The 144,179-nt window shown below is 44.7% G+C and overlaps 1 protein-coding gene across 1 annotated transcript; it reads right to left on the minus strand.

Annotated features, from left to right (window-relative positions):
• Positions 1-313: 313 nt before the first annotated feature.
• ABHD3 (abhydrolase domain containing 3, phospholipase) lies at positions 314-98,787 on the minus strand. The gene is made up of 9 exons (XM_040354052.1): positions 98,519-98,787; positions 95,123-95,286; positions 63,562-63,741; positions 52,498-52,543; positions 34,303-34,415; positions 14,678-14,851; positions 10,081-10,129; positions 5,272-5,437; positions 314-1,295 (listed from the first exon to the last, which is right to left on the minus strand). The coding sequence occupies exons 1-9, from the start codon at positions 98,699-98,701 to the stop codon at positions 1,117-1,119; spliced, it is 1,254 nt and encodes a 417-aa protein (XP_040209986.1). The 5' UTR covers positions 98,702-98,787; the 3' UTR covers positions 314-1,116.
• Positions 98,788-144,179: the final 45,392 nt, after the last annotated feature.

The raw sequence follows: 144,179 nt of genomic DNA on the forward strand, positions 1-144,179 counted from the left end.
AGGCAAGGACGTACCTGTACGCCCATTTGCCTGTACGTGCCATTCTGTGGACGTACATATACATGCGGCGGTCGGGAAGTGGTTAAGGTCACCCCGACTGGAAAAAGGTTGAGAAACACTGGTATAGAGGGACGTCCTTGTAGCCTTCTCTTTTTTTGCCAGTATATAATCATCTGAAGGGAGCCTTAAAGAACCCATGGTAAAGTTCTGTGCCCCTTACTAAAGGGCTAAGAGATTACAATGTTGTTCTGGTGTTTTAACATAATACTGACCATCATGCTCATAGAATAACATCACTGGACACAGCAGCAGGCAGATTAAAATTACACTGTTTATTTGAAGATAAACTAAAATATATACACTTTGGAATGCATTTGAAATCAGCCAATTATAAAATAAATATGCAAAAAAAAAAAAAAACACAAAATAAGTTATACATTGCATGTCTTACAGGCTATATGCAATAAGTTAATAAAGAGTCAGCCTAATACTGCTACAATCCATGCTTTCATTCATTCTGTAGTATGTATGCCTTTGTGAAGGTTACATTATCCATTCACGTATGCTGTGTTACATTTGCTTTGTACAGTGCCGTCATGAGCATGCATTATGTTAACACAAATCAGGATCTGATAATCCTTCAAACTGTATTATGGTAATGCTTGCAACTCTAGGCAGAAAAACTGGTCTATATGAAAACCCTGAGGAATGTGTATTTGTGTACATCATGATTCTGGTTAAGTGCAATTCAGTATATGCAGAGCTTAAATATACTTAAGGTCATTCTTGGTAACACTTAAAAATGTAAATACAAAATGCTAACATTCCTGTATGCAAATTCTTGCTACAAAATTTATATATATAATTGCTATATATATATATTTATATATTTAAATATTTGCTAGTTTTGAATACGAGAGAATTCAATTCTGTTCGCTGGCTTGCCTGCTTGTTCCAATTGGCTGTTAACCCTTGTACTTCTTTAGAGGTAAAGTTTCATAAGTCATTAGCATCTCGAGGGTTAACTTGTGCATAAAACTGTAATTACTTTTTTTCAGAGCCTGCCTTTGTATAACAACAAGTAGAAGACAACAAAAACTGCATCATCTCAAGAAGCTACATGCTTGAAATTTCATTGCCATGCTCAAAGATTGCTTGAACAAACTGCTTGAAAATACGATCCATGTAAGTTTGCTGTCTTGGCCAAATGCCTTCCAGGAATCCAATGTGGCCTCCATAGGCGGTAAGCACCAGGGCAACGTTTGGATTTTGTTTGGCACATTCCACTGGTATTGCTAAAGTGAAGAAAAAATGTAAAACATTATTACTAGCTAAGTATTTAGTGTTATGTGCTGTTTCGTATGTGATAGTTAAAGGGGTTGTAAAGGATTTTTTTTTTTCCCTAAATAGCTTTTTTTACCTTAGTGCAGTCTTCGTTCACTTACCTTATCATTCAATTTTGCTTTTAAATGTCCTTATTTCTTCTGAGAAAAGCTCACTTCCTGTTCTTCTGTCTGTAACTCCACACAGTAATGCAAGGCTTTCTTCCTGGTGTGGAGAAAGCCTCTTGAGGGGGCGAGCAGGAGTGTCAGGACGCAAACTAACACACAACTCCTTTCTCTATCTGCAAAGTAGAGAGTGTCCTGACTTGCCTGCTCGCCCCCTCAAGAGGCTTTCTCCACACCAGGAAGAAAGCCTCGCATTACTGTGTGGAGTTACAGACAGAAGAACAGGAAGTGAGAATTTCTCAGAAGAAATAAGGACATTTAAAAGCAAAATTGAAGGATGAAGTAAGTGAAGGAGGACTGCACTAAGGTAAAGGAAGCTATTTAGGGGAAAAAAGGAGTCCTTTACAACCCCTTTAAGCTAAATTTGGCCATATAAACCCGACTAAATTTGAGCTGTTGGTGGCAGGGCCATCTTAATAGCATCATGGGCCCCTGGGCAAAGTAATGCACTGGGGCCCCTACCAGCCTCACAATTCACTCGCTAGACAAATATTCCAACAGGTCCTATACAAATCCTCCTTTCCAGACACCACATGCTTAAAAGGTGAAGTCCAGCCTGAGCTTTTTAGGCTGGACTTTTCTTCTGGGTCACAGGAGTGCAATTCGTTTTGCACTCCTGTGACCCGTTTTCAGTGGAGAGCGGTCTGAAGTCCGCTCTCTGCTGACATCACTGCCATCAGTCGAGGCAGTGCATTATCCCGACTTCTAAGTTTGGATCCGTCAGCTGCCTTGATTGATGGCAGTCTCAGTGAGCCACCCCTCCACAGCTCAGCACTCCAATGAGCACAGAGAAGTAGAGCAGAAACGATGCTGACTGACAGTCAGCATCGCTCTGCTCAGGGAAAAGTGAGAACCGAGCCATCGGCAGTGTTCGGTGGCTCGGTTCTCAGTGCAGACACCAGGGGACAGATGCAGCATCGATCTGATGCTGCATCCACCGAGGTTAGTATGACTAGCCAAAAAATACAAACAACCTATACAGTAAAACCTTGGTTTGAGAGTAACTTGGTTTGAGAGCGTTTTGCAGGACAAACAATTTTTTTAAATAATTTTGGACTTGATATACAAGCGATGTCTGGATATAAGAGTAGCATCATGTCACAACTGGGTATAAAAGAGAAGAGAGGCGCCTCTAAGTGTAGCAATATGATTACATTTAATGAAGGCACAACATTTAGCAACATATTGCTACACTTAGAGGCGCCTCTCTTTTCTTTTATACTCTGTAGCTCCTGCTTCTAATCCCCTTGTGGAGGCTTCCATTTGTGGATGGACATTTTATGGTTACACAACCTATTACATTGCTATAATCTTTTTATATGGACTATAAAACTGAAGGACTTATGAATAAATGGTTGTGGAACGAATCATCTGAGTTTTATTCTCTTTGATATACAAGTGCTTTGGATTACAAACATGTTTATGGAACAAATTATGCTCGCAATCCAAGGTTTTACTTTACTTCGCTTTTAATCTCATATAAAATGGTCTCCACCACAGTATATAGTGGCATATCTCATGTAGGGGAAAGATATGAGTGTCTATATTAGGGAGATCCACTTAGATTATCAGTAGTGTAGTAGTATTTATTTTTCACTTGGTACAGACTTTACCCTGTACTACAGCATACCGCCCAGCTTTTTGAAATGTGAACAAGGGACACCTATTAGCAAAAGTATGTAGGCATAGGACACACACCCTGCCACACACCCTTAAAAGGAGAATTATACAAAAAAATATATTAATTAAAAGAGAAGTATGAGAATTTTTTTACCCATAATCATACTTACCAGCTGCCTGTCAATCAGCAACTCTCCTGTTCTGCTTCTCCTCGCTTACTGGAGTGCTGAGCTGTGGAGGGGCAGTGAGTGGCCATCTCAGCCCTTCAGCGGTTCACTGAGAGGCTGAGAAGACCATCATTCTAGGCACGTGGTGGATCCAGACTCCCAGAGTTGGGATGTTGCGGTGCCTGGACTGATCTTGGTGACGTCAGCAGAGAGCGGACTTTAGACCACTCTCTGCTGAAAACGGGTCACAGGAGTGCAAAACTAATTGCACTCCTGTGACTCATAGGAGAAGCCAAGCCAAATGAGCTCAGGCTGGATTTCTCCCTTTAACCCACCCGTGCTTATTTTTACCACTACCATTCCTTTATACTTATAAAATATAGATGCGCTAATATTAACTTAAAAGGTGATAAAACGTACAAAGAAAACTAATCAGGGAGAACACTCCATAAACTGTGAATTACTAATATGTCCTTAATTAGTGCACAGTGATTAGCAGGATTCCATGCAGGGAAAAAATCACTCTCTTCAATCTGAATGCTAATCCAGCCCTCCACCGCTGTGATCAGATGATACAGGCACTCACAGACAGGGATTGCATGAAAGAAAAGAGAAAAAACCTCATTGCGCAATATTCGATGACAGATCAAAAATGTAATCAGAGCATTGACATATGCACTCACGAATCCCCGCTTTCAGTAAAGCATGAAAACGCCACTCAGTATGCTGTTTCCTCAGCTCGATCCGATGCACTCGGATTCGATCGCAGGCTCCTCCCTACGCGTTACGTCACAGGCACGCGACTTACTCATGGGTTCCTGGAAGCAAGCAAGTTTTCCCATTGAAGTCAATGGAAACTAAAATAATTTGTTCCGCATTGACTTCAATGGGATGCAATACCGAATGCGGCCAGAGGTGGGGGGCGCCAGAGAGCGCCAAAAAGGCTCGAGGACACTTTGGCTCGTTTCCTGCGCCCCCGTACCTCAGGCCAAATAAGGTACTGCAGGCCAATGTCCGGCTTTTCTCGGCTTCTGCACCCCCTGTACCTCAGGCCAAATGAGGTACTGCAGGCCTATTTTCGGCTCTGCTTGGCTTCTGCGCCCCCGTACCTCAGGCAAAATTAGGTACTGCAGGTCTATTTAGCTGGAATTTTGCTCGTCTTGCAAGTCAACACTCGCAAATGGAGTCAGAATAAAAAAAAAAAAGTTGCTCGCAAATTAAAATGCTCTCAAACCAAGTTACTCTTAAACCGAGGTTCCACTGTACAACTATATAGATCAGACCAAAATAAGTGACAAATGAGGAGGAAAGAGTGACAGATGGACTTTTCCAAATCAAGGATAGCCCCTCAAAATCTGGGACAGTTGGAAGCTATGCTACAGTTTTGCGAAGAAATAACTGGAGAGGCAAAGGCGGATAATTGCCAGGATCCCTTCTCTGTATAGGAACCGCAGCTCTCATATTCACAACATCAAAAGGTATAGCTCTGGATATACTTTAAACTATGATTTTTACCCTACACAGCAGGGGTCAGGACCTAGGAGAAGCATCTTTAGAGGTAACATGCTTGTACAGAGCACAAGTCAGAAAAATATATTTTCCTGAAGACTGTTTTTTAATGCTATCAATCACTGATCAGATTCTAGCAGTGGTGCTCCTGAGAGGATAACGCATTGGACTGGCTGATAAAGGCCATTCCTCTAGCCCAAAGGTCTCAAACTGGTGGCCCTCCAGCTGTTGTAAAACTACAAGTCCCATCATGCCTCTGCGAGTCATGCTGGTAACTGTCATTCTTGCAATGCCTCATTGGACTTGTAGTTTTGCAACAGCTGGAGGGCCGCCAGTTTGAGACGCCTGCTCTAGCCCATTTAGAGCTCCATAAATCACACATTCTTAGAGGTATGCATTGTTAATCTGCTATCAATATACTATATATAGATATACACACAGTATTCACATTTTGCACATATACTCACCATGACCAGGAGAAAAGACATCATCTACAGCATTCAGACACAATACTGGTATCTCGATTGATTTCACCTTGTGGCATGGACTGGCATCCTTGTAATAGTGATCATTTGAAGGGTAACCAAACATCACTGAGGTAAATCTTTTATCAAACTCTCTAATTGACTTAGCCTGCAGACAGAACATAAGGAAATAATGTGACGGTCAGCATTCTCAGACATTACTGGATCTTCAAGATAATCACCAACACCAATATGGAAAACAGTGTTTACCTTAAAGTGGTTGTAAACCCTAGTCATGGAAGTTGAGCAAAACGCACATATCTGCCGTGTTTACTTATCCCTAAAGCTAAAAGTGTTGTTTTTCTCTGGTGGTTTGTTCCTCTGTTGTCAGGAGTCACTTCTGAGAAGTTATCAGGACACAGGACATACATTTGTGTCAGGAGGGAAGGGGGGGGGGGGGAGCTCAGAACAGAGCGTGTCTAGTCAGAACACAGGGCCAGATTCAGGTACATTTACGTTGCTCCCCCGCGGCGTAACGTATCTGATTTACGTTACACCGCCGCAGGTTTACAGCATAAGTGCCTGATTCACAAAGCTCTTACCTGCAAACTTGCGGCGGTGTAACGTAAATCCGCTCGGCGCAAGCCCGCCTAATTCAAATGGGGCGGGCACCATTTAAATTAGGCGCGTTCCCGTGCCGAACGTTCTGCGCATGCTCCGTATTAAAATTTCCCGACGTGCTTTGCGCGAAATTACGGCGCCCCGAAGTTTTTTTTGAACTGCGACGTGCGTTACGGCGTTTAGTATTCCCGGACGTCTTACGCAAAAAAAAAAAATATTTGAAATTCGACGCGGGAACGACGGCCATACTTTAACATGGCTGTTCTAAAGATAAGCCATGTTAAAGCAGGTGTAACTTTGCGATGGGAAAAACCGACTAGCGACGACGTACGAGATTGCGACGAATGCGCGGATCTTCGTGGATCGCCGTAACTAGTCATTTGCATATTCTACGCCGACCGCAATGGAATCGCCACCTAGCGGCCGGCCTAGAATTGCATCCCAAGATCCGACGGTGTAAGTCAATTACACCTGTCGGATCTTAGGGCTATCTATGCGTAACTGATTCTATGAATCAGCCGCATAGTTAGGACGGGCGTATCTCTTCTGTGAATCTGGCCCCTTGTTCTTCTGCTGTGTGGAGAGGGGGGTGTCTTTCTTTCCTCCAATCAGCTCTCACAGTGAGACTGCATTCTCTCTGCCCCCTCCTCTGTGCTCTTGACAGATGAAGCAAGATTTTTTAACACAATCTATACTTTTGAAGGGGTGTAGAGAGGAGATGACCGTAGATAAACAAGTAAAACTTATGTAGGAGGTTTTGTTTTATCTTTGTGTATCATCGGAGACTGTTCACTTCACTGGGTATATGTGAGGATTTACAACCATTTTAAGCATGTGATACAAATACAGTTCTTTGAAAAACTTTAGTTTATGAGTCAAAGATGAATCTTGTTTTTCTAATTTTGGGTTGAATAGTGAAATATTAGAATTGCTATCTGTGTCCCTAGTGGGGCGATTTTATTTTCTCATTCTGGGCTGTTGTCATACGAAAGCTACGAAAGAATGGATATCATTAATTTGACAGTCGTCTCCTGAATAGAAGGAGATGGCAAATCTGATAGGGTTGCCTGTTGCAGAGACCGCGTTTTTTATATATATATAAAATTAAGACAGATATTTTATTTCTCCTACAATATTTAAAAGTGGAAAAAAAGTTTTTGGCTGTTTTAGGAATTCAATTGTAACCCCCCCCCCCCCCCCAAAAAAAAAAAAAAAAATGCCCACATATTCCCATTTGAGTGGATATAAGCTATTACACGCAGTAAGATATTGTTTTGCCAAATGTAACAACTGTACACAAAATGATGTCCATTATATGGTACCTAAATGGAATTCTTAGCTACACCCAGATACTATGCAGCTGCTGGTAATTGTATTTTTTAGCTGAACTTGTGATGGTAGTGGGTGGGAGGTTGGGAGTGAAGTACAAAGTAAAAGCAGGATTACACAGCTGACAGCTTAAAGCAACTATATATACACACTATACAACTATACAAAAATGTATCAGCCACACTACACTCTTAGCTCCTCTTGCCGTATGTATTAGTTGTCAGAGTGATTGCATACAAACAGACACAAACAGATATTTAGTAAAAAGCAGCACACATTACACACGTTAACACTTGTTGGGCACACACTTAACCCCTTGATTACCCCAAGACCCAGCTAGTGTCATTAGTATAGTAAAAGTGTAAAGTACAGTGAAACCTCGGATTGTGAGTAACGCGGTAAACGAGCGTTTTGCAATATGAGCACTGTATTTAAAAAATTCTGACTCGGTTTGCGAGTGTTGTCTTGCAAAAGGAGCAGGATTCAAGCCAAAGCGGTGTGCAATACTGCAAACGGCCTAAGGATGGGGAGCGCCAGAGCCGGTCGGAAATGCTTGAAAATACTCCGTTGCCGAGCCTTTCCAAGTTCAGCTGAGGTGTCCTCGGGCCCTTTCCGAGTGTTCCCGAGGCTCTCTGGCGCCCCCCACCTCTGGCCACATGCGGAATTGCATGCAATTGAAGTCAATGTGGAACAAATTATTTTAGTTTCCATTGACTTTAATGGGGAAACTCGCTTTGATATGCAAGTACTTTGGATTGCGAGCATTCTCCTGGAACGGATTATGCTCGTAATTCGAGGTTCCACTGTATTATTACTGATCACTGTATTAGTGTCCCTGGTGATGGCAGTGTTAGTCAGTTCCCACCCAGTGTCAGATTGCCCGCTGCACTATCACAGTCCCACTACATGATCATCACCATTACTAGTATATAAAAAAATAAGAATTTCCAGTATATATACCATAGTTTGTAGACGCTGTAGCTTTCACACAAACCAAATAATATTCACTTATTGTCTTTTTGTTTTTTTTACCAAAGATGTATAGCAGAATAGAGACATTTTTTTGTTTTTGTTTTATTGGATATGTTTTATAGCAAAAAGTAAAAAATACAGTATTTTTATGTTTATATAATACAGAATATAAAAAAAAAAAAAAGTGGTGATCAAATACCACCAAGCTAAATCTTTTTGTGTGGAAAAAAAAATGATATAAATTTTGTATGAGGTACAGTCTTGCATGACCACGCAATTACCAGTTAAAGTATCACAGTGCTAAATGGCCTAGCCATGAAGTGGGCAAAACCTTCCGGAACTCAAGTGGTTAAATGAGGTTATACATCCAGAAACAATTTTTTTTTTTGAAGGAACACTTGCAATGCTATTAAAGGTTACAGATGATTCAAGCTTCTAGCATCATCCTAGCACAGCAGTTGGTGACATTTAATATGTAGATCTGTATTCAGAATACTGTAGTATTGTACTGTATTTGTGTGCTGTAGTCTGCGCCGTAAAATTCCTTATAATTAAGCCTCTATGTGCTGAAGGATCAACTACACCTGCTACTTCATATACAGCATTTGATTATTTTTTACATATGGTGTTTACTTTTATGCTCCCTAGTGAAGCCTGTGATCATATATATATTGTTGCTGTGGAATTAGGATACTAGACATGACCAGCAGTCGTGTTGTAAAGAATTTAAATGACAGACACTTTAATATATCAGTATCCGCAGTATAGCACAGCACAGCATGCTGCAGAGAAAATTCAGTAAAAAAAAAAAAAGTACAGTGAGAGGATTTGTTAGGCAGGCATGTGGGTGTTTAGGTTCAGCTAAATATCATCACGCTAAGTCAGCTATAATACAAAAAAAATTATAATAATAATAAAAATTAGGGTTGTCCCGATACTAGTATCGGTATCGGGACCGATACCGAGCATTTGCGCGAGTACTTGCACTCGCGCAAATGCTACCAATGCCTGACCCGATACTTCTCTATTGCAATTTGCAAGAGAGCGGCGGGGCGGCGAGCGGCCGGAGAGTGGGTGGGGGGCGGAGGGCAGTCCTTAGGTGGCTAATAAGTGGCTGTAATACGTTCTTACTGTTCTTTATCACGTCGCGCTGTTCCCGGCGGCCCCTCCCCTCCTCTCTTCTCCTCTCGTTGTACGCGTGTGACATCATCTGAGATGGACGAGAGGAGAGGAGAGGAGGGGCCGCCGGGAACAGCGCGACATGATAAAGAACAGTAAGAACTTATTACAGGCTTATTACAGATGTCAGCCGCTTCCTGCGCTACTCTGCAATTAAAAGGAAACAAACAAAACTGTGCCCTGCCCAGATGTGCCCAGTACCCCGCTGTGCCCAGTACCCTGATGTGCCCAGTACGATGTGCCCAGTGCCCTGCTGTGCCCAGTACGATGTGCCCAGTACCCCGATGTGCCCAGTACCCCACTGTGCCCTGATGTTCCCAGTACCCTGATGTGCACCATACCCTGTGCCCAAGTACCCCACAGTGCCCAGTACCCTGCTGTGCCCAGTACCTCGCTGTGCCCAGTACCCCGCTGTGCCCAGTGCCCAGTACGATGTGCCCAGTACCCTGTGCCCAGTACTCTGATGTGCACATACCCTGTGCCCAGTACCCTGACCACCAATGTAAGAGACATCTTTCCCACTGACCACCAATGTAAAAGACATTTTTAAATTTGAAAACTGTCACAAGACATTAAAAAAAAGTATCGGTATTCGGTATCGACGAGTACATGAAAAAAAGTATCGGTACTTGTACTCGGTCCTAAAAAAGTGGTATCGGGACAACCCTAATAAAAATACAACTCTGCTTAGTCCACAGATTAAAAATGTACCTTCATGATATAATCAATGTCAAATTGCTTTTCCAGTACACGGCGATGCCTGCAATACAAAACACGCACATTTTTCATTATATATCAGACACAGATTTACAAAAGGTATGCTGTACAGGTATGACAGTGTAGAATCTCTGACTGTCCCTGGTCGCAAACAGTGGGGGTTATTTACTAAAGGCAAATCCACTTTGCACTACAAGTGCAAAGTGCACTTGGAAGTGCAGTCGCTGTAGATCCGAGGGGGACATGCAAGGAAAATATAAAACAGCATTTTAGTTTGCATATGATTGGATAATAAAATCAGCAGAGCTTCCCCTCATTTCAGATCTACCCCTCAGATTTACAGCAACTGCACTTTCAATGCAATTTCTTTTTTTTTCTCAAAAAAAGGATGTTTATTGAATAGAATAATCATGCATGGTTACAAAAATTGCATCAGTTTCATTTCTCAGTCTCTGTATTACATCCATACATAAGCGTAAAATAATAAAACAACAAAAAGAACAATCCACACATAAACTTCTGGAATGCTACCTTCTCTGCCCACTAGACCAACTCATTATACATAAAAGGCAGTGTATAAGTATCATCAAGCTCCCGCATTCCTGGACCTACTCCATTATTACTCCATTGTGCTGTACCCTGCCCTCTCCCTCCCCTGCAGAGTGCCCCAGATCCAATCTTAAGTCCTTGCCCCTGACCTCTTACATTAGTAATCTGTCCAACACCAACTCGAGTGGAGCTAAACCCGGGGAATTTAGCCAGGGGGCCCACAACTTTTCAAACCTGCCCCTCCTTTTTCTGTGCTGATATATGTATTTCTCTGCCTGTAGAGTGGATCCCATCTGGGCTTCAATGCAATTTCAAGTGCACTTTGCACTTGTAGTTTGCACTTTTAGTGCAAAGTGGATTTGCCCCAATGTGTTTTCAGGGTTGGCATTTCTGCAAAGATCTGGATGCACACAATATAACTGCAGCAAATCGGCCTGTTTGCATGCGGCCATAGCAAAGAATGTTGCTGCGTCCAGAGACCTCTGAATGCAGCAAGTTGAATGTAGATTATTCATTATCAGCAGAAACTTTGAGTGGATATTATGACTATAAATCAATACAGTGCCTTGAAAAAGTATTCATACCTCTTGAAATTTTCCAAATTTTTTCAAGTTACAACCAAAAATGTAAATGTATTTTATTGGGATTTTATGTGATAGACCAACACAAAGTGGCAGGAAAATTATAAAAGGTTTTCAAATAGTTTTTACAAATATGTGAAAAGTGTGGCGTGCATTTCTATTCAGCCCTTTAACTCCGATACCCCCAACTAAAATCTAGTGGAACCAATTGCCTTCAGAAGTCACCTATTTAGTAATTAGAGTCCAATGTGAAATGTAATCTTAGGTTTGTTAGAGAACCTTAGTGAACAAACAGCATCATGAAGGTCAAGGAACACACCAGACAGGTCAGAGATAAAGTTGTGGAGAAGTTTAAAGCAGGGATAGGTTATAAAAAAATATTTAGAGCTTTGAACATCTCACGAAGCACTGTTCAATCCACCATCCGAAAATGGATAGAGTATTGGTCAACTGAAAACCTACCAAGAAATGGCTGTCCACCTAAACTGGCAGGCCGGGCAAGGAGAGCATTAATCAGAGAAGCAGACAAGAGGCCCATGGTAATTCTAGAGGAGCTGCAGAGATCCACAACTCAAAATGTTAAAAGAAAGCCATAATAAGCCCGTTTGCCGTTTGCAAAAAGCCATGGGGGGGGGGGGGGGTCACAGCAAACATGTGGAAGAAGGTGCTCTTTTTGGCAAAACGCTATGTGTGGCAGAAAACGAAAACTGCACATCACCCTGAACACACCATCCCAACCATGAAACATGGTGGTGGTAGCATCATGTTGTGGGGATGCTTTTCTTCAGCAGGGACAGGGAAGCTGGTCAGACTTGATGGGAAGATGGGTGGAGCCAAATACAGGGCAATCTTAAAAGAAAACCTGTTAGAGTCTGCAAAAGGCTAGAGACTGGGGTGGGGGTTGACCTTCCAGCAGGACAACGATCCTAAACATACAGCTAGAGCTACAAAGGAATGGTTTAGAATAATTCATGGGTGCTCAACCTGTGGCTCTCCAGCTGTTTCAGAACTACAATTCCCATGAGGCATTGCAAGCTACTGACTGTTACAAGCATGACTCCCAAAGGCAGAGGCATGATGGGACTTGAAGTTCTGCAACAGCTGGAGAGCCACAGGTTGAGCACCCATGGACTTTAGATCAAAGTATATTCATGTGTTAGAATGGCCCAGTCACAGCCCAGACCTAAATCCAATTGAGAATCTGTGGCAAGACTTGCCAATTGCTGTTCACAGACGCTCTCCATCCAATCTGACAGAGTTTGATCTATTTTGCATAGAAGAATGGGCAAAAATGTCACTCTCTAGATGTGCAAAGCTGGTAGAGACATCCCTAAAAAGACTTGCAGCTGTAATTGCAGAAAAGGGGATTCTACAAAGTATTGACTCAGGGGGGCTGAATACAAATGCACAACACACTTTTCATATATTTTTTTCCATATTCCTTCCACTTCATAATTATGTGCCACTTTGTGTTGGTCTATCAAATAAATCAAAATAAAATACATACCGTATTTTCTGGCATATAAAGACAACTTTTTAACCCCTTAAAATCTTCTTAAAAGTCGGGGGTCGTCTTATACGCCGGTAACCTAACATCCCTTACCTTATCCTAAGACATACAGAATCGCGGCCGTCCATTTTTCAAAAGCCGCACCCCCTACTTCTTCTGTTCGTGATAGGCGGAACACTCAGCTTCCCAGGAGACACTGTGTTTAGTGTCCGCCTATCACGGAGGCCCTCTCGTCCTCGGACGTCAAGACACAGTCAGGCATGTCATAAGGGAATAGCAAATCTGGCATGTAATGGGGCACAGCGAGTCTGGCATGTAACGGGGCACAGTGAGTCTGGCATGTAATGGCACAGTGAGGCATGTAATGGGGCACAGTGAGTCTGGCATGTAATGGGGCACAGTGAGTCTGGCATGTAATGGGGCACAGTGAGTCTGGCATGTAATGGGGCACAGCGAGTCTGGCATGTAATGGGGCACAGTGAGGCATGTAGTGGCACAGTCTGGCATGTAATGGTGGCACCGTGAGGCGAGGCATGACTAGTAGGAAGGGGGTAGTCTTATACGGCGAGTATATCCCAAAACCAACATTTTAGCTGGAAAATTAGGGGGTCGTCTTATGCGCCCAGTCGTCTTATACGCCGGCAAATACGGTATATATTTGTGGTTGTAACATGACAAAATGTGGAACATTTCAAGAGGGTATGAATATTTTTTTCAAGGCACTGTACATAGCCCATTGAGTGAAGACATAACTACAAGAGTACCGCTGCTGTACAAGAGAAGCATCGCAAGTTCATTGGCTCTCAAGTTACTAAACTCTTCGGGTCTTTTGTTGTGCCATTTCTAGCAGCCTGGCAGCTCTGTTAACAATAGATCTCCAGTAATGTGAATCCTCTGGTAACATGGTCCTTTGTTAACAATGCCCCCTGATAATATCGCTTTTCTGTAAGGTTAGCTCCTGTTAACCCCTTAAAGTGGAACTTCACAGATAAGTTTGCTTTAAATATTACAAATGTATTAAATAGCATTTTTGGTTTGTGGCGCTCAGATGCAGAGTAGTTCCTCTTTAAGCCCAATAAGTCAGTCCCAATTCCCAGGGCAAGTTTGCGCTTTTGTACTCTGCACTGGTTTACTTGTTAATACATTTCATACCCTGATATGCAAATTATTTTAGGCATGTTTTCCCAGTAGAGCTATATAGCAAATAGGCTGTTCACCTTGACTATGACTTGACTGTAGTGTGGTGAAAATCCACTTTGCAAAGACAATGCAATCTAATGTGAGGAAAACAACGAATTTGTCTTGGCGTGATTGAATGATGAAATCAGTGAGGCTTCACCTTATTTACTAGGCTAAAGAATTCCCTTCAAAGTGAACAGTCTATTGTGTGTACGCGGCATAAGACTTGTTCACACCAGAACGTGGTGCGGTAAAGGAGCATTTCTGTGTGTGTTTCTTACACTGAGTGGGAGCACGCTGCCCCTGTTAGACCTGTGCAGGTGCCATTGCTTGTTAACGGCAGCCAAAAAAATTCGGCTTATGACAGCGCAAGTTTTAAAGGTTGCGCCTGCCATAGTTTTTGCATTTTCCTGTGCGCTTAGCAGCCCACTGAAATTAACAGAAAGTCACTCAACAGTCTGTAGCGCACTGTCTACCATCACCAAACTGTAGTAAGGAGGGTGCTCGGCCTTTGGGGGCACCGATTACAAATCCACACTCCAAAAAAATCAGCCATGTGTCAAATGTAAAGGAAGCATAGATACAAGTTTACCAGAATCCCATTAAAACCAATGTTCCAGAGACACACAACCCTCATTTATCAAGGTGACAAGACATAGCAGCAAAGTTGGAGGTATGTCTCATCAGCTTGATAAAGGAGACCCGTGTGTCCCTGAAATATTGATTGCTATGTCATTGCTGACGCGGACACATCTTTTTAGCCAATGCTCACCTCATAATGGACGCTTGTAGGCACGTGGTTAAATAGTAATTAAAGAGTATCCAGTTAATCGGTTTCTCAAGTATGACTGCAGATTCAAAGACTTCCCAACCAGCAGAGAACACAGCCGCTCCCTGGAGTGGGGTCTGGCGACCAGCTTTACCCAAGTAATTCAGCAGTAGCATTCTATAAAGAAGGAAAAAATTAAAAATGTAGTTAAAAGTGCCATTCTATCTATGTGCTATTTCAGGTATAGGCAGCAATTAAAATTATCTTCGAGACTCCTACTGCTTAAAAGACAGAAGAATAATATACTAGTTGAAGCCTTTCAGCTTTACCAATGGTTCCCTACTGTGCATGCGCAAAGCATGCTGCACTTTCTAATTGGCCCAGCAGCAGAGGAAGAAGAAGGGGGGCCAAACTTACGAGGGACGGCGCTGTGGCACCCGGAAGTCAAAAACAAGTACCCGTTCCCCCCTGAAAGGTGCCACATTGCCACACCAGGGGGGGGGGGGGAACAAATAAGCGGAAGCTCCACTTTTGGGTGGAACGCTGCTTTAATGCGGTACGGTATTAAACTCATTTGTTTTCTGAATTCATTTTTTGTAGTGGGGGGGGCTTTTTTCCTTTTTTTTTCATTTGGAGATCTGGTCAGTAAAGCCCTATACACACACTATTATATTTTCTGCAGATTTTTGTCATCAGATTTACCAAAACCATATAATATGAGGCATAGGCGTGCGCAAGGGGTGTGCCGGGTGTGCCTGGGCACACCCAAATCCTGAGGTTGGCAACCTGTCAATGGTGGGTAGGTGACAGGTAAACCGCAATCATTCCTTGCTGACCCTCAGAACCTGGACAGGAGAGGTGGCGGGGTGGGATTTCCTGTATTTTCGTCCTGCAGCAGCTGAAAGTAGGCTTCTCCTCCTCTCCCTTTTAGAAATGTGTTTGTTAAAAAAAATATTTCCATCTTGCTCCTTTGAATTTTCTCATCACTGCAGTCAAATAACAAACATTGCTTTGACCCCCACCAAAGATTAGAAAATCAAAGTGGGTGGCAATTATGTGGTTAAAAGAGACATTGTAGAAGCGTCACATCACCTTTTTATGGCTCTGAAATATGACACAAACATAGATCCCTTTTCGGTTTAGTCTAAACTTAGCCCAACACACTTCCTGTGCTAGAGGTTTTTTTTTACTAAAGTTGGAAAGTGCAAAATCAGGTTCACTTCTGCATAGAAACTAATCAGCTTCCATTTTTTTTTTTGCCAAAGCTTAACCCTCCTAGCGGTATTCCCGAGTGTGGCTCGGGGTTAAATTTCAGCACCATTAGCGGTAACCCTGAGCCACACTCAAGACTGCATTGCAGAATCCTGGTGCAGCATACTTACCTTGTCCCCAGGATCCTGCGATGTCCCCCCGCTGTGTCTGTGGGGTGTGTAATCCGCCCGATGCCTCTGTGGGCCAGGCTCCATTCCCTGCGAGCGTTGAGATGCATGGGGGCAGAGCCTAGCGGCAAATTCAAAAAGTACACATACAGTAATGTAACCTGTAAGATTACAGTGTACTGTATCAAATAATTTCACCTCCCTTTATCCCTAAGACCCCTTTCACAATGAGGCCCTTTGCAGGCGATATAACGTTAAAAATAGCGCCTGCAAAGCGCACTATTTGCTGCCGTCTCTCCAGCGGGGGACCCCTGAGGGCTTTCACACTGGAGCGGTGCACTAGCAGGACAGTAAAAAAAGTCCTGCTAGCAGCATCTTTGGAGCGGTGAAGGAGCGGTGTGTATACCACTCCTGCCCATTGAAATGAATGGGCACCGCAGCCATACCGCCGCTTTGCAGTGGTTTTAACCCTTTCTCAGACACTAGCGGGGGGTAAACGCACCCGGCTATCGGCTGAATAGCGCTGCAAAATTTACGGTAAAGCACTGCTAAAAATAGCGGCGCTTTACCGCCGATGCACCCACCGCCCCAGTGTGAAAGGGGCCTAATGCTTTGTCCAATGCCCTGCGTGCACATTTATATTATATATACTGTTCTTTCTGCCTGGAAAGTTGAGATTGTCCATGGCAACCAAAAAGTGTCCCTTTACGTCAAAAGTGGTTTTAGACCAGCTAGAAAACAGCGATAGTAAATTAGAATCACTTGTAGAATTGAGTGATAGTGATTTGTGGGGAAATTTAATTTATTATTATTATATTTTATAATTATTTATAGTTATTTATTAGTTTATAATTTATGATTTAGTGTTTCAAACGTTATCATACCCGGGATGTCTACAAGACTCTTGTGTAGACAGATTTAAGTGAGTTATTCCTGAGAATTACAGGCCTACAATATAAAACGCCAAATTTCTATGCAAAACAATTGTACCACCAAAAATCTGACATGATCATCCCGTCAGGGAGGTGAACTGAACAAGCTTAGGCTTGGAGGTTAGAAGCTGATTGGTTTCTATGCAGAAGTGAGCCTGATTTTGCACGCTCAAGCTTTAGTAAATAAACCCTTTCTAGCACAGGAAGTGTGTTGGGCTACGTTTAGACTTGCGCCTAAACCGTTGCGCCTCTGAAAAGTGATCCACGTTTGTGTCACTATTCAGAGCCAATTGACCAGCCGTGAAAAGGGGATGAGATGCTTCTACGCCGCCTCTTTTAACATCATACTGTAATTGAATGGGTCACGTTCGGCAGGCATTAAGACAGGAGCCATAGGTTTTGCAGCAGGCAAATCCTTGCAACTGCAATATGTAAACACCCCTGTCTGCTCCCTTTTCTGCTAAAGGGGGGGGGGCAGTTTGGGGGTGCCTTAAAATGTGGTTCAACTGCCCTCCCAACCACAAGCCTAAATGAGCCCTAGCTGGCCAGATCATGGTGTGTAAGTAAAGAACCAAAAATAAAAAAATCTAGAAAAAATAAAATAAATGCAGCCACCACATTTAAATTCTTTAAAGGGGAGTTCCACCCACAATTTCACTTTTTAAATATAAATACCCCTGTAATACACAAGCTTAATGTATTCTAGTAAAGTTAGTCTGTAAACTAAGGTCTGTTTTGTTAGGTTGTTACAGCATTTAAATAGTTTATAATCTAGAAATAGACCGTGGCCATCTTAAGTGTGGGCATCATGAAGCCAGACTGTATGACTTCCTGGATTTCAGCTTTGCACATGCTCAGTGCACAAGCAATGTAATAGGTTTCAGTCAGGTTTGCAAGGACTACTGGGAAACATGATGCCTATCCCAGAAACCCTTGCAAATAGCCTAGGCAAATAAGGAGGAGGAAGTAATGAAGGACTACAAAATAAAGGTATTTACAAGCAACAAATTAAATAAAAATTGTCCATTCTGAACACTATGAGATTAGAGCATGCAGCACAGACAAACATAAAAAAATGGGTGGAACTCCACTTTAAGCCAGATTCACGTAGTTTGGCGTATGTTTAAGCCGGCGTAGCGCAGCTCATTTGCACTACGCCAACGTAAAATAGAGAGGCAAGTACAGTATTCACGAAGCACTTGCTCCGTAAGTTACGTCGGCGTAGCGCAAATGGCCCGGCGTAACCCCGCCTAATTCAAAGTTGGCATGTAGTGGGCGGGCTACATTTAAATTAACCGTGACCCCATGTAAATGAGGGCCGTTCGTACGGCGCATGCTCAGAATCATGTCGCAAATACTCCCTACGCAACGACGTCGGCTCAATGCTTTCGACGTGAATGTAACCTACGCCCAGCCCCATTCACGTACGCTTACACAAACAACGTAAATTACGACGGCTGTTCCGTCGTCCATACCTTGCATGGGCTGCGCCATCTTCTTGGTGGTTTATCTTTACGCCGGCGTAGGTCTTACATAAACGGCGTATCTTACTGCGACGGGCGTACGTGCGTTCGTGAATCGGCGTATCTTGCTCATTTACATATTCTACGCGTAAATCCACGTACGCGCCCCTAGCGGCCAGCGTAAATATGCACATAAGATACGACGGGGTAGGAGACTTACGTCGGTCGCATCTTGGCCAAATTTAAGCGTATCTGGTTTCCAGAATATGCTTAAATATACGAAGGCGCTCATTCGGACTTACGATGGTGTATCTACTGATACGCCTTCGTAAGTCTACCTGAATCCGGCTATTTGAATTTGAAGTCTTAGGGCGGCTTTACACTGCCCTGCTGTGCTTTTGCAAAAGCGTAGCTAAGCCGCAGTTTTTGTGCAGGTTAGCTGCGCTTTCCCTATAGGCTTCTACAAGGTTCTGCCATTTTGGTGAATTTTCAGAAAGTGCACCAAAACTCCTGCATGATGCATCTTTGGTGAGATTTCTGAAACCCCACCAAAACCGCGGGACATTATAAAAGTCTATGGGAAAGTGCAGCTATCACGCACGTAACCTGAACGGGTCAGCTGCACTTTGCCCAAAGTGCAGCGGGGCTGCACCTAATACAAAAAAAAAAAAATGCAAAATGCGTGATCTGCATCCATTCACTTGCCAAGAAGTAAAAAGGAGATGTAAACACCGCTTGAAGAGTAGAGCACAGTATAGCAGGGTACGGTAAACACCAAGAACCATGTGCAATGAGAAACCTCAACTTTGCTCTAATCGCTGCTGACATCATTTCTCATCCTGCATGGTAACTGGTAGGAAATCTATTTTTCTATGAACATCGTGAGTCACTTCATGATGAATTTTACATAAACATTGCCAAAAAAAAAATGCATATTTCCCATAAAATGACCCTGACCTGTCTTACCTGATTTGTCTATGCCCAACTATTCTTAGTTGTTATTCTATACTGTTGTACCTGAGGAATTCCATAACCGACTGCACATGGGACCATAGGACTAGTTTTTTTCCCGTATGACCCAAATCTGTCTGCATACAATAAACACAAGGTGACACCAACAGTCTATGAGCAAAACTGGTGTTAAGCTCTCACGCACAATGTACATCCGTATTTTTATCTTTTAAACTGTAAGAAGCTGAGAGTTTTGAAAGAAAAGATCAGAAAATCCCCCTTCATTTCTAAGTCTCTATCCCAAGCATATCTATGATCCAAATTTGTATATAATTACATTGGCCCGGATTCAAGAAGCAATTGCGCCTGTGTAACCATAGGTTACACAGCGCAATTGCTTACTTGCCCCGGCGTTACGAATGCTCCTGATTCAGGAACATCGTAACGCCGACTGCAGCCTAAAATCTGCGTGGCATAAGGCTCTTATGCCACGCATATCTTAGGCTGCATTCTAGCGATGACTGCTAGGGGGCGCTCCCATTGTGCTCAGTGTATAGTATGCAAATTGCATACTAACACCGATTCACAACATTACGCGAGCCCTGCGTACTCAATTTACGTTGTTTCCGTACGGCGTGTTTAGCGTAAGGCTGCCCCTTCTAATAGCAGGGGCAGCCAATGCTAAAGTATACCCGTCGTTCCCGCGTCGCGACGTTCGATTTTTACGTAATTTGCGTAAGTGATTCGTGAATGGCGCTGGACGCCATTCACGTTCACTTTGAAGCAAATGACGTCCTTGCGACGTCATTTGCCGCAATGCACGTCGGGAAAGTTTCCCGACGGAGCATGCGCTCTACGCTCGGCGCGGGAGCGCGCCTAATTTAAATGATTCCCGCCCCCTACGGGATCATTTACATTAGGCGCCCTTACGCAGGGCAAGTTTACACAGCGCACACGCAATTTACGGAGCTACTGCTCCGTGAATCGCGGGTAGCGCAGGAAATTTGCGGGGGCGCAGGGCAAAAACGCTGCCCTGCGTCTCCGTAACTAAGGGGCAAATCTACCTGAATCCGGGCCATTATGTTTTATTTATTTTTTAGCCTACTCCTATTAAATTGGAAAAATTTTGAAGCATGTACTTACTTTGGGAAGATCCCTGCACATTTCCTACCCTGAATTATTTGACACATATTCACTATGCCCTGCGAGTAGGCACTGATGAGCTACAGAAGTGCTGAGAGGAGGAGTTTCAGGAGGTGGAGTCACTGGTTGCAGGCAGCAAGGTACCATGGGATATGTAGTCTTTAGAAATTGAAAGTAAACAGCAGAGGAGAAGCTGCAAAGCATGCTGGGAATACAGCTGTGGAAAGAGATGGCCAGCAGACAGGCAGAACTCACAACGTGAAAGTAGATCTTATATTGAATTGTCAAGTATTGTTTGTATTGCTATTACAATGCTGAGGTTATAAAATCAAAGTGTGACTGTGACTATAGATTTCCTTTAAGTTAACCACATCTATAAGATATTGGTTGGTTAGTACCAGAGTTATTTACTAGGTAGGCTTCATGCACACTGGCCACAGTTTTTTAAGGCATTTGGTGGGGTTTTCATCCCCTAAAAGCACCTCTATATAAGCCATTAAGGGAGGGGGGGGGGGGTGTTACTAAGGCTGGATTCACACTTGAGAATGCAGCGGCTCACAGCAGAAGTCCGGTGCGTCTCCATTCACCGTTTCAGGTCCGATTTCAGCCCAAATTTTGGGCTGAATTCGGACCTGAAATGGACCAAAAGACGCACAGGATTCCTGTGCAATTCACACTGGTGCCGCTGCGGAGATGTGTGAACTGGCTCCGTAGAGGCCAGTTCACAATCTCCTGCTATGTGAATTGGATGCAGAAAAAACCGCATCCAATTTGCACTGGTGTGAACCCAGCCTAAAACTGGTGCACACAGAATCTGGTATAGCAGTGCATAGTAACCCATCATGTAAATAAATGAAAGCCGGCAGCTCGATCTTCTGCAATGAATACATTTATTAATCCAGGTGTGGTGCAAAATAATACAGGGCTTATGCATTTCGGCGTGTAGCCTTAGTCATAACCTTGGATATGAGTAAAGCTACACACCGAAATGGGTAAGCCCTGTATTATTTTGTACCACAACGGAATTAATAAATGTATTCATTGCGGAAGATCGAGCTGCCGGCTTTCCTTTATTTACGTGTTTGATCGAGTGCTAGGAGGACACTACAAGCCAGAGCATCGGCCGCTCACCACCTCGGGGAATTACTACAGGTGTTTTCTACCAGAGTAACCATTCAGCTTCTAACTTCTAGCTTGTTCTGTTAAGCTTTAAATATAAAAACTAGAAGCTGGTTACTATGCACAGCTGCAGCAAATTTATTGTGCGCCAATTTTAGTAAATCTCTCCCTATGGGGTTGATTTACTTAAGGCAAATAGACTGTGCACTTTTCAAAGTGCAGTTGCACTCTGCAAGGGCAATTGCTCCAGAACTTAGCAAATGAGGCAAAGACTCACTTTGCAAAGAATAATCAATCATGCGCAAGGAAAATGTAAAAAACAGCATTTTTGCTTGCACATGATTGGATGATGGAAGTCAGCAGAGCCCGTCCTCATTTACTAAGCTCTGGAGCAACTTCACATTTGCAAAGTGCACAGTCTATTTGTCTTTAGTAAATCAACCCTGAGTGTCCATGCAGACATAGGTGTCTACAGGCGTATTAGAAGAGGAGTGTTTACAGGCTGGAAAAAAAAAACACTAAAGGGATGTTCAGGAAAGGAGCTGCAGAGCAGAAATGCCTAAACGCTAGTGGTTGAGTGTTACTACATTCCAATGGCTAGAATAAATTAATATTCTGACTCATGGAATGCATTAATTTCTGACAAGCCTAAATGTGTCTAAACAGATGCCAGAACATCTGCCAGGAGCTCTGGCATTCAGAGGAGCTAAACAGATGCCCTCTGGTGAATTTTCAGGAAATTATTAGTTATTACACTGGAAGAAGATCTTTAGTTAAGTAATCACATAAAAAGACATTGCATACTATTTCTCCTCAGCCCAATTGCAACTATTTGATGATCATATAAACACATAATTGCTGTGGATACTGTGGCCCAGATTCTCAAAGGGCTTACGACGGCACAACGCCATGTACGCCGTCGTAAGTCCTAATCTGGGCCGTCGTATCTATGCGACTGATTCTTAGAATCAGTTACGCATAGATATCCATTAGATCCGACAGGCGTAAGGCTCTTATGCCGTCGGATCTTAAATGCAATTTTATTTTTTTGGCCGCTAGGTGTCGCCTCCGTAGTTTTCCCCGTCGAGTATGCAAATTAGCTAGATACGCGAATTCCCGAATGTACGCGCGGCCGACGCAGTAAAGTTACGACGTTTACGTTAGGCTTGTCCCGGCGTAAAGTTGCCCCTGGGTATATGAGGCCCAATCAATGTTAAGTATGGCCGTCGTTCCCGCGACAAAATTTACGTTGTTTGCGTAAGTTGTCCGTGAATGGGGCTGGACGCCATTAACGTTCACGTCGAAACCAATGACGTCCTTGCGACGTCATTTGGAGCAATGCACCCTGGGATATTTTATGGACGGCGCATGCGCAGGACGTTCGGCGCGGGAACGCGCTTAATTAAAATACTACACGCCCCCTACACGCCTAATTTGAATTAGGCGGGCTTGCGCCGGGTGATTTACGCTACTGTGAATAAAGCACTTGCCTTTAAAACTTGTGGTGGCGTAACGTAAATGAGATACGTTACGCCCGCACAGTTTTGCGCGATTCTACGAGAATCTGGGCCTTACCGTTTATGTGGCATAAGAACTTTTAAGTATGGGAACTTATAATTATATAATTGCAAATGTTTATTTTATTTTTTTACATTTTTTGAAGACATTACTGAAAGTGGTGAACTAACCCTTTCACCGCTGAAGCTTCCCCCCCCCCCCCCCCCACACGTTAGGGCCTCTGGTTGGTCACATGCAGCCACTGGATTCCTGTGGCAAGAATCAACGGAATCTTGTTACCGAAATAACTGGGTCATGCGATCAGCAGCGGCCATCTAATGACATATTGACAGCGGCCACTGCTGTTTGCATGTAGCCACACCCACCCACAAAGTGGTTAGCTGCAGTTAGTGTCAGATGTCAGAGTCTGGATGGATTTGCTGATTCTTGCTGCAGGATTCTAGTGGCTGCAAGTAGTCGACTGTTTTAGACCTGAAAATTACCTAACCACTTAACCAATTATATATTTACTACATACTGTATACAGTTGTGCTCATATGTTTACATACCGTGGCAGAATTTATGATTTCTTGGCTATTTTTCAGAGAATATGAATGATAACACTAACTTTTCTTTCACTCGTGGTTAGTGTTTGGCTGAAGCCATTTATTATCAATCAACTGTGTTTACTCTTTAACTCATAATCACAACAGAAACTACCCAAATGACCCTGATCAAAAGTTTACATACCCCACCAGTTCTTAATATCGTGTATTGCCCCCTTTAACATCAATGACAGCTTGAAGTTTTTTGTGTTATTTGTGGATGAGGCTCTATCTTCTCAGATGGTAAAGCTGAACATTCCTCTTGGTAAAAAGCCTCCAGTTCCTGTAAATTATTGGGCTTTCTTGCATGAACTGCATGTCTGAGATCTCCTCAGAGTGGCTCAAGGATATTGAGGTCAGTAGACTGAGATGGCCACTCCAGAACCTTCACTTTATTCTGCTGTAGCCAATGACAGATCGACTTGGCCTTGTGTTTTGGATCATTGTCATGTTGGAATGTCCAAGAGCGTCCCATGGGCAGCTTCCTGGCTGATGAATGCAAATGTTCCTCCAGTATTTTTTGATAACATAGTTACATAGTTAGTCAGGTTGAAAAAAGACACAAGTCCATCCAGTTCAACCACAAAAAAATAAACAAACAAAATAAAAAAACACAATACAATCCCATACACCCAACTCCATACCCACAGTTGATCCAGAGGAAGGCAAAAAACCCCAGCAGAGCATGATCCAATTTGCTACAGCAGGGGAAAAAATTCCCTCGGATTCAATCGGATTTACCCTGGATCAACTTGACCTACAAATCTTAGTACTCAGTTATTTTATGTACATTTAGGAAAGAATCCAGGCCTTTCTTAAAGCAATCTACTGAGCTGGCCAGAACCACCTCTGGAGGGAGTCTGTTCCACATTTTCACAGCTCTTACTGTGAAAAAACCTTTCCGTATTTGGAGGTGAAATCTCTTTTCCTCTAGACGTAAAGAGTGCCCCCTTGTCCTCAGTGTTGACCCTAAAGTGAATAACTCAACACCAAGTACACTGTATGAACCTCTTATATATTTGTACATGTTGATCATATCCCCCTAATTCTCCTCTTCTCAAGAGTGAATAGATTTAGTTCTTCTAATCTTTCCTCATAGCTGAGCTCCTCCATGCTTCTTATCAGTTTGGTTGCCCTTCTCTGCACTTTCTCCAGTTCTCCGATATCCTTTTTGAGAACTGGTGCCCAAAACTGAACTGCATATTCCAGATGAGGTCTTACTAATGATTTGTACAGGGGCAAAATTATATCTCTGTCTCTGGAGTCCATACCTCTCTTAATGAGAAAGGACTTTGCTCGCTTTGGAAACCGCAGCTTGGCATTGCATGTTATTATTGAGCTTATGATCTACCAAGACCCCCAGATCCTTCTCCACTACAGATCCCCCCAGTTGTACTCCCCCTAGTATGTAAGATGCATGCATATTCTTAGTCCCTAAGTGCATAACTTTACATTTATCAACATTAAACCTCATCTGCCACTCAGTCGCCCAATTAGACAGAGCATTGAGGTCGGCTTGTAAATTGGAGACATCCTGCAAGGACGTTATTCCACTGCATAGCTTGGTGTCATCTGCAAAGACAGAAATGTTACTTTTGATCTCAGACCCAATATCATTTATAAATATATTGAAAAGTAAGGGTCCCAGCACTGAACCTTGGGGTACACCACTGATAACCTTGGACCATTCAGAGTAAGAATCATTAACCACGACTCTCTGAATTCTGTCTTTCAGCCAGTTTTCTATCCATTTACAAACTGATATATCCAATCCTGTAGACCTTACCTTACACATGAGCCGTGTGTGCGGAACTGTATTGAACGCTTTTGCAAAATCCAAATATATCACGTCCACAGCCACGCCTCTGTCCAGGGTTTTACTTACCTCTTCATAAAAGGAAATCAGGCATTCATCTTGCCATCAATTTTTACCTACTTTCCTGCGCCTTTGTAGCTCACACATCCCCAAAACATCAGCAATCCCCCTCTGTTTCACAGTAGGAATGGTGTATCTTTCATCATAGGCCTCGTTGGCTCCTCTCCAAATGTAGTATTTATGGTTGTGGACAAAAAGCTCAATTTTGGTCTCATCCCTCCACTTGACTTTGTGCTAGAAGCTTTGAAGCTCGTCTCTGTGATGTTTGGCGTATTGTGCAAAAACAGTGTAGCGCTGGACAACATATACCTTATAAATTAATGTATAAAGCAACAAGTGTAAACAATGTTAAACTGTAAGTGGTAAAAATCATTAGAAACTTAATTCAATATATAAATGCACAAAATCTATAAATACATAGGTTATTGTAACACTGTTCCAACAGTAGCACTGAGCAACAAGTAACAAGATACCTATATATATCTCAACAGATAGATAATGTGATAATTAAACAGTGTAAAAATAGAGTGACCAATTCAGCATATGAGTTGCAAAACAAATAAAGTCCACAGAAGAAAGCAGGGAGTTATTAGCCCCTTCCAATACAGATGATGAAAAGTGCAAGCACTAAAAGTCCAATTAGGAGATCCACAGGTGAGAAGGGAAATTCAGACGTCAGTGGCCCAACACCAGTGGGAATAAAGGCTTACCGGAAAGCCTGTGACTAGTCCCTTTCAGGAGTAGTCTAAACAGGCATAGCAGGAGGTTGTGATCCTTTGAGGTGTCAGAAACGAATCCACATCTCTCCACGAGTTAGGAGGTAAAATCCACAGCTCCTCATGGGGTTAACCACTGCTTCCAGATAGAACTTGCATGGATGTGTGTGAGCGTGTGTTAATCAAACACCATGTGGGGAAAAAGAAGGGCACAATCCCATACTGTAGGCGTAATCAAACACCATGTGGGGTGTTAATCAAACACCATGTGGGGTGTTAATCAAACACCCCACATGGTGTTTGATTAACACACGCGATTCCTCTCTAGCTTGCCTTGCATACAGACGTTCATGCCAAATCCCGCCCGACCAAAGCACGGTGACGTACAACACATACGACGGGACTAAAAAGGGAAAGTTCCATTCAAATGGCGCCACCCTTTGGGCTGCTTTTGCTGATCCTCGTGTTAGTAAAAGTTTGGTAAGAGATGATTCGCACTTTTCAGCCTCGTGCTTTTCAGTCTGTTACAGCGTGACGAATGTACCATCTCGATTATGAACGCTAGTTTTAACAGAACGAGTGCTCCCGTCTCATACTTGATTCTGAGCATGCGTGTTTTTTTTTTCCCCTGGGAAAAGCATTCACACCAGCGGTTTTCGTAAGGGGAAAAAGACCACCGGGAATCACGACGGGGAAAAGAGAGCTGGTTCTAAATTTTTTGCGGGCAGTTTTCTCGTCGAGAAAACTGCAATGAGTCATACACACAGACGGTTTTCCTGACAAAAAGCAAACGTGGCAGTTTTCCCGTCGAGAAAACCGGTCGTGTGTACGAGGCATCAGAATCCAGAAATGTCAGGAGTCCAGAAATGCATTGATTTTTTATACACACACACACACACACACACACACTAATTACAAGCAAACAGATCACAGGTGAGAATGGGTACCTTTAATAGCCATTCAAACCCCTTTGTGTCAACTTCTGTGCATGTTATCAGGCCAAAATCACCAGGGTATGTAAACTTTTGATCTGGGTAATTTGGGTAGTTTCTGTTGTAATTAGGATTTGTAATTAGGATTTAAAAAGAGTAAACACAGTTGATTTATAATAAATGGCTTCAGCCAAACACTAACCACAAGTGAAGGAAATGTTTTTGTGTTATCATTCATATTCTCTGAAAAATGGCTAAGAAATCATAAATTCCGACAGGGTATGTAAATTTATGAGCACAACTGTATAGGCCCTATAGAATAAAATGGTGGTAGTTGCAGTTTTTTTTAGTTGTACGATATTTGTGCAACTCTCTATCAATTGCATATTTTCATTATAAAATATGCTAAAATTAAATTAACACCAATATATAATTATTTTGTAAAATATAGAAGATGGTGTTGTGTTGATTAAATAGATACGAAACATGTTAAGCTTTTGAAAATTGTGCACATCCGAGAAAATGTGAAATACTACGATACTCCAAATCATCCACAGGTGACAGTATAAAAACCTATTACAGGCTATCAAGATAGAGTTAACCATGAATTATGGGCCTAGAATTATTGCTCTCCCTTTGACATTTGTGATGATAACTAATATTTATGGCCCAATCGCTTACATACGTTTATTTGTTGCTTTTATGTATTTTTTTTATAATTCACGTTACACTTTTTTAAATGTAATTCTTATATGTTTGTTCTTACAGAAATTTCATAGTATGGGTCTAACAATAACAACTACAGAAACCAATACCAATTTTTGTAAGTACTTAAATGGTGTAGATGGGTTCTTGTCATACATAAAACTCACTTTGTTTATTACAATCTGTGCCCATTGGAAAATCTCATAGCAAAGGAAAATATCCTTTCACTTGCCAGGATAGGCAAACATTTTGCATAGTGTTAATGGGGCAGATGCCTTGCCATTATTATCCATTAGAGGTCTGCATACATGCTCAGGCTTATGAAAACATCAAATGCTATTTAAATAATAAAGTATTAAAGTGAGAAAGTGGTTCAAATTTTTCTTTATCTAATTTCCGTGTTAATCACTGATGCCAGGATCTAGACCGCTCCTCAATTGTGTTCTGAGAAGGTCTTTTTCTTAAAGCCTCAGTTGTGTAACTACCATTCTCTCTATATAAACTGGTGTGGACATGTTTGAGAATGTCTACATTACTAAGGGATACGCAGAATGGGTTCTAGATCACAAGATTAATAACTTAATTTTTTCCCAGTATGCATTTAAAGAAGAACTCCAGCTTTTCCTCCCCTCCTTTCACCTCCAAGGCTCCTTTCACACTTGTGCAACTTTTCCTGCAACTTGGGACTGCAAAGTCGCATGACAAGTCATACCCCATGATTTCCAATGAGTACCATTCATATCTGTGCGACTTTAAGTTTCACCAACTTCAAAGAAGTCCCTGTGCTACTTTGGTCCGACTTTGATGCCAGTTGAGGTCCATAGACCTCAAGTTTGCACAGGCATTCCCTGAAATCGCGCCAAAATCGTGGTTAAATCGTGTGACTTAAGTCATGCAGTGTGAAAGTTGCCTTAAACAGATTCATTGTGCATGTAAATTAATCACAGCCTCACTGTCAGTTTGCGTTGAACTTATAGAGCCTGGAAAGTATTCACCGCGCTTTGCTTTTTCCACATTTTGTTATGTTGTAGCCTTATTCGAAAATGGATTAAATTCATTATTTTCCTAAAATTTCTACAAACAATACCCCATAATGACAAATCGAAAGAAGTTTGTTTGAATTCTTTGCAAATTTATAAAAAAAAATAATAAAAAATTCACGTACCGTACATACTCAAGTATAATCTGACCCGAATATAAGCCGAGGCACCCAATTTTACCACAAAAAAAAAATTGGAAAATGTATTGACTCGAGTATAAGCCTAGGGTGAGAATGCAGCAGCTACTGTAAGTGGAAAAAAAGGGTCAACAATGCCCATTTGCACGCCTCACTGTCCCCATTTGAATGCCTCACTCTGCCTATTTGCAGCCTAACTGTGCCCATTGCAGCCCGACCTCACTGTGCCCATTGCATGCCTCACCTCACTGTGCCCATTGCATGCCTCACCTCACTGTGCCCATTGCATGCCTCACCTCACCGTGCCCATTGCAGCCTGATGCCCGCTGTCTGAAAATGCATGTCACGGACTCAGGTACACAGACTCAAGTATAATCCGAGGGGGGCATTTTCAGCCTAAAAAAAGGTCTGAAAAACTCGGCTTATACGCGAGTATATACGGTACATAAGTATTCACAGCCTATGCTCAATAGTTTAAGCACCTTTAGCACCAATTACAGCATCAAGTCTTTCAGTATGATGCTACAAGCTTGGTACACCTATTTTTGGTCAGTTTCTCCAATTCTTCTTTGCAGGGCTTCTCAAGCTCCATCGGATTGGATGCGGAGAGTTGGTGCACAGTCATTTTCAGATCTCTTCAGAGACTTTTAATTGGGTTCAAGTCTGGGCTCTGGCTGGGCCACTCAAGGGTATTCACAGAGTTGTCCCATAACCACTCCTTTGATATCTTGGCTGTGTGCTTAGGGTTGTTGTCCTGTTGGATGATGAACCTTTGCCCCAGTCTGAGGTCCAGAGCGCTCTGGAACAGGTTTTCATCAAGGATGTCTCTGTACATTGCTGCATTCATCTTTTCCTCAATCCTGACTAGTCTACCATTTACTGTTGATGAAAAACATCACCACAGCATGATGCTGCCACCACCATGCGTCACTGTAGAGATAGTATTGGCCAGGTGATGAGCAGTTTATGGCTTCTTCTAGACACAATGCTTGCCATTCAGGCCAAAGAGTTCATTCTTTGTTTCATCAGACCAGAGAATTGTGTTTCTTATGGTCTTAGAGTCCTTCAGGTGCCTTTTGGCAAACTCCAGGTGGGCTTTCATGTGCCTTTTACTAAGGAGTGGCTTCCATCTGGCCACTCTACCATGCAGGCCTGGTTGGTGGAGTGCTGCAGAGATGGTCGTTATTCTGGAAGGTTCCCCTCTCTTGACAGAGAAACGCTGGAGCTCTGTCAGAGTGACTATCGGGTTCTTGGTCACCTCCCTGACTAAGGCCCTTCTCCCTCAAATGCTTAGTTTGGCCGGGCGGCCCGCAATCGAAAAAGTCCTGGTGGTTCCAAACTTCTTCCATTTATGGATGATGGAGGCCACTGTGCTCATTGGGACCTTAAATGCTGCAGAAATTTCTTTGTACCCTTCCCCAGATCTGTGCCTTGATACAATTCTGTCTCATAGGTCTACAAACAATTCCTTGGACTTCATGGCTTGGTTTGTGCTCTGACATGTACTGTTAACTGTGGGACCTTATATAGACATGTGTGTACCTTTCCAAAGCTTTCAAATAAACTTCTTTCACATTGTCTATATGGGGTATTGCTTGTAGAATTTTGAGGAAAATTATGAATTTAATCCATTTTGGAATAAGACTGCAACATAACAAAATGTGGAAAAAGTGAAGCCCTGTGAATACTTTCCGGACGTACTATACCTCATTTGACTGTATACAACAGGTTTCTGTGTCTGTGATGTCACTCCTCCTGGCTGAATTTCGGAGTTCTGACTTCCTGTTTCCTTCCTTTACCAGTCCTTATACTACATCTCCCATGATCCTTTGAGTCTCTGTAGCTATGGGATTCATTTGTAGCCATTCTGGGAGTTGATGTGGGTGGGTCCTAAGGTTACTGTGGGTGTTTCTGGGCCTTCATGTGGGTAGTGAAAGGTGTATATATGTCATACCTCCTCCTGTGTCATTTGTATCTTATACAGTAGCATGCCAAAGAATAAAGGCTTAAGCCCTGTACACACGTCGGTTTTTCTGATGGGATTCCTGGCAAGCTTGCCTTGCAAAGACATGTATACAGACGGCCACTCAAAAGAACCGCCATTCTTTTGAATGGCAAGAACGCAGTGACGTCATCGACTACGACGAGCTGGCGTCTCGTCACATTTAATGCCATCGCCGCCATCTTGCTACACCCACACTAATCTTGTATGCTACTGAGCATGAGCGGTTTTCTCGGCAGGAAACACTCTGCAGGGAAACCCGACGAGAAAATAGAGAGCAGGGTTCTCGATTTTCCTGCTGGGAAAACCGGTCGTGTGTACGAGGCTTTACTGCGAAATTACAGAGGAAGGGCTATGTGAGGTTATTATAAAGGTGTTTCCTTCATATGTAAATTAATCAGTTCACAGAGATCAGGTCTCTGGGAGGGCGGGATCTGAGGGGTGGGACTTTCCCTGTTCACACTGGTCAGCATATATAACTGGGCAGGATTTAATCCTAATTGTGATCCATTCAATCCTTCCCAGCAGCAGCACAGCTAGTTTTTAGAACAAGCCAGCTATGAAGGTTTTTCCTTCTTGAATAATGCTGTGATCTGTACTATGGTCTTGGGAGGTTTGGACTCTTCCTGTAGGTGTGACTGGGTGGGATTGAATGCTAATTAGGATGTATTCCATCCCACCCACCATCAGAGCTGTGAAGGAAGTTACATAATTTGCAAAGTCTGAAAGACTACAAAGGGGAGCGTTACAGACTCTAGCTGCTGCAGTGAGTATCTGTGGACGGGACAGAGTCTATCGGCAGGATATACAGAGTGTCACATGATGCAAAGCCACAACTAAACCCAGAATATCAGGAGATCTGCAGACAACAGAGAAACATGGTACATAGATAAGATTTATGCTGGGATTGATCATTCCATTCAGTGAAAAGAAAGTTGGAATTCAGCTTTAAAGTGTTACCAAACCCAGAACCCTGCATTCACTATATCTGGTCTCTCACAGTACACAGAACACGTAAATGCAATTATTTTATTGAATTTAAACTGCTAAATACCCTTTCTCATCAGCAGTATATAGCAGTCTTGTGACTTCTATCTGTGTCCGCCTGAGCACTAGTTAAAGGAGAAGTCCAGCCTTATCTGTTTAGGCTGGGCTTCTCCTAAGGGTCACATGAGTGCAATTCATTTTCACTCCAGTAATCCGTTTTCAGCAGAGAGCGCTCTGAAGTCTGCTCTCCGCTGACGTCATTTAGGCAGGTGAGAGAACTGAGCCATCAGCGATGTTCGGTGGCTCTGTTCTCAGTGCAGAGACTCCGGGGGACAGCTGCTGCATCTACCTAGGCAAGTATGAATATCCCAAAAAAACAAAAACTCCATACTTCTCTTTTAAAGCATGAAGAAGGAGTTTTCATTCTCCTTTGATTGTCCTATGAGGCTGCATGACTCCTGATCCTCTGCCTGGATAGTGCTGATTGGCACTGTATTAACAGTTTTAGATTGGTACTGTGCTGATCACATGCACCCCCCCCCCCCAAAAAAAACCTGAGCATGTGCAGAGTGTCCCCAAGGCTCTGTACTATAAGGAGATGGATTGGGGACTGCCAAAGAAAGGGAAGATCAGAGAATCGAGGATCAAACAGCCTTTTTACACAATGCACAGGATTAACCCTTCAGGTTCCACAGTGAGTATAACAAGCATGCTTTACTGAATATACAGACTGATTTTACTGTTGTGGGTTTAGTAACATTTTAAAAAGGAAACTTTTTCATATAGTGTATTTATAAGACTTTTTTTAATGCTGTCCATACTCTTAGGCCCCGTACACACGACCGAACATGTCCGCTGAAACTGGTCCACTGGTTCGTTTCGTTTCAAATGTATTATGTACCATTATTTAGGGAAACAGCACAGTGGACAATGATTTTTGCATGTGTCTTTTAGTAATATTGCCGGATGTAATGCCGATGTTTCACTGTCTAAATCACTGCTTAAAACATTTGCATTATGCCCGAGGATATCAGCGCCAACATGCGGCAATAGGAACGTCCACGGAGACATTCTAAAACGTTTCAATTAGATGGGATTACTTATTAGGGGGGCTGCAGTCTTCAGCTACATTCACACTCAGTGGTTCTGAGTTACTTTCATTACTGATACCACCCTAGTTCATTGCTCCACCCTCACTAATTTGCTCCTAAGCGCGGTACACTTTCCCTTTTATTCACAGTGAGAAGCTCCTATGAGTTTTTTCATAAGGAGCCAGACAAGCAGGAAGTGTGGAGATCACAGCAGAATTACAGCAACTTCAAAGCAAAAACGAACAATGAGGATATGAAACCAGGACTGAAGTAAGGTAAAGGAAGCTATTTAGCTAAAAAAAAAAAATTCCTTTAGTGATCCCTTAAGGTTTCCTAATAGAGATAACTGTACGGCTCATCTTTTATTTTATTTAGCCACTAGAGTATAAAGCACAGACACTACCTGAAGCAAGCTAGTTGACCATTAAAGTTCTAGTCTTTTATTCTAGCCAGGAACGATGGACAGGCATCCGACCGACGCATACATCGCGTCACGAGATGCCGAAAGAAGCCGAACGTCGGTGCGCATGCGCCGTATAGAGCCGCACCGACGTTCGGCTTCTTTCGGCATCTCGTGACGCGATGTATGCGACCGTCAGATGCCTGTCCATCAATTAGGAACGCCCACCGCCAGCATCGTACCCGGAAGTGGCGGTGGGAACGAATATAGCAAACGGTATGTACGGACGTTTTTTTTTTAATAAAACCAGCCGATTCTAATCGTAATTAATTTGGGAAAAGCAATGTTAAAAGTTTATTTTTAGGGGAACCACCGCTTTAAGTACAGCGGACGTACTTAAAAATGCACATATCTCAAGGCTTTCTGTATTAAGTAGACGTGCCAGTTTCCTACACCATAATGAGGGTGGAATTTTGTGAAATGGGTATTTCAGGGACTGGCACCATTGGATAGGTGTATACGTATCCTGATTTTTGCTTACAGAATATTGGAAAGTATGAAATATATAATTGCAGAGTAGGTAAGATGCCTCTGAACATTTACACTATTCTGCTTTACCTTTTGCTGACAAAACTGAATTTCAAATCTCTTACCCTCCCATGGAAACACCAGCAGCCGTCATTGGAGCATCAGGGTACATTGTGTGCACATGCTGAATGACGGTCTCCAAATCCTCAGTGTTGGCAGCACAATATGTCCTTGGTGTCTGCAAGGAGTAAACAAAGGAATATGAGATGGTGTAATGAACCTTGTACAATCACCATTTAAAATTACATTGCATGTGTTTTATAGAACAGCCCACCTGTACCTGTTATAAAGTAAAACTCAAACTTATTTTTTTTTGTATAGGATGACATTACCTGGCTATGTTTTATTTATGCGCATAAAGCCATTTCAGTAGGTGAAAGCCATTTACTAGGTGGCTTACATACAGCACAACCAGGAATGGACACTGACGCTCCTTCTATTCTCATCACTTCTCCATTCCCTTTCATTATACATTAGGCATACTGTATGCCTGGTGGGAAACAGCTGGGGTTATGTCTACAGCTGTTGTAAAGGACTGTCATACTGATAAAGACGGAGAAAGGACATTTTTAGCACACAGGAAGGGGTCTTATCCAAAAAAAAGCCACAGAAACCATTGAGGAATGTGAAACAGGATGTGCAACTGTATTCTGTAATTTGTATGTACACAGAGTGATGTCTAACCTGATCATCTCAATCAGTCTGCCTAAGCAAAAGTTCACACTAACTCCAAGCCTCGGTTCACACTATTGCAAATTGGATGTGGGTTTCGTGAGCGCCATTTTCCTGAGAGCATTCCACCAACAAAAGCAGGCAGAATACACCAAAAAAGATGTTGGGTATGCAGCAGAGGGGGTTAGAAGAGACATCAGTTTTTATTGTCCCCAATGTCCCTCCCAACCTGGCCTATGCATCGGACACTGCTTACGGCGTTATCACGCGTCCCTAAAATATTATTCCACATTTCTAACAGCCTGACATTTTCCCATTTCTAATATCTGCTGATCATTTGCCTGCTTAACTGACCCTGCCTCTGCCTGCCGTCTGGATGGTTTACCAACCATGGGCCAGATTCTCGTAGATCCGCGTATCTACGAGCGTATGCCATTAACACTACGCCGCCGCAACTTACTGGAGCAAGTGCCGTATTCTCCAAGCACTTGCTCCGTAATTTGCGGCAGGGTAGTCTAAATGGCCTGGCGTATCCCCGCGTAAATCAAAGGGGGCGGCTTGTATTTAAATTAAGCGCGCCCCCGTGCCGAACGAACTGCGCATGCGCCAGCCTTAAACATAGGCCACTGCGCATGCTCCGTAGTACGCCGCAAATACATTGGTTGCGACGTGAACGTAATTAACGCACAGCCCTATTCGCGACGAGTTACGTAAAACAACGGAAAAACCCGACGCTGTCCCGAAGGCCATACTTACATGGCATATGGCGGACCGACGTAAGGTTACCCCTCATAGCAGGGGTAACCTTGCGCTTACGGAAACGACGTAAACAACGACGAGGCGGCGTAAAATCGTTCGGAAATCAGCGTATTAGGCTCATTTGCATAGTAAAATGAGAAATCAACGTAAACGTCACCTAGCGGCCAGCGTAGAATTACATCTAAGATCCGACGGTGTAAGTGACTTACACCTGTCGGATCTACGCCGTATCTATGCGTAAATGATTCTAGGAATCAGACGCATAGATACCCGGGGCCAAAAACAGAGATACGACGGTGTATCAGTAGATACGCCGTCGTATCTCTTTTGAGAATCTGGCCCCATGTTTCTACCTGCACCGACCTTGGCCTGTTAAGTGACCATGTTTTTTTGCCTGTCGCTTGGACTGGTCTTTTGCTCTGCTACTGTAGTAGTGGGATTCCAAATAACACAGAGGTCTCACAAACACTATATTACCAAAAGTATTGGGACACCTGCCTTGACACACACATGGGGCCATATTCTCAGTGAAGTTACGATGGAGTAAGTCAGGATACTCCATCGTAACTCCCTTTTTTGGCCAGTGTATCTATGCTCCTGATTCTCAGAATAATTTTTGCATAGATACACTTAAGATCCGCCATCTGTAAGTCACTTACACTGGCGGATCTTAAATACAATGACGCCGGCCGCCGCTAGATGGCATTTACGTGAAGGAGTCATTTGCGTATGCAAATGATCCTTCTACGCCGATTCCCGAACGAGTTCGCGTCGCGTAACCGTCGCTAACGTCGTTTGCGTAAGCGGAAACTTACTCCTGCTATATGAGGGGTAAGTTTCCGCAAGTCTCGCGTAGGCCATGTTACGGATGGCGTCGGGTCCCCGTCGTGTTTTTTCGTCGGGTACGTCGTTTACGTAAGTCGTTCTTGAATACGACTTTACGTCAATGACGCACACGTCGGCGTCATTGACGTTTTCCGCCTAGAACTGGAGCATGCGCACTGGGCTTTTTGCAGCCCGGCGCATGCCCAGTTCTTTCGCATCGGGGGCGCGCTTCATTTGAATAGAAGACGCCCCCTTGGAGATCCGCCAGGCTACGCCGGGACACTTACACTCCGCTGTCCCAACTTATGGAGCAAGTGTTTGGGGAATACAACACCTGCTCCAGCGGAGTGTAAGTGCCCTAAGCGCAGCAGGCGGATATTTATAGAGAATATGGCCCATGAACTTTAATGGCATCCCAGTCTTAGTCCGTAGGGTTCAATATTGAGTTGGCCCCCCTTTGCAGCTATAACAGCTTCAACTCTTCTGGGAAGGCTGTCCACAAGGTTTAGGAGTGTGTCTGTGGGAATGTTTGACCATTCTTCCAGAAGCACATTTGTGAGGTCAGGCTCTGATGTTGGACATTAAGGCCTGTCTCGCAGACTCCGCCAGTCAAGTTCCTCCACTCCAAACTCACTCATCCATGTCTTTATGTACCTTGCTTTGTGACTGCACACCAGTGCACAAACAAGGTCCGTAAAGACATGGATGAGTGAGTTTTGGGTGAAACTTGACTGGCCTGCACAGAGTCCCGACCTCAACCCGATAGAACACCTTTGGGATGAATTAGAGGAGCGACTGCGAGCCAGGCCTTCTCGTCCACATCAGTGCCTGACCTCACAAATGAATTTCTGGAAGAATGGTCAAACCCCCCAAACCCCCATAGACACAATCCTAAACCTTGTGGACAGCCTTCTCAGAAGAGTTAAAGCTGTTATAGCTGCAAAGTGTGGGCCAACTCAATATTGAATCCTACAGACTATTTCTGGGATGCCATTAAAGTTTGTGGGCCAGATTCTCAAAAGAGATACGACGGTGTATCTCAAGATACACGTCGTATCTCTGTTTTTGGCCCCGGTTATCTATGCGTCTGATTCCTAGAATCATTTACGCATAGATACGGCGTAGATCCGACAGGTGTAAGTCACTTACACCGTCGGATCTTAGATGTAATTCTACGCTGGCCGCTAGGTGGCGTTTACGTTGATTTCTCATTTGACTATGCAAATGAGCCCGATACGGCGATTCCCGAACGATTTTGCGCCGCCTCGTCGTCATTTATGTCGTTTTCGTAAGCGTAAGGTTACCCCTGCTATATGAGGGGTAACCTTACGTCAGTCCGCCGTATGCCATGTTAAGTATGGCGTTGGGTCAGCGTCGTCTTTTTACGTCCTTTTACTAAGTCGTTCGCGAATAGGAGTTTACATCATAGACGCTCACGTCGGCTTCATTAACGTTTTCCGTCGGGAGCTGGAGCATGCGCATTGGGCTATTTTTACGGCAGGCGCATGCGCAGTTCGATCGGCGCGGGGGCGCGCTTAATTTAAATACAAGCCACCCCCTTTGAATTACGCGGCCATACGCCGGGCCATTTACACTACGCAGCCGCAAATTACGGAGCAAGTGCTTGGCGAATACGGCACTTGCTCCAGTAAGTTGTGGCGGCGTAGTGTAAATGGCTTACACTATGCCGCCGCGGATTCTATGTGAATCTGCCCCTGTGTGTGTAAAAGCAGACGCCCCAATACTTTTGGTAAATAAAGTGTATGTGAGGGGCTTCAGAATTGTGTTCAGAGTAGAATTGGTTTTCTGTTGGACTTATAATTCCCGGATCAGGGTCTGGAGACCAGAGGCTTCAAAGATTTGGGTGGAAAGAAGCCACTACCTTTGCCCATTCTTTCCTGACCGAGGTCTTAAACCTGATGTTCCTGCCTGCTGCCTGGAATTTTTATGGACCATGTTATATTGTCAGCACAGCCTGGACCAATACTTTGGCTGTGCTGACCAGATCTCTGCCTGCTGCCTGTACTGATCCAAGGCTTTTTATGGGCCATGTTCCCACCTGCTGCCTAGACAAATACTTTGGCTGTGCTGGCCATATCTTTGCCTAGTGCCTGTACTGACCCTGGACTATTTATGGACCATGTTTCTGTCTGCTGCCTGGATGTAAGCCTGCTGCCTGTACTGACATGTTTAAAAGACTCATTATGCCTCCTAGGAATTACAAAGGGGCGTTTGCTTTCCAAAATGGGGTCATTTTGTGGGTGTTTCCACTGTCTTGGTGCTCCAGGACCTTTAAAAATGTGATAGGTTGTCAGGAAGATGTATGTGTCATTTTTGTCTCTAGAACACCTAAAGGTACTACTTGGATGTTGGGCCTCTCTTTGTGGCCAGACTGTGGAAAAGTCTCACACATGTGGTATTGCCATACTCAGGAGGAGTACCAGAATGTATTTTGGGGTGTAATAATTGGTATGTACATGCTGTGTTAAAAAGATCTTATAAAATTGAAACGTTGCATAAAAAAAATCAATAAAAAAATGGCATGTTCAAAAGATTCATTATGCTTCACAGAAAATATGTTTGCTTTACGAAATGTGGTCATTTTATGGGTGTTCCAACTCTCCTGGTGCTCCAGGGCTTTCAAAAATGTGTTAGGTTGTCAGGAAGTTAGATGTGTAATTTATGCCCCTAGAACGTCTGAAGGTGCTACTTTGATCTTGGGCCTCTGTGTGGCTAGGCTGTGAAAAAGTATTACACATGTGGTATTCCCATACGCAAAAGTAACAGAATGTGTTTTGGGGTGTAATTGTAAGTATGCCTCTGTTGTGTGTTAGAAATAACTTGTTGATATGACAATTTTGTGAGGAAAAAAAAATAAATGTATCTTAAATTTTCCAAAGAATTGTGGAGAAAAAAAAACGAAAACTTCAAAAAACTCACCATGCCTCTTACTAAATACCTTGGACTGGCTACATTCCAAAAATGTAATTTGAGGGGTATTTGTACTTTCTTGGCATGTTAGCGCCTCAGGAAATGAGATAGGTCAGTACATCAGGATTAATAAATTTTCATTGATATTTACCTTAGCTTGTAGACTGTCACACAGACTACAAAATATACACTGATTTGGGTTACTTTTACCACAGAAATGTAGCAGTATAAATTTTGGCCTAAATATTTATGAAGAAAAAAAATGTTTTTTTTTTGTCAAAATGTTTTCTGGTAATTTTGTGCTTATATCACAAACATGCGCTGCAGACATGGAAGACAGTAATCAACATGGCGCTGGCTTCGGACGGAGAGGAACAAATTCTAAACTGCACCAAACACAAGTAAGAGACTTCCCAAGTGGTCACCAACTGGGCAGAATGTATTAGAGACCTTGAACATAATGACTGCATTGCTAAGGAGCACTGGAGGGGGCAGAGTTTACTACTGCTTCAAGTAGGGGATGTGTATTGATTATTTTTGGAGAAGAAGAATATGACTTGTCACTTCAATTGTCTTTATATTGCAGCTTAGATGTGATGGCTGCATTCATTTCCTTTTTTAGACTTCCCTTGGTCGGTTTTCATGTGCTGATCCAGACAGCAAATCTGATTTTCAAAAGAACAACCTCTCGAGAGGAATGTATCAGGTATTACAGAGATGAGACAAACCATTTAACACTAGCAGGGGTGCTTACAATGATCAGCCTTTATTTATGCAAAACTCCCCCCCCCCCAAAAAAGCGGTTTGCTGTAACTTTTTTTAAAGTATTGGCTGGAATTTGGCTTCAGTTTGTTAGTGCATCTAAATTTGCTACCGGTAGTACATCTAACACTCCCTTTACCCCAACATGACAATTCTGCTGTCCAAAGTCTCTGTTGCTATTTAGGGAGGTGTGTTACTGGCCAGATCACCAGAGGAAAAGAGGTAAAAAGCCTAAAAAAGAAAAACAAATGCAGCCACCTCATCTAATGGTTGGTAAGCAGCAATGTATTTTTGGTTTTCGGTTTTTACCACTTAAGTTCCACCCTGTCCCCTGACGGCTCTGCTGATCGCTCAGTTCTCCATGCTCCATGAGCTGAGTGCTGGTGACTGTCAGTCATAGCTGTCTGCTCTGCACCCCACCCCTCGCGTTTATTGGAGTGCAAGGCTGTCTAGAGGGTGGGAGCGGCTAGCCCAGGCTCTCAGGGGCTCGCTGAGAGGCTGAGCCAGGTGCTGGTCCAGGCTCCTGGGTGCATTCCATCCTGGACCGGCTCTGTGATGTCAGCTGACAGCGGGCTTCAGCTCGCCGTTTGTTGAAATGGATCACAAGAGAGCAGAATGGACAGCCACGAGCTTTGGCTGTACTCCTCCTTTAATCATGCTTGGGCTGCAGAGCATTCTTGTTGACCCAGCAGTGAATAGTAGTTTAATTGGGCTGAAGACCTCTGCTGCTTGGAGAAATTATGTTGCCACCTGGGTCTCAAGAGTGTTCTTCAAAGCATTTGATCTTTGGATATTAAAAACAGCAAAAAATAGACCCAGCAGACTTTTAAGACACCGACACACAAATATGTCAATTTTTTTTTTTTATTATTGTACAAATGTAAAATTAATAACATTAAAGCACATTCACATAGGACACCAAATGACTAGAACTCATCCAGAGGGTATGTCACACTCCCAGGATACAATACCATATACTTATATATATCCAATCTATTAAATACTAGAAGACAATATGTATAGCATATCAACTGGTTATTTATACATAAACATTAGCATAACATACAGTATATCAGGACCAATTCATGCAACACATACGAGGTGTGACAATTTAAATCCCAGAATGCCTGTGGCATAACACTATGGTCAAACAGCCATTCGCAATCGAACGTGTTCCGACATGTTCTAACTTACACTCGCCTGGGTCGCAGATCAGCTGACTTAGTCTTTATGAAGTAGTAGAAGAAATAACAAGTGCATGTTGTGCTGTTGGTGGAAAATGAGTGACCTGGAACAGCAGATTAACATCTGCTATTGTATGAAAATTGGCAAAAGTGAGGGGGAAACTTGCTTTGTTACAGCGGGCATATGGTAAACATTCCATGAAGAACTGAGTGTTTTTGAATGGCATATGTGGTTTAAGGTGGGTGGATGGGAAAGATGTCCACAATGAAGCAAGAAATGGGCAGCCAAAAACGCAAAGGACGGATGGAAACCCTCGTATCCTTTAAGAAGAAAAGACTGGAACTCTGGCCTCATAAGTGTATTCTCCACCAAGACAATGCTCCTGCACAAACTTTTTGCACAAACAGTCCATTCCAGGAATACAATTGTCACACCTCATAACCATGCATTAATTCCCACTTCAGGGTTGTGTACATTGATTTTTGTGAACATGCTGAAACATTACAGATCACTGTCATCAAAAAGGCGATGATCTCCAGCTCCCATTTCTGAAGGGCTAGAAACTCCAAATCTTCCTGTGCCCAAAGCACTTCTGAGATGTTCAGCCTCTGGTCTCTGTACTCCATGGTTTCCTCCAAATGACACTCCAGAATGCTCCCAAAGTCAGGGTCCTTGGACAGCGTCCAGTACAACAGCCCCAGGCCACCATAGCCAAAGCCTTCCCCCGGCCTGTCATCTGCTGTCTACGGGCACACTTGGGCTACATACCAGCAGAGGGGGCTCTGTATCTCTTGTCCAACCGCATCTCTGCCTGTACCAGCCTGCTTAACTCAGCGGTCTACTCCTTGTGAGGTTGTTTCCCCAATAACAGCATTTGCACTTCGTACTGTGACCAGTATTTTTCCTGGATGGAGGGGAGAATTTTTCCCTGGTGGCGCTGCTCCTAGGCTAGCACTTCCTTCCAGAGTTGCTGACGGACAGAGTCATGCCATCCCAGCAGGACCTGCACTGACACTGGTCCCCTGTGGTGCATCCGCATGTCTCGCAGCCTCCTTCCGAATTCCTCTTCCATGGCGGCTGGTGTCATTCTGTACCTTTCCTCTTCTGCTATCCGGACCTGGAATCCCGGTGATGGTTTGAATGTCAAATGTGACAGAACTGCTTGGGCACCCAGCTTGGGTGCTTCTTTCCGCTAAACAGTGCCTTCTTCCCTCTAGACCGTTCCAGCAGACCAAGAGCTAATACCAGCCCTTTTTACCCCACAGCATCGTACACAGACAAGATGTTGAGATAGAACCAAAGCAATGACAATAAAACCAAATATTTACCCAAAACATAACAATGGCTTAGATAACGAGATAGAGCTGACACAAGGATAATCCCATCATAGATACCTCTAGGAGTTAGCCAACAGACAGAAACAATAGGTTACCCAATTAGCTCAATTAACATTGAGAATGCACACAATGAGAGAAAGACGCTTAACACAGAACACCTTAAACAGAGATCCCAGAATCAGGTTGCTTTGAGCTGATATTAACATCTCCTCTGAGTCTCATGCCACGTACACACAATAATTTTTCGGGTTTTAAAAAACAATGTTTCTCAGGCTCTAGAAAAAGTTTTTTCAACTTCATCATTAAAACAAGGTTGCCCACACACGATCGTGAAAAAAAAATGCTCTAGCAAAGCGCAGTGACGTACAACACGTACGACGGCACTATAAAGGGGAAGTTCCATTCGGATGACGCCACCCATTGGGCTGCTTTAGCTGATTTCGTGTTAGTAAAAGACGATTCACGCTTTTCTGTCTGTTACAGCGTGATGAATGTGCTTACTCCATTACGAACAGTAGTTTTACCAGAACGAGCGCACCCGTCTCATAACTTGCTTCTGCGCATGTGCAGGTTTTTCACGTTGTTAAAGCCCACACACGATCATTTTTTACAACCCGAAAAACTACATAATTTAAAACGTCGTGAAAAAATAGAGCATGATGATTTTTTTTTGGTCGTTTTTCAGAACCCGAAAAATGCTCTGAAGCCCACACACGATCGTTTTAAATGACATTTGTAAAAAACATAGGCCCGGATTCAGAAAGCCAGGCGTAACTTTGTGCGGGCGTAGCATATCTCAGATACGCTACGCCGCCGTAACTTAGTGAGGCAGGTTCTGTATTCAGAAAGAATCTGCACCCTAAGTTACGACGGTGTAGCGTATGTGGTCCGGCGTAAGCCCGCGTTATACAAATTATACAGGCAGTGGGCGTGTTGTATGCTAATGTATGGTGACCCCACGTAAATGAAGTTTTTTACTAACGGCGCTTGCGCCGTCCGTGGACGTATCCCAGTGCGCATGCTCCAAATTATGCTGCAAAGCCTCATTGGTTTCGACGTGAACGTAACTTACGCCAAGCCCCATTCACAGACGACTTACGCAAATGACGCAAAACTCTACGCTGGCCCGACGTCCATACCTAACATTGGCTACGCCTCATATAGCAGGGGTAACTTTACGCCGGAAAAAGCCCTACGTAAACGACGTAAAAAAATGCGCCGGGCGCACGTACATTTCTGAATTGGCGTATCTACCTAATTTACATATTCTATGCGTAAATCTACAGAAGCGCCACCTAGCGGCCAGCGTAAATATGCAACTAAGTGAAGTAGTACTTTCTGGTTTGGGCCTAGAGACCCCAAATATGTATATAGGTCCTCCAGATCCCAGAGTCTGTGTTTTGGAGAAACATGGACTTGAACCGGAAGCAAGACCACTCCAAGGGTCCCCCCAAGCACACACCTCCTAAAGAGTAGGGTTCCCTTATAAGCAAGGGCTCATAGTCAGTAGGCAAGAGGCTAGCTTGCAGTCCCCACCAAAAGCTTCTGTCCTGGTTAGCTCTGTCACAATACACATATTATTTTGTGGCTATATATATCATTATATATCTAAACGCACTATTTAAAGTTATACTTATTGTGGGAAATATAGGGTTGACTATTTATTTATGCACATATTTGTATATAAGTGCAGCACAATTTATTTATTGAATACAATCAATACATGCCAATTATTTAGTACTGTTACCAGAATATATTTTCCACGGTTTTCATTGAAGAATTAACATCACTTTATTAAATAAGGCAGGAAAGTCTATAAAAAGGTGAACATTTAGACCTTAATCCATATTTTTGTATATTTTAACACCATACAGATATTATCTGCACTTTACTGACTGTTACTGTGCAAGTCATTTGGAGAGGAAGAAGGAAGTCTAAATTTAATAAGGAATTAACACCTCAGATCACTAAACAGAGGGCCCACGCTTAACATACCGAGATATTTAAAGCTGATTATACCGTATCTGCACATACTGTGGATTTATTTAATTAATGGCCTGGAGCTCTGTTAATGATTTTGTACCACTTGTTACAAAAGCGCATTGTTGTTATCGCTAAAGCAACAGAGAACAAATTGTTCCCACTAAATGCTCTGAAGGGATCTAAAACATACTGGACAGTTTTAGGAGTTTCTCCAGTAATCTAACGTGGTATTCATTTTTTTTGGTATGTTACAACTAGGTAAGGCGTTATTAAACCAAAAATTTAGTGTTTTGCAGCTTACCAATCATTAGATGTAGTGGCTGCATCAGTTTTCTTTTCTTTGGCTTTTTCCCCCTCTGTTTTCACCTGGTGGTCTGGCCAGTAACACACCTCCTGCATTAGTGAGACAAAATTCTGGATGAATGAGCACGGGAGGCACAGCAGATAGCAGCATTGAGGAGGGGTGTTAAGTGTATTAGCAGGTTTAAATACACTAACAAATTGAAGCCAGACTCCAACTCACACTTCAAAATCAGTTACAGCAAACTGTTTTTGTTTTTTTTCCCATTTTGAGATATGGGTTTACAGGAATCAATAAAAGTTGTTCCAAATTATACACCCCTGCCAGTGTTAAATTCCATGTCTCATCAATTTAAACTGATACATACCACTGCAGAGCTTATTCTTTTGAGAAAAACAGTCTTACTGGCTGGACCACCAGATGAAAATTGAAGAAATGAAGCCTAAAAAAGAAAACAGATGCAGCCATCACATCTAAGAATTGGTAAGCTGCAATATAATCAATGTTTGCTCTTGGGTTTAAAAACACTTAAAAGTGATTCTAAAGCCTTTTTTTTTTAATCTTAATGCATTCTCTGCATTAAGGTAAAAAATAATGAATAGTGGGTGTGGCACTGCTTTGTGAAATGTTCGCAAATAAAATAAAATACGTGTAAATAACCTCAGTGGGTTCCTACTGTATATGACAGGGGTATTGAATTACAGATCACTGAGATCCAGTAAGTAAAATTTTCTTCTAGCATAGGCGGTACCTGTCGCACATTTTCGCGTGTGCCAAATTGCATGTTGGCGGCTGGGTGCGGCGCGATTTTGAAAAGAAAAGGTCAACAACTTCTTTCTCTGTATTTCTTGTGGTTAGTGCAGCCTATTTAAAATGGGCTGATCTACCCATGACATGTGCACATAATGCACAGATCTTAACCCATTCTTACATCAACGTCCTCAGTACCCACTTCACATCACGATCCCCTCTTGATGAGTGTCCTCAGCTCCCCCTTTACATCACCCCCCCCCCTCAACCCCTTTCACAGTAGTGTTCTTACACTTCCTTGACATCAACCCCCATTAACAGTACTAAACTCTGCACTTATTTACATCATCCCCCTAAATACTGTCCTCAGCCCCACATTACTGTTCTCAGTCCCCCCCACATTACAGCTCTTAGTTCCCCAAACTTTAATGGCCTCAGTCCCCCTCCCCCAACATTACAGTCTTCAGCACCCCCCCCCCCCCACATTCCAGTCTGCAGCTTGCCCCACATTCCAGTCCGCAGTCCCCATAACATCACAGTCCACAGCTCCCCCCACATTCCAGTCCGCAGCACCCCCCACATTCCAGTCCGCAGTCCCCATAACATCACAGTCCTCAGCTTTCCCCACCTTTCATCCTCAGCCTCTTCACTTTAATGTCCTCAGTCCCCATAACATCAGTCCTCAGCCCCCCCCATAACATCAGTCCTCAGCCCCCTCACTCTAATGTCATCAGCTTCCCCTACATTTCAGTCCTCAGCCCCCCCCCCGCATTCCATCCTTAGCCCCCCACTTTAATGTCCTCAGTCCCCATAACACTATTAGAGGTACACAGTAGAGTTTTTAAAAACTGTCATTTTCGGTTTTTCGGCTAAGTACATCCTGCATTTTCGGTACCAAAATTTCCATTCAGTGCACCTCTACTGTAAAAAAAAACCTTCTGGATGCAGCTCTCACCTCAGACTCCCCTACTGGAGCCTGGTCCAGATCCAGCGATGTGCATGAGAGCAGCATCTCTCCCAGGTCTCTTTCTCATCATTGGCTCACGCAGCAATGGGTGCCATTGGCTCCTAAAGCTGTCAATCACAGCCTTCACAAGGCGAAGGCAAGCTGTTTGTGTGAATGGACACACAAATTGCAACACAGGAGCGGGCTTACTCAAGTGCCCCGATAGCAAGAGGCTTGCCATTATGTCCATTTGGCAGGAGGCAGGAGCCAGGACCGCTGGCTGGTGACCCAAAAAGAGCATTGCGGCTTCCCCATGAAAAACCATTGCACAGAGCAGGTCACGTTCATCCAGCTCAGCCACTTCAGAGTTTGGTGCTGCAAGGCGGTGGAACGCACGCTATAGTTGCCCACGTGAGCGAGACCCAGTGCGGCAGGTGCTCCACATCATACCAGGCTGCAATAACGCTCGATTCCTCAGTGCCGAGGCCTCGGCACGTGTTCAAGTAAGCAGCCACTTGTCCTGTGTTTTTATATTGTTCATAATAAATTGCGGAACTTCACAATGGCCCGTTTTTCTTTGTTTTATCTATGGTAAATCATCTGTTAGAATTCATCTTTGGCCAGTCTCATCCAGGTACCAGTACAGACCTCAGGCCATTAAACTGTACCAAAGCTCCACCTGACCTTTTCTTAAAACAAAGGGTCATGGTGGTCTGGTAAGTAGGCACTTACCTCCACTTCCCACCTGGTGTTGCCAGTATTGATATTGTCTCAGAGGTGATGGTGTCAACTTTCAAGAAACCTATCTAATGCATGGACTTTTAATAGCTTAACACTGAGCTACTATTACTGCTATTTCTGGATTCATTTTGCACTTTTTTGTCTATTAGAGTGATAGCACACATGTACATGCACTTTAGAGTAATACCGTATTGATTTTTATACAGTTCATATATTGCTATTTAATGTTCCTTTGATTATTTACACTATAGCACTTTATAACAGCACCCCTTACTATTATACACCCCCCACATAACATGTTCTTTATTTAGAAAAATAAATAAAAATCTTGCACATTAGATGATTCCATTAGGGGACGTTTGGGATGTCTATGAGTGCTTTACAGCCCCAGTACACACAGTCTTACTGTACGTTAATTCTCAGGGTAGTGGTAAATCGGCCAGGTTGTCTCTCCCCGGTTGTGTACAGTGACAATAAATGATATCCTTACTTTTCAAAACAAATTCATACACCTCCACTACTTAATAGACCTGTAATCTATTTTCATAAAATAGTTTCTTCTAACATCCTCTGTGAGCTACTAAACTTCTCTTTTTAACCCTCAATTCCATATACTAGAAAGGAGCAGTGCATATTAGTTGTAGTCGTGTACTGCTCTATGCACACTACACGTCCCTTAGTACATAGTTCATCTTGGGAGTGAGAAATAGAGGGTGGCTACTTTCTTACTTACTTGCCCTCTAACAGATCAGATCACAGCAAAAAACGAAAAGGACGCAAGCATTTTTAACAACCAATGTTATAGTTGGCTATAAGTAACATATGAAGAACAGAAGATAACTTGACTGTCAAAAGACCTTCACTCTGACCAAACACAGCACACCACCCTTTGAGATACATACAGTACAGACCAAAAGTTTGGACACACCTTCTCATTCAAAGAGTTTTCTTTATTTTCAGGACTATGAAAATTGTAGATTCACACTGAGGGCATCAAAACTATGAATTAACACATGTGGAATTATACATAACAAAAAAGTGTGAAACGACTGAAAATATATTTCATATTCTAGGTTCTTCAAAGTGGCCACCTTTTGCAGCAGACACATCTCTAGAACTGTTAAGAGGAGACTGTGTGAATCAGGCCTTCATGGTAGAATATCTGCTAGGAAACCACTGCTAAAGAAAGGCAACAAGCAGAAGAGACTTGTTTGGGCTAAAGAACACAAGGAATGGACATTAGACCAGTGGAAATCTGTGCTTTGGTCTGATGAGTCCAAGCTTGAGATCTTTGGTTCCAACCCCCGTGTCATTGTGCGACGCAGAAAAGGTGAACAGATGGACTCTACATGCCTGGTGTGAACGGATGGACTCTACATGCCTGGTTCCCACCGTGAAGCATGGAGGAGGTGGTGTGATGGTGTGGGGGTGCTTTGCTGGTGACACTGTTGGGGATTTAATCAAAATTGAAGGCATACTGAACCAGCATGGCTACCACAGCATCTTGCAGTGGCATGCTATTCCATCCAGTTTGCGTTTAGTTGGACCATCATTTATTTTCAACAGGACAATGACCCCAAACACACCTCCAGGCTGTGTAAGGGCTATTTGACCAAGAAGGAGAGTGATGGGGTGCTGCGCCAGGTGACTACCTCTTGAAGCTCATCAAGAGAATGCCAAGAGTGTGCCAAGCAGTAATCAAAGCAAAAGGTGGCTACTTTGAAGAACCTAGAATATGAAATATATTTTCAGTTGTTTCACACTTTTTTGTTATGTATAATTCCACATGTGTTAATTCATAGTTTTGATGCCTTCAGTGTGAATCTACAATTTTCATAGTCCTGAAAATAAAGAAAACTCTTTGAATGAGAAGGTGTGTCCAAACTTTTGGTCTGTACTGTACATGTATAGGTTCTGACCAATGACACTGGCTACCATGATTTACACCATGGCTTCTACAACAGGGTCTAAGGTTTGTGTGTTTTTTTAGGATGTACACAAGGCAGGTATAGTCTTGATAACTATAAACATCGGTTTCCATGTACTGCATTTCAAAGTTATGCTCCCGTCTAAAACATATTTGTTATATACTGTATGTACAAAAATCCTTCTTGAACTCTAGTGCATTAAATAATCTTACTTTTTCACTTTTATAGAACACCTACAGTAGATTTACAACACTGCTGTCTCAGGAAATATATACAGTGTATGCATGTAAAAACATTTCACATATTTTCAAGCTGTGTGAGGGGATCACTCCTAACAAAGTATTTGTTGCCAGCTTCTTTCAAAATCCTGCTCAATGAAAAAGAATCCAGGCTTGGTACTGTCTGAATACTAATAAAAACTCTGAATGGGCTACAGTGCGCAGACAATAAAGGGTCTACACATTAGTCAACCAATTAACGTATCTGGACTACTAACAAATCTAAGCAGAGGTCTCCAAGGTCCAATGTGTTACATATACCAGTGTAAAACATGAGGGATCGCATAACGTTAGACCAGCAGAATAACGGAATAAATATTTTGGGTTGCTTTCTCGTTTCCGTCACAGCAAAATTAACATAAATTATTAGATAACAGGAAAATCCTGTGTAATGAATAGCGTAATCACATTTCACATTCAGATGAAGACATTAACACTGCAGTGGATAAAAGTCCAGGTACATGGGTGACCCAAATGCATATTTCTGAGTCTAAGACCCCATTCACACCTGTGCAATGGATGTTTTTTTCACACTTTTTTGGGCATGTATCTCACACAACAGCATAGGGCAGTATATTCACTTGAATGGGCTGCCCTATGTGCAACAAATGTGCCAAAGTAGCTCCTGCACCTTTTTTTGGCAATGAGCCTTATACGTTTTGGCGCACGACTGCTAACCATGTTTTAAATGCTGTTAAAATATAATAGCACTGCAAGCGCGATGTGTGCTTATGCGTTCTTTTTCCACACGTTTCCGGGAACTGCAAAGGTGTTAATGCAGCCTAAATATGCCCAAAAACATTTGATGATATGGCTGGTTGGGGTGCAATCCAGAAGCTATAGGGCAACATACAGCCTCAAACAACAAATTCTGTGGAAGCAAAATGGTAGGACGGGCTAATAAAAAAAAAACTTGCTTGATCACTGTTCCCCCTGGTACTGGGATTTAGGACTGCTTTAACCAAAATAAAAATGGGGCCATAGCCTACCAGGATAGAGAAAGTTCACTACTTTATGGGTCCTTTCACACAAGGTGGACTGCGCTTGCAATCCACTTGCTCAGCAGGGGATCTGTCTGATGATCTCTGTTGAGCAGACAGATGACCGGTCTGTGTCCATTCCGCTTAGGCAGAGTGGACAGAGACACAGCCTGCTCTTCTTTAAGGGCGGTCGGATGTAAACGGACGACCTGTCCATTTACATCTGACTGCCATCCAAGCCAATCCACTGGACGGAAGGGGAACAGATCCCCATCCATTTGTTTTTAGTAGATTGGATTGGATGGAGGCATGTGTAAATGGGCACATGTCCGTTTACGACTGCCGCTCTACAGAGGAGAATGGAGGTTCCAATTGGGTCCGCCTGATAAATGGACAGGCAGACCTCATCGGAACGTTCCTGAGAAAGGGGCCTAAAGCCTCGTACACACGACCGGTTTTCTCTGCAAAAACCAGCAAGAAAACTGCTTCTTGCAGAGATTACCGTTCGTGTGTACGAGGCATTTAGGTTTCTCGTCAGGAAATCTGGCCAGAATCTCGACGAGAAAAAAAAGAGAACCTGCTCTCTTTTTTTTCGTCAAGATTCTTGTTGGCCTGTTTAACGACGAGAAACCAGAGAGTGTGTATACTTACCTGTCGCCGTGGAAACCCGCGCATGCTCGAAATGACTTTGACGTATGCGCGGTAGCTTCCACGGGATAGGTAGGGTGAAGCAAGATGGCGGCGACGGCATCGAATGGGACGTCGCCGCGTTCTTTCCTTTCAAGAGAACTGCAGTTCTTTTGAAACAAAAGTCTGTACACTCGGGCGGCAAGAGTTTCTTGCCAAGAATCTCATCAGGGAAAACAACGGGATTTTCCTGACGAGATTATCGGTCGTGTGTACGAGGCTTTAGGCCATCTGAAAAATTATGTACATGGGTTTGACTGTGTCTGACCTGCTTTTTCCCTCGATAAAATTGATTGTGAATGCAAAAGCAACTAGAAGCAGCAAAGGCAAACCAAAGCAACTCAGAAGCACCTAAAAGCATAATAAATTTGCTTTGCGTTTTTTAGATTTGATGCCTGCATACATAAAGCATAGCTCTTTACAGCATAAAATTGCTGAAGTGGTGGTTGAGCAGATCTGTAGACAATAGGGCAGAACTCATTCTATTCTGCTTGGATTAGACAGACTTTGATACCCTTCAATTAGTCAGAAAAGCGATCAAATTAACCAGAGAAAGTATAGTATAGAAAACATCTCCTCTATTATTTTTATTTTGCAATAACCATGCAGATAAAACACAGGTGAATAGCGTAAGGCTCCATGCACACTGGAAGCTAAAAAAAAAAAAAATGCTATAACAAAAACGCCAGTAGCTTTGCAGGGAGCCTTTTAATTTTTTTTTGCGTTTTTGCAATAGCGTTTTTCAGCTTTTTTTTGTTTGTTTTTTCAATAAATATATATATAAAAAAAAAAAACCCTGGCGAGCTGCGTTTGAGCTTTTATCTGCGTTTTTTCCCGCCGAAAAACAGCACTTTGAACGCAAATTTCTGGCATTCAGAAAAAAGCCCATAAACTCCACTGATCATTAACACTAAAAAACGTTCATGTGTGCATGGGCACATAGGCTAACAGAGTGCAGTTTATGGGCTTTAAAAAAAAAAAAAAAAAAGTTTATCAGCTTCAGTGTGCATGGAGCCTAAGTGAAACACATTTTCTGCTGCAGCAATTTATTCCATACCATGGAAAGGAAACACATTTTGCTGGTGGATATTGTAGCCACAAACGTTTCATATGCTTTTTTTCTTCTGACTTATGCTAATTGAAGAAAGTAGTATGGCAGAAGAGATGGGTTTTCATAGGCTTTTTAACAACTTACCAAAAGATCTTCGCCAGCAACACCTCGATTATTGAAAACGACACACCTAAAACAAAAAATAAATATTTTAGACGATGAACCAGTTAGGGGTAGCTAAGAAAGTTCAGATAATCTAGGAATGATTTATTACAACCTAAACAAGGAAAAGCCTTGTTCAGAGCAGTCATTTTTGATATTTAATTTTTGTCCCACTTTAGACTCACAAATTAAGTGTTAAAATAAAGGGAATATAAAACTTGTTTTTCTTATTTTGGATAAAGTAGAGAAATATTAAAACCCCTTTTAGGTCTTAATTTCTGGCTGTGTCCCCTCTGATATGAATCACATTCCCAGTACAACCGAAAGGTGGTTAAAAAAACCCACCTCTGCCTGGGGGCGGCGGCGCCACCCCCCTGAAAAATGCCACCCAACGTAAACGCCTTGTTTGCCTTGTGGTAGATATGCCCCTGCCTACCTAAATAAAACAATGCAGCCAATCAGGGTTGTACATGCCACAACCAAATTTAAATGTCTTATTTGGCAGGTGCTATCGCTGCCAAATTCAACCCCTTCAAGTTAATAGGGCTTTCTTTGCAAACACATGCAATGTAAATGGGATTTAATATTGAAAAATTCAAATCGTTGTACACTTGGGAGGCTAAAATATTGCATTTTGCATAACATACTGAGCAAGTCAATCATGGATAAAGCCTAGGTTATTCCAGTAAATCAGACACAACAACAACATGCAATGACAAGCTGTAGTTTCTAGAGCAAGCAAAATACTTTCATGTATTAAAAGAGGTATAGACTTAGGGGAATTACCGTATTTAATCAGCGTATAATGAGCACAGGCGTATAACACGCACCCCAATTTAAGCACAAAGTTTCAGGGGGAAGTTTTTTTTTTTTTTCTTAATAAACTACTTTGAAGCAAAATAATGGTCAGTGAGCATCAATGCAGCCTGATTAGTGTCCATCTGCAGCCTCAATGCAGCCTGATCTGTCCCCTTCTGCAGCTTCAGTGCAGCCTGATCTGCGCCCATCTGTAGCCTGATCTGCGCCCATCTGCAGCCTGATCTGCGCCCATCTGCCCCATCAATGCAGCTGCCTGATTAAGCCTCACCATCTCTCAATGCAGGAAATCACCAAGCCATCATCTCCTGTTTACTCGGCTTTTAGTCGGCAGTCACATACACAGTCCTGCCTCCGCCATCGGTATTGGACCAGCTCCTGTGATAGACAGAACACTGCTCCAATGCTGGTGGCGGGGGCGGGACTGTGTGTGTGATGTGAGAGCCAAGTGGAGAGGAGATGACGGCTCAGTGAATTCCGGCGGCGCTCGTTCCCCTCCTTCCCCTCCAAGGTACGCTGTTGGCATATAACACACACACACACACACACACACTCGTAATTTGCCCCCTATTTTCAGGGGGAAAAAGTGCTTGTTATACGCGGATAAATACGGTATCTTGTCCCATTTACAAACAATTGTAAGATAAGTAGACCACATCTTCAATATGCAGTTCAGTCTTGGAGACCAGTTTAAAAAAAAATGTTGTGGAATTGAAGAGAGTGCAGAGAAGGGCAACAAAACTAATAAGAGGCATAGACGACTTCAGCTATGAAGAAAAACAAACTGCAGTGGATTTATTTACCCTTTAGAAGAGGCAATTAAGAGGGGGATATAATCACCTTGTATAAAATACACAAATGGTCAATATAATAAACTTTTGTAAAATTGTCTAGTTAAAGGTCATTGCAAATTAAAGAAAATAAGTTAATATCTCCATAGAACAGGCTTTTTATTAGTAAGAGCTATAAAATCATGGACACAGGAGCTAGTTCTACAGAAAAGCTACACGTGTTTCTAAAAACGCACAAAATATAATTTGCCATTAATATTTCTAAGAAATAACACTGTAGATGGTTGATCCAGGAAGTATCCGATTGCCTTTTTTCCCTGTTGGAACAAATTGGACCATGCTTTATGAAGGAGTTTTGCCTTTCTCTGGATCAGCTACGGATTTAGGGTTTGCAGGTTGCAGGTGTTTAATTTATTTATCTTTGTCTTTTGATGGAAGTATCCTTTTTTCAGGCTGATTATGTAACAACTCACTGCTAAGCAGATGGAACATAAGGTATGAAGTTACCCATACATACAGGTAGAAATTAAAGTAGTATAATAGCCATAACTGTACAACCATGTTAAAACAATCATTTCGGGCCAATTTTATGGTAATATTTTTCTTTCTAAGTTTTCAAATTGTTATATCTTTTTTTTTTTCAATACATGTAACATGTTTACGATCTTTGTTTTGCATGTAAACATTTATTACATGGTAAATGATTCTCAGAGCACTATGGGGTATCTAAAGACATCTCAGCAATTTCAGCCTACTCTATTAATTCACCTTGGACTAAGCCATCCAATAAAGGAAAGGTCACTGCAAGGAGTCACGTGCATACATTTTAAATTGCGCTATTGGACTCTTTTTTCAGCAAAGTTGATGATGAAACATAGCTTAACACATAAATGATTCTAAAATGAGATCTATCTGCTGGCTTGAATGCTAAATGGTCATACGCAACACTACATATTTACCAAACTAAAAATTTGTTTACGGCATTAGGAAAATATATACAAAACCAGATTTTCTTTGATCATCAGGAGATCAATATGCTGAGTTGGAAAAAGTATTTGCTTTTTTGACATGTGGATGTACATGTCAGATAAATGTCTATCAGTCAAAGCATTTCTAATTGTTTGAGAATTGTGATAGCTCAAATAGATGCTGGAACAATATGTATTTTTTTTTACCCAGGACACCGAAAAAGCTGCAGACTTCCCCAATGCACTTATCATACCAAAGGCTTTTTATAATGTGTGAGCTAGAAGTTTGGTAAAGTGCTGCTAATCACACACATTTTCAGGAGCTAGCAAATTATAAAGTAATAATTCACTCCAGGCAATTATGTCTGAAAAAAATTACTAGAGATTGTAGGAAACAATCTTACAAGTTGGCAGAAAAGACATTCACTGAATCATGAGGCCCATGCTTGTCCCTGAAAGGTGCCAAAAAATGAAGAGGTTGGATATTACTCCACCATCTGCTATGTGGGAGTAATACTTGATTTGCCAACTTCTGTGGTCCATATTAGGGAGCTTTAAAGAACTCGAAAAAAGTATTAGGGAGCTTTAAAGAACTCGAAAAAAGTAAGATCTCCAGACTGAAAACAGGCAAGTGTAACAATGGCCTTTAGCTGTGCATCAGCTGCAATGTCTGGTGCTTTTGCACAGTTCATGCTTCCCTGTAGGCAGTTGCTTGGTTGGGAAATCCCCAAAGACAACCATGATGCTGTCAACTAAAATCACGCCTGGCTGCTGAATTGTGTCTGTTACTGCAGCTAGGTCTGTATGTAATGCGCAATGTCTGTGCCTTTACTGCTTTAAAAAAGAAAAATTTTTTTTTACCCATAACAACTTGATAAAAAATAATGTTATTTAGCAAAGGAACATACATTCCACAATAATATATATGCTACCAAAATTAGTGTGTGCTGTAAATTGCCTCCAGCATTGTTCCCGTTCCTTATGCTGGAGTCTGCCATTTTGCTGAAGCCCAGAGCTCCAGTAAATCTTTAGGCCGTCAGCAGATCAGCCTCTACATTTATGGCACAGTGCTGAAAAATAGAGAGCAACTGAGCATGTGCAGAGCAGGGTGAGACAGTGTATTGGGGTTCAGAAGGGTTTCTGGGGGGTAGGATGCACCCTAGGGGGGATTGGGTTTCTATCACTGGTATTTTCATGTTTATATGTCCCAATAATTAAGATATTTGGTAGCTTTAGCAGGTGCTTTATATTTTGTGGTTTGTTTTGTTGAGGCATCACATGACAATGGAAAGACTATGGCACAATGGCAAACCTACCAATACATCACCGTCCACCTAAACTAACAGGCCAGGCAAGGAGAGCATTAAATCAGAGAAGCAGCCAAGAGGCCCATTGTAACTCTGGAGGGGCTGCAGAGATCAACAGTTTAGGTGGGAGAATCTGTCCACAGGACAACTATTAGTCTTGCACTCCACAAATCTGGCCTTTATGGAAGAGTGGCAAGAAGAAAGCCATTGTTGAAAGAAAGCCATAAGAAGTCCCGCTTGCAGTTTGCCAGATGCCATGTGGGCGACAAGCAAACATGTGAAAGAAGATGCTCTGGTCAGATGATACCAAAATTGAACTTTTTGGCCTAAAAGCAAAGCACTATGTGTGGCGAAAACTAACACTGCACATCACCCTGAACATATCATCCCCACCGTGAAACATGGTGGGGCAGCATCATGTTGTGGGGATGCTTTTCTTCAGCAGGGAAGCTGGTCAGAGTTGATGAGAAGATGGAAGGAGCCAAATACAGGGCAATCTTAGAAGAAAATCTGTTAGAGTCTGCAAAAGGCTTGAGACTGGGGCAGAGGTTCACCTTCCAGCAGGACAACGACCCTAAACATACAGCCAGAGCTACAATAGAATGGTTTAGATTATATTCATGTGTTGGAATGGCCCAGTCAAAGTCCAGACCTAAATCCAATTGAGAATCTGTGGCAAGACTTAAAAATTGCTATTCACAGACACTCTCCATCCAATCTTACAGAGCTTGAGCTATTAAACAAGAATGGGCAAAAATGTCTCTCTAGATGTGCAAAGCTGGTAGAGACATACCCAAAAAGACTTGCAGCTGTAATTACAGCGAAATGTGGTTCTACAAAGTATTAACTCAGGGGGGCTGAATACAAATGCATGCCACTTTTCACATATTTATTTGTAAAAACTTGAAAATCATTTATCATTTTTCTTCCACTTTACAATTATGTGCCACTTTGTGTTGGTCTATCACATAAAATTCCAATAAAATACATTTACGTTTTTGGCGTTACCCGGACAAAATGTGGAAAATTTCAAGAGGTATGAATACTTTTTCAAGGCACTGTATATGCAGCTAGAATCGGATACTGAGACCAGTGTTGGAGCTGAAATGCATAGAGCGTGAATCATCACTCTGAGATTGAATATTGAGCGGGCCTTCGGCAGAGCGAATGTTTGCATTGTCTCCCTAATCATGAAGAGCTAAAGTGATTATCCATATAAAATTCATATACAATCCATGCATGTACAACAGTAAAGTGCAACTTTGTGACTATTCCTCAAAGCGCAGAATTCAGCCTGTTATAGGAATTCTTCTCTCTCTCATTTCCAAACAATTCCTTTCGCCTTGTTTTATCCTTCACCTTGATACATTGCAGCTCCTTTTGGGGAATCCACTCAACAAAATGTGTGAACCCCTTAAAGTACGGTATATCTAAAGCTGAGCACTGAGCAAAAAAGCAGACAGGGATACGAGAGTACACTCAGTGCGGGTTTAAATGGGTGCAATATGCCTGGCCATAGACAGATCGAAATTGGATTGGTTCAGCATGGACTGGTCAAACATCAAACGATGTGTGACCATCCCTGCTTGACAGAACTTAATTGTTAGATTGACTTTAGTGAAAAGAACAAATTGAAAAATATTTGCCAATCAGCGATCAGTGTATTCTGACAGCTCTGGGTCCTGCTGTAAGCATGCAATGTTGGGGTGGGGAGGGGGATTACCTTAATCCACCTCATTTGTGTGGATGGAGGAATCTTAAGTCTCCAGTTCTCGGTTCTTTTAATATTTTACATAATGCATGAGGATGCATTGCTTTTTATAATGGTGGTGCCAGGTCATTGCTGGCACGGATACTGAAAAGGGGGGTATGTGCTGTGGGTGGGATAACGAGCATATACCAATAGATGTGCTGGGGGCAAGTAAATCGCTGGAGAGAAGGCCGAATATCACATAAAAAAGTAAAAGGGACATTTGCCTTTAATATAAAAGATTAGAGATAGTCTAGGATAATGTTATTACTCACTAATAAAGCTGTTATACACTGCCTCTTTGTCCAGTGGTCTGAATATGTAATTTTGTTGGGTCAGTATTTTGGAATGTGATGCTGTGCCTTATTCTGGGAGATTAATGGATCGGTTAAAGGGAGCAATTATTTAGTAGCTTTTCATAAGCATTTGTTCATTTATTGGTACTGCAAAAGATTAATTGTGCACAGTTTCCATGTTCTGTGTTGCCTCGTTCTCTAATATTTTAGAAATCCTTTTTAATGCAATAAACTATTTTATCTGGCAAAATTGCCGACATGGTGTTTTTCCTCCTCATCTTTTATTGTTGTATTTGGCTTACCACTTTGCAGTATAATGGTCCATTGGGCCTCTTTCTATCCTGATAACTGCCTGTGCTCTAGGCTGCCTAACTGCAGTCAGACTGGTCTCCCAGCTGCCATCTTGGCAATGATAGGAGAGGGGCACTGTAGAGCAGTTTCCATCTTCTTGCAGTAATTGACTGTGCTTCTAGTCTCTTCCTCCCTCCTCCTAACACTATGCCATTGTGTCCCTTGACTAGAATGCAGTTCATTAGTGACCAGCTACAATACCAGGCTGTGACATAGGACCACCAACTGTACACACTCTTATGCCGCGTACAGACGATCGGACATTACGACAACAAAACCGTGGATTTTTTTCCGACAGGTGTTAGCTCAAACTTGTCTTGCATACACACGGTAGCACAAATGTTGTTGGAAATGAAGATCGCCAAGAACGCGGTCATGTTCAACGCGTACAACGGCACTATTAAAGGGAAGTTCAATACCAGTTGTGTTAGTAGAAGTTTGGTGAGAGACGATTTGCGCTTTTCAGCCTTGTGCTTTTCAGTCCGTTACAGCGTGATGAATGTGCTATCTTCATTATGAATGCTAGTTTGACCACACCGAGTGCTTCCGTCTCACTACTTGATTCAGAGCATGCGTGAAATTTTGTGCATTGGAATTGTTAAGACATGATCGGAATTTACGACAACGGATTTTGTTGTCGAAAAATTTGAAAATCAGCTCTCAAATTTTTGTTGTTGGAAATTCCGACAGCAAATGTCCGATGGGGCCCACACACGGTCGGAATTTCTGACAACACGCTCACATCGAACATTTATTGTCGGAAAAACCAAGCGTGTGTACACGGCATTAGAGTGTTTTTTTTTTCCAAAAGCTATAATGGCTACAAAGCACCAAAGGTGTCTTATTTCATGAAGTGTATGTAAAGCAAAAACTTTTATTTTGCTCTTGAGGGAGTAGGGAAAGATTAGAAACCCTATCAAGTTTTTTTGATCTGTGTCACCAATAGGTAGATTCACCCTTTTCATTTGCCCTGTTGACCATTATCACCAAGACAGAAAGGGATGGGAAATCCAAAATTTTACTTTGGGTACATTTTCCAATTGGCATACCTGCATCAGTGACAGCTACTGTATCTAGGTAAGGTATTACTTTCACTTTGAAGACATTTTTACTTCCTACTGTTTCTTTAAGACAGGAAATGAAAGGAAACCTTTTTAATTGGACACGACAACGAAACCGACAGGGTTTGAAATAATTCCTCATTCCTTCATTACTCTGAAACTCAAGACGCTTTTGGCTATACATACATTTTAAAGTGTAAGTAAACCCCCTTATTGTGTTCAGCCAAGGAAGCTGCCATCTTTGCTTCTGTTTAAACTACAACTGCCGTGATGCTTTGCATGTGATCAGTTATGACACCAGCCATTGGATGGTTTGACAGTTGAGAGCACAACCAATGGGAGTGTTACATTTCCGGCACGTGCCGGAAATGAAACTTATGGATGGGTTTACTTCCGCTTTAAGCTAATTTTTTTTGTTAACATACATTTGCTGACATCAAAACTTTGTACAACACAAGACTGCTAATCAGAAAGTATATTTAGATTGGTGTCTTAAAGTGGAGGTTCACCCGATTTGGTCACTTTGTCTGATTCACTAGTCTCCCCGATGTACATAACGATTTCGCTATTCCCAAAAATTCTAAAAATCTACATACCTTCTTTGTAGCAGCTCAACCAGGCACTTCCTGGTTGTAGGGTTGCGGGACTGGGCGTGTCGCTTTGCTCCGCAAAGGATTTTGGGAGCCATCACGTGTGTCTCTGGACGATGACGAGACACTATTCATTTCAGCAGCCAGAGGAGAAATCTCGAGATATTTCGAACGTCACATGACTGCACCCGGTCATGTGACCGGGGGCGGATACAATTCGCCCATTGTAAGTATGCAGTGTTGACGGCGCGGCTCGCCGGCACACTGCGCTTGCGCGGGATAGAGCGCGCATCCCGGAAGATCGTACAGGAGGGCTTCAGAGTGCCCGGAGTAAAGATGGCAATGTCCATCATACATTTTTATAAAATATCGTTTTCGGGGAAATCGTCATCCTAGCGGCCAGGACTATGGGACTGGTGAGTACACATTTCTTTGAACTATCAGCGTTACAATAACCTATCCAAAAAAAAACGTTTTCCCGCGGAACCCCCGCTTTAAGTTCAGTTTTAAAGGGGATAATCAAATTCCATTGTGTACACACATGGTGCAAGCAAATTTGAGTACATATTGCTTGTCACACTTACCTGTTCCACGCGCCAACACTGAGTCTTTTCCTCTGTGTGTTCACCAGCTTCCTACTTCTGCTGGAGACACAGCCAATCACAGAGGGGGAACGGTCTTAAAGGGTGAGCGCAAGTATTGCTCATTGTACAAGCAGTGTGTCCACAAGCTAGCAGACAGAGTTCCCATATTCCTAGTGGCTTCTCAAATGTCTTCCCTTGTTCTCTTTGTGACCACCGGCATTCTTACCATCTGTTCTGCCTGTTCCCAGTTCCTGTGTGCTCCCCAGTGTTGCCTGTGTCCTGCCAGCAAAGTGCATGTCAGCAGCTGTTTCAGTCAACTACTTACAACCCCAATTCTAAAAGGTTGGGATGCTGTTTAAAATCTATGTTGTACAAAAAAATAGAATGTAATGATTTGCAAATTGCAATAGGAAATAGAGAAATATCAAATGTTGAAACTGAGAAAATGTATAATTTTAAGAATAAAATAAGAACATTTTAAAAATGATGGCAGCAACATGTCTCAAAAAAGTTGGGACAGGGCCTTGTTTACCACAGTGTAAAAAAGTAAAGATTTTTTTTTCCCTAATCATACTTACCTCGGTGGATGCAGCATCGGTCGGATGCTGCATCTGTCCCTCACCGCCTCTGCACTGAGAACCGAGCGATTGAACATCGCCGGTGGCTCGGTTCTCTCAGCTCCCCGAGCAGAGAGCTGCTGTCACTCAGTATCTTTCCGCTCTGCCCCCCCTGCACTCAATGGAGCGCCGAGCTGTGGAGGGATGGGGAGCAGCTGTCTCAGGCTCTCAGCGGCTCACTGAGAGGCTGAGATGGGTGTCCGTCCACGTACCTAGCAGATCCAGACTTTATTGTCATGATGAGGCGGTGTCTGGACTGAGCGAATTGCACTCCTGTGACCCATGGGAGAAGCCCAGCCAAACAATCTCAGGCTGGACTTCTCCTTTAACAACACTTTGTAAACGTCTGGGTCTGAGGAGACCCGTTGCTGGAGTTTTAGGAGAGGAATGTTGCCCCATTCTTGCCTGATATAGGATTCTAACTGCTCAACAGTCCTGGATCTTCTTTGTTGTATTTTTTGTTTCAAGATGCACCAAATAGTCTTAATTGGTGAAATGTCTGGACTGCAGGCAGGCCAGTTAAGCACCCGGAGTCTTCTACTTTGAAGCCACATTGTTGTCATTGATGCAGTAAGCGGTTTAACACTGCTTGGCTGAAATATGCAAGGCCTTCCCTGAAAAAGACATCGTCTGAATGGGAGCAAGCTGGTGCACCCTGTCCATATGTACAAATGCACCTCCATACCATCAGAGATGCAGGCTTTTGAACTGAGCGCCGAAATTCTCCGGACACTGATCACAGAGCGCGTCGCCACCAGTGGGTGTGCTGCGGGCGCGATCATAGGAGGCCGTCAAATGATGGCCTCCCAGAACTAGCCATCCGCACTGTAGCTGTCATTTGGCTAAAGAGCGGACATCAAGTGGTTAAAATGGTACACATTTTCTATTGTGAATAAAATATGGGTTTATGAGATTTTCAAATTATTGCATTCTGTTTTTATGTTGATTTTACACAACAACCCAACCTTTTTTGGAATTAGAGTTGGATTATCAGCACCTATGCACCATGTCTGCTCCCTGCCTCTTATCAATCCATGCATCCTTACCTATAGTGGTCTGCAGTATACCCCAGTGCACTCCAGCTTGTACCAGTGACCCCATTTTACTTTGTGCACGTCTACCCACTTCCAATGTTTTTGTATGTTTTGTGCCTGATTGGGCTGTGTTACCCACTGTCTTGTGAATCCAGGTTCCTAGTGCTGCAATAGACTATTACCTGCTTACCTGATCTCAGTTCCCAGTAGCCCGCTCGGGTGAATAAGGGGGGCACAACCTGGGTGTCACCTGCAGCAAAACCCATCTTTACCTTCAGGAGCTTTGATGAAGATAAGATAGCTCCTTAGACTCTGTGCCTTTCCCCTGCTAAGGGCTCTCATCTTCACTGTACATGCAGGCATGCTGAGCCTGTCCACCTGTGCCAATGAGTATCCTGCTCTCCATGTCTCCATGCAGTTTTCTGTGTCTCCTCCATAGCCACTGCCACAGCCTAGCCTCCATCTACGATAAGTAATACCTGGATAGTCTGCCCCCTAGTGGGAACGATTCATAAGATTGCTTGGGCTGATTGTGGGGTGGCATTATCACTTGCAGTGAAACCGACTGTGCCTGCTTTACTTCTATAAAATCAATCTGTGTATTATTTAGGCTAAGGCCCAAAAAAAGTCAACCACACTTTGATATTCCCCCCTCCTGAGTGGAAGAGGCCACATGCAACTTGTGCTGTTGATGACTTTCACAATGCATTAGCCTATGTGTCTTCAGAAAAATTATCAACCTTTTTTAAATCTGTACCAAACTGGGGAAATAAAAAACAAAATGACATTTTAGACATACCAGTTCTGATAATATTAAAAGAGTGATTTATAGAAACTGATCGTTCTTAACCAACACTTGTGTATTTCAATTGTGTACTTACCTGTATCCAAGCTCTTCACTGTGCTTAATCATATGTAGAATATAGGATTCCCGGCTCGTTCCCGTGAGCCCAGGCAGTAAAAGGATTGTAGGTCTTGTGCTGGCGTCAGGGTAAAGTGTATTATCATTACTAAACCAGTCCAGCGAAATCTGCCCTCCATCTGCTGTTTTAATAAGCTCACTGTAAGACACAATAGAGAAAAGTATACCACTTTAATTAGATTTCTGCAACCAACCTATATGCTGTACCAAGAAAAACAATGAGATATCAATGTAAGGAATAGGAACAGCTGAATTTAATGGATCTCAAGGGTCTTGATTTTCTTTTGAGTGTTTTTTTTTTTGTTGGCAATAATGAGCTGTGAGTTTTTTGCTGTGGCACAATACCTGAAACTACTGAATTATTAGAATCAATACATCCACAATTACTTGCACACTGATGGCGTAAGTACCGAATTGAGCACTGTGCATGGGGAAGCTTCTTAAAATGCTCAGTATAGATGGAGGTCATCAGGAGAAACAGCCTGGAAAGACTCCTGATTCACATATGGAAACAAGGGATTACAAACACAGCAGGATGATGCATTCAAGTCTCAACAAATCCTGAACACCGACTTACAGGAGTCTTTATAGTAGTACATGAACATCAGAAGCATTACATTTTTTGTTCTTAAAGCGGAGTTCCGGCCACAATTTCACTTTTTAAATATAAATACCCCTGTAATACACAAGCTTAATGTATTCTAGTAAAGTTAGTCTGTAAACTAAGGTCCGTTTTGTTAGGTTGTTACAGCATTTAGACACTTTATAAAATAGAAATTGACTGGGGCCATCTTAAGTGTGGGCATCATGAAGCCAGACTGTATGACTTTCTGGATTTCAGCCTTGCAGATCTAGCACATGCTCAGTGCTGCACAAGCAGTGTCAGATCAGGTTTCAGCACCTGTGCTGTCCAAGTCACATGATTCTTTGAGACTGGGGAGTGCACAGACTCCTGGAAAGTTACACCCACTACATTCCCAGGAGTCTGTGCGGTGTAGGTTAGGAAGCATTAAGCACCTAGGTGCAGGAAGTGGGAAGATTAACTATTCTACCTAGCAACAACACTTTGAAGGCATCTAAAAAAAAAAAAAATTTCGTAAAGGACTAATGACATTTTTTTAAAACTACTGATGTAATGTTATATTTATGGGTGGAACTCCACTTTAATTTAGTGGTATGCGGCAGAGTACACCAACATGTCATGACAACAAATGTGGGTACAGATAGACCAACAAGGGCATTATGCAAGAGATAATGAAACGTCATAGTACAGAACATTACAGGACTGTTAGGCAACTCTTCGTACCATAGAGGCATGCGCCCCATGCAGAGTTATTATTTAAAGTGTGGCAGAGCGTTGCCCTGCCAGAGTTTAGAAAGAGATTGTGACACCAGAATTTTCAACACGTGGGTTGAGAGACTCCAGGGAGCCTGTGTCATGGAGAGGAAACTGGCTTTTCAGTTTTCCTCAGTATTTCGTAAAGTCTGTTTTGGGACCTGGAGCCTGGAGATTTCAAAGTGATCTGGGTGGGATGAAGTCTCCAATCATGGGTCCAGGTATTCAGAACCACCAGCAAACAAATTGGTCAGGTGTGTGCTGGGCTAGTAGTTGTGACCTGACCATGGTCCTGGGCTCCACCCCAGCAGACAGGAGGTTGTTGCCCAGGAGTCAGGAGAGCTCCACCTAGAAGAGAGGTGGGAGTCAGAGCAGCAAGTGACTGCTAGCTGTGTGCACCGAGTTGGTGAGGGTCCAGTCTGTAGGAGACAGACAAGGGCATGGCGTGTAAGAACAGAGCGGCAGTGCTGTGCAAGCCAGAAGGGCTGAATATCATTTATTTTGATGGAACAGGAATGCTGAATACCCCTGCGTGGGAAACTCATGTATTGTTTTCTCTTCTCTGGAACTTTCTTTTAAATAAAAACAGGCAAGAAAATAAAAATAAAAATAAAGAGTGGTGGTGTCCTTAAAAGCTCTTGATGCTAGTTCTCACGAAAGGTAAAATGACAACGTAAAAATACCAAGTGGTATATTAACCACTTGCTTACCAGGCACTTAAACCCCCCTCCTGCCTAGACCAATTTTCAGCTTTCAGCGCTGACGCACTTTGAATGACAATTGCGCTGTCATACAACAATGTACCCAAAATTAAATTGTTATCATTTTTTTCCCCACAAATAGAGCTTTCTTTTGGTGCCATTTGATCACCTCTGCGGTTTTTATTTTTTGTTAAAAAAAAAATGTAAAATACAGAATTTTTTAAAAATATATATATTTTTTTTATATTTTGTTATACGATTTTGAAAACTGGTAATTTTTCTCCTTCATTGATGTACGCTGATGAGGCTGCACTGATGTGCACTGATAGGCACCGATAAGGTGGCACTGGTGGGCACCGATAAGGCGGCACCGATAGGCAGCACTGCTAGGTGGCACTTGTGGGCATTGATAGATGGCACTTGTGGGCAATCATAGATGGCACTCGTAGGCACTGTGGGTATTGCAGGTGGCACTGGCAGGGGGTACCAACTTTACAGAGGAGGCAGAATTGCCTCCTTGCTCCTCCAAAATTGATGTCCCTTGCACATGAGCCAGTGATCGCGCTGTCAGCGTGAGGAGAAAAAAAAAAAAACCTGATTTCCGGCTTTTGTTTACAGCACGTGATCAGCTGTCATTGGCTGACAGCTGATCACGTGGTAAGGGGCTGGGACTGGCCCATTACTCGGATTTGTGATCACCCAAGTCCGATCTGTGATCACCCAAGTCTCAGTGACTCAGGTGATCACAGCGCGAGCCGGGCGCCTCAGGAGCGTGCGAAGGGGAGGACATCTACTGACGTCCTCCCGGCATTTGGGGTCCGCGATCTAGCTGTCATTCGGCCATAGCGCGGCCGCCAAGTGGTTAAGGTAGCTAGAAGGAGCAATGCAGGAGGTTCATTTGGTACAACGGTTGCATAAAACAACAAGATTGATTAAACCCACAAGTGCTTTTTTACACCTACTGGGCCAAATCCTCAAAAGGGATACGCAGGCGGAACTGCTGTTCAGCCTGCGTATCCCTGTGCCTATCTTTGGAACTGATCCTCAGAAGCAGTTTTCCAAAGATAGGCAGAAGATCCGACATCTGTAAGAGACTTACACTGTCGGATCTTAGGATGCAGTACCGCATCCGCCGCTGGGGGCATTTCGAGTCGAAATGCCGCTTTGCGTATGCAAATGAGGACTTACGGAGATCCACAAAGCTTTTCAGCTTTGTGTTTTCTGCGTAAGTTTACGTTTGCATACGTAAAATTAGTTCTGCTTTTACAAAGTGTAAACTAGTAACACCTTGTAAAAACAGATCTTTTTTTCGATCGCCGCGTTTTTTTTTTAAATTTTGAATTTTTTTTCCCGGCGCGTAACTTTTTTTTTACCCGACGCAACTTTATTGTCCCGTCGCAATCCACAAAGCCCGACGTAACCTAATTTTGCGCGCTGCCCGTCGGGAAAATGACGTCACGAGCATGCGCAGTACGGCCGGCGCGGGAGCGCGCCTCATTTAAATCGTCATCGCCCCCTGCAGAAGAGGACCGCCTTGCGCCGGAGACATTTAAGTTACACGGCCTGAAATTTCTAGGTAAGTGCTTTGTGGATCGGGCACTTAGGTAGAAATTTTAAGTCAGTGTAACTTAAATGGGAAAAAATAAGTTACAGGATTTTTGAGGATTTGGCCCACTATTCCTTTATATTGGCTTTTGTAATTTACAAATGTAGCAATTTAGAAAACAGATGAAAGGTTTAGCACTGGGAAACATTTTTTGATAGCTAAAAGGAGCATTTTATATACATCTATATAAATCAGACCAAAATGAGGGACAAATGGGGAGAAATAAGGGACATTGCTCCAAATCAGGGACAGTCTCTTGAAATCAGGTATAATTGGGAACTATGCGCTTGTCAGCATAACTTACGATCGATTATACCCTCTGTTTCAATGTGTAACTGCATTGTTTTTTTGTCGTTTTTTTTTACCTGTGCAGTCCTACAGACAGTGGTTTCCCAATGCCTCTTTTTGTCTTTAATTACATTGTTTGCCATAAAAACACAATTACACTTGCGTTTTACTGTATGGTTACAAAAGCCTATCTGTAATACTGCATGTGTGTGACATACACCAAACTAGTTACTAAATAGAACTCAATCTAGAATTCAATCCAAGAATGGATTCTCACATATTCCCACATTCTGTTAACTGCAAATCACTAGACACCCACTCCTCTGAGAAAAGGGAGCTGACTGTATCTGATGCTGTCACGGTACATGAATATATGAGGTACTCATACCGTATAAATAGGAACACTGTAGGAAATAATCATTCACAAAGACAAAGGAAGCTTGTCAGTATTCCAAGAAACTACCGTATACATCAAAATGGCGCTGACAATTATTTGTGTTCGATGTCATAAAGCATCAGTTAGATATAATTATGCATTATATTGTTGTGCATATATATTGTGTTAATGTCGACTTGTTAGGTAAAGATTAGTGTAGTAGATCTCCCACATGCATGTTAGCAACCAATTTGTTCATTATCCTATGAGCTTTTACAGCTCTAGACTTCTCATGAATGATTCACGTGTAAGTCCAGTGATAGGGATCATCACAACACAGTATCTCCTTGCATGGTTTATTATTGCTAGCAGGCCGCTCTCACACCATCACTGAATTTCCAGGGCTATGGAGCTGCCCTTACTATACTTCTTGTTTGCTTTGTGTAATTGCTTCCATCCATGAAGTGACTCTAGAGATGGTATGGAGAAAAAAAAAAAAGGCACAACAGGTTCCGCTGTCCTTCCAATAGTCTGAAAATGTAAAGTCAGTTTTGAAGGGTTTTCTTTACTCCTTATTTTTATAAATCAGCTCCATTTTGCCCACAATAAGGAAAGGGTCCAACATGAAAGTCAAGACATGCCATACAAATCGTATTGAATGGAGGGGCATCTAATAAGAGGCCAGATTCACGTAGTTCAGCGGATCTATAGATCCGCTCGATCTACGTGATTTAAGATCTGCTCCCGCAAGTTTAGGAGGCAAGTGGCTAATTCACAAACCACTTACCTCCAAACTTGCGACGGCGGATCCTAAATCCCCCGGCGGAATTCAAATTCCGCGGCTAGGGGAGTGTACTATTTAAATCAGGCGCGTTCCCGCGCCGATTTAAATGCGCATGCGCCGTCCGGGGAATTTCTCGGCGTGCATTGCTCCCACTGACGTCACTAGGATGTCAGTGGTTTCGACGTGAGCGGGACTTGCGACGCGCGTGTTCGTGAATCGGCGTACGCAAACGACGTTGGAAAATTCAAATTCGACGCGGGAACACCAGCTATACTTAACATTGGCTGCGCCTGCTAAAAACAGGGGTAAGTATACGACGGGAAAACCGCTACGGAAACGACGTAAGAACACTGCGACGGGTCCGCGTACGTTCGTGAATTTGCGTATCTCGCTGATTTACATATTATTTATCGTAAATCAGCGGGAACGCCCCCGGCGCCATTTTTAAATTGAAAAAAAGATCCGACAGTGTAACACAGTGTAACACTGTCAGATCTTAGTCCTATCTATGCGTATCTGATTCTATGAATCAGGCGCATAGATAGGACCAGTCTAAGTCAGAGATACGATGGTGTATCTGTAGATACACCGTCGTATCTCTTTGTGAATCTGGCCCCTAGTATTCATTGCTTCAAGTCTGGAGTGCACATACATCCACACATTCCTTTTGGCCCATCATCATGATGGGCAGCTTCACTGGCCAATAGTTTTGTGCAGGAGGTAGAAAGTGGTGAGCATATTTGGCCCTATAAAAAAATTTGAAGGCTTTGCATGTTGAAACAGCCTGAGGTTTGGCCACAATAGAACGTTTTGGGGCCTCCACTGTATGTGCAGACACTTCTAGATGCATGTATGAATTTGCTCCCCCAAGTAGTAAAGAATCTTAAATCGACATTGAACATTACACTGCATATCCTTTCTTCAATTTCCGCAATAACGGCTGTTTCTATCCCTGACAACCCTTACATACCAGGGAGGCAAGGGATGGCGTTATCAGTGGTGAATGATCATCCCTCACTGGGCACCCCCATGCTTTTCTCTGTTGTTGGGAGGGAAGGTATTGAAGTCACAGGAGTGTTCCACTGCCTTTATACATACCCGCCAATGTATGTAGCCTTACCCCTGCCCGTCTCATGGGAAGGGGGACGGTTTTGCAGGTTCACAGCTAGGTGAACCTCCCTGCTCTCCGACCAGTGGGTCTGCAAGGTGGTCTCTTCGGGGTACTAGAGTTCTTTCCTATCCACCGAACAGATTCTTTGCCTCATGTCTCCCTCTCCTTCCGGCTCGTCGGTCTGCCCTGCTAGGGGCAGTGCAGGACTTGCTAAGTTGCGGGTGAATTTTACCCATCCAGCAGGACGAGAGTTTTCAGGGATCTTATTCAAATCTGTTTAGGGTCCCGAAGACGGGCGGGGTCCGTCCAATTTTGGACCTTAAAGCCCTAAATGCCTTTGTGAGAGTAAGGGAGTTCCGCATGGAATCCTTTCCTTCGCTGGTAGCTACGCTTCATCCAGGGGACCTTCTAGCGTCCTTGGACATCAAGGACGCATACTTGCATGTCCCAATTTGCGCAAGTCACCAGAGGTTTCTGCGCTTTGCGTTAGGGGAGGACCACTATCAGTTTGTGGCCCTTCCTTTTGGTCTAGCGTCAGCACCAAGATTTTTCACCATGGTGCTCGCACAGATCCTAGCTTGCAGAGACAGAGAGGCATTGCCATCGTGGGCTACTTAGACGACCTTCTTCTGAGAGCAGCTTCTGGCTCAGAATTGGAGGAGGATGGGTCTATAGCCAGCCAGACCCTCCTAGAGTTTGGGTGGGTGTTAAACATTCAGAAGTCGGTCCTGGTTCCGACTCAGCGTTTGGAGTACCTAGAGTTGATCCTGGGCTCCTTTGGAAGCAAAGGTCTTTCTTCGCCTGGAGAGATTGCAGACTCTTCAGTCTGCAGTGAAGGTGTTGACATCACGCAAATGGTTGTCTCTCCGTTTTTGCATGCGAGTCCTGGGCCTGATGGTAGCCTCCTTCGAGGCAGTTCCGTATGCCCAGTTCCACACTCTTGTGTTGATGAAGGGGACACTGTCCAAGTGGAACAAATCTCCTTTGTCTCTGGGTCATCAGATTCAGGTAAGCCACCTAGTCAGAGTCTCTCTGAGTTGGCGGCTGAGATCCCTGGTTCTTCGGTCCGGGTAGTCGTTTCTTTCCTTCCAGTGGACAGCGATTACGACAGATGCCACCCTCACGGGTTGGGGCGGCGTCTGGGGGGTCCAGTCGGCCCAGAGTCGCTGGACTCTAGCGGAATCCAGTCTACCGATAAATGTCCTAGAACTCCGGGCGTTCAGGTTTTGCATCTCCTTGTGGTCAAGTGGTCAAGTCACCCGATCATTATTCAGTCGGACAACACCATGGCTGTGGCTTATGTCTACCATCTGGTAAACTGGCAAGCGGACTACCTTAGTTGCCAAATGCTGGATCAGGGTGACTGGTCTTTGCACTCAAAAGGTGTTTCAACTCCCTTGCAGGATGTGGGGCTCACAGGGCGTGGATCTCCTGGCCGCTCATCTCAACCGCAAGGTGTCGAGGTTCGTGGCCAGGTCTAGTGATCCCTGTGCTGATGCGTCTGACGCGTAGTGGCCCTGTGGGGTCAGTATCGGCTACTTTATGCCTTTCTCCCATTGAAGTTGCTTCCTCGGCTGCTCCGTAGAGTGGAGGCTAAGGGGATCCCGATGATTCCAATCGCTCCAGATTGGCCTCTCCGTCCTTGGTACGCCGATCTTGTGCGCCTGGTGGTGGATGTACCCTGGCGGTTGCCAATGCAGAAGGACCTTCTGTCTCAGGGTCCCATACTTCATCCTGCTTACAGTCGCTGGCTTTCACGGCATGGCTATTGAAAGACAGGTTTTGAGAGACATGGGTCTGTCCGACTCGGTCATTTCAACCATGCTGAGGGCACGGAGGTCTTCTTCCAGAAGGATCTACCATCGCACCTGGAAGGCCTACATTTCTTTGTGCGAAGAGATGGGGTGGTGTCCACGGAATACTCTCTAAGCTTTGGTGGGGGCCAGTTGGGAGCTTGCACGCAAAGGTGGTTCAGTTGATGGAGCCAATAAAATTAGTAGCCCGACAACAAAAAATTCTGGCAGAGGAAAAGCAAAGGAACCACAATCTTGAGAAGAAAGAAACAGAAAACAAGGGAAAGTGCTGAAGTCTGTAGCACTATATACATTTTACTTTTGGGGGTTTCATTTTAATAGACCTCTTGTGTGCTCACATACAGACTGCTCCTTGCTTATCTCAATCACCTTGGTCTGTTCAGACGCAGACTACCTCTGTTCTTTTACAGTCTCCAACTCTCCCAGACGTCTGTCTGGTTTGGCCACCTGTGTGTGTGTGCGTGCGTGCGTGCGTTCGTGTAGAGGCCCATACACACACGATACAAAAATCTGAAGAAAAAAAATTGGTGCAACGAAGAATCTGATGATTTTTGGATCGTTAATACAGTGCTTTCGACAGCAGATTCTGGTCTTTCGTCAGACAAAAGCTGGATGTGCAGACTATAACATTTTTGACGTATGTGAACTCAACGTCCAATTTTCGTTTAATTAGTATGGTTTTCATAAAAAAAAAAAAAAAGCATAAGCGAAGACTAAAGATTGCATACAAAACAGTGAACACATTACGTCACTTCTGAAATTGTATTCTGTCGTTCGAGAATGTTCGTATGGTGAGTAACCTCTTCACTTCACTATAAGACTAGTATACAACAAAAAGTGGACATTTAGTCGTCCTAAAATCTGATCATGTGTACGAGGCTTAGCTCTGCCTGGACACATGCTCTCCATGTCAGGCTTTAAAGGCAAGGCTTCGCTTCCTGATTCCCTTACCAAAGATGATGGCGGAAGCAGCCGAGAGCCGACGGACAGATCGGCTTCAGGTGCCAACATCGCGGGCGCCCTGAACAGGTAAGTGTCCATATATTAAAAGTCAGCAGCTGCAGTATTTGTAGCAGCTAACTTTTTAATCCTTTTTTTTCCGTCTGAACACTGCTTTAAGATGCTCTTGCAGCATATAGGAGCAATAACAGGCGAGAGAATAGTCTTTTGTGGGCAACACTCTCCTGTCTCTAATCAGAGCCTGTTCAGGGACCCATTTCCTGCTCAAACAGACACAGTGAAAGGCCATCTTTCTGTCACAACTTCCTTCTAATTGGACTATACATATCAGTAGAACGATAGATTGCTGCTAAAAAACGGTTTTAGTTCATAAAACTTCATAAACTGCCAGCTTAGAATATGACACACCATGACTGCAGGCTGAATCAGCACTATCATGAGTGCTTCTTCCTGCTTAACAACTATGTCTATACATACAGTATGTCTGGATTTTCCGGCTGGATAAACATCATGCCATCAAGAATGTAAACTGCATATCGGTATATAAACACATGTACCCCCAGTGCAACACCTCAGTGTGAAAGGGTAAAGCGTTTTTACAGTGCTTTCAAATCATTTTAATGGAGAGGGGCGTTTTTGGAGCGTTTTTTTCTGTGCCAAAAAGCTGCTCCAAAGATGCTGCTTGCAGGACTCAGTGTGAAATGGTCCATTGAGATGCATGGAGAGCGTTTTAATAGCGCTATTTTTAACGCTGTAAAAACGCTTCAGTGTGAAAGGGGTCTAAAGATTCACTCCCTAGGACACACATTTAACCCCTTGATCACCCCCTACTGTTAACCCCTTCCATGCCAGTGACATTTATACAGTAATTAGTGGCTATTTTTAGCTCTGATCGCAGAATAAACGTCAGTGGTCCCAAAAATGTGTCAAAAGTGTTCGGTCTGCCGCAATGTCGCAGTCCCCAAAAAAAAAAAAAATGCAGATCACTAAATCGGCTCAATGTGAATGCGGACTGATTGTCAAAGCTTAATTGCACAAGCTGAAGGTAGAAGCTGATTGGTTACTAAGCACAGCTGCACCAGTTTTAGTAAATCCTCCCCGTCTGAACTGGCTGTGCTGTGTGTTAGGGCTGTGTAAATCATAGAAGTAAACAGACAGAATTACAATAAACAGCTTGTGTGTGTGTGTGTATTTTATCTGTATATTTACTTTAGTGGTTTGCATGGAGCATAACCGAAAGACAAAATCGTTTTTTTTTTAGAGAAGGATTAGAACACTTGTCAGGTTCTTGTTGCTGTATGGGAGATTAACCCTTTCTATTTGTCCTGTTTACCATTATAACTGAAAGTGAAAGAAAATCTAAAATTTTGAATTGTCTCTGGACAACATTGAAATCTTCCGATGGAGACACTAGTTCTGGTGATAGATATTTACTGACTTTAGACAGATTTCCTCTCACTTCCTGTTTTGGCTATGGAACAGGATGTAAAGGGAAACTTCCCCAATGAGGCACAGATGGCAAAAACAACACAAAAAAGAAGAAAACTAACAGGGGTTATAAACCTCCCTGACTATCTAGAATGAAAAAAGTGTTGCCTTCAATTCTACTTTAACTAAGTTTTTAACAGATTCGTGTCTATTAAATCCCAATTCCAGATGTTTAGGTCCAAAGAAAAGTAAAACCAAATCCATTGAACAACTGTGCATACATTTTCTACCTCCAAATCCAGAACAAATTCCAAAACAAATCCATGGATCCAAATGTTAAACTATTTGGTCATGCATTTTAATAGGCTAGTATGTAAAAGAAAAATAATAAATAAAATAAAAAAATGCTCCAGCACTGCCCCAAAGATGCTGCTTGCAGGACTTTTTTGCTGTCCTGCAAGCGCACTGCCCCAGTGTGAAAGCACTCAGGCTTTTACCATTGGAAGGCATGACAGGCGCTTTAAAATGCCTGAAAGGGGTCCAACATATACAAAAGTGCTCCGTAACCTAACCTGTCATTGCATACATAACAGTCATTGTTTTAGAATGCATCTCTAGAGATTTTTTTTTTAAACAACAGGAATCTGCAATACCCATTGCTGTGCAGGCAGTCCAATTCATGTCAATTGGGATGCAGCAGCTGCTCCAAATCTGACATCTGCGCAGGTCCCCGAATGCAGACAGAGTGCACACCTGCATGCTCCCACACAGCTTTATTCTACTAGACTTAAAACTGTATGTATGGCAAAAACTTATTTTTTTGGGGGGGGGGGGGGGGGGGGGATATAGTAGGTAATTAGAGCTGCACGATTAATCGTTAAAAAATTGCAAAAAAAAAAAATTTGATTCAACCCCCCCTCACGATCTTAATACAGCATTTCCTCGATTCAGTGCAGAGTTCTCTGCTCATAGCTGACAGCTGTCAGAAAAAATAAAATAAAACAGACAGCCTGTTAAGTTTATCACAACATTATAAGCACTAGGAGATGCCTATAAACAAGTATCTTTTAGATCAAAGGAATGAACTTCAGTCTGTAAATGAGGTCAGTTTAAAGAGGAACTGCAGTATGTTCACATAATTTGTAATAAAAACATCTTTGCCATTCTGAAGCTTAACTCCAGCCACTTTGCATATTATTTTATACATACTGTAATTCTGTACTTGCCAAATATGCTGCAAAAATCTCCCTTCCACTGAGTCTCGCTGCATCCATTTTAACTGTGGGCAGCTGAAGCTGCTGCCTGTTCCCTTCCTGGATTTACACAGAGGCAAACCTCCAGCTCTGCAGCTTATGACTCATTCCCCTCCCTTCCTGGCAAACTCTCACAAGAGAGGGAGAGGGAAAGGGAGAGGGAGAATGATGTCATAAGCATAGGCTTTTTTCCCAAAAGAGAAACAGGCTGTACAAGATATTTACTGGCAGATTTTTTTTTTAGCAGAGACCCTAGAGAATAAAATGGCAGTTGTTGCAATATTTTATGTCACACTGTATTTGCGCAACGGTCTTTCAAACTTAATTTTTTGGGGGAAAAAAATTACACTTTAAATTATAAAAAAAACAAAAAAAAAAAAAACACGAAACAGTAAAGTTAGCCCAATTTTTTTGTATAATGTCAAAGATCATGTTGCGCCATGAGAATCGTGATGTTTATTCTAAGCCAAAAAATCGTGATTCTTATTTTAGCCAGAATCATGCAGCTTTATAGGGAAAGGTTAAAACCCCTGGCAATTTATTTTTTGCTGTCAACGTTTTACTGGGGAAATTCCCCTTCATTTCTTGTCCCAAAGATGCAATAGGAAGTAAGGCCTGATTTACACCTATGCATTTTTAGTGCTTTTTGCACTACAGTTCATTTAATATGGTTTCCTATGGAACACGTTCTGTAGAGCAAAATCAGCAAAATGCAAAAAGCAGTAAAAATGCATAGGTGTGAATAAGGCCTTATAGGACATTTCCCAAAGTGAGGGAAATACCCCTCTTAAACAGATGTCCTTAAACTATTTACCGTATTTTCCGGCGTATAAGACGACCTTTTGAATCTAAAATAATGCCCCAAAAGTCGGGGGTCGTCTTATACGCCAGGTACCTGTGTCAGAGGGTGTCAGATGGCGGCCATCCATTATTCAAAAGCCGCGCCTCCTCCTCAGACTGTTCCGTGATAGGCGGAACACTAATTTTCCCAGCAGAGCCTCTGTTCAGTGTTCCGCCTATCACGGATGTCCTCTCATCCTCGGACGAGAGGACATCCGTGATAGGCGGAACACTGAACAGAGGCTCTGCTGGGAAAATTAGTGTTCCGTCTATCACAGAACAGCCTGTGAAGGAGGCGCGTCTTTTGAATAATAGATGGCCGCCGTCTGTACGCTGCAAACAGGAGAAGGTAGGGAATGGAATGGCACAGTGAGGCATGTAATAACTGCACAGCGAGGCATGGTATAATGGCACAGCAAGGCATGTTATAATGGCACAGTGAGGGGTCATCTTATACGGTGAGTATATCCCAAAACCAACATTTTAGCTGGAAAATTAGGAGGTCGTCTTATACGCCCAGTCGTCTTATACGCCGGCAAATACGGTACTTTTAATTCTTTATTTATAGGTTTACGCCAGGATTCATCATAATGAAGGATGTTACATTTCACTTGATATCAAGTTGCATGTACAAATCCAATGAGCCATCAGTTATCATTAAGCTGGCCATATATTATACAATTTTCTTATTTCATTTTCATTAGATTTACCTTCAATTATACTTAGATTTACTATAGTAAATCTCCTGGGGGCACAGACAGCAATAAAAATTGACAGAGGGTCTAAAATTCCCTACTCAATCCAAAATGTAAAAAAAAAAAAAAAAATGAAATAAAAAAATTATAAAAATTTAAAATTAGTAAATGATAACCTATGTTTTTTAATATATTTTTTAATAATCAGAATACCCTTCCTTGCTTTGTTTCAAATAACTAGATAAAGTTACCCTACTCCCTGGTTCACACTAGTGCGGCTTTGAAGTTGTGCTACTTAAAAGCCGACCATCAGTGAGATTTCATGTGCAGCTTGCCGACATCTGTACGACTTCATTTTTTTTTTTTTTTTTTTTTTTAAATTCTTTATTTATAAAACAGGGAAAAAGGGGGTCCATAGGAACCACCGCGTCATTACAAACAACAGTACAGTAAATGGGGTAAACATCAAGGCACCCAGTACAGATTTTTCTTAAATAATAAAAAAAAAAAAAAGGAAAACACCGAACAATTCAAACAATATAGGGTAATATTAATCATCACAGCGGAGGGGTCGGCTATCCGTCCGTCTTTATGTGGACATGGCTGCGCGTCTCACGGCGCCGCCCTCCCCACTCTTTACATTCCCCTCTATCTGCATGTGTGCCTCAACCCACCCATTCAAAATCAAATGAGTCACCGTGGTCCCACGGGCCCGATCCCCTGACTTTTCAGATTTATAGAGAAAATGAAAGCAGAAAGGGTGAATAGAGGTAGATATAGAGAGCGAGCACTCTCCTAGAAAATACAGGCAAAGAAAAGGGAGATGGAGGAGAGTTGAAAGGGAGGGGGGGGATGGGTAGTTATAAGGGGGGGGGGGGGAGTGTTGATTACGGACCTCGTCTCTTATTTGCCATCGGGAAGGGCTTTAGTGCTGTGTCTCCTCCCGCAACTATTCCAGAGATCATACCACAGACGAAATCAAGGAGTTCAGGTTGAGGTACTTCCGCCCCTGAGGGCTACCCCTTCATCGGAGTATTTAAAAATATTCCAGATACGCCACGTATCTGTATAGGCCTCCTGTCTGTCCTGACTCGTTAGGATGAGATCTTCCATTTTATTGATTTCGTCTATTCTCTGCAACCACATGGCAACAGTCGGCGGGAGCGTTGACTTCCAAAGTATTGGAATGCAGGCCTTGGCCGCATCCAACAGATGGCGAACAATCGATTTCTTGTACACCCGCGTGGGGGCGTCAGTCGCGTGGAGAAGGAAGAATGCTGGGTCATCAGGGACCTCACGGTCCGTAAACTGTTGCGTTATCCGCCGTACTTCGGTCCAAAAGTTCCGGAGTCGGGGACAGGACCAGAATACGTGTAACAGTGTGCCCTTGTCTTCCATGCAACGCCAACATCTGTCCGATGTCGCAGGGAAGATCTTGTGTAGCAGGTCTGGGGTCCTATACCAGCCGGTTAGGATCTTGTAATTAGTCTCCTGTATTCTGGTGCATATGGAGGATTTATGTGTGTGAGATAGAATTTTTTCCCTTTTCTTGTCGGAGAATGTACAGTTCAGCAATCGTTCCCACTCAGTGAAACACGGGAGACGGTAATCAGTCCTCGGCATAATTACCAGCTCGTGTGCAAGGGACAGTGCATGTGGCAGGACCCCTGTGTCTGAGCACCATTCCTCCAGTACCGTGAGAGGCTGACCTGTCGCGGGGGGAGGGGGTGTCATCGTTTCAAGAAAATGGGACAGCTGCTCAGTCCTTAGAAAATCTAAGCAGTAGGTTCCCCCCGGGTCCATGAGCTCCGTCTTCGTCTTCCATCTTCCCGCTTCGCTGAAATGGGACACCTGGTAAAGGCCTAACGCCCTCAGGGCTTTAAATTTCCCATCTCGTATTCCCGGTTCGAAGAGTGGGTTACCCAGCACCGGGCGTAACGGTGAAGTTCGAGAGCTCAGGTTTGCCCTTGTCATAATCCGCGCGCATACCGCGATGGTGTTTCCTATGAGCGGGTGTCGCCTGACGTCTCCTTGCATAGCGGCGTGACACCAGGGGGCTCGTTGTAGGGGAATGTCACATTGGGCCTGTTCCAATCCAGGCCAAAGTTTGACGTCTCCATGGCGGCACCAGTCGACAAGTCGGCCTAGTTGTGTCGCATAATAGTAGGCTCGGATGTCTGGCATCGCTATACCCCCCAGTCGTTTGGGTAGGGAGAGAATTTTCTTATGTATCCTGGGATGTTTTCCCCCCCAGAGGAACGTTTTGAAAGTCGTGTATACTTGTCTAAAGTAGTCTGCTGGAATGAGTATCGGGAGGGCTTGTAGAAGGTATAGAAATTTGGGCAAAATCGTCATTTTCAGTATGCTACACCTCCCAAACCAGGAGTGTAGCCCCTTAGTCCATTTTGTCAGTAGTCCCTGAATGGTCTTAAGAAGAGGGGGGAAGTTCAGTTTGTACACTTGAGATAGTCTGGGTGGGATGCGAGTTCCTAAATAGGTCAGCGCCTCTTCTGTCCACTTTAAACGGAATTTGCTCCGAAGGTGGGAAAGTTGTTGTTGTGTTATACGCAGGCCCATCGCCACCGATTTGCTCAAGTTTATTTTGAGGTTCGACATTTCCCCGTATCGCTCGAACTCCGCCATCAAATTCGGTAAAGACGTCCCCGGTTCCGTCAACGAGAACAATAGGTCGTCAGCATATGCCGAGACTTTGTATTGTGTTTTATCTACCTCCACCCCCTTAATTCCCGTGTTTAACCGCACGTGATTCAAAAAGGGTTCTAGCGACAGCGCAAACAACAGGGGCGAGAGGGGGCAGCCCTGTCTGGTTCCATTTGTGATGGCAAATGGCTCTGAGAGAATGCCATTTGTTCTCACTCTCGCCGTCGGGTTTGAGTATATCGCCGCTATCCAGTGTCTCATTTTTTCGCCTAGGCCTATATGTTTCAGAGTGGCGAACATGAACTGCCAGTCCACCCGATCGAATGCCTTTTCTGTACGACTTCATTTAACAGATGCCAAGGCCAATCACACCGAAATTGCACAACAATAGTGCAGGAACTTTATTCAAAGTTGCCCTGACTTGATTTGAATGGTTCTATTGCCGCAAATAGGGTGCAACTGGTCATGCGACTTTTGAACTGTCAAGTTGGATGAAAAGTCACACTGGTGTCAACCTAGGCTTATGCCCCGTATACACGATCCAAATATCGTACGACTTTTTTCGCTTAATAGTCACAAGTAGAAATTAAATAGGTTATTAAAGTCACGAAAATTCTCGTACGACATAAAAAAACCAAAAAAAAAACCGAAGTGATGTCATGTGTTGTAATGCATTTGTATTGTATTTGGACGACAACTGTACTGACCAAACGAAAATCGTACGATCTGATATCGTACAAGGAAAATTTTCGTGCACGTCTGATAAAATAATATCGGATGAATTGTCGTGATCGGCTCTTGAAAGCTCTGTACCAACGATCCGATTATCGTACGATTCTTCCTCGATTCTTCCTCGGGCGTCATTTTTCATACGATATTCGGATCGCGTGTACGGGCCATAAGTGTTGTATTGCAGCTGTATATAAATAAACACACACACACCACACAACCCCCGAAATAAGCATAAAAAAAAAACACAGCGCTAAAGGTGCATGTGCAGATGTCACCCCTACATTTTCCACAAATTTATATAAGTAAATCAAAAACTGAGTGGAGGGAGTTTTTAGACCATTCACAATTGCCATTTTGTCCTTCTATTATTGTATATTACACTGCGGGGTGTTATTCGTGATAAATTTATTTTTACAGGAAAATAAAAAAATATTCACGTGTATGTACCCCTAATACATAAATTAGGAAAAGCATAATAAAGCATAGTAAAAGCCAGTGTAAGCAAAGTAACCAAATAAAGTCTAAGTGACTTGCCAAAAAAAATGCTAAACTATTTCAAACCTACTGTAAAGTAAAAAAAAAAGTAATCTTAAGCCCTGTACACACGATCGGATATCTGATGGAATCTAATCCGATGGATTTTTTCATCGGATATCCGATGAAGCTGGCTTTTATCAGTCTTGCCTACACACCATCTGTCAAAAATCCGACCGTGTCCAACGCGGTGACGTAAAACACTACGACGTGCTGAGAAAAATTAAGTTCAATGCTTCCAAGCATGCGTCGACTTGATTTTGACCAAGCGTGGATTTTTGACCGATGGACTTCCACACAGACAATCTTTTTTTTTTTTTATCAATAGGAACATTTTAAAACATGTTCTATTTTTTTCACCGATGGAAAACAAACCGATGGGACACACACACGATCGGTTTGTCTGATGAAAACGGTCCATCGGTCTGTTTTCATCAGACAGACCGATCATGTGTACAGGGCTTAACACTTAAACTAGGAGAACAAACTGGGTTCATGAGAATGTTGATTTCATCGCTTCTGACACTTTTGTGTCAATTGCAGAAAATCTGGAGGGTACAGCATATTTTATCCAGCGTGCTGAAACACATTAACAGGCATCGGAAATCAGATTTATAAAAAATTAACTTCTATATATTACAGCATAGTTTACACTGCTTTTTACTTCGTCAGATAAAATAAATTTGTAGTTAGTATGCAAGCCTGTAATAAATTATTTAGGCTGCCATTGCTGACTTTCCCTTCTGAGCATACTAGTGTTTTGATGGTCACGATAAGGCTCCTTTCACACGGGGCCATCTAGGAGCAGTGTGTCCCTCATACTTACCTCCACTGTGCAGCTCGTTTTGCACAGAGTGGCCACGAACTTCCTCTTCTGGGGTTCCTTGGCAGCTCTCGCGGCTCCTCCCGGCATCAGATAACCCCCCCTGGGAGAAGCGCTTGAGGGCACGCTCCCGTGTCATTCATTCGGCGTCCATAGCCGCGGAATGTATGACTCGGCCCCGCTCCCCGGCGCCAGCATCACTGGATTTGATTGACAGCAGTGGGAGCCAATGGCTGCACTGCTATCAATCTATCCAATCAAGAGCTGGGTTCCCACGAAGAGAGGGACAGTGCGTCCCTGCCGATGGAAATTCGGGGCTCAGGTAAGTAGCAAATTCAGGGCCGGTCACTGCCATTTGTTTTTTCACCTTCATGTTCAGGAACAAAGATTCAGAATGCAGAAGACCTGTGTTCTGGACCTTCCTCTCTGATCCTACAGGGCCCTAAATATGGGTATTGCTTGGTACAATCCCCCCCCCCCTACCCCACATTCCAGCCACAGCCTGCCATAGACTTTGACAAGCTGCAAGCAACAGGGCTCGACACTGCACCGCTCTTTCCTGGACACACTAAAACGGCAGAAGATGCGCACTGCTCCTAGATGGCCCCGTGTGCAGGGGCCCAATGCTCACATCTAAATGAGTCACCGACATGGACCAGCTTGGTCCAAACAAACCGTTTAATCTTCACCAAAACATGGAGAATCATATTTAAGCTCCTTAAGGCTCGGTTCACACTGCCGCGACCAGAAAGTTGTGCGACTTAGGCTGCATTCACACTTTTGAATTGCGGGCAGATGTGCCGCGATTCTGCCCACAATTTGAAAGCGCCGATGTGTGAATGACAAATGGTGGGATTCACCTGTGAGATGCCATTCATTTGAATGACACCTAAAATAAAAAAAAGTTCAGGAGCTACTTTTTGGGCAACATGCTTCACGCAATGCGTGTTGCCGCGCGATTTTTTTGCAGGGCAGATCCACGCTGCAATTTTTAGGTAACATCACTGGCGCATGCGCTCTGAAGAAAGGCCGCGGTGTCGTTCCTTCCGAGCGCTGATCTGTGAACGGTGGAGCCCGGAAGAAACTCAGGGGGAAAATGTCAACCATCTCAACGGTGTGCGGTCGTCGCTGCGGGGGGCTTCGTTCTCAGGTAAGTATTTCATAATGAATGCTTAGTAGCTCATTATGCCTTTGTCTTACAGGACTTTTTTTTTTTTTTTAAGCGTTTGCAACCTCATTAAAAACAGAGGGCCAGATTCAGATATAATTACGTTGCTCCACGGCAGCGTAACGTATCTGATTTACGTTACACCGGCGCAGGTTTACAGCGTAAGTGCCTGATTCTCAAAACTCTTACCTGTAAACTTGCGGCGGTGTAACGTAAATGCGCTCGGCGCAAGCCCGCCCCATCCAAATGGGGCGGGCACCATTTAAATTAGGCGCGTTCCCGCGCCGAACGTACTGCGCATGCTCCGTCGGGTAAATTACCCGACGTGCATTGCGCTAAATGACGTCGCACAGACGTCATTTGTTTAGACATTAACGTAAATGGCGTCCAGCGCCATTAACGGACGACGTGGTTTTTTAAATTTCGACGCGGGAACGACGGCCATACTTAACATGGCTCAGCCCTAATTTTACGTGGTGTAACTCGACGGAAATGACGTAAAGTTAGATCGACGGCGGTTCAGGGATCGCCGTAACTAGTCATTTGCATGTTCAGGGATCGCCGTAACTAGTCATTTGCATATTCTACGCCGGCCGCAATGGCCTCGCCACCTAGCGGCCGGCCTAGAATTGCACCCTTAAGATCCGACAGTGTAATTCAATTACATCTGTCGGATCTTAGGGCTAGCTATGCGTAACTGATTCTATGAATCAGTCGCATAGTTAGGACGGCCGTAACACAGAGATACGACGGCGTATCAGGAGATACGCCGTCGTATCTCTTTTGTGGATCTGGCCCAGAATACTTACGCTTCAAAAAGCTGTACACATAAACACATTACGCCCATAAAATGTGTGTTTTTTAGGTTAGATGTATGGCAAAAATATCCATCATAAATATGAGTATTGTCAATACACCAGAGTGTCTGACTTCTGTTAGAACAAACATGGGATACGAATGCTACTCTTACCATTGTGCAATTCAACCAACATGCTGGGAGGGGTCTGTGCTGCAGCACTCAACTTCCGAAGAATTTCAACAGCGACCTATTCTCATTACTTCTCTTCCTCTCTCTGCAAACTCACAATGTGTAGAGGAAGCATAAAGATCACCGCACAGAGCAGACAATCAAGTGGGTTAAACCAACAATGCATACTCTGCATACTGAAACTACAGTATCTGCAGGTTCAATATGCTAAAAATGTGTGTGTTAAAGAGGTTGTTAACCTATCTTACACTCTGTGTAGAATAATGCAGCGTACACAAATGTTCGATGTGAGCTTGTTGTCAGAAAATCCAACCGTGTGTAGGCCCCATCGGACATTTGCTGTCGGAATTTCCGACAACAAAAATTTGAGAGCTGGTTCTCACATTTTCCGACAACAAATGTGCTTGTTGGAAATTCCGACCGTGTGTACACAATACAACACACAATAATTCTACGCATGGAATCACTGAACTTAATTTTTCTCGGCTCATCGTAGAACCGCGTTCTTGATGTTCGCAATTTCCGACAACATTTGTGTGACCGTGTATATGAAAGACAAGCTTGAGCGCACACCCGTCGGGAAAAAAAAAATCCATGGTTTTGATGTGGGAATGTCCGAATGTGTGTACGCAGCATAAGGCTTACCTATAGGTAATGTAAATATCTCCTAAACGTGCGCCGTTTAGGAGATACTTAACAGTATACTGCGCCAATGATGTCGTCGGCGCATGCGCTCTGAAGAAACAGGGACTTGTGCTGTTTCTTCAGTAGCGAGTGCTGGGACTAGGTAATACCCTAATGAGAAAGACAGCAATTATTAACAAACTAGAGGGTATTGTAGGATTGTAAAAGACCTCATATTGGCAAATGCCAACTAGCAAAGCTCCAACCACTTAACCGTCCAGCAGATGCAACAGTTGACAGTAACCGGTTGAGCCTCCTTAGAGAGACAGCAGCAAGTAAACCTCTACAGCAGGGGTCTCCAAACTTTCTAAACAAAAGGGCCAGTTTACTGTCCTTCAAACTTTACGAGGGCCGGACAGTGGTCAGTGAAAAGGTCCCAACATCACTGGGAAAAAATAATGCCCCGTTGTTTGTTTCAATGGCAGTAATTGCGCCTTATCATTGGTGTCATTGGGCCCCATTGTTGGTGTCATTGAGAGAAACTAATCCCCAATTGTTGGTGTCATTGGGAGGAATTGAGCCCTATCGTTGGTGTCGTTGGGAGGAATTGTGCTCCATTGTTGGTGTCAGTGGGAGGAATTATGTCCCAATGTTAGTATCAGTGGATGAACTAGTGTCCCAAGGGCCAGGTAAAAGCAAGCAAAGGGCCACATCTGGCCCCCGGCCACAGTTTGGAGACCACTGCTATACAGCAACAGATAAAGGCCCTGTTAGAGAGGCAGATAGTGGTGCAGCAGCCCATTCCCATACCTGGTGCAGAGCGCTTTACAGAAATTGGCCCTGGAAGATCATGTAGAAACCTACCTTGCCATCTTTGGCTGGATTCACACTACAGGTTTTTAAATCGCAGGCAGATTTGCCAGTGAATTGACAGCGCCGAGGTGTGAATGACAAAATAATTAATTTGAATGACACCTCAAATCGCGGTGCGGTTCTGCCGCGATTGTCGTGCGATAAAATGTGCTGCAATCGCAGTAACCCGGATCGGGGGGCGCATGTCACCCAAAAGTAATTAAAGCGTTGCTGAACGTGGGATGTAGGAAGTATGACTCTTTATTAGGGGAGTCCGAAAAATGCCTACTTTGATTGTCAACCTTAGGTTGCCAAGGAGTATCCCAATTCAAAGAAGAAATTCTAGCCAGGCTCAGGGTGGCCATAGTCATCTGAGTGCAGCAAGTAGTTACATGGGAATTAATAACCTTTGAAAAAAAAAAGGAATTTTGTGGCAATTTGCATTTTTTACATTTTTTTTGGGCCAATTTGTTGTTGGGCAGATTACAAAACACAAATTGCCGCAAAAAACACATTACATGCTTTTCTGTAGCTTCTCCGCTGAAGTATATTGAACCAAAAAAACGAAATAGTACCGTTTTGCTTTAAAAAAAAAAAAAGTCCTTGCCTTTTCCAAATACACAGCAGCTGAAAAAATCATGGATATGAACGTGTCCCAAAGGAAACCATGTAAATGAACTGTAGTGTGTTTCTGCAAAAAAACACCAGAAAAAAACAGAGGTGTGACCCAGGCCTGAGATGTTTAGTAACATAATGGGGTTAAAAAAAACTAACATTAGTACAAAAAGAGCAAATAATCGCTACTGTAAGGGGTTCATTTTTTACTGTGTGACAGTGAAAGTAATATTTACAGTAGCGATTTGCTCTTTTTGTACTATAAAGGGATAATTTTTTTATTTTTTTTACCCCATTATGTTACTGGCTGATTAATCGATTATGAAAATGGTAATCGATTAATTTCATAATCGATTAGTTGTTGATTAATCGATTAGTTGTTTCGGCCCTAAACTTGACTGTACCTGGGTGTTCCCGTTTTGTAAATGGCTAACCGCTGCCACTACCAGTTGAGCCTCTTGTCCTCACAAAACTTTACTGGCACTGCCACAAAAAGTTAAACATTTACCTGTATCCTGAACCTTGATGTTCAGTACTAAAGATACATCCCGCTATTACTTTGGCTAAAATGCTTGTTACTGCAATAGGGAAGATTCGCTGACAACTAAAAGTTTTCATACATTTAAAAAAAAATGTGTGAATCCTAGATGAAAGTTGTACGAATCTTGTGTGAAAACATTTATAAAATAGACCAACAAGGCTCCATTCACACCTGAGCGTAGCAATTTACTACAGTTTTTCTGCCTTTTTTAAGCGTTTTTAGGCTCCATGCACACTAGCGTTTTTTTTTTAAAAGCAGAAAAATTATTAAAACACGCTGGAAAAAAAAAAATCACTGGATCAAGAACACCGGCAATAGCTTTTTGTAGCAGCATTTTAGGAGGATTAGCATTTTATTGGCATGTTTGCAGTAAAAGGTGAAAGAAAGCTCAAAAAACGCTATTAGTAACATTTAGGACCGTTTACCGCTTTCTGCTGGAAAAGCGCTCAAGGAAACTATACAAAAAAAATAAATTCTGCTCCTAGACGCTAAAGCTCAGGTGCCATTGAAATGAATGGGATTTGGTTTGTTGAGCTACAAGCTTCAAGCAGAAAATTGCTCAGGTGTGAATGGGGCCTAAGGCTCTATTCACACTAGCGTGACTCCAAAGTCACTTTGATGAGACTTTTAGTGCGACTTTGATCCGACTTTGCACTCAATGGATCCAAGTCCCATCAAGTCGAAACAAAGTAGTGCAGGCACCTTTTCAAATCGCTGCAACTTTAAGTTGCACCAACCTGAACGAGTGCCATTGAAAAGAATGGCTGTGACTTGTCATGTCCAAAGTCGCATTACAAAGTCGTAGAAGTGTGAATTGAGCCTTGGAGTAGGGGGGGGGGAGTAGGTGGGTAAGTGAGGGCAGGGTGCGGGGATTGCAGATTGTCAGAGACTGCAGACATGGCACATAGTATTATGACATTATATTTACAGGAAATAGTCAGAGAGCCCTCAATAATCAGTGAGGATCCCAGAACAGCTATCAGAGGATTATCAGTATGTTGTGCAGATGAATCTTTATTTCATATTCCCATTCAGGACCTTCACACAGATCGGATGATGACAGATAATCCTTAATTTGATTATCAATTAGGCAGACATAAGGTGGAGGTGTGACGGCACACAGCACAGCCTTTAGGTTACCTGCATACTCACCCCAGTAACCCAAACTTGTTCCCGTAACCTGCATGCCTATAAAGGGATCTACCAAACACAGAGACAGAATAGTGGAATGTTGTGTATTCCGGGCTGCACTGAGTGATCACATCCCCGCTGTCCCTCCAGCTTGCAGTGCCTTACAGTGCACATTGACAGATGTCAACATGCACTGCAGTCCGAGCAAAATACAAATCATCAGAAAGGAGCCGGCACCGCACAGCATCACACACACACACACACACACGGACAGGGGGAGCTGTTACGGTCAGGGCCGGATTCCAGACAAGGCCAACAAGGCCAGGCCTCGGGCGGCAGTGGGTGCAGGGGCGGCACTGTGGCTGAGAGGAGAGGACACTTTTACTTTCATTTTGGGAGTTCCCCCTGTCATGCGGATGGTGAGAGGAGAGAAAACAGAGGGAAGAGGAGGTGAGATGGTTCTCGGCAGCAGCAACCCCCCTCCCGGTTCTCAATGTCATTTTGCATTTTTGGCAGCAGCACCCCCCAATGCTCAATTTCATTTTTGGCAGCAACACCCCCCAGGTTCTCAGTGTCATTTTCGACAGTTCCAATCTCAGTCCTCCACCCCCCCTCCGCTTCTCAATGCATCTCAGTATCCTGCCGAAAAAGTCCCCCGGCGGATAATGTCCCCCCTGTACTGCGTAGACGAGGGCGGCATTGAAGGACCCGGCCTTGGGGCGGCAAAGGGAGTAAATCCGGGCCTGGTTACGGTTGGGTGAAGCTGAGCAATTTTAAGTCCACCCCATCCATTCTCTATAGATGAGGGTGAGCGGAGTCCCCGAGAGACAGCTGAAGGAGGAAAGGGGGGATCCGCTCTACAAGAACATGTGTTGGAGGCTCGATAGGCCGCTGAACACTTTCATTATAACCCATTCACCCTCTGCTGAGTCTGCCCCCCTTGCTCTCCTGTAGCAACATAACTGATCGGCGTCGCCCAACAAGGCAAATGCCTTGTATGCCACCAGAGATACTACAACCCTGCCTGTCAGTACACCCAACACTGTAGAGGACACGGGGCCCCAACCAGTCTGTGCTTGGTGACAGCTGGCTAGAGGGGAGGCGGAGGCGGGGAGGGGAATCCCATGGACAGCTGACTTGGTTGTTAAGGATGCGGCTGCCCGCTCCTTACCAACCAATAATTATCGGCATTCATTTCTTTACATTTCAGCTGTTAGCGGGAAAATCCCACTGACAGCTGGAAAAAAATTAACTAGAAGATATCTGTACATTTCCACGAGTACCGATACCCTTAAAAATGCTTAGTATTGGCATCAAACGATCTAGTAAAGAGTCTGCAACAGTATATCAGACAATATACAATATACACACACACACACACACAAAAAGTCCAGTGTGGTTGTACAGTGAGTCTGATTAGTGCAGATCAGACTGGGGTTCTCAGTCACCCTGTACCCCTAATAGACACAAGATGACTTACACATAGTAGGGACCAGGGGAGCTGGACAAGGAGATTCCAGCGCTCTCCAAGGTAAGCTGAGTTTCACAAGTCCCCCACCCAAAGTGACTCCCATCACAGAGGGAACTCCAGCAACCAATCAGCCAGCTGTGTTTATTTTTAGATGATGCAAGGTCAAATTTGATTGGTTGCCAAGCGTTGCTGCATTTTGCATAATGTCTTATGTTTCCAAAGCCTTTTTAAATAATCCCATCAATATAGGATCACTACATGACCAGGGGTTTCTTTTACAGACTGTTCTGGGATGTTAAGACTTGTTTACACGAGCAGCAGCTCTTGCCACCCTTCAGAAAAGCAATCCCTGGTGGAGGGCAGCTGGCAGGCAATATGTCTCCCTAAGAACCCTGAAAAGACATCATCGCTGAGTGGTTGTGATGGGACCCCTGTCACTTGAATGGGTTGCAATACTGCCTGCTAAATGCAACAAGGGGTATCATTTCTCCACAAGTGCGGTATCTGTACACCTCCTTCCAGCAGCTGTGTTGGGTTAAAAGGGGGGGGGGTTAAAACCACAGCTCAAGTGCCTATTTTTACTGTGTCCTGGCCTCCAGTGTGAATCAGCCCTTAATGCATCTGTCAGCAAGATATTTCCTTTAGCCACTGGCAGTTCAAACATGCTGTGCTAGCGGACACCAGAAGGAAGCTTTTACACATAGATGTGCTCCTAATGAGAGGCGTTTTGCTTGTGCATACCCCTTTAATTTGGATACATTTTTTAACTAAGATTTTGCTAAAAAAACAATAATGTGGTCCATCTTTGGCCTGGCCTAAATATAGTAAATGTTAATAATGCCCAGCGACTACAGTATACAATCCCATTAAGCCAAGCACATATGAACGCAATACCATGCTTTACCATGGCTTACATTGCTTCGTCATCTCTCCAGAATCAGGATACTCTGTCTGGAGCAACATATAGCTAGATTCAGGTAGGGCGGCTTAACTTTGTGCGGGTGTAGCGTATGTTATTTACGTTACGCCGCCGCAATTTAGAGAGGCAAGTGCAGTATCCACAAAGCACTTGCTCCGTAAGTTGCGGCGGCGTAGCGTAAATTGGCCAGCGTAAGCCCGCCTAATTCAAATGTGGAAGAGGTGGGCGTGTTTTATGTAAATTAATCGTGACCCCACGTAAATGACGCTTCGAACGAACGGCTCATGCGCCGTCCGTGGACGTATCCCAGCTGCAGTCATCCCCCAGCTGTCCCGCTATGTTGTCTCGATAGGACCACCTTCAGCCAATAGTATCATGCCACGTATCCCGCGCATGCGCCCGGGATACGGCAAGACAACGCGGGAGGCACCGGTGTGCGGCCGCCGTCGTCATGGTTACCAATGGCGTAAGGGCGCCGCACATCGGCTCTAGTCCATCAACATAAGAGGATGTGACAACGAGGCTTGGAGTGCAAGCCGTTGTTACATAGGAAACAGGGACCACGGGGAGCGAGGAAGTAAACAAAACAAAAACAAGACGTGTGGCGAGCTCATCCGGGAATAAGAGTATGAACAAATAGATGGGAAACAAAGAAAAAACTAAAAACAAAGGAAAAAAGGGGGAGGAAAATAAAAGTTAAAAAAAAAGTTAAAGGGGTTGTAAAGACAAAAATATTTTCCTCTTAAATTAAAGTCTGACAGTAGCTGATAAAGTAAAAAGCAATGTTTTGCATTATAACTAGTTTGATACCTGTTGAAATCAAGCTGTTTTATTCACCTCCGTCACTCCTGAATCATTATTCTCACTGACTTCCTGGTTTGCGGTGCGCATTCTTTCTTGCTAAATCACGGCCTAATGGGAACTACAGTTCCCATTAGGCTTAGCCTCCATGCCTGTGAGAGATAAGAGAGCATCTTCACGCAGGGCTGTAGTCATAGGGAGGGGGTGAGCACATTCTGCTTTCCACCATGCAAAACGGCTCAGATGCTGGTGGAAAGCAAGAAGAGGAGAGACAGGAAATGGCATTTTCAAACCTGGATTACTGTATTTTGGAGGTCAAAAGAAAAAACGAGGTAAGTGATATTTAAATGCTCTAGCTTACAGCAATCAATTGATCTAATAAAAAACGAACCTTTAGTGTTCCTTTAAAAAGAAAGAAATGAATATAAATAAGTGAATAGCATTGTTAATAGATGAGTAAACATAAAATGGATAAAATAAAGAATAATGTAAAGAATGTGAGGAAAAATAAAAAAAGAAGAAGAAAAAAATAAAAAGAAAAAGATAAAAAAAAATAAAAAAATATATAATGAAAATAAAAATAAATCAAAGACAAAAGAATGAAGAGAAGAAAAATAAAAAATAAATATAAATATAAAAAATAATAAAAATAAATAAAACGAAAGAGAGAAAGAAAAAGAAAGAGAAAAAAGAAAAGGAAATAAGAGAAAAATGAAAATAAAAATAAATATAAATATAAATATAAATATAAATGAAAAAAGGATACCGAGGTGAGCAGGCTATAAAGTGCAGAACGTGGCATGTAGTCATTGTACAAAAAGCTCCCGGTCCGTGTAAAAAAATGGATTTATGGTTGCTACAAACGAGCTATATCAATCTATACCCTAACAAGACCTGATATAAGGCCTAGGTCGATAGGGTCATCATCCATATCGAGCAAAAAGTGGCATGTCTACATTAACAACGTGAAAAAAAGAACAAACAGAAAAAAACAGCTAAAAGAAGCCCCAGGGGGCCTAAAAAGATACATGGTATAAATCATACCTTTTGGGGTGTCACTCATACTAGGCAATGGCAGAAATAGAGATACTATTTAAATACAGTAGGACCTATACATACATATGATCGATATGCGATCCAAAACGAAAAAAAGGACACTAAACAGAGGAACCTAATAGAAAAAGGAACGAACCATTAACGATCATCAATGAAGCACGTGAGAGACAAATTGGTATTAAGCCCTTCAGGTTGTACTGTCCCCAGCCTATAGGGTGCTTTAACATGCTCAATAACCATGCCACGTAGTTCGTGATCCTGGTGTTTAACCGTCACAAAATGTAAGGCTACAGGTTTGTTAGGATCTGCATGTTCCCCCTTTGCGGTCTTGGTCAGTGCTCTCCTAATGTCGCTTCTGTGTTTTTGAAAGCGTTTCTTAAAAGGGCCAATAGTCTTCCCGACATATGTCAAAGTACAGGGACATTTTAAGATGTAGACACAAAAGTCACTATTGCAATTGGAAATATTCACGTATGGGATAGCGTCCTCCCATGCGTGGATGTGAAAAGTATTGACCACAAATAAGGGAATTGCATAGATTGCAGTTATAGCATCTAAAACACCCAGTCTTATGGGATATTTTAGGTGCGGTTTTGACATACTTGTGTCGTGGGTCTGCCTGTACCAGATGATCTCGTAGTGTTTTCCCGCGTTTGTACGCCATCATAGGTTTGATCTTAATCTCAGGACCCAAGGATCTATCTGATTGCAATATTTTAAGATTGCGTTCAGTGGCACATTTGATTGTACCTGACTCTTGATTGTATGTGTGAACCAACATAGGACAAGAAATGGGCCTAGTGCTTTTACTGCTACCAGCCAGTGCCTTATCAAGAGCCTGATCCAGGACTGGTTTGGGATAACCCCGTTCAAGAAATTTGTGGTACATAGTGTCAAGCTCCTTTTTGTCTTGCTCGTCCAAGCAGATCCGTAAGACTCGTACAAACTGTGAGATCAGCAAATTATTGCGCAAATGTGTAGGATGTGCGCTCTGAAAATGCAGTAGAGTGTTCCTATCAGTGGGTTTGGTGTATAGAGATGTGGTTATAACACTATCTGTGATGGTAATGAGCACATCAAGGAATGGAATACATTCACCCGAAATTTCTGGGTTAAACACAATCCCTGGGAAAACACTGTCAACGTACTCCACAAATCTCACAAAGTCCATCTCACTCCCCGTCCAAATAAAAAAGACATCGTCAATATATCTCATCCATTTTCTGACATTTTGACAAAATAAGGGGGACAAGTAAATATACACCTCTTCTAGATAGCCTACAAACAGGTTAGCGAATGAGGGAGCTGCGGAGCTCCCCATAGCTGTCCCTCGAATCTGTGTACGTCATCCCCTCAAATCTAAAATGATTATTAACCAAAATAAACTCGAGGCATTCAATTATAAAAGCACTTGGTAACCCAGGGGAACCTTGTTTGGTCAAAAAATGTTCAACAGCCCGAAGGCCGGCCTCGTTGGGTATACAGGTGTACAATGAGGAAATTTCCATTGTGGTAAGCTTCCAGCCATCATCGAACGTCGATCGGCACTCACATGATCCGCCGCCTCTCTCCTTTCTCAGCCTGACAGCTGCAGTGGGTGGGGCCCAAGGATCCCCCGCTGACATCAGTCAGGAGGGGAGGAAAGGAGGAGAGAGGCAGCCCTGCCCACTGCAAGGAGGAGAGAGGTGGCGGCTCATATGAGCGCCCACAGTATCTTGTGTACAAAACAACGTACAGACAAGTTTTTTTCTCACCATAGAGCTGCCTTGCCGCAGTATATATGCGGTGGGCGGTCTCTAATATATCGATTTGTATTTCATTTTTAGGTTTTTTATTTTATTGGGTAGGGATTTTTAGTGTTGTACTTTTTTATTTTTTTACTTTTAATAGAAGATATCTGGTTGAGTATCACATGAAAGGAGATATCGTGTTGATCACCGGCTGATGAGCTGGTGGTTGATGCATGTGTGACTCCACTTCAGCATATGTACTTGTAAATGGATGGAAATTTCTGGATGATTATTACATGAGTAATACCAGACATGCCTTGTAATTAAACAGATATGACGGTGTCATTAGCTTGTGTGCATACTTACTGGCTACAGTATTAAACCAGAAACAAAAAATTGAACATATTGCAGCTTGCCAATCATTAGATAAGGTAGCTGTGTAAGTTTTCATTTTCTAGGATTTTCTCCCTCAGTCTGTACCAGGAGATCTGGCCAGTAACACACCTGTATTAGAGTGCCCTACAAGGAACGAGCACAGGTGGCACCTTTGGACAGCAGAATTGTCAGTTTGGGTGGAGGAGAATGTTAGAATAGTCAACATTTGGGGGGGGAACGAAAAAAAAAAATTGCAGCCTCACTGTGCCCATCAAATGCAGCCACTGTGCCATCAATTGTCACCACTGTGCCATGCCATCAAACGCAGCCACTGTGCCATCAATTGTCACCACTGTGCCATGCCATCAAACGCAGCCACTGTGCCATCAATTGTCACCACTGTGCCATGCCATCAAACGCAGCCACTGTGCCCCTCAATTGTCACCACTGTGCCAATTGTCACCACTGTGCCCTTTAATTGTCGCCACTGTGCCCATTGTTGCCACTGTGCATGTCACTGTGCCCTTTAATTGTTGCCACTGTGCCCATTGTCACCACTGTGCCCATTGATGCAACTGTGCATGTCACTGTGCCCTTTAATTGTTGCCACTGTGCCCATTGTCACCACTGTGCCCATTGTTGCCACTGTGCATGTCACTGTGCCCTTTAATTGTTGCCACTGTGCCCATTGTCACCACTGTGCCCTTTGTCGCCACTGTGCCCTTTGTCGCCACTGTACCCATTGATGCCACTGTGCCCTTTGTCGCCTCTGTGCCCTGTAAAATGCACTTACCTTTCTGCTTCCACGTCCCTCGATGTCTTCTCCCGCCCTCGATGACGCTTCAGCCAATCAGGTTACCAATAACCAGAATCGGTGAACCTGATTGGCTGAGACGGCCGTCAGTCCTATCCAAAGAAAACGCACCCCCGTACGTTCCCTGAATAAAACATTCGGGAGACGAAGGCTGTACTCGGAAAGCCTATCAGAGCCAGCGGGGGGCACTCAGCTTGCGGCTTGCTATGGGGCACTCAGCTTGCGGAAGGGGCACAGAGCGCCAGCAGGGGACCCAGAGAAGAGGAGCATCTGAGCTTCTCTGTGCAAAACTATTGCACCAAGCAGATAAGTATACAATGTTTGTTATTTTGAAAAAAAAAAAATCCCTTTACAAATCCTTTAATACTGCTTCCTGCAAAAGGATGGCTTGGCTTCGCCCACCGGTGAACCGGTACCTGGACTATTAGAGATTCACCTGTCATCCCGGTGTCAGTGCAGAGCAGGTGAATGAATGAAGTCATGCCATACTCACTTGCTGTAATGCACTTGTGGTTTGACAGTGATGAATGGTCTCAGCAATGTCTGGGTCCTGCCCTCCCAGCACCACAGCGTAGGGTAGTAAGTTTCCGTCACAGCTGGGCAGTATTGCTTTACGAAGCTACACAATGCTTCTCCACCCGTCACCAGCTGAGGTTTCTGTAAGGAGAGTAAGAGGCAAAGAATTACCTAGAATGACATAACCTCAATCATCAAGGTGATCACAACATTTCATTCATTACAAGACACCCTGCAATCTGCTATAGACAGTAATCATGTGTGGGACTTACCTTGGCAGTGACACTAAGGTAGTTACTAAAGGCAATGGTTATGTATCAGGCAGTGACTGGAAGGTGGTAGCTATAGAAAATAATGATGTATTGGGCTTACCATGGCAGTGACACCAAGGTAGGAACTATAGACAATAGTAATGCATCAGGAAATGACACTAAAGAAGTTCCTATAGGCAATGGTTCTGTATCAGGCAGGGACACTAAGGGCCAGATTCTGAAAGGACTTACGACGGCGCAGCGCCATGTACGCCGTCGTAAGTCCTAATCCCACCCGTCGTATCTATGCGCCTGATTCTTAGAATCAGTTACGCATAGATATCCATTAGATCCGACAGGCGTAAGTCTCTTACGCCGTCGGATCTTAACTGCATTTTTTTGTTGACCGCTAGGTGGCGCTTCCGTAGAATTCCGCGTTAAGTATGCAAATTAGCTAGATACGCGAATTCCCAAACGTACACGCGGCCGACGCAGTAAAGTTACGACGTTTACGTTAGGCTTTTCCCGGCGTATAGTTGCCCCTGCTATATGAGGCATAAGTGCAGCGTACCAATGTTAAAGCGGGGGTTCACCCTAAAAAAAAAAATTTCTTTATCTACCATACAAACTAGCATACTAGCGTCAGCTACAGTATGCCTTTTTTTTTTTTTGCAGTGTACTTACGGTTTAATCCGTAACTTTCGTTTCAGACTCCGGCCGGGAAATGGGCGTTCCTATGAAGAGGGGTACATGATTGACGTCCAGCTATGGCGCGTCATGCCTTCCGGAAAAGGCCGAAATAGGACACGGACATATACGGCGCCTGCGCAGTCAGCTCCTAGTCTGTGCGCAGGCGCCGTATAGCGCCGTGAAGAGCCGAGTCCTACTCCGGCTGTTTTCGGAACGTGTGACGCGCCATAGCCGGCCGTCAATCATGTTCCACTCTTCATAGGAACGCCCATTCCCCGCGGGTGTCTGAAACTAAACTTACAGATTAAACCGTAAAATACAGCACGAAAAAAAAAAAAAAAGGCATACGGTAGCTGATGCTAGTATGCTAGTTTGGATGGTACAAAGTTGTGGTTTTGGGTGAACCTCCGCTTTAAGTATGGCCGTTGTTCCCGCGTCGAAATTAATGACGTCCTTGCGGCGTACTTTGGAGCAATGCACACTGGGAAATTCCACGGACGGCGTATGCGCCGTTCCGCAAAAACGTCAATCACGTCGGGACACAGTAGTTTGAATTAGGCGGGCTTACGCCGGCCGATTTACGCTATGCCGCTGCAACTTACGGAGCAAGTGCTTTGAGAATACAGCACTTGCCCGTCTAAGTTGTGGAGGCGTACGCCCGGGCAAAGATACGCCGGTGACTGAGAATCTGGCCCTAAGGTGGTAACTATAGACAATAATTATGTATCAGGCAATGACATAGTCATGTATGGGGCTTACCTTTACAATGACAGTAAAGTGGTGACTATAGACATAGTGATGTATGGGGCTTACCTTGGCAATGCCACCAAGATGGTGACTATAGAAAATAGTGATGTGTGGGGCTTACCTTGGCAATGCCACTTAGGTGGTAGCAATAGACAATAGTGATGTATGGGGCTTCCTTGGCAATGCCACTAAGGGGGTGACTATTGACAAGTGATATATGGGGCTTCCCTTGGCAATGCCACTAAGGTGGTTAGCAATAGACAATATTGATGTATGGGGCTTCCCTTGGCAATGCCACTAAGGTGGTAATTACAGACAATAGTGGTGTATGGGGGCTTACCTTGGCAATGCCACTCAGGGGGTGACTATAGACAATAGTGATGTATGGGGCTCCTTTTGGCAATGCCATTAAGGTGGTAATTATGGACAATAGTGATGTATGTGGGCTTAGTACCTTGGCAATGCCACTAAGGGGGTGGCTATAGACAATAGTGATGTATGGGGCTTCCCTTAGCAATGCCACCAAGGGGGCGTCTATAGACAATAGACATGTATCAGACAGTGACATTGGGACTTACCTTGGCAATGCCACTCAGGGGGTGACAATAGTGATGTATGGGGGCTTACCTTGGCAATGCCACTCAGGGAGTGACAATAGTGATGTATGGGGCTCCTTTTGGCAATGCCATTAAGGTGGTAATTATGGACAATAGTGATGTATGGGGGCTTAGTACCTTGGCAATGCCACCAAGGGGGTGGCTATAGACAATAGACATGTATCAGACAGTGACATTGGGACTTACCTTGGCAATGCCACTAAGGGCATAATAATAGACATGTATGGGGCTTACCTTGGCAATGGCACTAAGGGGGTGACAGTAGACCTGTATCAGACAGTGACACCGGGACTTACCTTGGCAATGCCGCTAAGGTAGTAATTATAGACAATAGACATGTATGGGGCTTACCTTGGCAATGCCACTAAGGGGGTGACTATAGACAATAGACATTTAGGGGACCTACCTTGGCAATGACACTAAGGGGGTGGCTATAGACAACAGACATGTATGGGGCTTCCCTTGGCAATACCATTAAAGGGAGTGACAATAGACATGTAGGGGACCTACCTTGGCAATGCCACTAAGGGGGTGACAATAGACATGTATGGGGCTTCCCTTGACAATGCCACTAAGGGGGGTGACAATAGACATGTACGGGACTTACCTTGGCAATGCCACTAAGGGCATAATAATAGACATGTATGGGGCTTACCTTGGCAATGGCACTAAGGGGGTGACAGTAGACCTGTATCAGACAGTGACACCAGGACTTACCTTGGCAATGCCGATAAGGTAGTAATTATAGACAATAGACATGTATGGGGCTTACCTTGGCAATGCCACTAAGGGGGTGACTATAGACATTTAGGGGACCTACCTTGGCAATGCCACTAAGGGGGGTGACAATAGACATGTATGGGGCTTCCCTTGGCAATGCCACTAAGGGGGTGACTATAGACATGTAGGGGACCTACCTTGCAATGCCACTAAGGTGGTAATTATAGACAATAGACATGTATGGGGCTTGCCTTGGCAATGCCACTAAGGGGGTGACAATAGACATGTATGGGGCTTCCCTTGACGATGCCACTAAGGGGGGTGACAATAGACATGTAGGGGACTTACCTTGGCAATGACACTAAGGTAGTAGCAGGCATAGGCTGCACCAAATCCCAGCACCAAGGACAAGCCCACCCCGGAGCCGAACAGACCCACTCGCACTTGGTTCTCCAGGTAGAGTGACAGATCCCGGGTCAAGCCCTGTAAACTGATGATCTCCAGCATCGTTCCGCCTGCTGTCACCCTCATGCAAAGGACACACACCGGCTCCGGGTAGTGGGCGAGGATCAGCCCAGGAACCGCTCTTATATGGAAGCAGGCATCCTCAGCCTCCCTTCGGACGAGCTCTCTGCGCTTGTCGCCGTCGGCCACTAAGAGGCGCTGCGGCGCATCTGCCAGCCAGGAGCTGAGTTCCATTGACACTAGTAGAGCTGTCCTTGCTGGAGGTCTCCAGAATCAGCTCTCATTGTTAACTCTGTTCTGACCACAGCTGGGAGTAGACCTTGGGGGGGGGCCCCCTCGGCTGTTCATATTCTCGGGGGCCCTTGTCAAAATTATAATACAATTTACCAATCCTTAGATGTGGTGGCTGCATTCATTTCTTTTTTATATTTCAATGTATTTTTTATTAACCACTTAAGCCCCGGACCTTTAGGCAGCTAAATGCCCAGGCCAGGTTTTGCGATTCGGCACTGCGTCGCTTTAACAGACAATTGCGCGGTCGTGCGACGTGGCTCCCAAACAAAATTGGCGTCCTTTTTTCCCCACAAATAGAGCTTTCTTTTGGTGGTATTTGATCACCTCTGCGGTTTTTATTTTTTGCGCTATAAACAAAAATAGAGCGACAACTTTTTGCTATAATAAATATCCCCCAAAAACATATATACAAATTTTTTTTTCCCTCAGTTTAGGCCGATACGTATTCTTCTACCTATTTTTGGTAAAAAAAATGGCAATAAGTGTTTATCGATTGGTTTGCTCAAAATTTATAGCGTTTACAAAATAGGGGATAGTTTTATTGCATTTTTATTAATTTATTTTTTTTACTACTATTGGCGGCGATCAGTGATTTTTTTCGTGACTGCGACATTATGGCGGACACTTCGGACAATTTTGACACATTTTTGGGACCATTGTCATTTTCACAGCAAAAAATGCATTTAAATTGCATTGTTTATTGTGAAAATGACAGTTGCAGTTTGGGAGTTAACCACAGGGGGCGCTGTAGGAGTTAGGGTTCACCTAGTGTGTGTTTACAACTGTAGGGGGGTGTGGCTGTAGGACTGACGTCATCGATCGAGTCTCCCTATAAAAGGGATCACTCGATCGATGCAGCCGCCACAGTGAAGCACGGGGAAGCCGTGTTTACATACGGCTCTCCCCGTTCTTCAGCTCCGGGGAGCGATCGCGATGGAGCGGCTATAAACGAATAGCCGCGCCGTCGTCCCGGATCGCTCCCCGAGGTAAGCCGCCCGCCGCACGCAGCGGGGGGGGGGTCCCGACCGGACTCTCCACCCGCTAGAAGGCAAGGACGTATATATACGCCCATCTGCCTGTACGTGCCATTCTGTGGACGTAAATAGGCGTGCGGCGGGCGTTAAGTGGTTAAAGAAAAACAAGTTCCAATGTAGACAGACACATTGGCTGAACTAAGCAACATAGCAATACAAAGATATAGAAAACATGGCCATAACACACATCCTCCAGTTATCACAACAGCAAAACATGAAGTATACAAAAGGCCTCAAATACAAACATCTGTATTGCATACATTTTTTTTAGAGAAAAGAAGCAACAGGAAAAAAAAAAAAAAGGGGAAGAAAGGAGTGAAAGAAGAAGAGAAAAAAATAAATAAATAAATAAAAAAGGGGAGGAGAGGGTCATCCCGGAGTTCCCTAGGGAATCGAAATATAGTCGATCCATGGATCCCATATTTTGTTAAATATCTTAGTATTACAAAGCATATGGGAGAGTTTATCATTAATCATAATCCAGTTGAGTTTACTTTTAACTTGGTCAAGAGGAATTGCCGACTGCTTCCAGTGCCTAGCAATCGTGATTCTCGCCGCCAGCAACATATAGGTAATAAATTTTACAGATTTTGAATCAATTTCAGTAATAGAAGTATATAACGCAGATATACGACCTCTCTGCAAGCCGTAGAGGACAATTCAAATGTCGTAACCGTAAAGGGTCTCAACATTAAATTAACTTTAGATCTGACAAATGATGCGATTTGGTTGTACGGAAATAATTCGCTAGGGGGCATAAGAAACTCATCTTTAAAGTGTTGTATAGGATACATTTGATCTCCATTAAGGAAATCACCAATTCTCAAAAGCCCTTTATTAAGCCACCACTGAAACAGCTGTGGAGTCAAACCAGGTGGAAACTCAGGGTTGCCAAAAATGGGAGCCAATGGCGTGTGAGGGGATGATAAAGAACTGCGGTGGCGCGTCCTATCCCATATTGCTAAGGAATGTGACAGAGTAGGGCATAAAATAGGCGGGCGTAAACGACCAGGAAGCCACATTAAGGATCCAATGGAAAATGGCCGGCAGGAAAGTGCTTCAATGGAAACCCAAAGGGGGACCAAGCCTCTAGCTGTAGTGTAGGCTAACTGAGCAATTTGGGCAGCCTGAAAATATGCTTGTAAATTAGGAAGACCGAGCCCCCCCATAGATTTAGGTGTATAAAGCGTTCGTTTTTGAATCCGAGGCCTCCTGTTACCCCACACGAAGCGCAGGACCTCGGCTTGCAGGCGTTGCATGTCTCCCCTCGGGACTGCCACCGGCAGGGTTCTAAAATAATAAAGGAGCCTAGGTAGAAAAGTCATTTTTATGGAATTGATCCTGCCAAACCATGAAAGCGAATAATCTGCCCAGCAGCGAAGGTCCTCCTTTAGTCTTCTAAATAATGGGGGGTAATTGGCCCCATAGATAGTATCAATGGATGAAGTCAGCTGGACCCCTAAATATGGAAGGGAGCGAGGGGCCCACTTAAAACTATATGTATTTTGAAGAATTTGCACTACAGTAGAGGGTAATGATACATTAAGTGCTACTGTTTTTTGAGTATTCAGGGAAAGGCCGGTAAGTTGTGAGAAATTGTCTAGTAGAGACAGCAAATTAGGCAATGTTACTTGGGGGTCAGTGATATACATAAGAACGTCATCGGCAAATAATGCGCACTTATGTTCCTACTGGCCACAACAAATACCATGAATGTCAGAATGGGAACGGATCGCCATAGCTAGGGGTTCTATCGCTAACGCGAACAATAAAGGAGAAAGTGGGCAGCCCTGTCTTGTACCCCGCCGAACAGGAAATAATGGTGATTTATGACCTCTAATGGAAATTTGGGCTACTGGAGAGCTATATAAAGTTTTTAGTAGGGAAAGGAATACAGGGCCAAATCCTAGGGTCTCTAGAGTAACAAAAAGATAATTCCAATTTAAACTGTCAAAGGCCTTATTAAGATCTAGTGAAAGGAGTAAAAGTTCCCGGGTAAGCGGAGCATCCCAGTTGGAACGCGCTGCTGATATCAGTGTTATGGATCGACGAATTTGGTCCAGAGTCTGACGGCCCGCTATAAATCCAGATTGGTCCTTATGAATGTACTGTGCCAAGAAGGTATTAAGGCGAGAGGCTAAAAGTTTTGAAAGAATCTTCAAATCACAATTTATCAGTGAAATTGGGCGATAATTACGAACATCAGTGGGGTCCCTATCGGGTTTAGGAATAACACTGATATAGGCCTTGTTTTCATTCAAAGGGACCACACCTCCATCCCGCAGGGAATTAAAATATAGAGCCATATGTGGAGCCAGATGTTCAGAATTTTTTTTATAATAAAGATTAGGAAGCCCATCAGGGCCAGGAGACTTATGGAGCGACAGCATTTTAATAGTATTACAAATCTCCTCACTTGTAAAAGGTTGGTCCATAAGATCTCCATGATCATCTGAAATGGACAAGAGGGGAAGATTCTCATTTCTTTTTTAAAGGTAGATTTAGACATGTGTCTAAATCTCTCATTCCTCTGAAGCCTGATCTACTTCGGATCGCACTCCAGGACCTACTGATAAGTGATGGAATGCCTCCTCACTGCCTGTTTTAACCAGTGGTGGCTGGCTGGTTCCTCCCCCCCCTGTCGGGTAACCTGCACCACGCCCCCCCCCCTTGTCGGTTGGGTCTGGAGCACTTACCCCATCTATGGCGGGCAACGTTTCACCCGGGCAACAGGCAATACAGGAGACTTCCCCTTCTCCTGCTCTCCTCTGTGGGCATCACGGCGGCTTTTGTCTCCTCCCTCCTCGCCGGCCAATCGGAATGCTTCTCCTTTTGGCTAATCAGGAAACGGGTCTCAGTCCCGCCTCCTGATTGTCTGGGTGGAGAATCAATGTGAAAATAGCAAATATGCCCATGTTAAAATTATAGTTATCTGAGCAGTAGTTGGCTCAGAAGGATTGTGTCTAAATTGTGGCTCTGTCTCAGATCAGCTGGTTGCATGATTTTCCTCCTGACGATGGGTGTCGCTGTCACCGCTGGTCAAGGTTGGAAAGGCAACAGGCTGGATGCATTGGGTGCCTCTTTCCCAGAAGCAGCCCATTCTGGGAGAGGGTACTTAAGGGGCAGACACCATTTTGTGGGGTTCGTCTTACAATCCTCACCCGAGGGCCCTCCTGGCCTCAGGAATGTGTTGGCAGTTTCCGCCTCGGGGCCACGTTGGCCTGAGGCCTTACAACTGAGATATAGGCCCAAGAGTTACTGATCCAGGGAAGAGACCGAGCAATTGAGGACTCAATTGGAGGATGTATCCGGATCAAAGTTTACCTCACAGTGCTGCCGGAACGGCTAAGAGATCCTGGCACTGAGAGCTGTGTTCTTAACTAACCCAGTAAAAAGGGTTGACCGAGTCTGTGGCAGAGACTATTGAGCGAATCCTAAGTTCACCTAGTCTGTGGCAGAGACTTATGAACAAATTCTACTACCAAGTCTGTGGCAGAGACTTTCTTTTGATCGAGCTTCACACCGGCTGCTAGGACAGTGAGAGTGGGCCTATCCAGTGGTTGCTGAGTCCAGCGTGGAGACGGCTATTCCTCTGGACCTAGGAGAATATTCATGACCTGCAAGTAAGATACCTGAGTCCTCCCCATCCCTCTTGGAAAGTTTGTTCAATAAAACCCTTGAAAGAGACTTTGTATTGGTGCAGACATTTCTTCCAGATAACTCTTCAAGGAGAACCCCTGAGACTAACGCAAGGAACAGTAAGGTAACGGCAGGCCCAAATGTAAACCAGCAGCTCCTTCGGGGGTAGTGCTACACGTGGGGTCTCGTCCGGGATTTGCCGTTACCTCTCGCAACAAAAACAGACTGTTCATTTGGGACCTATACAACAGAGGGAAAAAAGCGCTGTGCTAAAACGGGGACGAAATTTGTGATAATTTTTCACTTTTTGACTGCATGGAGCTTTGGGTGGAGTCCAGGAAAAGAAAAGCCTGCAAGCTACGTGCCAAAGAGAGCAAGTGGGAGGAGTTCCCGCCTGCTCGCTGTGTGGGACGCCACATGTGTGTCCAACACCCAGAGAGACGGAGCACCGCCATGTCTTCAATGCTACCATTGCAGTCTGCTTTTGGGCCCCGGATGCTTCCTGTGGGTACCACTAAGTACTATGCTGCCGGACTTGGGAATTCGATTGAAGCTGCATGGTCGGTTTGTGCTCTACACAATCGGTGATATGGAGGCGCTGGGTATGCTGTGTAACAGGTGTAATGCACTGGCTATGCATCTCCGTCCTTTTGTTCGATGTTTACGATTTGGGGAGTACCTGTTTTCTGTGGAGCAACCAATTATGCCACCCTGCGCTTACAAAGTGGACTGGATCACAGGCAATGTGACAGAAGAAGCTGCTGCCTTTGACTAGATTGTCCGGCCCATGCCTACCACATCCGCTACAACAGCCATTCCGGAGGGAGCTGGCACTGTTACCACTGTGAGTGGGTCACCAGTGGACACCGCTACCATTACTACTTCAACTGTATTCACCATCGCTGCACCCATCTTCGCTAAACCTGCCCGGAGGAAGGTGGGATACGTGAAGGCCTCCCGCGGCCACTGTAGAGGCCCACCCCAGAGACTGCTGGAACCAGACCCCGAGAGAGGTGATATCCCCGGGAAGTCCACGTTAGGATCCAGTAAGACATCTGGGAAAAAAGTACCTGGGACTGTACGAAATGGTTCGCTGATAAAGGAGATGAGGTCCTTGTCAGACATATGTGGGGACATTTTGAAAACTATGTCCCTGGAATTGTTGCAGAGCAAAATGAAGGATGTTGCCTCAGTACGTAGTTCTTTGGAATTGTCGGCTATGGATTCCGGGGAGACAACACCTAGAGTTGAAGCCCCGGCTGTTACTAGTGAAATCCTGCCCAAAGTTACCAGTTCGCATGGATCAGGAAAATTGTCTGTGGACTCCATGGTTTAAAAGTCCCCAGTCTCGTGTATACCTCCTGGATATGGAAGTACCCGATCTTTGCCTAGGCTTGCCCGGTCACAGAGATTGTTAAACAAACGGGTGGCCACTGAATATGGACTGGAGTTCACTTACGTTCCTAGGGAAATTATGCAGGAAATTGAAACCCACAGAGAAGAATGGTACAGTGAAGCTGTGTGGGACTACCTTGAAGTACCTAAACCGTTTCGGAGGATAGGCCATTCCTTCACTATGGATGAACGCTTTAAAGAATGCCTACTACACTGGAGCTATGGTTGACACGTTTATGCTGATAAAGTGGTTATCTGCCGGCCTGGGAAAGATGACCGTGTGTATTTCGTCACCACTGTGGACAAACAGGGAAAATCATTGACTTTGCCTGACCCTTGCTTTTACTGGTGAATATCTATAGTGACTGTTCCAGTTTGTCACTCTGCAAGAAGAAGAAGAATTTCCGTTTTATTTTTTTTCTTCTTTGAAAGACTTGGGGTAACTAGTTAGTTAGTACTAGGGCAGGGGTGTCCAAAGTTTTTTCGAAGAGGGCCAGATTTGATGAAGTGAACATGCGTGAGGGCCGACCATTTTGCCTGACATTCTTCGAACCATTAAAATTAAATGCAAATGAACTAATACATTTCCCAACGAGAATTCTCTTGTCTTTGTGGCTGTGTGTGGTGAAGAGTCTAAGAATGAGTTTAGGCGTGTTATTTTGATATACCGTATTTATTGGTGTATAACACGCACATGCGTATAACACGCACATTTTAAATCAAGAACTGTGAAGCAAAATAAGTCAGGTCAATGCCCATCAATGCAGCCTAATGAGTGCCCATTGCCATGAATGCAGACTCACTATTACCATGAATGCAGCCTCGCCATTGACATGAATGCAGCCTCGCCATTGAAATGAATGCAGCCTCACCATTGCCATGAATGCAGCCTCACAAGTGCCATGAATGCAGCCTCACAAGTGCCATGAATGCAGCCTCACCATTGCCATGAATGCAGCCTCACCATTGCCATGAATGCAGCCTCTGAATGTACGATGCTCAGGGATTTATTGGGGGCTACAAAAGAGATATATGTCCAAATTACCAGTGTGGCCGCATTAAATCGGAATGCAGGCCGCAATTGGCCCCCGGGCCATACTTTGGACATGCCTGTACTAGGCTCCGAGTCAAGATTTTTCTACCAACCTCAGCACTTAAAAAAAAAGGAGACTCTGGTATATTGGTCTTCGACCACTAGATGGCAGAGATTTATTCTGCAGAAACTGGACTCTTCTGCATTTAGCTACATACATATTTTTTTCAGCACTTAGTTATTCACACAAAGAGAAATATATCTGGAAAGAAAGTTTTATTTCTCAGGAAGTAAGGCTTTGCTTCCATTGTACAGAAATGTTTTATATTGCCTGCCTGTGTACGCCGTTTTGTTTTTCAGGTACCCTGGATCTCCTCCTAAGCCAGGCCTGAATGGGTTAGATAGTGAGAGAGGGACATTGTAGTGTATAGTATTATGATTATTGTGTGTCTATGTGAAATGTTTTTTTTTGTTACTTTACCCTTCCCTTCCCTATTCAAGTTTTTTTGGGATTCAGGTATCGACCCTCAGGATTGAGGGTCAAACTCTCCTCGACGATGGGGACATCGTCTGTTGTGGCGGGGGAAGTATGTAGTGCCCTGCTCCCAATGAGTGGGCGCTATATGTTTAAATTATAGTTATCTGAGCAGTTATCTTGAGGCGATTAAGTTCGCATTTGTTGCGCTATACAAGTTACTCACTCACTCACTCACTCAGTAGTTGGCTCAGAAGGATTGTGTCTAAATTGTGGCTCTGTCTCAGTTCAGCTGGTTGCATGATTTTCCTCCTGACGATGGGTGTCGCTGCCACCGCTGGTCAGGGTTGGAAAGGCAACAGGCTGGATGCATTGGGTGCCTCTTTCCCAGAAGCAGCCCAGGGGGTGTGGTGAACCCGCTGTGCATTCTGGGAGAGGGTACTTAAGGGGAAAACACCATTTTGTGGGGTTCATCTTACGATCCTCACCTGAGGGCCCTCCTGGTCTCAGGAATGTGTTGACAGTTTCCGCCTCAGGCCACATTGGCCTGAGGCCTTGCAACTGAGATGTAGGCCCAGGAGTTGCTGGGGCCTACTGATCCAGGGATGATCCTTTGTCGCTTTACCTGATTGAAGGGACCGAGCAATTGAGGACTCAATTGGAGGATGTATCCGGATCAAAATTTACCTCACAGTGCTCCTGGAACGGCTGAGAGACCCTGGCACTGAGAGCTGTGTTCTTTTACTTCAGAAACTCACCCAGTGAGGGGTTGACCGAGTCTGTGGTAGAGACTATTGAGCGAATTCTACCACCAAGTCTGTGGCAGAGACTTTCTTTTGATCGAGCTTCACACCGGCTGCTAGGACAGTGAGAGTGGGCCTATCCAGTGGTTGCTGAGTCCAGTGTGGAGACGGCTGTTCCTCTGGACCTAGGAGAATATTCGTGACCTGCAAGTAAGATACCTGAGTCCTCCCCATCCCTCTGTTGGAAAGTTTGTTCAATAAAACCCCTGAAAGAGACTTTGTGTTGGTGCAGACATTTCTTCCAGATAACTCTTCAAGGAGAACCCCTGAGACGAACCCAAGGAACGGTAAGGTAACGGCAGGCCCAAATGTAAACCAGCAGCTCCTTCGGGGGTAGTGCTACATATGCATTTGCTATTGTCAAACAACTGGATGGGCTCGGTTTGCAGTGCTTTGTGTCCCAAGCCTACCCTTTTTTTGAAGCCTATTAGAGCCTCTGACTCTAATCACGTGCTTCAAACCAACCCCCCCCCCCATTGGAATGCATGCATCCAGGGTCTTGTATGGGGGCCGGAAACATTGATAGGAAGGAGACGACGCCCATGCACCCTTAATGGACGGGCCGCCTCTGGTTTTAACCTCATTTTTTCTGGGGTATTTGCCGCGCTTCCCCATGTACTTGAATGTGTACTGTTTGGCAGGCTTGCTACCCCATCAAGCACTACATGTTGGGTCGACTTTGCCACGGGTGTAAAGCGAAGCATTGCAGCCGCAGCATGTAAACATCCCCATCTGCTGCCTATTACAGATTTCGTGGGGGGCCTTTGGTGGACGACAAAAACGTGGCTCAACTGCATATTTTTGCCCCCATTTAAACCGCATGTCCAAACAAAGCCTTAAAGGGCTTGTAAAGGTTAGTTTTTGATTTTCTAAATAGGTTCCTTTAAGCTAGTGCATTGTTGGTTCACTTACCTTTTCCTTCGGTTTCCCTTCTTAAAGCGGAGTTCCACCTAAAAATGGAACTTCCGCTTAACCCACTCCTCGCCCCCTTACATGCCACATTTGGCATGTAATTTTTTTGGGGGGGGAGTGGGGGCTTCAGGAGAAGGGGACTTCCTGTCCCACTTCCTATTTCCGCCGAGGGGCTGGAAAGGCGATTAGCTTAATCGCGTTTTCACAGCCCCTCCCTGTAGGCGAGCGCCTGTCCAATCGGACGGCGCCGCGCCGCTCACGCATGCGCAGTGCCGCTCGCGCATGCGCAGTGGGTGCCCGGCCGCGAAGCCGAAAGCTGTCACTGCTGGGTGCCCACACTAGGAATGAAGACGCAGGCCGGCGAGGGGGGGCGAGGAGTGGAGCCCCGGCCGGCGCGTCGCTGGAGCCGTGGAGCAGGTAAGTGTCTGTTTATTAAAAGCCAGCAGCTACACTTTTTGTAGCTGCTGACTTTTAATAAACTTAAAAAATAGGTGGAAAACCCCTTTAATGTTTTTTTTTGTTTGTCTGAATTTCTCACTTCCTGTTCTTCCTCAGTAAGCTGTTCTGGCTGACTAACCCCCAGCCAGAACAGCTCGGATGATGGAGGCAAGCTTACTGAGGAGAAACAGGAAGTGAGAAATTCAGACAAACAAATAAAACATTTAGAAGGGAAATCGAAGGAAAAGGTAAGTGAACCAGCAATACACTAGCTTAAAGAAACCTATTTAGAAAATAAAGAATGAACCTTTACAAGCCCTTTAAAGCTGCAGCCGGCTTTTCAGCAACAAAACAGGCATTAAAGTGGTTGTAACCCCCCCAGGAAGTCACACCTACAGGTAAGCCTAGATTAAGGCTTACCTATAGGTGTTTGTAATATCTCCTAAACCTACACGGTTTAGGAGATATTTTCCAAAAGGTATACATGGCATGCGCGCCGTAGAGACAATCCCATTCTTAAAAAACAGCAAAACCGTATTTCCCGGCTCCCGCGCGCATGCGCGGAGTGACGTCAGCGCCGCTCCCGCCAATCACAGCACCGGAGTGGCGATACCGGAAGAAACCTTCCGGGTATCTGTGAAGAAATGTCTGAAGCCGGAGGGGGACACGAGTACGGCTTCGGGGGCTTCGATCTAAGGTAAGTCATACTAGCTCATTATGGCTTTGTCTTAAAGGTTTTTTTTTTTTTTACAGGGTTTACAACCGCTTTAAGGAGGTGGTATGTTGCCTCCCAGCTGCCTGTCAACTGCCCACTGAAAAGCGATCCACCATGCATAACAAAGAAAAGTTTGACGTTGAAAAGAGTGGTGTTGCCAATTAATGTACCTTTCTATTTTTTATTTTTTTTTGCCAACCATTTGCGAGTCTTTACAAGTTTTAAGACTTTTGTTAAAGCAGACCTCTTAGAAAATTGAATATTTTACCCCATCATTAGAATTTTGTAGCATTGCAGCACGCCTTCCTTCCTTGACATTGGACCCCGCTTATTCCTGGAATGTCCACATTACACATGCCAGGGGTGTTGCTGAAGGGCGCATGCTCACCACTAGATTCTGTGCATGCACACATGCCAGAGGTCATGCACAAGCACCACCCCTGTACATGCCCAGATGTGCCTGGCAGAGACCTGTGGCACATCTGCCATGTATAGCAGGCCCGGATCCAGGAGCGCAGTGACCATTGGCTGTGAGGGGTTGAGGGGGAGGAGAGAGGAGGTCATAAAGGGGGCTGTTCCCGCCCCTGGGCAAGCACAGTGAGCTGAAAAGTTCATATCTTGTGGTCATGTAGGTCATGTTGTACGTCAGTGTTGTGTTGTGTATGTTGGTTTGTGTTTTGTTTCATCCATAGGTTCAGCGAGGTTGTCGTGGCATCGTGGTTTTGGTCTCTGCGGGTGAAGGAGGAGCCGGAAAATAAGGGAGTTAAGACCTGTCGGTGACAGGAAAAAGGATGGTGCCCAGATAACGGAGGTTACCTGGAGGGAACGGTATGGTGCACTGCGGTCGGGAGGGTCTCTGAGCACGCATCGGCTTGAGGCCTGACAGAAGGGCACGAGAGACCGCAGTGCAATTGAGGAGTTAATTGTATATATATGTTTATATATATACAGGGTTTGAGTTTGTGTATATATATGTTTATATATATTTATAGTGTTACAGTTACAGGCTTTCGCCTGCAGAGACCAACGTCAGTTAGTTATAGGACAGGTGTGTTGTTTACGTTAAAATTGTTAAATTATTATCTTTAATAAAAATAAGGCTGCTACGGCCTATTATTTTACCCAACAACTGGTGTGGTCTCCATTTAATGGGAAGAAGGTTGGTTTTGGGTAGTAGGGGTAATAATACGGTTTAATTGCACATCTGTTATACCATAGTCAAGGATATTCAAAGATGGGTGTGTGGAAGAGGAGCAGAGGGAGGGTCTTGTTCCCCAGCTGAAGTGCCTCTGTAATGAAATCATTTCTAAAAATATGACAAGTGCAATGAGAGTTATTCCAGCCTGCTCAGGGAACGTGAGTGTTGTTCATTGAAGTTCCTATGTTACACAGCGATATGGAGGACGCTGAAAGGAGTTACAAGACACTCTTTATCTCAACATGCAGCCATATGCTCTTTCTCCTCCGTCTTTTGATTATTGGATAGCACAGACCAGAGAATAATCCCTTTAAAGTAGAAGTCCACCCTATTTCTCCTCTGCAATCATTAAATGTGAGCCAAGTTCAGCCTTATGTTTCAAAATGAAAAAATCCCAGTTTTTCTACCTTTATTTAGCTGTTTCCTGTGCCGTCACATGACTTCAATTCTACTTCCTTCTAAGAGTAAAATCAGTCAGTGGTTCCTGAAAGCTAGTGACATCACTTCCTGGAAGAAACATTGTTCCTGTGTAGCCAGTGGCCCAGATTCAGTAAGCAATTGCGCCTGCGTAACCATAGGTTACGCAGCGCAATTGCTGACTTGCGCCGGCGTAACGAGTTCTCCTGATTCAGAGAACTCATTACACCGACTGCAGCCTAAAATCTGCGTGGCATAAGGCTCTTATGCCACGCAGATTATAGGCTGCATTCTTGCGTTGACCGCTAGGGGGCGCTCCCATTGTGGTCAGCGTATAGTATGCAAATTGCATACTTACGCCGATTCACAATGTTGCGCAGGCCCTGCGTACGCAAGGTACAGAGTTTCCGTACAGCATCTTTAGCGTAAGGCTGCCCCTTCTAATAGTAGGGGCAGCCAATGCTAAAGTATAGCCGCCGTTCCCGCGACGTGAAATTTGAATTTCACGTCGTTTGCGTAAGTGATTCGTGAATGGCGCTGGACGCCATTTACATTCACTTTGAAGCAAATGACGTCCTTGCGACGTCATTTGCCACAATGCACGTCGGGAAAGTTTCCCGACGGAGCATGCGCTCTACGCTCGGCGCGGGAGCACGCCTAATTTAAATAATTCATTTACATTTTTGCTCCGTGAATCAACGGCAGCGCAAAATATTTGCGTGGGCGCAGGGCAAAAACGTTGCCCTGCGCCTCCGCAAATATAGCGCAGATCTCTTTGAATCTGGGCCAGTGTGTGTATACAGGATGGGAGGAGCCTGTTCCCATCTATGCGACTTTGATAATCAGCAACTTTTGAAAAGGTACCTGCAATGCTTTGATGCGACTTTGATCCAGAGAGTGTAGAGTTGGATCAAAGCTGCACTCAGTCGCATCAAAGTCACACTCTAAATCGTGAAACTTTGTGGTCGCAATAGTGGTATTGTAAATTGTCATGCGACTATCTGTCCAAAGTTACATGAAAAGTCACCGTCTATTTATTTTATTGGTACATCTATGCGACTTTGTAAACCAGCGACTTTAAAAAGTGCAATGCTTGGATGCAACTTTGATCCTGAGAGCGTAAAGTTGGATCAAAGCTGCACTCAAAGTCACACTCTAAATCGTGCAACTTTGTAGTTGCAATAGTGGAAACGTAGACTAAGGCCGCGTACACACGATAGGATCGCCAGAGGAGAACGGTCTGAAGGACCGTTTTCATCAGTTCAAACCAATCGTGTGTAGGCCCCATAGATTCTTTAACCTTTGGTCAAAAAAATGAGAACTTTCTTTAAAATTGAACCGATGGACGCCTAACCGATAGGTCAAAACCGATCGTTAGTATGCAAAAGCATCGGTTAAAAACCCGCGCATGCTCAGAATCAAGTGGACGCATGCTTGGAAGCATTGAACTTCGTTTTTTCAGCACGTCGTTGTGTTTTACGTCACCGCGTTCTAACACGATCGTTATTTTAACCGATGGTGTGTAGGACCATCAGTCAGGTTCATCGGTGTACGGACCGTTCTCATCGGATGGACCGATCGTGTGTACGCGACCTAAGGCTCCACTAGTATGATTTGTCTTTGCGAATTTGGACACCCATTGATTTCAACGGCACCCGTTCTCATCTATGCAACTTTGAAAAGGTACCTGCAATGCTTTGATGCGTCTTTGATCCAGAAAGTGTAACGTTGGATCAAAGTCACACTCCAAAGTCACATTCTAGCCTGTCTAAAGTATGAAGGGCTGGGTAGGTCTAGGCAGGTCTGTCTAAAGGAGAGGAGGGATGTGGGTGGGGCGTGTATCAGAGAAGGACAACGTTTTCAGGAAGTAAGAGGCCCCCATGCAGAATTCAGAAATAAGGAAATAAGGTTGTCCCTGAAGAAAAGGAAGAAGTGGATTGTCTGGCTTTGATTAGACTTTCTAAGCTTGGCAATCAGCTATACAGAAAATGAATAATGTCAAAGATAAAGATATTTTATATATAATAATAGAAACATTTTCATTTTTTTTTTTTTAAATCAAATTGACGTTTATTGAGCATAGAGCAAGGGGTGGTTACAGACAGTGTAATAAACGGTGCAACATGCACCACAAGCAAGGATACATGATAATGTCAAGAGTACAGGCATAACAGACATAACAAAGACAAGATAAGCGGCATATGGCAATGCGAAAAAGGGCTAAGGGACATGTCACGTAGGTAATGGGGGCCTTAACCCGGGGGTATCCAGCAGGTGCCTATGGGGGGAGTCAACCAGTAGGGGTATCACAGGAGGAGGCTTCCCCCAGCCATCTATCCCAGATCTTATTGTATTTACCGGGGCATCCCCTATGGGTATAAAGAAGCTTTTTGAAAGGCAAGGTGTCGTTGACGGCCTTGATCCATTGTTGCAGGGTGGGAGGGGGACCCCTCAGCCAGGTTTTCGCTATCTGAAGCCTTGCGAGGAACAGAGTCTCTTGCAAAAATGTGTTAAGGTATTTCTCGGCCTCAGACAGCGAAAATATCCCGAGCAGACATTGTCGGGGGCTAAGGGAAAGAGGGGAGCCCATTCGGTCGTAGAGAAACCGGACTACCTGGGTCCAGAAGTCGTTCACACAGGGGCATTCCCAGAGGAGGTGGTAAAGGGTGGCTTCAGGGGAACCACAGCCCGGGCAGTTAGGGTCACTACCCGGCCTAAACTTTGAGATCCGGCGAGGCGTCAGGTAGGACCGGTGCAGGATATATAGTTGGGTTAGACGGTCTGATATTTTAGGAGAGACTAACTTACAGTTAGTAAGGACTTCGTCCCATTCACCCGGCGACAGCACCCCCAGATCGGGCTCCCAACGGGACTTAGCCCGAACATTTTCATTTTTGACTGGACTTCCACTTTAATTATTGAATGAATGAATGACTTGTATAGCGCTACACATGCGAACTGAATCGCCTCTGGGCGCTTTTTCCAGCCAGTGTCTGCTTGGCTGGTGCGGTAATTTTACCCCGTAGGATCTCAACACGCTTCGGACACACAGATATACATATATATACTGGGCCAATTTTTTGGACAGGATCCAATTTACCTACCAGCATGTCTTTGGAGTGTGGGAGGAAACCGGAGTACCCGGAGGAAACCCACGCAGGCACAGGGAGAACATGCAAACTCCAAGCAGATGGTGTCGTGGTTGGGATTTGAACCAGCGACCCTTTTGCTGCTAGGCTAACGTGCTACTCACTGCACCACTGTATTGACATGCATGAGTTACACGGGTCCCTTTGCTGGCCACGGGAAATCTGTTACTAAGGGTTTTTGAACAAGCAAGCAGCGTACTTATTAGATACAATTGCATATTCTTGTTTAGGCTGGTAAATAGTCATTCCCATCTAGACATAATAATCACATCTATCAACTCTATACTACTGTAGCGCTACCCCCCTGCCCCCTGCCAATCCATCTGTTAGGGATTGGCCAGGGCCTTCAAAGTACTCTAGGCAGCACCTCCACCCCTCCGGAATCTTCTGCATGTTTCTAGAAGTAGGGGCAGGTATCAGAGATGCTGCCCGTGAGTCATACCAGCCTCCCTGAGTCACTCAACCCTGACCCAGAAAAACACGCAGGCTAGGCAAATTTACCTACCCTATACAAAACCTAACTCTAGCACTCTAGCAACGCTAGGGGGTGGTACACTACTTCTGTGTAACTGACATCATTAGCCTTTTTCATGGCAGCCTCAGTTCCATTGCTTCCATCTCTGCATGGTCATAGGAAAGAGGGGTCACAGTCTTGAGTGACAACTAGCGCTGCTGTAGTAATTGATAAGAATTTTATTGCTTATTTTAATTTACTACAAAAAGAAAAATATTGCGCACACCCAACCTATAGTGCATACATCAGCTGCGTCTCAAGTGTGCCATACAGCACAAAACAAACATAATAAACAAAGGAGTCGCGCTATATAAATGTGATAACAGAAACACCAATATTGTGAAATACAAATTAAATAAGTGACTGTTAGAATGACAAATCTCCACGGTAGTAAAACGCAAATGGAATAGGAGCAAGCCAAGAGGTTTAAAGGAGTCCAAAGGAATGGTGATGAGATAGTCCCAGATGTCAGTGATTGTTAACCACGCTGTGATCCGGACAAACAGGAGACCTCCACCACAGATATTACTGACTCTTACCGCAACAAAATGAAATAACAGCAGAAAGGGTAACAGATCCACAGCAGCAGCCACAATGATCAATCCTCCAGTAAAGGTGTCTCTAGCCTAGGATTTCCCATTCAAATGGCAGCCAGCAATCAGCTCACAGCTTTTCGCCTCTTGCAGGTCCTCTGAGTCTACCACATACTGGGGACATTATAATCCTCCTCACTGAGGGCCTATCCAGGAGGCTTCTGGTTGCTAGGCCTGACCAAGGCCTATCCAGGTTTTCAAGTTTATGCAGAGGAAAGCCTGCCAAAGATCCAGTAACGATTCTAGAAGGATGGAGTTCTAAGGAAGCACCAGAGAGAGGACCCATCGTGAGCAGGAGGCTCTGAAGTGGCTGGGATAACTTTAATGAGAACTCATCCAAAGGAATCAGTGCATGAAGCAGTGAGTAAAATTTAGTAGCTAGAGGAGACAGCTTGTCCTACAAAGCACAGATGTGCTTGTTCAGCTTAAAGGCTCTTATTCCTGTACTGCTGTCTGCCTTACTTTACCTATTTTTGTCTAAGGAGTCTGCCAATCTACCTAATGATGATCGTTACTAAGGGTGTCCTGTGCCCTATTCCCCTCTCTCCCACAATTTTACTGTTTGACTAATAAACTCTATTGTTAAAAGCATAAAAGTGACTGGCGCCCAACTTGTTTCTTGTTCATCACCCACCATGCCCAAGAACCTGCATCCTGAGTATGTATCTCAGTCATCCGAACCTCACTAGGGTTGGTGTCACCTGGTGCAGTAAAACATGGTGTCACCCCCTCCATCCAGCAACGTCACTGGAGCAAGCACTCTGAAGGACTGGCATACTGTACCGGACCTTCAGAGCACCGTGCTGTAACTAAGGGCTCCCGCGCACATGCACAGAAGTGACGTCATCGCAGCTCTGCCCATACTTTTCATTATCTGCTGTCCTCAGGGACAAATTCAATCCAGAGATCCCACTGTATGGCAATCTATGGGTTGGACCAGTCCCTGGGGACAGCAGATAATGGCATCACTGGCATTGATGATTTGATGGGAGTTTGGAACTGACCTGCTGACACGGTGTGGTGGTTGCTGGATCAGATCTGATGGCCACAGGGAAGATGGCAAGATGCTGTGACCAGCCGACAAGGTGTGTTGCTTGCTGGACCGTGGTAGACCGTATCTAATGGCTGCAGCCATGGAAGATGGCAGGATGCTGCTGTGAACTTCTGCTTGATGGACAGATCTGATGTGGGTCATTGTCTCTCTAGACCTGGGCTGCGGACATGCCCCCCCCTCAGACCGGCTCAGTGAGCTACTTTACCTGTAATATATATATATATATATATATATATATATATATATATATATATATGTAGCGCTACCCCCGCAGGAGCTGATGATTTGTTATTGGGATCGGCACATTGAGTTAGCTTAGTGTGGCGTATGGGTGCAGTTGGAGTACAAAGCAGTGAGCGAAGGTCCAGACAGTGAATAAAGAGTTTTCCAATGCTTTATTCCAGGCCAAACACGGCCAACATCAACATCAAATGGGAAGAGCAGGTTGATGAAGAAAAGGGAGAACCTTGCAGTGTCAGGCCCGGATATTAATTGAGCAGTCTTTGCTCAATGGAGTACCAAATTATTATTCGTCGCCACTCTAGTTGGAGTGGGTAAAGTGCCCCCGGACAGACCCCTCTCACAAGCCTGGCAGCTGAAGTGTCACTTAGGATTTGCAGGGAGGAAAAGATCTCTCTCACAGACCCGGCTCTAGTGCCTCCGCCACAGGCCAATTACTTTAGGTGAGCTAGATGGATAAATGGAGCGAATCCTCCCAGTAGGTTTTAGCATAGGTCACCAGATGACAGCAAAACGTACCTGTCAACATTCCGGTCACCAGATCCCCGAATGGTTCGTTCAAGCCCTGTTGGACAACCTGCCTCCGGGTTCCCCTCAAGCCGACCTCCCAATCGAACGGCACCCAGCCTGGGATCCTCTCAATAGAACTGGGGACCCAGTAAGTCACTGGAGTCCCCTTTTACCTCCGGATGAGGGTTTGTGTAGCCTGCAATTCTGGCCTGGTGGGCCGCGCTGGCGGGGTCCATGGATGTGCGCACCCTGAAGGTGGATGCGGTACCTGGAACCAGGACCCTGCGAAAACTTGCCTGGCACATGACACCTGTCACAGATATACCCTTCCCCCAGCATGCCCCGCGAGGGAGAAGCTCCTCTAATTGGCTGCTGGGGAAAGTTGCTCTGCCAGAACCCCTCTGGTGCCAACTGCTGGCCAGGGATGGTATTGCATCCCTGGAGCACAGACTGACCCAGTGGACGTTTCTGGAGTGACAGAAGTCCCAACTTTAGCAAATTGTGAATGGGAGCAAAGTAACTCTCCCATTCCCCACTAACTTTAGCGTAGTGCCCATACTGAATGTAAGGGGGCGCTACATATATATATATATGTGTGTGTGTGTGTGTGTGAGGGGGTTAGCTCGGCAGCGGGTGTGTGTGACCCCCTGGATGGGTTCGCCAACCACACAAAATCAGGCACAGCAGACAGATTTGTAAGTGAAAAAAAAACAAAAGGTGCGGTTTATTTAAACTAAATACAGGGAAAAATATAACGACAAGGGCAGGACAGAGATCACACACAGAACTTACCTTTTCCTTGAATTTCCCTTCTAAATGTTTTTTTTCTTTGTCTGAATTTCTCACTTCCTGTTCCTCCTCAGTAAGCTTGCCACCATCATCCGAGCCGTTCTGGCTGGGGGTTAGTCAGCGTGCTCGCCCCCTCCCTTGGCACTACATCCCTGCAGGGAGACCTTTGTCCCTTGCAGTCTAAATAGCAGTAAAGAGTATGCAAAAAAATAAAAATAATGATAGGACGTTTACTCAGATTTAATTATAACATAAAACTCTACATTGTTTGGGTCTGCTCAGCAACCGATTGTAAAATTAAATATGTATTTCTTTATTTTATTTTTTTTAAATGGTGATGTCTTCTAGTTTTTCCATCAGTACCCACGGCTATCTGTGTAATCATTATTGGACAGCGGGTACAAACATGGCATCTGGGGACAAAACTGATCTGCAAGTGTCAGTGCTCAATCAATGCACATTACAAGCGTCTGAGGTTTATTCAGTATTGAGTGAAATGTCACCTGGCACTGACTGCTTGCTTCCAGAAAAAAATATTTGCTGTCTGCTGAAAAAAAAAAAAAAGAAAATGCTACACTGTGCCTGGGAGTGCTGAGCGAACAAATCCTCATTCTTCTTCAGACACTGCCAGGATTGCTATGTAATGTAATGTAACACAGAGAGAGTGAGCCTGAATGCACATCTAAGGGGATCCCAGGGATGCTTTCCTTCCCATAATAATCTATACTGCACTGGGATGGGGAGATGGTCCTTGCTTCACCTTCACCCAATCAGTGGTCTGGAAAGATTGAAATCTCCTCCCTCCTAGCCAATCACAATAGGACAATACTCCCAAAGGAAGGCCGGTAATAAAGGCCAGGAACAGATGTGGGCGTAGAGAGCATCCCCAGACAAAGCACCATCTCCTATATAACCTGTAAGATTGTGCTGATGTCAGCTGTGTCACAGGTGTGTCCCTGGCAGCATCCAAGTGTGACAGTGACTGCGAGGACATGGCTCTGACCTGTACAGCATGCTTCATCGTGTTCAGCGAGCCTTCTCCTGTTTTCACTTCCAACAAAAAACCTTCAGAAAACTTGGGGCAGATCCATGTACCTCTGCGCCGGGCGCAGCGTATCTAAGATACACTACGCCGCCGTAACGTATTTATTTTAGTTCGAATCCTCAAAGAATTCGCGCCGTAAGTTATGGCGGCGTAGTGTATCTCTGGCGGCGTAAGGGCGCGGAATTCAAATGGATGTAATGGGGGCGTGTTTTATGTAAATACGTCGTGACCCGACGTAAACAACGTTTTTTTTTAACTGCGCATGCGCCGTCCGTGGGGGTATCCCAGTGCGCATGCTCGAAATTAAACCGGAACCAGCCAATGCTTACGACGGTGACATCATTCTACGCAAATTCCTATTCGCGAACGACTTACGCAAACAACGTAAAAAATTCAAAATTGGACGTGGGAACGACGGCCATACGTAACATTGAGTACGCCTCAGAATAGCAGCTTTAACTATACGCCGGAAAAAGCCGAACGCAAACGACGTAAAAACAATGCGCCGGCCGGACGTACGTTCGTGGATCGCCGTAACTAGCTAATTTACATACTCGACGCGGAATTCGACGGAAACGCCACCTAGCGGCCACCGAAAAATTGCAGCTTAGGCCCCGTACAGACGACCGAACATGTCTGCTGAAACTGGTCCGCGGACCAGTTTCAGCAGACATGTTCGGTCGTCTGTACAGCCGAGCGGACAGGATTCCAGCGTACATTTGCCCGCCGGGCCTTTTTCCAGTGGGCAAATATTTCTAAACATGTTTAGAAACATGCCCGCTGGAATCCTGTCCGTCGGACATGTTCGGTCGTCTGTACAGACCTACCGTACATGTCCGAGCGGCCGCCATCCCTCGCATGCGTCGAATGACTTCGACGCATGCGTGGAAGCATTGAACTGCCAGGGCCGCGCACGTCGCTGCCTCATCGTCACGGCGCGGCCTCGTCGCCGCGTATCGAGTACGCACGGATTTCTGTATGATGGTGTGTACAGCCATCATACAGAAATCTCCGGGCAGACATGTACGCTGAAAACGGTCCGGCGGACCGGTTTCATTGTACATGTTTGCCCCTCTGTACGAGGCCTTAGACGTACGCCTGTCGGATCTAGCCGAGATGCCGTCGTATCTTGTTTTGAGTATTCAAAACAAAGATACAACGCAGGAAATTTAAAATTACGCCGGCGTATCAATAGATACCCCGGCGTAATACCTTTGTGGATCTGCCCCCTTGTGTATACGTCAGCCATGTTAATTGTTGTCTACAGCACCCCTCTTCATCCAGAGGAACCCTTGAAATAATCTTCAGGTCTCCAGGATCCCTTGCTGAAACCAATTAATTAATGGTCCTTGCCATTGGTGGTTAGTGGGAAGAATGTCCCCTGACAGTGGTGGTCAGAACGCCTCCATTAACGACAGCTACAAAAAGATCATTGGCTCCATGCAGCTGGCTTTTCCAAGTGGCAGAATGCAGCTCTCTTAGGTCTCGTTTAGACTTGCTTTGCTGTCTGAAGTGTGATTCACGTTTGGATCGCTTTTCAGACAACCAAAGACAGGTGCTGAGCAGTGGCTCACATTTTTTTGGGGGGGCGCAAACAAATTGAAAAATTCTGGTGAGCAGTGGGTGACGGCGGCGAGCGGTGTCCGGTGTCCTTCATTTCTTCTCCCACCCACTCCTCCTCTGCTATGATTGGACGCCTAGATAGGAGACATAGGATGGTTCTAAAAAAAAGTCTGATATTTGGCCCGTGTGCATGCCACCCTGCCTGACATGCCACCCTGTTGTCCGACAGAAGACAGAAGACGGCCAATTGGCCAGCTTCTGTTGGACAAGCAGCATGCTGGAAAACCAGAAGCGAGGTCAGCGATCTCAACGGAGTGTTCTGGTGGGGGGCATACCCGTGTCAGAACACAATAGCTCAGCAGGGGAGATCGCTGTACTAACTTCTTGTATCTGATTCTTCCATTGTCCCCAATCCATCTCCTGATAAGACGGAGCCTTGGGGGCACACTGCACATGCTCAGTTTGGTGTGCATTGCTAGAGAGTTTTTGTTTCTTGGGAGAGTGTATGTGATCAGCACAGGGCCAATCAGCCCTGTCCAGACAGAGGGTCAGGGGTCCTGCAGCCTCATGGGACAGTCAAATAAAAACTCCTCCTACAAGCTTTAATCAGATACTGATAGAAGTCGCAAGACTGCTAAATACTGCTGATGAGAAAGGGTATTTATCAGTTTATATTTACTAAAATAATTATGTTCTGTGTACTGTGGGGAACTAGATATAGTGAATGCAGGGTCCTGGGTTTAGTAAACAAACAAACAAAAAAAGCCGCTGGCTCTGATAGGCACTTCCAAACACCAACAAACTGCTATTATTCAGATGGTTGGCGCTCACCAGGGGGCCGGCCATCTGAATAGTGGGCGGGGACAATACATAGAGATTTATGCATTTTGCATATGACGGCGTAGGGGAGAGAGGGGGCGGCGCTCCTGCGCCCACTATGGATGCACCGCCGCTGATTGCGAGACATGAATGTTATTTATACTTGCCTTTCCTTTTCTATCTGCAGCACTGTAATCTTCTGCAAAATGCAATGGCTACCTGGAGGTGTTTTGTAGACAGCTGATGTACAGAACACCCCCAGAAATGTAATTTCCAGCTCACGTAATTGGCTTACTAATTTTCCCAGAAGTCTTCACTAAGAAACAAATCAGATTTTGAGTATCTCCTGCAATAAAAATTTCATTTTTGGTGAGGTACTCTCAAAGGGAAATCACATCTAAAGGGATACAGACCCTGCCATTTTCCTCATTAGAGCCCTGCAGGTGCAGCAGCTGATTGATTGTTTCAAAACCACTCCCATACAGATTCACTCTGTACATGGACACAGTCAAACACATAACTATTGCTTCAGGATAGCAAAAGGAAGGAATCTGCAACAAAGTTTGTTAAAATCCCTGCAATGTACAGAGGTCATCAACAAAAGTTGAGTTACTCTTTAAAGTTCACTTTTGGAACAGGTTACATTATTTAGGGTGGAACATGTACCATGTACCAGCTCCTGCCTCTTCTTACCCTGATCCCAGTGACAGCGGGCAGGGGTTCTTCTGCCCTCACCTGCTGTCACTTTTTAAAAACAGCGCAGCTGTGCAGGGCTCTACCCACACAAAAGCGTAATTTATGAAAAAAATTCCAAAGTACCATTTGCCACTGCTGCAGACGCACTTGTCATTTGTATAGGCTGCAGGGGCACTGATGACCGCTCTCATAGTCCACTGAAATGTACGCCATCTTTCAAAAATGAAAAAGTCGTACAGAGATATGGGTTGAAAGCCTGAAGACATGTCTGCAGGAGACCACATTGCACTTGTGAGCTACTGATCCCGGGTGCAATGAGTTCCAGGCTCCTGCAGGAAAAAATAATAAATGCACTTTATTTTACCTGCAAAAATGTATTATTTTTTCTATAAATGTAAACATATCCTTTAATCTTAAAGAGAAAAAAAAAAAGAGGGTGCAACCCAGGGGTCAAGTCCTGGGGGAAAAAAGTGTGGGAACTCCCACCCAAGATCCACTCCCCCACCAAAAAAAAATAAAAAATGATATACTCATACGCATAATTACTAAACCGCATGTTTGTTTGTTTTTCGATCCACTGTACCTTAGTAATCCTTTATGTTACTGGCCGCCTCCTGTATATGGATTCATCGGGTAGTGCAAGTTCTTTCTAAATCCCGCAATAACTCGCGGCAGACCTCCGCAATGTCTCCTGGGAATAATGACAAAAGCTCCCAGGAGACATTGCGGCATTGAGGAAGTGACGGAATACCTGCACACTACCCGCTGAATCTATATACAGGAAGTGGCCAGTAACATAAAGGATTACTAAGGTTTGCCTGCCCCTGACAGTGACTCGAGCTGGGCATCGCCGCTTAGTGAAGGATTGGCTCGGGCGGCTTGGCTGCTCTAGGGAACGGAGTTCCTGCTGTGAAAACAGTGCAGGAACTCCGTTCCCACGCGTTCACGCAGGACTTGAGCCCTGGTGCAGCCCCTCTTTAATCGCTAGCAAATTGTTCAGGTAGATCCCCCACCTTAAAGACTGCCTATCCCTGGTCTACAGGTTGTATCTAAAATTACAACTTTGACTTATAACCAGTTTGCATGTGGTTTGCATAAAACAACATGAATAGACACAGATAAACTCATCATCCTTTTGGTTCAATTTGCATTCATGAGAACAGAAGTTGTCGTTGTCTGTAAATGTGATGTGCTTTTAACTGGCTTCAAAAGAAGACGCAAAGCCTGTAAGCGTGATTAGACCTCATTTTTTAGAATCAAACCTCAATTTGCATCTACTATAACACGTTCTACAAGTTATTTGCATGCCAGCTATTTATAGGTATTACTTTTTTAAGATATCTAGAAGTATTTAAACCTTCATACTGCTGATCTCATTCTTAACCACTTGCTGACTGGCTAACGCCGATATACTTCGGCAGAATGGCAAGCTGCGCAAAAGGTAATGCTGGCAGGAGGTGGTGGGGCAGGAGGTGATGGTGGAAGAAGGTAATGGTGGCACCGTGGCATGAGGTGGGTGAGGTGATAGTGGCAGAAGGTAATGCTGACAGGAGGTGGTGGGGCATGAGGTGATGATGGAAGAAGGTAATGGTGGCACCGTGGCAGGAGGAGGCTGAGGTGATGGTGGCAGAAGGTAATGCTGGCAGGAGGTGGTGGGGCAGGAGGTGATGGTGGCAAGAGCCGATTGTGGCAGGAGGTGGTGGTGGTGGTGGTGGGAGCAGGAGGTGATGGCGGCAAGAGCTGGCAGGAGGTGGTGGTGGTGGGGGCAAGAGGTGATGGTGGCAAGAGCTGGCAGGAGGTGATGGTGGCAGGGGGTGATGGTGTGGGCAGGAGGTGGTAGGGGCAGGAGCTGGCAGGAGGTGATGGTGGCAAGAGCTGAGAGAAGCTGATTATGGAAGGAGGTGGGGTGGTGGGTGCAGGAGGTGGCAGGAGTTGAAGGTGGCAAGAGCTGGCAGGAGGTGGTGGTGGCAGAAGGTGGTGGCAGGAGCTGGTGATGGCAGATGGTGGTGGGGGCAGAAGGTGATGGTAGGGGCAAGAACTGGTGGGGGTTGATGGTAGGGGCAGGAGCTGGCAGGAGGTGATGGTGGCAAGAGCTGACAGGGGTGATGGTGGCAAGAGCTGGCAGGGGGTGATGGTGGCAAGAGCTGGCAGGGGGTGATGGTGGTAGGGGCAGGAGCTGGCAGGAGGTGATGGTGGCAGGAGGTGGGGGTGGGGGCAGGAGGTGGTGGTGACAGAAGGTGGTGGTGGGGGCAGGAGGTGATGGCAGAAGGTGGTGGGTGCAGATGGTGGTGGGGGCCGGAGGTGATGGTGGCAAGAGCTAGCAGGGGGTGATGGTAGGGGCAGGAACTGGCAGGGGGTGGTGGTAGGGGCAAGAGCTGGAAGGAGGTGATGGTGGCAAGAGCTGGCAGGAGGTGATGGTGGCAAAAGCTGGCAGGGGGTGATGGTAGGGGCAAGAGCTGGAAAGAGGTGATGGTGGCAAGAGCTGGAAGGAGGTGATGGTGGCAGGAGGTGATGGTGGCAAGAGCTGACAGGAGCTGATTGTGGCAGGAGGTGGGGGTGGTAGGTGCAGGTGGTGGTGGTGGGGGAAGGAGGGGATGGTGGCAAGAGCTGTCAGGAGGTGGTGGCAGCAGGAGCTGGTGGTGGCAGAAGGTGGTGGTGGGTGCAGGAGTTGGTGGTGGGGGTATGAGGTGACGGTGGCAGGAGGTGGTGGGGGCAGGAGGTGATGGTGGCAAGAGCTGGCAGGAGGTAATGGTGGCAGGAGATGATGGTGGGGGCAGGAGCTGGCTGGAGGTGATGATGGCGGCAGGAGGTGATTATGGCGGCAGGAGGTGATGATGGCGGCAGGAGGTGATGATGGCGGCAGGAGGTGATGATGGTGGCAGGAGCTGACCGGAGGTGATGGTGGCAAGAGCTGACAGCTGGTGGTGGCAGGAGGTGATTGTGGCAGGACGTGGTGGTGGAGGTGATGGCAGGAGCTGGTGGGGGCAGGAGGTTATGGTGGCAAGAGCTGGCAGGAGGTGATGGTGGTGGGGGCAGGAGCTAGTGGCAGGAGCTGGTGGGGGCAGGAGGTGATGGTGGTGGGGGCAGGAGCTGGTGGCAGGAGGTGATGGGGAACAGAAACCGAAGGACTATTATAGTGAAAATAATAGAAATATGTTTTTTTTTAAATGTACCTTAAATGGCATTGCTATTTGCATAGTGTACTTGTTTGTAGCCTAAATACTGAAATTTGCACTTAAAACTGTAATTTTTTAACTTTTGTAAAATGTCAGTAAAAATTTGCCTGTGCCAGTAAATTTTGGGTGTTGTGCCAGTAAATTTCAATCTGGTAGGTTGGCAACACTGGTACACACAGAGACTACACAGAGGGATATGCACACAGCAACAGGAAATAAAGGAATCCACTGACAGAAACCAAAGGGGATATAACTGCACAGCCAAAGGGAAACACAGAGAACAAAGACAAGATTAAACAACACACAGAATCAGCAATAGGAAACACCAGAGGAATAGGAGGGTCCGGCTTTAGCGTGAAGACACGATGCTCGAACACTTAAGTCACAAGTGCACAGGCTTAATCATACCTACTGGTAGGTTCAGGGTGGATTGGCAGAAACCCGAGTAGCTTGAACAGGAGGTTAAACCTGGCGCCAGATCAATGTACACAGAACCGTGACACATATACAGTAGACCACTGCGTATGCGCTACAGGTAGGATACTCTTGGCGGCCCTGTCTTCATGGGAACCAAAATAGATAAAACTTCCACCATGCACAACTAAGTTGGATCACTTAGGATAATCAACATCTGCGACCGCCAATGAATGCACAACGGTTTTGCTACCCTCTTCGATACAGAGACACTGAACTGAAAATGAGGTGAAGGAGCGCCAGCCTAGTGCATTATTGTAAAAAATGTTTAATAAATAATAAAAAGCTCCATTATACTCACATAGAGAGAATGGTCACAAGCATTAAGAAAAGAACACCACCAGATGCGTGCCAGTCAGATAGGCGCAGATCCTAGAGAGTAAGGCCCTGTACACACGATCAGTCCATCCGATGAGAACGATCCGAAGGCTGATGGTCTGATGGTCTGATGTGCCTACACACCATCGGTTCAAAAACCGATCGAGTCCAACGCGGTGAAGTAAAACACGACGACGTGCTGAAAAAATCGAAGTTCAATGCTTCCAAGCATGCGTCGACTTTATTCTGAGCATGCGCGGGTTTTGAACCGATGCTTTTGCATACTAACCATCGGTTTTGCCCGATCGGTTCGGCGTCCATCAGTTCAATTTTAAAGCAAGTTCTACATTTTTGGACCGAAGGATGACGGACTGATGGGGCCTACACACGGTCAGTTTGGACTGATGAAACGGTCCTTCAGTCCGTTTTCATCGGATTGGACTGATCGTGTGTACAAGGCCTCATAAGCCAAGTAAAGAATGGGCCAGATTCACGTACTTGCGCTGCGGCGTAACGTATGTCATTTACGTTACACCGCCGCAAGTTTTAAGCGTAAGTGCTTGATTCACAAAGCACTTGCCTGTAAACTTGCGGCGGCGTAACGTAAATCCGTCCGGCGCAAGCCCGCCTAATTCAAATGGGGAGTGTACCATTTAAATTAGGCACGTTCCCGCGCCGAACGTTCTGCGCATGCTCCGTTAGGAAATTTCCTGCCGTGCTTTGCGCGAAATTACGTGTTTTTTTAACGGCGACGTGCGTTACGTCCTTTCGTATTTCCGGACGTCTTCCGCAAAAAAAATTTTTTAAATTCGACGCGGGAACGACGGCCATACTTTAACATGGGCTGTCTAATATTACACCACCTAAATAGCAAGTGCAACTTTACGATAGGAAAAACCGACTAGCGACGACGTAAGAGAATGCGTTCGTGGATCGCCGTAAACAGCTAATTTGCATACCCGACGCGGAAAACGGCGCAAACTCCACCCAGCGGTCGCCAAAGTATTGCATCCTAAGATCCGAAGGCGTACGAAGCCGTACGCCTGTCGGATCTTAGCCAAATGCCGTCGTATATTTGTTTGTGAATTACAAATAAAGATATGACGCGGCAAATTTGAAAGTACGCCGGAGTATCAGCAGATACTCCGGCGTACTTTTTCTGTGAATCTGGCCCAATGTGTTTTTTCCACTGATCTTTGTGAATATTGCTTACTTAATACATTTTGTGGTACACTATGTTGTTTTCCCTGCTTTATTCTTAAAGCATTTTAAGGAAATTCTATTTTGAACAGTGAAACAAAAACCTATTAGCAATTTTTAGGGGGTCAAAGAATTATCTGGAGTTTTATAGCTGGATTCAGAGAGATTTTGGCGGGCGTAGCGTATCTCAGATACACTACGCCGCCGTAAGTTAGAGCAGCAGGTCCTGTATTCACAAAGAAGTTGCACTCTAACTTACGGCGGCGTAGTGTAACTGGGCCGGCGTAAGCCCGCCTAATTCAAATGTGTAAGATGCGGGCGTGTTGTACGTAAATTCATTGTGACCCCACGTAAATTAAATTTTTTACTAACGGCGCATGCGCCGTCTGTGGACGTATCCCAGTGCGCATGCTCCAGATTACGCTGCAAAGACTCATTGGTTTAGACGTGAACGTAACTTACGCCCAGCCCCATTCACGGACGACTTACGCAAACGACATAAAACGTGAACAATTTGACGCGGTCCCGACGTCCATACTTAACATTGGCTGCGCCATCTTTTTGGTGGTTTATCTTTACGCCTGAAAACGCCTTACGTAAACGGCGTATCTTTACTGCGACGGCCGGGCGTACGTTCGTGAATAGGCGTATCTAGCTGATTTACATCTAGGCGTAAATCAGCGTACACGCCCCTAGCGGCCAGCGTAAATAGGCAGCTAAGATACGACGGCGTAGGAGACTTATGCCGGTCGTATCTTAGCAATATTTAAGCGTATCTCAGTTTGAGAATACGACGGCGGGGATTCGGACTTACGACGGCGTATCTACTACACGTGGTGTCGTAACGCGTAGGAATTGGAGGACGTACACCCGGAGTGACGTAAGCTGGCGATTCAAACGCCGCTTGTTTGTTTCCTCGTTGCACTTTTATTTTTATTTTAATGTAAGTGCAGGTTTTTCCTCAATAAACATATTTTACCTGCACCAAACGTTACCTCACTATGGGAGTCCCCTCTCTCTCTCTCTTATAACCCACATCATCCATCTGGTTTCGAGGAGCATCTGTCCCAATTAAGGAAGGATCCATCAGATCAAGAGAGGAAACATCAGGGACCACCCATAGAAGGCTGCGAGTGACCTGTACATCAATGCCCATTTAGGAGGGCTGAGAGGTAAGAGTCCCGGGAGCTCAGCCAGGGATCTGGTTTATCTTCTATCGCACGGCCGTGCACTCACACCATAGAGCTGGTGCTCACCTTCATCCAGTGCATTCAGAATATCTGCCCTGACAGCTGATTTGTGTTTACTATTGGGATTGAACTTCCATTCCGTTTTTTTTGCACAATATTCTTTATATATTTTTGCACATTCGCCTTATGAGTATTATATATTTTGGACTCACTATTCACTATTTGAGTATATATATATTTATATTTGGACTCACTATTCTCTTTGCATTTAATACTATATGCTGATTATTTGTCAGCTCTTACATTTATCTTGCTTATGTGATATCACTATTCCATTAGTGTGATATGTTGCGCAGAATCACCATTTATTTATGTATCTACTAATACGCCCGGCGTAAGTCTTCATGAATCTGGCCCTTAGACTACAATGTGTTGGTGACCTTCTCAAAAATGAGAGGTTCTAATATTGGGTGAATTTTTGTCCGTGTGAGTGGAGAGGAAGGAGATCGTATGCTTTTTATGTTTGGAGCACTTTACCAATAGCAAATAGTGGAAATTTACATATTGATGATTTTATATATACAGTAAAACCTTGGTTTGCGATCATAACTTGTTTCAGAAACATGCTTGTAATCCAAAGCACTTGTATATCAAAGCATTTTTTTTTTACATGAGAAGAGAGGCACCTCTAAGTGTAGCAATAAGTTGCTAAATGTTGCACCTTCATTAAATGTAACCATATTGCTACACTTAGAGGCTCCTCTCTTCTTTTTTTATACTCAGTTGTGACTTGACGCTACTCTTATATCAAGACATCGCTTGTATATCAAGGCAAAAACCAAGGTTTTACTCTATTAGGTAGATGTTTAGGCTACACCGCCGTAAATTAGCTAGGCTAGTAATGATTCTCAATATACTTACCTGCTAATTTACGGCGGCGTAGTCTAAAACGAGCGGGCGTAAGGGCGCCTAATTTAAATGGGTTGGGGGGGGCGTGTTTCATGGTAATGAGGCTTGACCTCACGTTTTTGACGTTTTTTGTCACTGCGCATGCGCCGGGCGACTACATTTCCCAGTGTGCATTGCGGCTAAGTACGCCGTACGGGCCTATTGATTTTGACGTGGACGTAAACGACGTAAATCCCGATTCGCGGACGACTTACGCAAACGACTTAAAAATTTTGAATTTCACGGCAGGAACGGCGGCCATACTTAACATTACTATTCCACTAGAGCATGGGTGCTCAACCTGTGGCTCTCCAGCTGTTGCGGAACTACAATTCCCATGAGGCATTGCAAGCCGCTGACAGGTACAAGCATGTTTTCCAAAGGCTGAGGCATTATGGGAATTGTAGTTTTGCAACAGCTGGAGAGCCACAGGTTGAGCACCCATGCACTAGAGCCTAGCACTAACTTTACGCGGCCTATCTCTTACGTAAATGGCGTAAAAGTACTGCGTCGGCCTGGCGTACATTCGTGAATCGGCGTATCCCCTCATTTACATAATCTACGCCGGCCGCAATGGAAGCGCAATCTAGCGGCAATGAGAAACATTGCCATCTAAGATAGGGCGGCGCAAGCCCTCGTATCTTAGATATGTTTAAGTGTATCTCTGTTAGAAAATAGACTTAAACATAGGTCAGTGCAGATTCAGAGTTAGGTCGGCTTATCTGTAGATAAGCCGGCCTAACTCTTTCTGAATCTACCTATATATGTATAGTACATTCTTTATTTTTTAAATTCATAATGTAGAAACTTTTGTAGTTATTTTGTTTAAAAATGATGTGCTTTTTTCACTGTGTTTTTATGCACTCTTTAAGAAAAGTTAGAGTGGAGAATATTAATGCTGTGCTTTTAGTTATTTACAGTTTTTATGTATGTTTAAATCAGGTTTAATGCAGGAACGCGTTCTACACCTGCATTTACAATGGAGATCAATAATGTCTTGTGACCTACAACAAACGTCTACAAGCATAATGCAGATGTATGCTATTTGCCATTGTGCGTTAGCCTCAAGGTCTTCTTCTCTAAGCTAATTTTTTTATCAGTCTTCCCATGGAGCACACTAAATACGTCTCCAAAGATAGTAGAAAGAACTTCTTGTACACATCTCAGTCAAAATGCAATGTACTCAAGATAGACAAATAAAGTTCAGCGTCAAAACCACTCTTATTTTAGATGAGTTGTTAAGAGTAGAGTGTCATTTTTACTTAGCTGAGATGTGATTATGGAAGTTTTAGGAGGATGGCATGGTGAATAATCCTGTTTACATTATATGATGCTTAAAGTGGTTGTAAACCCTTATGCCGCGTATACATGGTCGTTTTATGTGATGAAAAAAAATGACGTTTTTAAAAACGTCACTTTAATTGACCGTGTGTGGGGGAAAACGTCGTTTTATGTCTTCTAAAAAACGACCAAAAATAATTGAAGCATGCTTCAATTTTATGTGTCGTTTTTCAAAACGTCAACTTTTACTTCACAGAAATTGACCGTGTGTAGCAAAAACGTTGTTTAAAACGACGTTTTTTCATCCGCGCATGCCCAGAAGCTACTTATGAAGCAAGCTTCAATGGAAAAACGTGGTGGAACGTAACCTCGCTTTGCTAGAACATTGTGAGAAAAACGATGGTGTGTAGTCAACTTCGTCTTTGAAAATTGAAGTTTCAAAAACGTTGTTTTTTACCATCACATAAAGTGATGGTGTGTATGCAGCATTACAGACTACTATAACCACTTAACCCCCGGACCATAATTCTGGTCAAAGACCAGAGCACTTTTTGCGATTCAGCACTGTGTCGCTTTAACTGACAATTGCGCGGTCGTGCGAAGTGGCTCCCAAAAAATACAATCCCCACAAATAGAGCTTTCTTTTGGTGGTATTTGATCACCTCTGCGGTTTTTAGTTTTTGCGCTATAAACAAAAATAGAGCGACAATTTTGAAAAAAAATATATTTTCTACTTTTTGCTGTAATAAATATCCCCCAAAAATATATAAAAAAAAAATGTTTTCCTCAGTTTAGGCCGATACGTATTCTTCTACATATTTTTCGTAAAAAAAAAAAAAATCGCAATAAACGTTTATTGATTGGTTTGCGCAAAAGTTATAGCGTTTACAAAATAGGGGGTAGTTTTATGGCATTTTTATTAATATTTTGTTTTTACTAGTAATGGCGGCGATCAGCGATTTTTTTCGGTACTGCGACATTATGGCGGACACTTTGGACACTTTTGACACATTTTTGGGACCATTGTCATTTTTATAGCGATCAGTGCTATAAAAATGCATTGGATTACTACAAAAATGCCACTGGCAGTGAAGGGGTTAACACTAGGGGGCGGGGAAGGGGTTAAGTATGTTCCCTGGGTGTATTCTAACTCTTTCAGTCCTATCCCCCCCTCAGAGCTCGCCCAGGACCCATTAGCAACACTCGGATCCCCATTTTATTTCCTCACACGATTAGCAATTCTGGTTTATTTTCCCCTCTATGACCAGATATATAAGGGGCACTGTGTTACATACTCCTACAAACTGCCCTCAATATGATATGTTGTATGTTTCATACTTCTGACCCCTGCGTTTTTTGCCCGTGCATTGTAATGTTTTTCCATTTGTTGCCAGTGTTTTATAATAATTACCAGTATTTTAAGATCAAATTTTTTTTCTTACCTAATGTTAAGACGGCATTACTTGGTAATATATCAATCACATGCAAGCCTGTCAATATCAAACCACTGAGCTAATATTCCCATATTTTGCAATGGCAGACAATAAGTTTTTCTCCTCCAGGAATTTCAGGTGTGCTGACTTCAATAAGGTATCAGATATACAGTAGATATATGCTGCATTATATATTGTTGGTTGATTTATCTTCAATTCAACGTAAATGCATAAAGGAAGTGCCGAAACCCATAGGGATGTTGTGGTTTACAGATATTCTGAAGAGCAGGAAATGAACAATGTCATAAAATCAATGAAGCGCAGATACAATTGCCTCTACTTTGATCCCCCAGGGGGGACCCTTTTATATATTGAGAGTCTTACTATGAAATATTTTATTGACTTGTGATTATTTTTTCCTGACAGCTTTTCTTTCTTGTTCTCAAGCTTTGTAAGAGTATTGGTTAAAAATCCGTGTGCCTCTGAGGCCGAGTACTCACGGCAGGACATGTCCGATGAAAACGGTCTGCAGACCGTTTCCATCGGACATGTCTGGCCGGGGACTGCCCGGGGACTTCTGTTCGATGGCTATACACACCATCGAACAGAAGCCCGCGCGTAAACATTACGCGGGGCGTGTCCGCGGTGTCGCCGCGTCGATGACGCGGTGTCGCCGCGACAATGACGCGGCGACGTGGGCGGGCCGCCTTAAAAATGCTTCCACGCATGCGTCGAAGTCATTCGACGCATGCGAGGGATGCGGGCGGCAGGACATGTACGGTAGGTCTGTACAGACGACCGTACATGTCCGGGCGGACAGGTTTCCAGCGGACTGTTTTAAAGCAAGTCCAGGAAACAGTTGTCCGCTGGAAACCTGTCCGATCCGTCCCAAAATGGTCCGCTCGGGCCAACACACGGCCAAACATGTCTGCTGAAACTGGTCTGCGGACCAGTTTCAGCAGACATGTTTGGTCGTGAGTACGGGGCCTTAAATGTACATAAAGGTCTTCACCACCTTTTTTTGTGCCCGGCACACAGTTTTCACTCATCCTTGAGGCAGGAAACCAGTCCATGAGCTTTGTTTTTGTTTTTTATTGAGGGGATTTGTACTTGGATAGGGAAAAGGGAATTATGAGATGCCCAGTAGATTGCAGAACATTGCATGGGACCAACTAAATACACTCTGGCCCAGATTCAGAAAGAACTTACGCCGACGTATCTACTGATACGCCGCGTAAGTCCACGGATGCGCCGTCGTATCTATGCGCCTGATTCCTAAAGCTAGATACGCCTGAATTTTGGCTCCATCCGACCAACGTAAGTCTCCTACGCCATCGTATCTTGGGCGCATATTTACGCTGGCCGCAAGGGGCGCTTCCATTGATTTACGCGTCGAATATGTAAATGACCTAGATACGCCGATTCACGAACCTATTTGCGCCCGTCGCAGTAGTCTAAGCCGTTTACGTAAGGCGTACGTCCGGCGTAAATTTAAGCCTCATAAAGCAGGGGTAAGTCATGTTAGGGTATGGACGTCGGAACAGTCGTTGTATTTTACGTCGTTTACGTAAGTCGTACGTGAATGGGGCTGGGCGTAGGTTACATTCACGTCGTAGGCATTGAGCCGTCGTATCTTAGGGAGTATATGCAACGTGATTCTGAGCATGCAAGTGCATGCGCCGTTCGTTCGGCCCTTCATTTACATGGGGTCACGGTTAATTTAAATGTAACACGCCCACTACCTTCCTACTTTGAATTAGGCGGGCTTACGGTCAATTTACGTTACGCCGGCGCAAGTTTGGGGGCGAGTGCTTTGTGAATACTGTTCTTGCCTCACTGATTTACGTGGGCGTAGCGCATATTAAATGTGCTACGCCGGTCTAAAGATGCGCAGCTCTACATGAATCCGGGCCTCTGTATACACACTCCTAGTCTTCTCTCCAGCACCTTACTTGCTTGCAGACTATTCCTCCTCACACCTCCAGCACATCACTTGCTTGCTCTTTCTGGATCAGCTAGCACAGTTAGATAGGCCTGACACAGACTCAGCCAGGCCTTAGTAAATGCCCTTTACAGGCATAAAAAAAGCTACAAATAAGTCTAGCTTTTTGGTGCAGGAACCAGCAACGTGTTGATACCTACTGTGATAAGGTTAGTATGGGCCTGAAGCCAGTCATAGATGGTTCAGCAAGAACTGGCCGAGATTTGAATCATGTATGGGCAGGCTGATTGTACCCAAGTTGATCACTTACTTGGGTAAAACCAGTCAGATGGATTTTACATACGATTATCGCAAGTAACTGGTATAGCCACTAGCATTAATTACTGTCTTCAAATTGCATTCTCAAGCCATTGTATTCTCCCGGCGGGGGAAGCCGCCCCTGCCGGGAGAATACAATGGCTTGATGGAGGGGATTCTTCTGGCAACACTGTTCGTGGTTGCAGGAAAGAAATTCACTCAGTGTATGGCCTGTCTAAAGGTGTTAATTTAGTGTTAGATGTGTTTACTAGATTGGTTAGGATTAGGGTTAGAGCAGACCTGGGCAAACTACGGCCCGCGGGCCGTATACGGCCCGGCGGACCTTTTAATCCGGCCCACCCCCGCCGCCGCTGCCACGTTAATCACCGCCGCGGGGAACATTACAGACAGCGTTCGTTTGAACAGCTGTTTTCCCCCTGCGCATAGACACTCCCCCTTGGACGGATCTGTCCAATCGCGAGCAAGGGAGAGTCACATAGACACTCCCCCTTGCTCGCGATTGGACAGATCTGTCCAAGGGGGAGTGTCTATGGCATAGACACTCCCCCTTGGACGGATCTGTCCAATCGCGAGCAAGGGGGAGTCACATAGACACTCCCCCTTGCTCGCGATAGGACAGATCCGTCCAAGGGGGAGTGTCTATGCGCAGGGGGAAAACAGCTGTTCAAACGAACGCTGTCTGTTATGTTCCCAGCCGCGGTGATAACAGTAGGAAGGGCCGGTGACTTGTCCTCAATGCAGCCACTTGTGCCAACACACGCAGCCACTTCGCCACCATAAATTGTCGCCACTGTGCCCATCAAACGCAGCCACTGTGCCAATCACACGCAGCCACTGTGCCAATCACACGCAGCCACTGTGCCAATCACACTCAGCCACTGTGCCAATCACACGCAGCCACTGTGCCAATCACACGCAGCCACTGTGCCCATCAAACGCAGCCACTGTGCCAATCACACGCAGCCACTGTGCCAATCACACGCAGCCAATGTGCCAATCACACGCAGCCACTGTTCCCATCAAACGCAGCCACTGTGCCAATCACACGCAGCCACTGTGCAATCAATTGTTGCCACTGTTCCCAAACACAGCCACTGTGCCAATCACATGCAGCCACTGTGCCAATCACATGCAGCCACTGTGCCAATCACACGCAGCCACTGTGCCAATCACACGCAGCCACTGTGCCAATCACACGCAGCCACTGTGCCAATCACATGCAGCCACTGTGCCCATCAAACGCAGCCACTGTGCCAATCACACGCAGCCACTGTGCCAATCACACGCAGCCACTGTGCCAATCACACGCAGCCACTGTGCCAATAACACGCAGCCACTGTGCCAATCACACGCAGCCACTGTGCCCATCAAACGCAGCCACTGTGCCCATCAAACGCAGCCACTGTGCCATCACATGCAGCCACTGTGCCAACACACGCAGTCACTGTGCCATCAATTGTTGCCACTGTGCCCATCACACGCAGCCACTGTGCCATCAATTGTCGCCACTGTGCCCATCACACGCAGCCACTGTGCCATCACATGCAGCCACTGTTTAATCAATTGTTATTGATTAAACAGTGGCTGCCTGTCCCCAGCCTCTGTCCCCCTCCTGTGTCATGTCCCCAGCGTCTGTCCCCCTCCTGTGTCATGTCCCCAGCGTCTGTCCCCCTCCTGTGTCATGTCCCCAGCGTCTGTCCCCCTCCTGTGTCATGTCCCCAGCGTCTGTCTCCCTCCTGTGTCATGTCCCCAGCGTCTGTCCCCCTCCTGTGTCATGTCCCCAGCGTCTGTCCCCCTCCTGTGTCATGTCCCCAGCGTCTGTCCCCCTCTTGTGTCATGTCCCCAGCGTCTGTCCCCCTCCTGTGCCATGTCCCCAGCCTCTGTCCCCCTCCTGTGCCATGTCCCCAGCCTCTGTCCCCCTCCTGTGCCATGTCCCCAGCCTCTGTCTCCTCCTGTGCCATGTCCCCAGCCTCTGTCCCCCTCCTGTGTCATGTCCCCAGCCTCTGTCCCCCTCCTGTGTCATGTCCCCAGCCTCTGTCCCCCTCCTGTGTCATGTCCCCAGCGTCTGTCCCCCTCCTGTGTCATGTCCCCAGCGTCTGTCCCCCTCCTGTGTCATGTCCCCAGCGTCTGTCCCCCTCCTGTGTCATGTCCCCAGCGTCTGTCCCCCTCCTGTGTCATGTCCCCAGCGTCTGTCTCCCTCCTGTGTCATGTCCCCAGCGTCTGTCCCCCTCCTGTGTCATGTCCCCAGCGTCTGTCCCCCTCCTGTGTCATGTCCCCAGCGTCTGTCCCCCTCCTGTGTCATGTCCCCAGCCTCTGTCCCCCTCCTGTGTCATGTCCCCAGCCTCTGTCCCCCTCCTGTGTCATGTCCCCAGCCTCTGTCCCCCTCCTGTGTCATGTCCCCAGCCTCTGTCCCCCTCCTGTGCCATGTCCCCAGCCTCTGTCCCCCTCCTGTGTCATGTCCCCAGCGTCTGTCCCCCTCCTGTGTCATGTCCCCAGCCTCTGTCCCCCTCCTGTGTCATGTCCCCAGCCTCTGTCCCCCTCCTGTGTCATGTCCCCAGCCTCTGTCCCCCTCCTGTGTCATGTCCCCAGCCTCTGTCCCCCTCCTGTGCCATGTCCCCAGCCTCTGTCCCCCTCCTGTGCCATGTCCCCAGCCTCTGTCCCCCTCCTGTGCCATGTCCCCAGCCTCTGTCCCCCTCCTGTGCCATGTCCCCAGCCTCTGTCCCCCTCCTGTGTCATGTCCCCAGCCTCTGTCCCCCTCCTGTGTCATGTCCCCAGCCTCTGTCCCCCTCCTGTGTCATGTCCCCAGCCTCTGTCCCCCTCCTGTGCCATGTCCCCAGCCTCTGTCCCCCAGTTTTCCAACAATGATATTTACTGCTTTTTATAAAGAAATACAATTGATTTTATGCAGTATTGAGTTTAGCCTTTTGGCCCGGCCCTCCAAAATACTTTTAGTTTCTCATGTGGCCCCATCGAAAAAATAATTGCCCACCCCTGGGTTAGAGTCAAGTTTTAAAGATTAATGCTTAAAGAATTCTTTATTTAAAAATAAGGGGTATTTTTAAACATTCTATTATAGGGTACTTTCAACTTTTTTTTACAACAAAAATAGATAAATGACTGGCCAACCTCTCTGGGCCCTGCTCTTGTAGCAGCCCCATGGTGGTTTGAACCTATGGCCGTCTGCACTGATAGCCCGGCTTGCTAACCACTACATCATAACACACTGCCCAACCACAGTACAAAAATTGACAGTTAAAAGATCACTTATGCCACGTACACACGATCCGAATATTGTACGAAAAATGACGCCCGAGGAAGAATCGTCCGATAATCGGATCGTTAGTACAGGGCTGGACGAGCCGATCATTTTAGTTCATCCGATATAATTTTATCGGACATGCACGCAAATTTTCCTCGTACGATACCAGATCGTACGATTTTCGTTTGGTCAGTACAGTTGTGGTCCGAAAATACTACTCAAATACATCACAAGACATGACATCACTTCCGATTTATTTTTTTCTGTCGTACAAGAATTTTTGTGACTTTAGTAACCTATTCAATTTCTACTTGCAACTAGTAAACGAAAAAAGTCGGACGATCTGTCGTCCGATTTTCGGATCGTGTGTACGTGGCATTACTCTGTGAGCTTGCTGCTGCTGCTACTGCGTCTGTTTTTTTCCATAGGGGATATACCCAATCAGTAAAACTTGCAGGGCTGCCATCAGGAATTATGGGGCCCCTTACACAGCTTCAGGCATGGGCCCCCTGGAGCAGAGAACCAAGGGGGGGGGGGGTGCTGCCGCCTCAAATTGGGAACCGGCGGGGGGGCTTGGCTGCCGCAAATTAAGAAGCGGGGGTGCCGCCGCTAATTGAGAAAATTGAGAAGTGGGGGGGCTGTGAATTGAGAAGCGGGGGGTGCCACAAATTGGGGGGTTGCCCTGGGGACAAAAAAAAAAAATGAAAAAATATATATATTAAAAAAAGGGGAGTTGCCATCCGGGGCCCTGGGGACCCCTGGACCTTTTAATAAAAATAAAAAATAAAAAAAACTCGATTTTTTTTTTATATAAGAAATAAAAGGGGGGAGGGGGGGGGGGGTTGCCATCTGGGCCCCTGGGTACCTCTGGGCCCTTTAATAAAAAACAAAAATATATATATAAAAAAATTACAAAAAAAGGGGGGTTGCCATCCAGGGCCCCTAGGGACCTCTGGGTCCTTTAATAAAAAACAAAAAAAATATATAATTTTTTTTTTAAATTATAAAAAAAAGGGGGGTTGCCATTCAGGGCCCCTGGGGACCTCTGGGCCCTTTAATAAAAACAAAAAATAAATAAAAATATATATATAAAAAAAATTGTACAAAAAAAAGGGGGGTTGCCATCCGGGGCCCTGGGGACCTCCGGGCCCTTTACAGGTGTACTGCCTGTACCCCCCTGATGGTGGACCTGGTGGGGATCAGGTGTTTTTACTATGTGGGGACATGTGTGTGGGGACGTGTGTATGGGGACATGTGTTTTGGGGGACATGTGTGTTTACTGTGTGTATTTTACATTGTGTGTGACACTAGGCTGGTGATCAGTGAGTAAAAAGCTGTAAAACACAGCTCATACTCACTGATCACCAGCTGGGTGGCAGTGATCCCTCCCCTCTCCTCACCGACAACTTCTGTGTGAGGAGAGGAGAGCCGATCACCTAGCAACCAGCTCTGTATTTACATCACATGACGTCTTTGATTGGACACGGCCGTCATGTGATCAGGAGGGCCAATCACAGAGCTCTCCTGCTGATCTGAGATGCGCCGTGTGCGGGTGACACGAGTGCATCGGGAATGCAATAAGCAGGAAGTTGATCTATTATCTTGCCTGTTTGCTGCTGCAGCTACAGAGGTGGACTGGGGATATGCACATATTTTCAATGTATGTAAAAATATTTCAAAAATACTAATGCAGCGTTTTGATGCAGTAATTAATGCACTTTATGAATACCTAATGTAATGAATGTAACTTTAGTTCTACTTTAAGGCTATGGTTTAAGGTTAGTGTTAGAATTTAGATAGTTAAGTATGTGTCATGTAGCGCCTGTGTACTTTCGTACAGGTGCTATATTTAAATTTAGTGGGGGAATGAGAGAGTTATGTTGCTCTCATTCTTTGATTTGTCAAATTTGGCTGTCGCCAAATCTGGATTGTCCTGTGGGTCAGTCTGTGCCCCAGAGTTGCAGTCTCATCTCTGGGCGGCAGGTGGCGCCAGAGGGGGTCTAGGTGGAGCCGTTTCTTCTCAGCAGCCAATTAGAGGAGTTTTCCCTCGTAGGGGCATGCTGGGGAGGGGTATTTCTGTGGCGGAGGCCGTTCTTCGCGGGTTCCTGGTTCCAGGTGTGGAACCCACCTTTAGGGTGTGCGCACATCATGGGCCCCACCCACTATGGCCTACCAGGCCGGGGTCGCGTGCTATGCGGAGTTCCTGACTCTGGGCTCTCATAGCCCAGAGCAACTGATGCTGCCAGGAGACCCCAGTGACTTACTGGGTTCCCAAACCTTTTGAGAAGATCCCAAGCTGGGTGCTGTTCGGTGGGGGATCGGTCTGAGGAGAACCCGGAGGCAGGTGATCCAACAGGGCTTGAACGAACCACCAGGGATCTGGGTGACCGGACACTGACAGGTCACATTCAAACTGTCAGTCGGTGACCCCAAAGACATACTGAGAGGATTTGCTCTACCGTCCTAACTTCCAAGCACTAGGCCTGTGGCAGAGGTCTCAACTGGACATCCCAATTTAATTAGAGCCAAGTCTGTGGCAGAGAGTTGTTCCTCCCAGAAGTTCTAAGTGGCGCTCTGGCTGCCAGGCCTGTGGGAGAGGTCTGTCCAGGGGGCACTCCGGCTGGAGTGGCGACGCAAACGAATACAATTGCTAAAGGGCAGGACTGCCTTTAATATCCATAGCCTGATTCTGTGAAGTTGCTTTTCCTTCACCAACCTATCCTGTCTACCTTAAAGCGGTGGTTCACCCTCCATAGCAACATTTTAGCATAACATGAGGCATAGTAGCGCGAGCTACAGTATGCCTGTCTTTATTTTTTTAGCCCCATACTCACTGTGCAATCGTAGAGACAAGATTCCGACTCCCCGCGGGGAATGGGCGTTCCTATGGAGAGGGAAGGTGATTGACGGCCGGCTCTGGCACGTCACACTCCCCGAAGACAGCCGGAACAGGTCTCGGCTCTTCACGGCGCTATACGGCGCCTGCGCACAGACTATGCGCAGGCGCCGTGAAGCGCCAAGTCCTATTTCGGCTATTTCCGGAGAAGTGTGACGTGCCAGAGCCGGCCGTCAATCACCTTCCCTCTACATAGGAACGCCCATTCCCCGCGGGGAGTCAGAATCTTGTCTCTACGATTGCACAGTGAGTACGGGGCTAAAAAAATAAAGACAGGCATACTGTAGCTCGCGCTACTATGCCTCATTTTATGCTAGAGGAAAAAAAAAATGTTTTTTTATTAATAGGGTGAACCCCCGCTTTAAGTTGACATGTTGGTCGTGTTTGACCAGAGAATAAAAGCATTAAAAATGTCAACCAATGATCTGGACATTCTGTTACTGCTCTCAACACCACCATCACCCCTAGACACAGTATAGAGGTAACTTAAATACGCCGATCCCAAATCTAACCAGCGGCTCCTCCGGGGTTAGCGCTACAGTCAGATTCAGTGTTAAAGCGGCGTTCCACCAAAAAATTGAACTTCCTCTTTTCGGATTCCTCACCCCTCCGGTGTCACATTTGAGACCTTTCAGGGGGAGGAGGGATCAGATAACTGTGTAATCCAGGTATTTGCTCCCACTTCCGGGAATAGATCACTGCAGTCACCTCTGCCACGTCCGGCGCCTACACACAGGTCCCAGAAGACAGCAGGGACCAGTGGGATCACGGAGCGTGACTCGCGCATGCGCAGTAGGGAACTAGGAAGTGAAGCCGCAAGGCTTCACTTCCTGATTCCCTTACCAAAGATGGCGGTGGTAGCACCCGAGAGCCGACGGACAGATCGGCTTTGGGACCCAACATCGCGGACGCGCAGAACAGGTAAGTGGCCATATATTAAAAGTCAGCAGCTGCAATATTTGTAGCTGCAGACTTTTAATATTTTTTTTTTTCCGCGGAACTCCACTTTAAGGATTATGTTTCAGTGTTATGTTAAATGTTTAGTGTTAGGAGGTGGTCAACTATTAAAGCTGAGGCTTAGGTATGTTTTTTTTCCAGCTTGGACGGATGTAAGTATGCATGTTTATTACCTGATCTATCCCTGCAATACACTGTAGTGGTTGCTGCTACTACAGTGACAACAGAAGTCTTCTGGGTCCAGTGCCAAGTGGCTGTCTTTCTGAACAAGGGGGTCACTCGCTTGGTACTGCCACCATTCTGAGTACGTCTTGTATTTTTTTTTAAATACAAGGCATTCTCTGATTAGATGAAGTGGGGAGGCAGGGTGGTGATGTCGGGTAAGTATCCATAGCTCAACTTCTTTTTTTTTTTTTTTTTTTTTTTAAAGTGTATTTTTGTGCGTGTACTCGAGAGAGGAGCCGGACTGCAGGAGTTGGGAGTAGGCAGGCCTCCCCCAGAGGCAATCTGCCACCTTTCTCCATGCCCCGGGTGGCAATGGTGGGTGTGTGAGGGGGTCCTCCCACACAGCCCGCCCTACCTGCTCCGCTTTGAAGCCCAACGGGGCAGAGGGACTCCCTATAAGGGAGTGAGAGGATCTAGCCCGCTCAACCAGCCCCGTTAGTCCTTCGCCTCTCTTTTTAGAGACCGCGTGGTCAAAGTGCGTGCATGTTAACCCAATTTCGAGTGCGTGTAAGTGTGGTGGTTTTTGTGGGAGGGAGGTGGGCGTACTAAGCGCAGGCTTACCTCGCATAGCACACCCACCGGGAGCCGGGCTGAGACCACCAAACTCAATTCACATGTAGCTGAGAGCGTGATCCGAACCCCTAGCTGCAGAGGTGAATGGCTTGTCAGCGCAGTGCCAATCGCGTTGAGCCACCGCAGCTCCCCTTCCATAGCTCAACTTCAACTTTACAGGTTAAAGGTAGCCTAAGAATCGGGTTAAGATGTGAGTCAAGAGGCTCACTTTTTACTCTTTAAATTTCAGCCCCAACAACTACCAGGTACCAGGTTCTTGGCATGAAATCCAGCAATTGAATATTTCTTTAAGGAGTTCCTTCGTTTATGACTAAACAGCTTTAGTTATGAACCACTTTTGAATGTAAAGATTTATTGTCATCCTTTTGTATTATTTGAATGAATGAAGCTGCAGTTAAATATGACAAGGGAAATGCATAAATCTCATAAAATTGAGATTTCACACAAAGCCTGCACAGATGGAGCCTTGTATGTTACAATGCAGTGTAGGCATGAGAAACAGAGTCCTCCAGATAAGTGCCTGCAGCAGTAACAAGGTCAGCAGCACTGAACAATGGAAAAATATGTAGGAATTTCAGAAATACGTTTTTGCAAATAAAGTTTTCAAAGGGAATGTAAAGCCTTTTCCACTTTTTTTTTTTAGCTATACACAGAAGTCAGCTTGCTGTAAATAATCTTATTATTGTGTGTTAGTCTTTATTAGAAACCACATGTGGCAGCCAAATGTGCTTATTACATACTCAAGATCTATATACTTCAGGCTTTGCTACACATTGGTTAGGCTTTACTGCTCATTCTCACAATGCAAATATATATGTCAGCAGAGTTACTGAAAAAATGGGCTACTTGCACTATTTGGGAAAAATGTTTCCTGCTGTTCTATATCTTGCAGCTCATCCCATGCCAACTATTGCCTGTGCCATGACTATGTGATCTTTGGTTCCTTGTGTATGCTTGCTGTGCTCCTGTGTTTACTAAGCCATCCTTCCCAAGATCTGGTGGACGTGTTTATGGTTCCACTTGTGCCACTTCAGTGCCCATACCCCACCTGTCATGCTATCCAGGGGTTCCTGGGCTGGCCGTGTAAAAAAGGCAATTCTTCTTATTTTTGACATCCACCATGTTTTTTCATAATTACCTATTATTATTATTATATAAAACATTCAGATGCATAGTGAGTACATGTCACAGAATTAAAATATATTTTAATTGTTTATTAAAATATAACTAAAGTCAAACTTTTTTTTAGTTTTGTATAGAGTAGAGATGGATTAGAACACTTGTCAGTTTTAATTGCAGTCTGTGCCCGCCCCCATACCTCCCAAATTTTGAACTTCAGAATGAGGGACACTTGAGGAAGGAAGTAACCTTGTATAGCGCGCCACGGCAAATGTGGGCGTGGTCAAATTTCTGACAGTGGTAGGAGCTTAAGGGCCATCATTAAACAAAACTCAGGCCTCCTTGTACCTATAAAATATGCTTTTCATGGACAGGGGGGGAGGAAGGGGGGGTAGTGGGGGGAAGCATGATGGGAGGGGGGTAGTGGATGGCAGCATGATGGGAGGGGAAGTAATGGAGACCAGCATGATAGGAGTGGGGGTAGGGGAGGGCAGTATGATGGGAGGGGGGCAGTGGAGGGCAGCATAATGGGAGGAGGGGCAGTGGAAGGCTATATGATGGGACGGGGTAGCGGAGGGCAGCATGATGGAAGGGGGGCAATGGAGGGACAGCATGATTGGAGGAGGCAGTATGGGATGGAGCAGAGTGACAGTCAGTAGGACACCTGGAACACTATACTCTGGGCAGTGTATTGCTGTGACAAATAGTTTGTTGCTAACCATGAGCGTCCTCGGGGCAGGGAGCATTTCTCCTACCTTTCCGGTGGCAGGAACAGCCACCGGAATCCCGTCAGGAAAACAAACTTCGGTTTTCCTGACGGGATTCCTGGCAAGCTTGCTTTGCAAAGCCATGTATTCAGACGGCCATTCAAAAGAACTGTCGTTCTTTTGAATGGCAAGAACGCAGTGAC

Source organism: Rana temporaria, chromosome 5, assembly GCF_905171775.1.
Source record: "Rana temporaria chromosome 5, aRanTem1.1, whole genome shotgun sequence".
Classification (NCBI taxonomy): domain Eukaryota; kingdom Metazoa; phylum Chordata; class Amphibia; order Anura; family Ranidae; genus Rana; species Rana temporaria.

Excerpts from the sequence above, each read along its gene's own strand:
- ABHD3 (XM_040354052.1), bottom strand. The coding sequence starts at position 98,701 with ATGAGGGTGACAGCAGGCGGAACGATGCTGGAGATCATCAGTTTACAG. Across the intron at positions 34,416-52,497 it reads TTGCTGGCGAAGATCTTTTG|ACACCAAGGACATATTGTGC; the intron begins GTAAGTTGTTAA and ends TACTCCTTGCAG. Across the intron at positions 1,296-5,271 it reads TGTCTTTTCTCCTGGTCATG|CAATACCAGTGGAATGTGCC; the intron begins GTGAGTATATGT and ends TCTTCACTTTAG.